The sequence below is a fragment of the Eschscholzia californica genome, unplaced genomic scaffold, assembly GCF_041429995.1.
Source record: "Eschscholzia californica isolate CP2 unplaced genomic scaffold, dmEscCali1.0.p SCAF_4, whole genome shotgun sequence".
Lineage (NCBI taxonomy): Eukaryota > Viridiplantae > Streptophyta > Magnoliopsida > Ranunculales > Papaveraceae > Eschscholzia > Eschscholzia californica.
Genome location: NW_028238461.1, coordinates 40,571,100 through 40,715,278, shown reverse-complemented (window position 1 = coordinate 40,715,278; position 144,179 = coordinate 40,571,100). Strand labels below are relative to the sequence as shown.

At 36.0% G+C, this 144,179-nt stretch overlaps 4 protein-coding genes, 2 long non-coding RNA genes and 2 pseudogenes across 10 annotated transcripts; 5 read left to right on the top strand and 3 right to left on the bottom strand.

The window, feature by feature from the left end:
- The first annotated feature begins 6,988 nt into the window (after nucleotides 1-6,988).
- On the top strand, nucleotides 6,989-8,858 carry LOC147544691 (heavy metal-associated isoprenylated plant protein 39-like). The gene is made up of 3 exons (XM_086634805.1): nucleotides 6,989-7,161; nucleotides 7,356-7,431; nucleotides 8,080-8,858. Exons 1-3 carry the CDS (start codon nucleotides 7,156-7,158, stop codon nucleotides 8,448-8,450), a joined length of 453 nt encoding a protein of 150 aa, XP_086490931.1. The 5' UTR covers nucleotides 6,989-7,155; the 3' UTR covers nucleotides 8,451-8,858.
- A 34,179-nt stretch (nucleotides 8,859-43,037) lies between these two features.
- On the top strand, nucleotides 43,038-44,491 carry LOC147544690 (serine hydroxymethyltransferase 4 pseudogene; annotated as a pseudogene). Its single transcript, XR_015239886.1, has 2 exons — nucleotides 43,038-43,192; nucleotides 43,297-44,491. The product of XR_015239886.1 is annotated as a serine hydroxymethyltransferase 4 pseudogene (transcript).
- Nucleotides 44,492-46,092: 1,601 nt separating this feature from the next.
- Nucleotides 46,093-85,153, top strand: LOC147544688 (uncharacterized). 3 transcript variants are annotated; one of them, XR_015239890.1, is made up of 9 exons: nucleotides 46,093-46,393; nucleotides 48,530-48,663; nucleotides 48,962-49,050; nucleotides 49,390-53,302; nucleotides 55,000-55,074; nucleotides 62,298-62,372; nucleotides 67,208-67,282; nucleotides 68,828-78,292; nucleotides 84,564-85,153. It is a non-coding gene; the product is annotated as an uncharacterized LOC147544688 (long non-coding RNA). The 3 variants fall into 3 exon arrangements; XR_015239889.1 differs by lacking the exons at nucleotides 67,208-67,282; nucleotides 68,828-78,292; nucleotides 84,564-85,153 and having other exon boundaries at nucleotides 48,975-49,050; nucleotides 62,298-63,857; XR_015239887.1 differs by lacking the exons at nucleotides 67,208-67,282; nucleotides 68,828-78,292; nucleotides 84,564-85,153 and having other exon boundaries at nucleotides 62,298-63,857.
- LOC147544689 (uncharacterized) lies at nucleotides 82,827-83,846 on the bottom strand. The gene has a single exon (XM_086674099.1). It carries the CDS (start codon nucleotides 83,844-83,846, stop codon nucleotides 82,827-82,829), a length of 1,020 nt encoding a protein of 339 aa, XP_086530225.1.
- Nucleotides 85,154-86,708: 1,555 nt separating the features above from the next.
- Nucleotides 86,709-91,921, bottom strand: LOC147544687 (putative polygalacturonase). The gene is made up of 6 exons (XM_086674070.1): nucleotides 91,551-91,921; nucleotides 90,920-91,273; nucleotides 89,135-89,255; nucleotides 88,597-88,771; nucleotides 87,742-87,818; nucleotides 86,709-87,506 (listed from the first exon to the last, which is right to left on the bottom strand). The coding sequence occupies exons 1-6, from the start codon at nucleotides 91,575-91,577 to the stop codon at nucleotides 86,803-86,805; spliced, it is 1,458 nt and encodes a 485-aa protein (XP_086530196.1). The 5' UTR covers nucleotides 91,578-91,921; the 3' UTR covers nucleotides 86,709-86,802.
- An 18,812-nt stretch (nucleotides 91,922-110,733) lies between these two features.
- On the bottom strand, nucleotides 110,734-111,418 carry LOC147544686 (protein SPIRAL1-like 5 pseudogene; annotated as a pseudogene). The gene is made up of 2 exons (XR_015223553.1): nucleotides 111,071-111,418; nucleotides 110,734-110,908 (listed from the first exon to the last, which is right to left on the bottom strand). The product of XR_015223553.1 is annotated as a protein SPIRAL1-like 5 pseudogene (transcript).
- Nucleotides 111,419-116,614: 5,196 nt separating this feature from the next.
- Nucleotides 116,615-120,674, top strand: LOC147544685 (beta-carotene hydroxylase 1, chloroplastic-like). Its single transcript, XM_086637827.1, has 7 exons — nucleotides 116,615-117,130; nucleotides 117,219-117,278; nucleotides 117,379-117,450; nucleotides 119,295-119,426; nucleotides 119,616-119,741; nucleotides 119,996-120,052; nucleotides 120,495-120,674. The coding sequence occupies exons 1-7, from the start codon at nucleotides 116,735-116,737 to the stop codon at nucleotides 120,576-120,578; spliced, it is 927 nt and encodes a 308-aa protein (XP_086493953.1). The 5' UTR covers nucleotides 116,615-116,734; the 3' UTR covers nucleotides 120,579-120,674.
- Nucleotides 120,675-123,847: 3,173 nt separating this feature from the next.
- On the top strand, nucleotides 123,848-131,244 carry LOC147544684 (uncharacterized). Its single transcript, XR_015224149.1, has 3 exons — nucleotides 123,848-123,999; nucleotides 124,228-124,278; nucleotides 130,482-131,244. It is a non-coding gene; the product is annotated as an uncharacterized LOC147544684 (long non-coding RNA).
- Nucleotides 131,245-144,179: the final 12,935 nt, after the last annotated feature.

Sequence of the window (144,179 nt, the reverse complement as noted above, 5' to 3'; positions counted from 1 at the left end):
GATGACAGTTGAATCTGATCTTGAAACTACTATAGAACAAAATCGATACAAAATGTTGTATCGTAAACTTATTGATCTTGCTGAGTTGGCGTCGGAGAATTAAGATCATTGTCGAAGAGTTTCTCAATGGATTGATAATGAGATGGAGATGTATAGTATGATAGGGTCAACTGATGCTAGTGCTTATAAGAAAACCAATGCCGACAACATTGAAGAAAATGTGAGTTTGAAAGACCAATTAGTAACTACCCGTAAAAGACGCCCACGACAAGAGCGATTGAAACCAACCGTAAGGACAAAAAAGAGAAAATTAAACCCTAAGACTACCCCAACCGCATGAGGTATGTTTGTAAACTAAATATTTGTAAATGACTACTATGTTGTCTTTGTTGTTTTACTTGGCTTTCGATGAATTCGGTATGAAACTTGATGAATTTGATATAATGTTATAAAATGATTATTGTTACCTTTCTTTTTAAATAAATTAGATATAATCTCTTATTTAATTCTCACTATTCTTTTTCTTTTCAAATTTTTGCAGGTCCGGATTGTATTGAAACACTGCCGCAAGTAGGAGTTACGAAATAAGTGAAAATCACAAAAGTTATTTTAGCAATCTACAATTATTCCTTTTTTATTTATTTATCTGATTTATTTGAATGTTTTACGTCAATTTTAGACAAACATTACATTGAAGATGCGATCAATTTACCATGTGGATTTTATTTGTCCACCTAGTGGAACCGTTGTTATCCAATTATTAATCTGTCAAACACTTTTTTTCGTTGTATGACTGCCTAGAGAACCTGTATTTACTGGTGTCATCACCACATGTGAAGTTTGAGTTCCAACAGATTTAAAGTGACCATGGTATTTTGAACTGTAACAGTATCAACAACTCCAGTCCTTGTTGAAAATTATAAATAAAAATAGTTATAACTATAAGCACAACTATTACTCTCATGAACTCCGTATTCTCGAAAAAAATTATTAGTTCTTATATACTTGAAGTTAAATCCTCTTTTCTTGTTTTGGGTTTCATTTCTTCCAAGATTAAGAGGTTGATAAGTTTTGAAGTGGTGAGTATAACAGGAGCTTAATGTTATAGTTTAGAATATAATTATTGACTAAATCAAGAAATAATTAGGACTTATTAAAATGGGACTAAGACAACTAAATTAGAAATCATCTTAAAATTAAGTCTATTAAATTAGAAAACATCTTAAGTCTATTAAATTAGAAAACATCTTCAAATTTGTTGTATCTATCTTCCCTTTACCCTCTCTCCAAATGGAACGAAAGCAAACTGGAATAAAGGAAAGTGGGATTGTGGTAATGACGTGGTATATCTCTCTCTCTGAAGTGGGGACGGAAAGAAATGTCGGAATGAAGGAACGTGGCAATGACGTGGATGCAGACCTATTTTAATCTGGGTTTTTCATTCTCAACGACCCAGATGTAGTCAAAATTTCAACCCTTTCGCAGTTTCGCCACATAAGCTGGGTATTCTTTTTTGTCAATTTTTTTTTTTGTGATTATAGCATTTCCGCTGTAATATTACTTTTCCAAAATTTAATATCATAGTTTGTCTAACCCATAAATGACGGGAAAAAATGCATGAAAACCCCACAACATGGGCACATAAGAAAGCTAAGATGGTCATATGTGTTATTTTTTATGACATCAAATGGAATTGTTAATGTTGAAGATCAACATAACCATTTTACGATGAAACATTATGGAGTGATATAAAGTTTTTCTATAAAGTTTTTCTTTGATACTAATATGATGTCTGTGGTATGTCCCATTAAAACTTTTAAATTTTGGTTTTGCCGATTTCATAGACATGAAAATAAGTGTTCCTTCATTGCACGTTGTTCTTCCTTTCTCGCCGGACAGGTAAGGTTCTCGCTTGTGTAAATGCTATACCAAGTTAAAAAAACAAATAACTTAGTTAATGTTAAGAACACGCCTAAATACCATGCCATATGTGTGATAGTCCTACATCGATCGCAAGAGTGTTAGGAGACTGGGTTATAGGTGTACGCTCAAGTTTAGTAAGTACCGAGGCCTTTTGCGTGGGCTTGTGGTGCCTTCGCCAAGAACAAAACTCCGTACCTGTGGACTTGGGTCTGGATGGTCAAAGCGAGGACTACATCGATAACTGTTCTTCGCTGAGGACGACTCTTCGCTGAGGGTGGGGGATTGTGATAGTCCCACATCGCTAGCAAGAGTGTCCGGAGACTGGACTATAGGTGTACGCTCTAGTAAGTACCAAGGCCTTCTGGTTGTGCTCGTGGTGCATTCGCCAAAAAACAAAACTCCGTACATGTTTGAGGTGGTCAAAGCGGGGACAATATCGATAACTGCTAAAGCTTGGGGCGTTACAATATGACTCTTACACATGGTAGTTGGTTAACTCTTATGTATCAATGAGTTGTTCACCATTCATTTTGTATTTGTTTGAATCTCTTGTGATTTTGAAATTATCCAATGGAAACTTGGTGTTTGATGATAAGCGTGAAATATTTTATGTATGATTTATTTTTGTATGTTTTCTATAATAAAATTCAAGTTCTTTTTCACCGTGCCGAAAGCACGGGCTATATATATATACTAGGTATGACCCGTGCCTTCGGCACGAACAAATTCGTATGGGTCATAAGATCGTAAAAGTATTGAATAAGTTACTACATTTTACCATGTCAGTTACTATTATTTGTATGTGGTTACTATATTTATACCACTTTATGTGACAAACAATTTGCCCTGTTTTCAAACCATTGAGAGAACAAAAAATACAAAATAATAGTATTACGAGATTGAGAAACGCCATGACCCATAGTTTTGATCATTCAGCTGCAGGAGGAAGTTATCTATAAGAATTATTTTGCCTGTGTAAAACATTGTAAAAACACCAGATTATGATGAATAAAATAAGAGGTTGAAATAAAATAAAAAGGAAAAAATGACCTCAAAGAACAATAATAATTGTCGAACAAATGTCATACTTGCAAATTTTCTAAGCTGCATGTTGTGATTTTCATAAATTTATCTGAGAACATTTATTAAACGATTTAGCATGACTAAATATAGAAAAAAGGTAAGGATTTTTGTTTACTACAATTTTAGTTTGGTTTACAATGTATAGAGGTAGCCGGTGTGGGAGGAAGCCCATAAAGACTTGCAACCTGCAGATTTGGATTGTAGAGTATAAATATCACTGACATAGTGATATTGAAAAACACCCTTAGTTGTGATAGCTCCGAAACATAGTGCGTGAAACTACAAGATTATTTGGCAACTTCGATGTTACCATACAATGTATTGTTTATCGATCAAACAAGTCGACCGAAAGAACTAACAGTAATTACACTTACATTATATTTCTTAATACATTTTAAGTATTATATTCACCTTTGTTTTACCAAAAATTGAAGAAAATGTTAGTTCAAGACCTATGAATGAAAGACAAAGTAGAACAGAAGGATAGGAAAATTTTCTTCATTTAATTGATGTTTCATTCTTTCTTTATGGTTTACACATGTTAGCATAGTGGAAAACTTTACAAATGAATGTCAAAGAATACAAAGTAGTGACATAAATGTTTGAAGTGAAGTTACCGAAGGTGCAATTACTTCTCCAGGAAAAATGATTATTTAACCCATATTTTTGAACATGTAATTCTTTTTAGTTTTCCTTATTATCTTATTCATATACTCCAATTATTTTTTATGCAATGTAGCTTAATTCTTATATAGAATTGCCATTCACTTGTATACTCACCATTTAATTTTAGTTGATCAAAGTGAAGAAAACAAATAAAGAAAAATAAATTATTTACTTTGTCATTCTTAACCGGTTGATCCCTATACAATATGAAGTACCTTTGTATATTTATTTCGTTAAACTGCAAATTAAATTATTTTCTTTGGATGGAACTTGCTCAAAACTCCAAAACTTGTACTAATACTACATTAGTTGTTTATATAATTAGCTTAATTTGTTTTGGTAATGCAAAGGGTAAAATAAAACAAAAGACAAAAAAAGGATATATTTTTTTCACCAACTTACTTCAATAAATTAGAGAATATCTACCTTTGTACCATAAAAAAAACATCACCCTCATGCTTCTACCATCTCTCTCACTGGGTTTTTGACCAAGAAAACTCTAAAAAACTAAAAAGCAAGTTAAAGGCTGAGAAAGAGTGAAACTAACATCATCCAAAATTGTTGCTACTCTAATAGTTAATAAAATTAGATAAGCTGCCTAAAATCGAATTGAATATTGTGATGAATAGGGTAAGCATCATCATCTTCTTCATCAAAAGCTGGATTCGGGTAAAATAAATATTGATACTGAGATCTTTGAATCTCTTTCTGCCACCGAAGTTTAATCCCTCATTTACATAGAAAACAACATGACAAAATTATTTTTTGTTAACAAGATCATAAGATGTAAAGAATAAAGGGGGGAAATAGTAAAATGATGGTAACAAAGAGAAAGATGATATTTATACATGAAGATAGATAACAATTAGATTCTAGTAAGTAGAATACATTTATAAAGGTTAATGGAAGGAAACGAAAAGAGTCTAAATTCATATAATTGGTAACCGAGTAATAATTTGGAGTAAATGAGGAGAGAAATAGTTTCCTAAGCATGCCCATACATGAAAATTGAAGGAGAAATTAATAAAATTCAATGATGAGATGGGGAAAACACCATAAGTAATAGACCACTATATAATGATTTAATGAGAGATTTCAATAGCAATACAAAGTTTCTCGTACTCAACCATTTGCATGCATAACAAAATTAAAATTGAGGGAGAATATGAAAGGACGTAGGAAGTGGAAGAGTTGGGAAGTAAAACAACTGTGATTTAATGCAAGGTTTAACTCATTGAGGAGGGGTCTAAGGGTCTAGATTCAAAGGTTAACACTCAACGGTTGGGATTTAAATATGATGCATTAATTTTGTCTAGTCAGCTTGCATTTATTTTGTCCTAGTCAGCACAAAACCACTCTGTTTTGTTATATAGATATAGATGAATAATGCAAGTTGAACAGGGTCAAGTCATGGTTAATAAATGTTAACAAGAGAAAAACACAAGTATTAGGATCTTAAAATGCACGACGTTAAGATATTTACATAGCTTAAGGACATTTAATGGTTATAACTTTTTTTAAATACAAGACTTTTTGCTACGCACTATTTCATCATAAATAAACAACTAATGGCCAACTTTTTTTTTGAACATTCACTTAAGCCAAAATCCATATCAAAAGATTTAACTAGTAATCATAGAAAAAATCGTAGCAGAAAATTCGTAGCTAAAACCTTTTGTGACGAAAATATCGGTTACGAGGACAATGTTCGTAACTAGGTAACAAATAAAGAAGCAATCCATAATTAAAGGCTGTCTAGTTTCTAGTTAATTGTGACCGATACTAACATGATCCCCACCAACTTAGACATTAACTTTACTAAAGAAGATAACTTACCACTAAATTAACCTACTAATTATTTAATTAATCCACTTTTGAAATTTGAATTTACTTAATAATGACGCCTCTTTTCGAGTTTGAAGATTATGGGGTTAATTTCGTTTTGGCCCCAATTTGTGATTAACTCACCGTTTTGGCTCCATAAGTGTCCGATAGTTCTATTTAGCCCCCTCTGAACTTCCTATTTGGTCCCCAAAGTTTTTTCAAACTTCCCGATTCTATCCTCATGGCATTTCTATAATTTGATTTCTTTTTTATTTTTGTCCACCTCACGTCAACAATATCCATGCACCTCACCTTTTTCCACATAAGAAGGTCGCCGGAGAAGGTTGCCGGTCGGTGATTTTCAGGCGACCTTTAATTTTTATTTCATCTTCTTCTTTCCCAACTTCCTTTCTCTCTCTATTTCCTCTTTCTCTCTTCTCTAATATCCCTCCCTCCTCTTCTCTCCCCCTCCCCTTTCCTCACTTTTTCTTCTGAGTTCCGACGAAGGGAACCCTTTCACCGGAAACTCGTTTGGGATTTCCAGACGAAGAGGGTTCTCTTCACCTGAAAATCCCAGACGAAGAGGGTTCTCTTCACCAGGAAATCCCAGACGAAGAGCTCTTCGCCTAAAATTTCCTAGAGGAAGAGAAACCCTCTTCGTATTGGATTTCCCAGACGAAGAGGAACCCTCTTCGTATTGGATTTCCCAGACGAAAATTAACCCTCTTCGTCTTGGATTCCCCAGGCGAAGAAGAACCCTCTTCGTATGAGATTTCCAGGCAAAGAGAACCCTCTTCTTCTAAAAATCTCAAACGAAGAGGGGTCTGGAAACTTAGATCCAGACGAGTTTCTGGCGAAGAGAAACCTCTTCGCCGGAACTCTTAAGAAAGAGGGAGGAAAGGAGAGTGGGAGAGAGAATAGCAGAGAGGGGGGGAAAGAGAATAGGAGGGAGGGGAGAGAGAATAGGAGGGAGGGGGAATAGGAGGGAGGGGGAATAGGAGGGAGGGGGAATAGGAGGGAGGGGGAATAGAAGGGAGGGAGAGATGTTAGATAAGAGAGATGTAAGAGAAGAGAAAGAAAGAGAAGATAGAGAGAGAAAGGAGGTTGGGGAAGAAGAAGATGAAAAAAATTAAAGGTCGCCGAAAAAGCCGTTGACCTTCTCCGGCGGTCTTTTCCGGCAACCTTCTTATGTGGATATTGTTGAGGTGAGGTGGACAAAAATAAAAAAGAAATCAAATTACAGAAATGCCATGAGGGTAGAATTGAGAAGTTAGAAAAATTTGGGGGTCAAAACAGTGAGTTGGTTACAAATTCGGAGTCAAAAAAGAATTAACCCAACATTGTAACCAATCCAAAAGCTACTCCGATTTCACCAAAACTTACACATCATGCCTAATCCAAGAAAAACGGCTGGTTTAGTTCTTTGAATAATAGATAATGACTTAAATTCATCATTTTTATTTTTAATTCATAACCAGCAATTTTGTTTCACTTTTTGTTTTTCTTTTTGTCTTGACTTAGTGTTGCATTATTAAATCAATCTTCTCTGTTAGAGAAGGTCTTTTACAACTTTTCTTCTTCTCTGTCTTTCTATAATTGTTTCTCTTCCTCTTAATTTTCCTTCAAATTCTGATTGAGATCACCAACTCTTGGTATAAAATGAAGGTCAGTTTCCTTCTTTTGATTTCAAATCAATTAGGACATACCCTCTTTTTAGTTAATTTTGGTTATATGAGGGTTTGAAAAACTTCTTTTAACTACAGAAGATTTGGATTAAAAGATGCATTTCTTATACTTTTTGTTTTCGTATTCTATTTCTCTGATATACATGAAACTTTGTGTGTTTTGGTTATAATCAGAAGTTAGTTTTGACATTGGATTTACATGACAACAAAGACAAGCAGAGGGCTTTGAAGAAGGTGTCTAGTTTCTCAGGTATTGTCAATTACTCAACTATCGCTCGAATTCGTGACGACCCAAACCCAAGCAGTCATTAATATGGTTCCCACTTTCGAGCTGAATTGAAAGGGTATAGGGTATTGTTTCTGGCTAAGGCGCCACGAGCCGACCCAAAAAGCCTCGAGGCATACTAAGCTTGACCTTGTCGTACCTATAGTAGGTTCAAGACCCTTTTCCAATCAATGTAGGGTTATTACTGCCTCTAAGCGACTCTTATACCACTTATGCTGGCCCAAGCCCCAACTTATTGAGATTGTCCCTTGACACACACACACTAAAGTCCGCCCAAAAGGCGGTACGGGATTATTCCTGTGGGAGACTCCACAAGCCCAACAAAAAAGCCTTGACATTTACTAAGCTTTTGCTCCCCTCGTCATGCATCTTGTAATTTTTTCTTGAATTTCTATTTTTTAAATGAAACTAATTTGATATGCAAATAATTCATTTTAAGTTGATCAATGTCCCTCATCATCATATATCTTTTCTCGAATTTCATTCGATATTGCTGTCCTCTTTTGTGTTTCAAGGACATCATTTTGCCTCAGTTGGTAAGATGATGAAACTGGTCTTTGTCGAAGAACCTTGTTAACAAATTTTTGTTTTTCATTTTTCTCGACATTGTAGGAATTGATTCAATCTCTATGGACATGAATACAAAGAAACTAACTGTGATTGGAAGTGTCGATCCTGTCGAAATTGTAAGTAAATTAAGAAAACTTTGGCACACCGAAATCTTATCTATAGGGCCTGCTAAAGAACCTGAAAAGAAAGAGGAGGCAAAGAAAGAGGAAGCAAAGAAGGACGAAGGAAAGAAAGATGAACCCAAGAAAGAAGAAGCGAAAAAGGACGAAGAACCCAAGATAGAAGAGAAGAAGCCGGACCCAAACCAGCAGCTTGCTGAGCTTGTCAATGCTTACAGAGCTTATAATCCTATGGTAACCCATTATTACGTGCATAGTTTAGAAGAAAACCCAAATGCGTGTGTTATCTTATAGTCATTATATTGAAAAAGCGTGACGTAATTCATTATTGAAGCTGCCTATTTATGGCATTGCCGAAAAACAGATAAATTACTTGTACAGTTTTTGATGCGGAAGATTGGGTTCTCATGAATCTATCTATTCATGGTAATGTGTAAACTTTTATACAGTAGATAAGTATGAACATATGAGTTTTTTTGTTAAGGAGCATTTGATTAATGAATCAATGTTTCTGTTTTTGATTGTTGTTGTTGTTCTGTTCAGCTATCTCACCAGAAAAAGGAAGGAATCGAACTTGAGTATTAGGGAGTCTGATTAAGTTTTGTTCTTTGAATTTGTATGTACTTATTCAAATTTGTACGAGTTTTAAGTGAAGTTGAAGAGTTGAAGTGATTTTTTGGAATATATTGTGAATTTAGGTTCTGAATGATTTTAAATGGTTTATTTGCTTAAACTGTCAAGTGTTTTATAGGTACCTGGCTTTAATCAAGTTTGTCACTCTCACTGTTCTATCCTATCAAAATCTAGTATTTGTTTGTATTAGAATGAATCTTTTTTGTTAAGACACCTCTGTTATAGTACCAACTAGGGGTGGGAATCGGGCGGGTTCGGTCGGGCTCGGGCTTGATAGAGTCGGGCTCGGGCGGATCGGGCACTAAAATAACTAGCCCGCTACTAGTATCCGGGCGGATCGGGCCGGACATATTCAACATATTCACTGCCCGTAGCCCGTCCGAGCCCGCCTGCCCGAGCGGGCTCCATCGGTGACGGGCCGGACGGGCTCGGGTTATTTTAGTATTTTTTTTTAATAATTAGAACTCTTTCTGTAACTTAGTATTTTTTTTAATAATTAGCCAACTCTTTCTGTAACCCTAGGTTAGTATTTTTTTGATTGTGCTTCTTCTTTATTATGCATTAGGTTCAACCTCTCCGCCCCTCTCTTATCTTTGGTGTTATTATGCATTCAGTAGACTTGTTTTAAAGAGTTACATAAACATAAATTAAAACCATCAATAACTAAGTTACAACAAAATAAAACAATCTATCTCAAGTTCTCAACCCATTGTTAAAAAAAATACATCAACAACTAAGATGACCCATGTAGTCTTTGTGCTTCTTCAAAACGACGCTTTTTTCGTCTTTGAGCTTCTCGTCTTTGAGCTTCTTGTCTTTGAGCATTTAGTCTTTGAGCTTCTTGCATTTAGTCTTTCATGTCCCTTCAAATAAGAAAGAAAAATAAACATTCGGATAGTCAGATCTGTTTAATCAGACAGATCGATAGTCAGATCTGTCTGATTAAACATATCAAACTTAAATGAGGTGTTCTGTTTCAGAACTAAAAAAATAAATAAACATATCCACTATTCTTTTTGTATCTGTACATGTACATCATCCATCAAGTCATCCACCACAAAAAAAAATACAGATCCGAGTACATCTTTGATCATCCAACGACCTCTATCCGATCTATTTGATTAGACAGATCAAAGGTTTGTCTTTGATCTGTCTGATCAAACAGATCTGACTCGTTAGAGTCTGAGATCTTCACATATAAATGATATAAAACAAATAATATTATAGACATTATTCATCAGATTACAACCTTAAACAAAAAAAAAACATTAAAAATAAAACAAATAACATCATAGATGTGTTCGAAGGCTTAACCGCATCCTTTGATCCGAAGATCATCAGCGTATACCCATCATGAACACATCATCATAGAGATCAGAGGCTTCAACCCACTTTAGTCTACTCGAAAATCACAGAGAGTCTACACAGAGAGGCTTCACATATAAATGATATAATCGTTAGAGTCTACTCGAAAAAGATGTACTAACCATTCTTGAAGTTGAAACACCGAGGCAAGGACGATCAAAGGGACTTCGAGTTTAACCCTAATGGAGTAATGGTGGTCTTTAATGGAGTAAGGGTTAAGGGTTAACAGAAAGAGAGAGAGAGGGGCGGAAAGAGAGAGAGAGAGAGAGAGCGGCGGACAGAGAGAGAGAGAGGCGGTTTCGAGTGAGAGCTAGGGTTTTTACCCTGAGAAATGAGGGGTATATATAGGCTGGTCCGATTTAATCCAACGGCTGAGATATTATGTAATCTCAGCTGTTGGATTCAACAAAAACACGCGGATCCTTCGGGCTGATCGACGGGCTACTCTTCGGGCTCTACTAACGGGTAAAATATCGGGCTACACATACGGGCATCCTATCGGGCCGGGCTTCGGACGGGCTTTACGGGCCGGGACTCGGAATTGAGAACCTGTCCGAGTCCCGGCCCTATTAGCCCGATCTATCGGGCCGGGCTAACCCGGCTCGGGGTGCTTTCGGTCAGCAGTCACTCACGGTTCGGGCCGAACGGGCCGGACCGCGGGATTTCGGACTGTTTTCCCAGCCCTAGTACCAACTATAGGATGTACTCTGCCAGGATTTAATGACTACCTTTCAGGGTTGTGATGGTACTTCACAAAGCTAAAAGTGTTTTAACCTTCGGACGTACTATGAATTTCTCATTGGAATTGATTGCTTCTTACTTGACTTCTTGGATAAATATTATGCTCTTGATGGGTAAGTTTTTCGGGTTGCATTTGGTAGAGGCCCCCTTGGGAGGAACTTTTTGGAGTGTTCCTCATGTATCATTCGCCCAAAAAGCGTATTCCAAGCAACTTAAATGCCCAATTGCTCATGCCACACACGAGTGGTTGCGAGGTTATCATTCCCTTAGTAACTACCCTAGCAATTGGTGAATGGTTTAATATATGGAAAAAAAAAATTTTGGTAGATGTGATACTAAACAAAAATTCACAACTTTAGTTTGAGCTACTACTATTTTCTCAAAAAAAGATGAACACAAACAGGACGCGATTTTTGAGGAGAGAGAAGTAGCCACCTAACGTCAACAAAGGCGATTCTTCACTCTCTTATCGCGAACCCTAGACTCCCTTTTCCCTTAAACCAGTGTTGATTTAGCCTCCATCGATCGACTACCTCTCATATTCCAACGAACTGAAGTGATAAAATCACCCACAAATCAATAAGCAGCCATCATATGTAAAGATCGAGGTTATTTTTTCTGAAGGTACCAAAAACATCATCTAGGGTTTTCATCTCTCTTCTTTTTTTCCAGTAACCCTAGGAGCAAATCAGTAAAGACCAACCTCAACAACTAGAGAAGATGCTAAGCATGGAAAGATCTAAAGTCGCAGTGAAGAATCCTTAAATCACCTTGCGATCCTCTTCGGATCTACTTATTTCAGCCAAAGGGGGAGTCTATCTAATCTTAATTCTTTTAGTCTTTTATTGTCTCTATAATCTCTATCTTATTCCGTGTAGTCTATACGATCCATAGAAATACTGTTATCAGATCTGGTTAATTGAACATCTTTAGCCAACAGAGACCAAACACAACATCTCGTTACCAATTTTAAGTCTTTTTCTTACAATCTTTTAAGACCTCTATCTCGACTCATAAATACCCATTAAATCAGTCTTGCATGTCTATTTTATTTTATCTCTTGGTTATTAGCATTTCATCGTTAGAGGATGAGCTTAGAGCTCATCAAATGGTGGTTTTTTCATCCCTCTCATGTTAACCGATGACCTAACCCTAGGTTCACACATCTCGTCAATCTCAACTGAACACAACTTCAACCTTGGATCTCATTCTACCATCTTCCATTACTACACCGAAAAAACTTTTAACTCCTGGAATCAAATTATGTTTATTTGGATCCATCGATTAACCTTGTGGCTCATGAGTTCATATCGATTATCCTACAAGAGATTTAATATAAGTATTAACTTACCTTTCGACCCCGGAAGACACTACAATTCGAATAACAATGTCCACCTTTGTCGCCCACCTTTTGTTGGGCATTCCTCAACTCAATCTTTGGCGATTACTTCTTTTCGAATTGATTTAACTCTTTATCCAAGTTCCTTAACATTTTCACTTCCACCCCTTTTCGCAATTCATTGCGAGAGCATTTGTCGGATTAGCAGGGTATTTATACTCGGGCTATGATGGCGATCCCATTTACCAGGTGTCTAATCAGATTCTACTTTGTGGAACTCGAGCAGATATGGTCTCTGTACATGGAGAATACTGGCGGGATAACTCGAAATCTTCATTTGGTTCCACCTCACAGACATCCTCGTTTCGTTCTGGAACTGTGGGTATCTGTTTAATCCACCTTCAATGTTAGGGAAGTTAGGTACTAGTTTCATCTTTAAATCAACCAGAAGGACTCTCAAGACCAAATTTCAGATCATCCTCTTGAAGAGCTGTCAGGCTTATAAGCTACATAATGAAGGAAGCTACACTAATCGAAGTTATATTGTGCAATTCCTCAATTCTGTAATTTTGTTGTTTTACTTTGTTTACTATTATGTTTGTTTTTCTAATTTGGATATTGTAATCGACTCTTAAGTTTAATGTATTTGCTTTTAACAATAAAAAAATACTACTATTTTCTCACAATTTTACCTTATTTTAAACATATGTAGTTCATTAAATTTGATATTAATCGGAATTAGACGAATTTCAGGCTTAAATTCAAGAATCTGACAAGTTGAATCTAACGAAGCGGTGAGCTCCTGATCTTGACGTCTTTAAGCGTCTCCAAATAGAGAAAAATGAATCTAGCTATTGGTTCAATTGTAGTTTTTGACATTCTTTTATTTTTTTTTGGTGCGTCTTTCAATATTAAATGAAGAACTATTGCAACCATAAAGGTATTGATGTCATGAAAAAGGCCGCATTGTTGACTTGGAAAGGGGTCACTAAATTTCTAGTCCTACCAACCAGTTGTTGACTCCCAAAATCATCATTCATCATGGCACCTCCTCTGAAGTAAGAGGGACAAATACCTTTTCTATCTCTTAATGTTTTATCATAACTTCATCTTCATACAACTCTTTTAATATAACTTGATTTTGAATAAGTTTTTTTTATTTCAAAGGAATTTAAAATGGTGTCTGATTTTGTATAACTTTATAATAACTGTACCTTCAAGGCTTCAATGCTATTTAAATATCGATTAGATATTTGTTTGAAATGGTTAGATTTTTTTTATTGTACTACAAATAATTACTACTAATATGATAAATAGATTGAAAATATCAACACCATACGATAAGGGTATGGGGAATTTGATGAATGTAAAATTTGATCTACAATCTTTGACACCAGGGGCGACCTTGGGCCAAAGCAGTCAAAGCGACAGCTTTGGGCCCAAAAATTCCAAGGGCCCCAAAAATTAAATGCTTACAGGCATCTCATGAGAAAAAAATGAAGAAGCACAAATCCCGTGCTAAAGTAGGCCCAATTGGGTCTCAAGGATGACGCATATTTCTCAGCTCTGGCCCATTCCTCTCTTTCTTCTTCTGAATCCCTAATGTCTCTCTCCTTGTCGCAATCCCTATCTTGACTCTTAATTCTAATTTCCTTTAAACTACTTCTCTGTTTTTTCTTCTTGGTTCTCGTGTCATGCTATTTCTTCCTCTCCTCTATTTATACTTTCCTTATATTTTCTCTCATTTTTTGTTTTTTTATTTGGCTTTTGTGTGCCTCTGTTCTTATTTTATTTCACTCTTACTTTCGATCTTTCTCTTTCGTTAAGTTTTAATTTAATATAAATGTCAAATCAAACTTATAACTTAATCATATGATTTGTATCCTCATAATATATAGTAATTCTCAGGGGCGGACCTATGTGGAGACCAGGCTGGGCAGTTGCCCGGCCTGATCTCCACATATTTGATTCAAACTCCTAGTATTCATTACATTTACTTTAGCTCCAGTGGTGAAGTCTGTATGGTTCCATGGTAAAGAAAGGGGTTCGACTCTCATTGCCTCCCTATTTTCTTTTTTATTTTTCATTTTGGTTTCAAACTACTAATGGACCTAAATTAAGTGACTAATTGAGTGTCACTGAGTTATTATAAGGGTAATTCCATTTTGGCCCCCTAAAGATGACCAACTCACCAAAATGGCCTCCTCAAGATGACCAACTCACCAAAATGGCCTCCTAAAGATGACCAACTTCCAAAATAGCCCCCTAAATCACTTTTCCGTCTATTTACCGTTAGAGATTAATCTTTTTTCTTTTTCATTACCAGTTTTACCCTCCTATCGTTACTCCCTATGTTTATGGTCCCAAGATCATTATTCGTAATTCACAAATCATGTCATTCATTATTTTACCATTTTCTTTCAACAATTTGTTTCTTTTCATTTCCTCCATTATCTTCTCATTTCCACCTTCATCACCTTAGGCATTTATTTTTATCTTCATCATCATCTTCAACATTTTCATTATCATCACCTTTAACATTTCATTATTATCATCTTCAACATTTTTTTTTATCTTCATCATCTTCAACATTTTTTTTTTATATTCATCATCATCTCTAGAGATGAACCCATCATCATCTTAAACATCTCTTTTTTTATCTTCATCACCAACATCGTAAACATATCTTTTTTTATCTTCAACATCATCTTCTTCAACATTTGTTTTATCTCTTCAACATTTGTTTTATCTCTTCAACATTTGTTTTATCTCTTCAACATTCTAATTGTAATAACCCTAAAAAAATTTGTGGATTATAGATTAGTTGGTTTTTTTTCCTAGATTAGTTGCTTTTTTTCCTTCTTCATACATTCTCTCTTTAGATTAGGCCTTTTCAACAAATTTTTACCTTTTCTTCACCTAAATATAATCAACCTTCAACTTGCTAGAGTGGTGATTTATGAGAAAAAATAAACTTAGAAAAAGTGATTAGAAGAAAAATCTAAAAGAAAATATTGAAGATTGTGATGACAAAGATGGTGTAAATATTGAAGATGAAGATGTGGGTAATTTTGAAGATATGAATAGAGAAGAAACATTATTTAAACATAAAAAGAATTATTTGTTTAGAGAAAAAAGAAAGTTAGTAATGAATTGACAAGACTTGTTAGTTAATTTTTTGAGACCATAAATAGTAGATAATTAATTTCATAAGGGTAAAATTGGTAACGCAAAAAAGAGATATTAATATTTCACGGAGAAATGGACGGAAAAATGATTTAGGAGGTTATTCCGGAAGCTAGTCATCTTTAGGGGGCTATTTTGGTCAGTTGGCCATCTTTAGGGGGCCAAAATAGAATTAACCCTTATTATAATATAAAGATCTTACATTATTGATTAATAATATGCGAATTTTTTTCCTTTAAAATGTATAATAGTTGACAAAGAATCTATCGATATTTTGGTACTCCACTGAATCATCTAATGTTACATCAATTTGTAAATTTAAGTTAAAAATCACTTCTATTGCTTTAGTTAGATTATTAACTTATAAGATGAATGCAAAAAATCATGATACGAAAGGATGTCCTTAAAAATTGTGTTGTGTTGTATCTTGTAAGACCATACACATTACAAGTAGGAGTTTACATTATGGAGACTTTAGGCTTGCCCTGTCTATCATGAAAACCTGGTTCCGCCCCTGGTAATTCTTTTTGTCTTATTTAAGCTCATTACTACAACTATTATTTTTAAGCAGCAAATTTTTTTTATCATTCTTACCCTATTTGTTTTATTACCCTCCATTTTGTAGCATTGGTATAGTGTTCAACAGTTCAACTTATATAATCGCATTATCATATACCATATGTTTTTTTGTTCATCAAAAAAAAATATACTATATGTTTTTTAATTATTATTTTTATTCTTGGGTGTAAGTTTTTTTTATATTTTATTTGAATTTGGTGATGCAATGAAACACATGAGTCGTTACATTTAAACGAGAAAGAAAATAACAGAAGTTGAAAACATTAACAAATTTCGACGTCGAGTTATTTATCCGTAGGACCTCTCTTACAGTATTTTCACTGCAGTAGAGTTTAACCACCAAGTTCGGAATGGATTGGTGTGGTTCCTCTACGCCCTATACACTAGAATATAGAACCATGAGGGAAGAAAGTCATGAGAGAAAAACATATTGGTTGGTGACGGTGAGGCTCGTCTTTTGAAAAATGATTAGTTATTTGTCAATACATAAAGGGCCCCATCTTTTCACTCGCTTTAGGCCTACGAATGACTTGGGCCGACCCTATTTGGCATGTATGAAATTTTACAATTAAATTTCTTGCTTCCTTTTTATTAGTGATACAACGATGGTTGGAAGTTACCAATCTCTTTTTCGGGAGTGTTACATGTACAAGATCCTTGACAAAATTTATGACTTAATGACTCTTTTTCACTAAAAGACAAAAGTTGATCTAAGTTTTTCAAAGTTTGACTTTGATCGGGACCGTTCACTTAGCATTTTGTCAAGAATCTTGTCAAAGATTCTTTGTACACTTAGCATTTCCCTCTCTTTTTTCCTTTCTAGTAGAACAGTTGGGATGTTAAAATTGGCTAAGAATCAAGTCTAGGTAAATCCTTCATCACAAGAGTTGAAAATTATCTTTCAAAAATTCTTAACCGGTTAGGTACCAAATTGAAGTATTGAGAAAATAATTTGGTCCAAAGGTCTTTATTCGCCACCTACAACTGCAAAATCATGTACATATTTTAAAAGCTACACATCTACAGGACTTTCCCTTTGTAAAAGCAATAGAACTCTTAGGCCATGTTTGGCGCGCGGGAATGACGTGGGAATGGAATGTGATTCCCGGGAATCGCATTCTAGATCATTGTTTGGCTTGCGGGAATGGTGTGGGTCCGGGAATGTGATTCTCTCAAAAAGGGGTAATAGCAAACCTAGGGGGTAGATTTGTGATTCCTATTCCCCCGGAATCACATATATTAATATTTATTGACAAATATATCCCTAACAAAATATTAAATTACCAATTTTATTTTTTTGTAGGATTTGGTATAAATAAGTATTGTTTATGTTTATGAACAAAATTTAATTTTGGATAAATTTTTGTTTAGGTTTATGAACAAAATTTTACTTTAGATAAATTTTTATTAAGATATTTATTTATTATCTTTAAATTCTAACCCTTGGATGTATCGTGTTATTATTTCATATCTACGAATTTGAAAAAATAATACTGGTTTTAATATATTACAAAGTTGATGTGTATATTCTATGCTAAAAAAAGTTGATTTGTATTTTATGTATGTAAATGTGAACTTTTACCAAATATTTACATTCATATTCCTATACGAACCAAACACCTAATTAGGAATATGTCAGGAATCAAATTCTCATTCCTGGTCAAACCAAACATCAAACTACAGTAATCTGATTCCCGAGAATCACGTTACGAGAATGTGATTCCCAGGAATCACATTCCATTCCCGCGCGCCAAACATGGCCTTAGTCTCTTACATGACTAGACGTCGAGGTTAGAGGAAGCTAAGCGAACTAAAAATATAAAAAATGCTTGTGGCGGGAGTGTTGCCCAATTATATATAAGACAATGCAAGTACTTATAGTGTGCCAGCTGATGCATACCTATATTTTCGTGGGTAACTCAATAGGTTCCCGTCTTTTTGGTCTTGTTTTATATCTCTCTTGGCACTCTCTGTGTGCCTCAGATAAAACAACCTAAGGTCACTCTGACTGGCATGAGCTTATGTTGTTTTTTCTGTTGAGAGGTGCCTATGTTGTTTAAGTCCAATACAGATTAAACTAGTCTAAGTTGTTGGAAAAATTGGCGTTTAATTTAAAATGAAAGGTGGAAAAATAATCGATGAATAAAATCACGTTGATCAGTAGACTTCAAAGCTCGAGAATCTCGATTCTTTTGGACAGTAATCCGCCCCCTTCTGGTATGAAACTACGAGTACACAATAGGTCAGTAATTATGCCTCCAGGATACGATGAAGCCCTTCAACAACTGCTTGGTTCAAACTATGTACGCTTTGACCAAGACTAAGAACACTCTGATGTAGAACGCAACAGAATTCAAGAATAAACTAAACTAATACGAAGAACGATCAAAATAACTGTAAACAACTGTAAATAACTGAATAAACTGTAAACTTTGATTAACTTCAATGGGGTTTTTCTCTTCAATATGAATCATAAAGACAGACTGGACATCCTTTTATAGAATATTGGACTTTCCTAGATAGACTCAAACTAGACTTTCCTAAATAATAGAAATACTGAAATAATGCAACTTCCTAAACCTAGATTCATTATGAATCTTACTAAACTAGGACTCTTTCTAAACTAATCAATATGGCCGGTTAGCCTACGTGGCCGTTTAGGTCCACGGTAAAAGTGTCCACGCCGGGTGCCCCTGCATCAGCTTCCCCTTCTCCCACGAGGTTCGTCCCGAACCGTTTCGACAAAGAAATTAATTTGAAGCACACGCATACGATGAATACCACCAAGGCGATTTGTAACTTCCACTTCGAACGAATTTTGTAGTGAATGTCATTGATACTGATTTGTACAAAATCACCAACTTTATTATGTATCTCATGGTGCAATGACTCCCGCAAAGTTAATTGTAGAGAATGAACAAAGTCCAATAGATTTCTACATCTCCCGTCATCCTGTAGTTTGATGAAAAATATCATAAACGCCACAGTCTTCTCCGTGGAAAAAGTGACCTTAAATTTCTCCTGAACTATGACCTTGTATGCTTCTTTCCTTGTGTTTATAACTTTGACTAACTTCCCATGCTCGTCTTTTTGAAGTCTATAAACTACAACTCTAACAATATTTGGCAACATAGTTACTGCTCCAACCAATATAACAAAATAACTGATCTTGGCGGTTGTGTTAATCCGGTTTGCAAAGTATGATGTAGAAAGAATCATTGTCATACTACTTTCTTTTATAATCGGAGAAAAACCTCGAAGGAACGTTGTATCGAAGAGGTTGTGAGCGTCTTCCAATTGGTTCCATGAAATAAAGCAAGAGCTTGGGAATGGTTCATGTTTGTACCCAATACCACACTTAGACATTCTAGTGTCATGAATAAAACTACTAGCTGTTACATCTTTGTATAGTGAAATCAAATTCTTCATAATGCTTTCATATTCACCATCCTTGAACTCCTCGTTAGCTTGATTCTTACTATATTGTAAAGGAGTGGGCCATAAATCATCTCTGAGTATGTCAGCAAAGTCATCATGAAGCAATTCTACAAGTTCGTCATCTTGAGAGTCACCGAACCAGATAAAGAAACTCTCTTCGACGACGGGTCGCATGTTTCCCGATTTCCCATAATGAACTTCATCGGCAATGTTCATGCCTTTCCACTTAATTTTGGTACCACTTATCTTAGTATTTCCTTCATCAGAGAATGACAATGTGGTTGTGATGCTTTTGTCTTCAAAGTGAGGATTCTGATGGAAGTTGGAAGTAATAAAGTACCCAGATTTCACATCTTTAAATTCTTCACCATCTAACGAACTTAGGTGCTGGAAAGAATTTTGATCTTCTTTGTTCAAGAGATCACCAACGGCAGAATGGCTCAGAGAAGCCGTTAACCAAAAGTCAGGAATGGATTTGATGATCTCTGTCCTTGCATGCTTCCGAATGAAGTTATACTTCTGTTCCACTTCAAACAATTTTTTTCTTTCCTCTTCTTCACTTTCATCACCATGGTTTCTCATGCGATTAGATGATCTCAAAACACACCTTATTGCCGTGCTTCCGACAGAAAACACTGTCTTAACATCAACTAACTTACCTTCCTTCAAAAATTGACGAAGTATAGTTCGAAAAGTAGCAGTATCTGATTTATACTTATCTTTCTCCATGTCAGATAAAAGTGAATAACCAGAACTAGGAGTACCAGATTTATAAAGACCCACAACAACGGAATCATAAGTATCAATATTTGGCTTACGATTATAAATTTTGGGGGATTCATGAAAAACCCTATTTACCTCATCATATTTGTTAGCAAGAACACCAGCTAAAATAAGAGAATTTAGGGTTTTAGTTGATAGAGAAATACCTATATGTTCCACTTGCTGAAAAGTCGTGATAGAGTTGTCGCCAATTCCAGTGCGACCATATAAATTAATAACTCGAGTCAAACATCGTTCAATGTGGAGATCAGGAAGAGATTTGAATTCTTCTAGAAAAGAAGGAATTTCATGAAGAGGTTTGTAATGTTTGAGTTTTGACATTGTAGTCGAACAAGTGGTTCCATTGAGATGACCATTGGGATGGAGAATTGCGGTTCGGAAAATATCGAGATTTCTTTTATCATCTTCATCATAGATTAGTGGCTCAAAATATTGGAGTTTTTGAATAGTAAGTTCATTATTTGTCATTGCTAGGTTTTTGGTTGACGGTTCGAAGGAAGACGGAGGTGATTGTTTAGTAGGGCTTGAATCAGAACCAACCTTATCTTTGCTTATGTTATCTTCGACCTTCTCTTCTTCTACTTCCAAGGAAGAGTCATCTTCTTCTTCTCCAACTTCATCTTCTTCGCAACCTTCTTTTTCTATTTCTTTTTCCCGATCGCACGGTAAAATAAGCGAAGAAGATGGTTCACGTATTATTGTTTTGAGGTCATCACAGATATGTTGAATCTTAGCTGAATCGGACAGTAGTGATTGAACCGTTTCGGCAAAAGTTGGTTGTGGTGGATAAGGAAGAGAAGATGATTGTATTGGTGGTGGCAGTGAATACGGTTGTATGAGAGGCGGTGAATACGGTGGTGAATAATAAGAGTATGGAGGTGGTGGTGGTGAAATTTCTCTTACGGGTTCTCTTTCAATGTTCTCCCATTCGGCTTCGAAAGTTGTAGTAACTGTCGTAGGTGTAAAATAATAAGATGATTGAGGTGATGGTGAATAATAAAAGTACGAAGGTGGTGGTGGTGGTGAGGATGGTGTCGGATAATAAGATGGAGGTGGTGGTGTAGGAAACACTGGTAGTGGTGACGGTTGGTATTGACGAAGAGACGATTGTGGAGGGTTTTCTCGTACGGTTTCTCCCGGATTCCAATGATAATTGTACGAGTCGTTATTCGCATATAAACATGATGAGCATGAGCATCGATTCGTTATCTCTTGATGAGTATAATCTGGTTGATTATAATCTTCTTGCGGGATAGAATACGATCGATACTGATTTAACTGGTTTGGAAAAAAAAATTCAGAATCATTCACCCAAAACTTTGGTGGCTCTGAATACCACATGATGTAGAATGCAGCGGAATTCAAGAATAAACTAAACTAATACGAAGAACGATCAAAATAACTGTAAACAACTGTAAATAACTGAATAAACTGTAAACTTTGATTAACTTCAATGGGGTTTTTCTCTTCAATATGAATCATAAAGACAGACTGGACATCCTTTTATAGAATATTGGACTTTCCTAGATGGACTCAAACTAGACTTTCCTAAATAATAGAAATACTGAAATAATGCAACTTCCTAAACCTAGATTCATTATGAATCTTACTAAACTAGGACTCTTTCTAAACTAATCAATATGGCCGGTTATCCTACGTGGCCGTTTAGGTCCACGGTAAAAGTGTCCACGCCGGGTGCCCCTGCATCACACTCTGTATTTATAAACTGATAATGGCAAAGGAAACCGACTTGGAATTCGACAAACTGTATGTATAACAAAATTCCCGAAAAATCAATTCTTCACACTTAAATATAAACTAGAGAAAGACAGTGAGAGATTCGTTGGATGTCTGAAAGGGAAAGATATTTCATAGTTTTAAAATTAGGAGTTTCTATATTTTGAAAGATATTCTATAGTTATTTAATATTAGGAGTTTCTAAGTAATTTAGGAGTTATATCAACAAAAAAAAAGTAATTTAAGAGTTTCTATGTTTCTAAATATTGAATCCTAGTTGAAGTCTAATTAGGAGTCCTAGTTAGAGTTTAATTTGTCTGGTTGTAGCCTATATATATGGTTGAGTGCATAGTAGTTAGGATATGAATATTGAAGTTATTAATAAAGTTTTATATTAGTATTACGTTTATCTTTGGCTGGCCTAGAGAAGAACTTAGGTTCTTATCAATTTGTATCCAGCGCAGACACTCCTATCATTCGTTTTTGCATTACTTTTATCTTCGTTATAGAATGATGGGCCTAAAAAGTTTCCTAAATAGGTCTACACCCGCAAGTGCACGGGTGTCAAGTTGTAATAAATTCCGGTAAGACCGGTTCGTTCCTCAGAGACTAAGTGAAACCTATTCTAAGACTCGGAAGTAACTTGGTTTTTGGTTTTGATGAGGTTTTGGTAATAAAATATAAAATATTAAAGTAAAATTACGGAAAGAAAATAATTACAAATGATACAAGGAACTCAAATGGGGAGAGGATCTAGGGTTTAGGAATTCACCACATAAAATTACCTTTAGAGCAAATAATTATCTAATTAATTCTCTTTTTTTTTTTATAACTCAGAATTTCGGATAATGAACTATCCTAATTCCGGGAGATGTTTTCGTTAAAACCGAATAAAACATAACAATGTAATCATTTTATTTTAAATAAATAAATTTCTAAACTACTATTTATCAATTAATAAGTATGAATCGTCAAATGATTTAACATAAGCACGATGCATCAAATCGAAAAGTATAAATAGTGAAAAGAAAATCTATTTATCAAACTAAAACGAATTAAACTATGAAGCATTAATCAAGAGTTAATCAATAAAAATTATATCTCTAAAAGGTCAAAAATGGGTTTCATCGTAAAACCCTAGATGGAGAGTCTTAGCTAATCATGATCGAGATTTAAATAAATATGAATAATAAAAGAGAATGGAAGAAAACTTATCTTTTTCGCTATTTCCAAACCAAACAGGGCCTTAGGGAAATAATTTCCTTCTGTTTTTCCCAAAATTCCGCCAAACAGACCCTTAGGGAAAACTATTTTCTCGTCTTCCCGGAAACGATTTCCAGGTGAGAAAATAATTTTCCTTCCCTGGTTTTTCTTCTCCTTCTCTGTTTTCTCTTTCTTTCTCTTTCAATCTTCTCTCTTTATCTCTCTAATGAACACAGAAACTCTCTCTTAATCTTTACAACCGAATATGATGAAGAAAGAAGAAAAAAATAATAATGGAGTTTTATAACTTAAATTAAATCTCTTTCTCTCTCTACAATTCAAGAGCTTCTCTCTTACTAACTCTTTCAATCTCTCCTTCTCTCTCTCACAAAGAGAAGAATCAAAAGAAAAAGAAACCTAACAGTAAACTCTCAAAAACTGTTTCTCACTCTAGCTCTCGGTTCCATTAATGGCCGAATGGAGAGATGATCTCGGTTTTCCTCTGTCTCTCTGTCTTTCTCTGGTTCTAGCTTCTCTCTCTCTCCCTCTAGTCTTTCTGTTCGTTGAGCTTAAAGAGAGGGCTCCCAATCCGAGTTCCCCCCTTCCTCTGTCTCTGTTTTCCTTTATCATTTCATGGCCGAATCGAATCTCTCTCTTCTTTCCTTTCTCTTCTTTTCTTTCCTTTCTTCTCTCTTCTTTCCTTTCTTCTCTCTTCTTTCCTTTTCTCTCTCGGTTATAAGAGAAACTTTCTCTGTTTTGAAAAATCTCGATTTGAAGAAGAACAACTCTCGGTTCTAATAAAAGGAAGAAGATGACGATGACATCAGCTGACGTCATCGAGTCGGGTTGGGCTGTCCGGGTTACGAGTATAGCTTGGTGTACCTCTGGACGTGACAGAAAGTAGCCCACTTTGTTTCTTGTCCCTCTGGTTACTTTGCTCGATGCGCACCACGTGTCCTTCTTGACTCTTGGTCCACCAAATTTGACCCGAACTTTGACTAGCTCTATCTTACTCATCCGGACTCCGATTTGACTTCCGTTTTCGCCTACGGGTTCGTCTTGGACTCTACTTTCCATCCGAGCACTAATACTGATCATGAAATCAGAATCACAAAATGACCAAAATACCCCTAATCTGCATTTCTCCGACTTTTATCCGTTTTGCACACATAACTCTGAAAAAGGTACCTGAGTAAGGAAACACAAGCAAAACATCAGAGTAACAGCTCGAATTAGACTAACTAGTCTAAATTAAGATATTCAGATGAGGCATTTTCATGACTCATCAAACATCCCCAAACTTAGATTTTGCTAGTCCTCGAGCAAAAATAGAAAAATAAAACTAAACCCACCTTCACCACTTTCGTAGGGAATCACGATTGCACTTAGCACGTGCAACAAGCCGTTAAACCTCTAGGTTACCCAAGAGGACGAGTTTTGTCTCGTGAGGGTTTGCAGTGAATATACCCACAAAATTCAAATATCTCAAAATTCCAAAAGGGTTAAGTATGACATGAACTAAAAATGTTTATCCGGTAGATTTTCGAAAGTTAATAGAAATGAAATCCAAATCGACCAAACCATACAAATGCAAAAAAAATCTCTTCACTAGTAATCAAGACTCGAAGTGCACGTGACCAGCCAATATGAGTATCATTTCGGTTCTGAAAAGACAAGACCTTGATTACTGTCTCGATACATTTCGCCTCGACTACTGCCTCACGGTCATACACTCAAAAATTAAAGTCACTCAGAAATGGCTCACTCAATGTGCGAGTATGAGAAAAAACTCAACACATTACAAAAGATGGACTAAATTTCTTTATGAACGACTGATATCATAAAAAGGAAACAACCACTAATATGGAATGGGGAAGCTAACCTACTCTTCTCACCTGATCTACTATCTAACAGTGTTTCCTAAAGGTCAATAGAAACTAGTGATAATGTGAACCAGAACTCCTGAGAACTTGACGTCTTCAAATCTTCAAGAATTTCTTCGAAGGATAAACACTTAAACTAAACAAACATTTTTTTCTTTGATTTTTCTATTTCTTTTCTCTCTTTTTTTTTTTTTTTTTTTTTTTTTTTTTTTTTTTTTTTATACGACTCATAATACAAATACTACTTTCTTCACATTATTCTTTCCTTGGTAATATTCTCTTCATTTTGCTTCATGCCTTATTCTCAGGGTTCTAAATGATGGGTGAGGTTCCTATCTTCCTCTAGTTAACACTATTTTCAAGTTTCTCAGACTACAAGAGAAAGGTTTGCTTCCTGATGACATCCCTAGTGGTTGTAAAATTTGAACTCAAGAGATCAAATGAGTTCTTCTTTCAATATTGCGAGGTTGAGTAGCTCTTCACTCTACTCGGAATTAGCTCAGAAGAGATCACTCAAAACAACAAGAAAGGCTCAGAATCTCACATAGGTTAAGTCTCCACTAATGATCGATTAAGTTCTCTCAGAAAAGTCTACTCTTCACCTATCTAACACTCACATGGCTAGTGCACAAACAACCTCAAGACTCGATATTCGTGGAAAAACCTTTAGCAAAAGTGTAGTACAACCAACTAGACTCTATCACCATTAACAAGCAAAAACAACTAGACTCACATTTTTAATCCAAAAATTTAAAATTTTGAAAAATTTTGAACCCTTTTGAATTTTTGAAATAAGGACTTAGCAAAAAATTCATTCCCCTATCCCCAAACTTAAACCGAACATTGTCCTCAATGTTCTGAAGACTATGCAAAAAAAATAACAGGATGAGGGAAAGATATTACCTGATTCCAAGGTCCTATGCGTGGGTTGCCTCCCAGAAAGCGCTAAGTTTAACGTCTTCAGCCAGACGAAACAGATGATTCGACAAAATAAAAAGGATTAACCTACTGGATTACAGATATGTGATTAACTGTAAACCAATATTCGATACATCTGTGGGTCCACCCAAAACACAAATTTTTCAGTAAACGATAGTCTCACATTTTTGTGAATTGCAGAGAGTGCATGTGAGACTATCAAAGAAGAGGGGCAATCCCCAAACTTAGTGGATGCACAGTCCACTAAGTAACTATAAATACTCGGACCAATGACTAGAAAGTCATCAAAAGGATCGACATAACAATGAAGGGCCAATATATCCGTCGAAGGCAGAAAGTCATCTGCAAGTTTAGTGGATAGAATATCCACTATTTCCATAGACGTTCTCGAGGAGACATCTGAAGTGTCCCAAAAGGGATCAACAACCGAGTCTGAGACCATGTGAAAGGTCAAACTAGACTCTAAGGGTAAGGCAATATGCTCGGGGACCACGTCAAGGTCCATGGTTTCCTTAGGTAAACAGTCTGACAAACTATCTAACATGTCTCTACTGTCATCAATGTCCTCAAATACATCTGGAGTCTCGCAGTCATTCATAATATCATGCCTTCCTAGAATTTCATCTAAGGCTGACTCCTTACAAATCTCAAATGTCGGAAAGTTCAGAATAGTGTCATTCCCAAACTTGCTCATAGCGCCGTCATTCTGGATATCAACGTCTAATACAGTCCTATCATGGTGAGATGACATAGGTGGAGGAAGCAAGACAACAAGGTCATCAGACCTTTCAGGCTCTAGGGTATTATCAGTAAATTCATCGACATTTAACTTAGTACTAGGGTTAGACGTATTAACCTCGTCATAATACCTAGTACCTTCCTGAGTTTGGGGTGGTGAACCCCCTTCCTCGTCGGCGAATAACTGTGACTTAAACATTTTCATCTGTTGAGCCAAGGACTCAGTATCCTGCTGCATTTGAGTCGTAAATTGTGACATAATCTCAATAAGACGACTCTCGGACTCTGATCGAGATCTATCTTCAAGAGTCTCCTCGTAATAAGGTTCGCTAGTGTAATTAAACGTAGACTCTTGATAATAACTTCCTCCGTACATATTAGGATCATACCTATCTCTAAAGTCATTGGTCTCAGAATAGTGTGGACAATAAGGTCTCTCATATATATTTGGCGTCGGACCATATCCATCGCTAATCGGACCATCTCTACACATTTGTTGATAATCTCCTAATGTCATATGAGATTGATCAGGCTCATATGGTCTACTCCACTCACTAATCGGACTGTTTCTAGACATTCGTTTATAATCCTGAAATGTCATACCCGGTCGGTTAGGCTCGTCTCTACACATCTGTTGGTACTCTCCTAGGGTCATACCAGTTCGGTTAGGCTCAACTAGCCTATTCCCCTCGTTAAGTCGTTGACAATCTCTTAGAGTCGTACCACGTTGGTTAAGCCAGTCTTTACGCAACTGTTGGTATTCTCTTAAGGTTATATCAGTTCGGTTGATGACGGGTCCCTTTAGATCAAGGTCATCATCATCAACAGGGTACGTCCAACCATTAGAAAAATGCGCCATGATGGTCAAGCACGATCACAAGATGAGAATTGACACTTATGTAACTAAACTTGACTCCTTTCTTTTGGTCCAAATTTTTTTTTTTTTTTTTTTTTTTTTTTAACACGAAAACCGAGGAAGCACTACTAAGATCTTATAAAAAGTACCCACTAACAGGGGATTCGTGGGTGATTAGAGAAAGTTACCTCCCGTTCGAGACGGGCGACGACCTTTGCAGATGACTCGGGCCACTCTCCCCGCGAGTGTTCGAACCCGAGGCTTCGTTTTGGTTTTTCGGTTACAATTTATGCCCTTTAAATTAGGGTCAAAACTTAAATCCAAAAATAAAGTCTAGAAAGTCTAAAGTCTCTCTCTCACCAAAAATAAAATAAAATAAAACTGTAAATTTCTTCTTTTCGACTCCTCCTCCTTGTTTGCGCCTTCTCTTTCGCTCCTTAATGCCCTGCACACCAAAAATAGAGAAGCAAGTCAAAGTGGCCAAAAATAAAAACTTACCAAAAATAAAAACTTTCCAAGTTTAGAAAAAATTTTGAACTTAGTCCCCGGCAGCGGCGCCAAAAACTTGATGGGCCTAAAAAGTTACCTAAATAGGTCTACACCCGCAAGTGCACGGGTGTCAAGTTATAGTTTCCGGTAAGACCGGTTCGTTCCTCAGAGACTAAGTTAAACTAAATTCTAACCTTAAAACTATAGAGATTTAAAAATTTGATTTTTGATTTTTTAACGATTAAATAACAAAGTTTTTAAAATAACGTAAATAAGTAATAACGGAGAACGGATGAATGGAGGAAAAGTCTAGGGTTTTGAATCTATTTTAATCATGCATAAACATCGATTTAAATCTATTACCTTTTGGTGACTAAACTAATAATCAATTCTTAAGGATTCTAACTATTATTTATCAACTATCAAGTATCCAATATTAAAGAACCTAATCTAAATATAATGGATCAAGACTAACGAAGTATAAATAATGAAAGACTTAAAAAGAAATTGAAATAAATCTAAGCACCTAAGTTGTCGAAATAATCATAATAATCATGCATAATACAAAAATGTCATCAAAACCCTAAACTAAGTGTTTAGCTACTGATCATAATCATGATGGGAGAGATAAAAATTTAATAAAATAAAGGAAAGATAAGGAATCGGCAAAGAAACAACCTTTTTCTAGCGATTTTCCCTCTGCGCAGCCAAACAGACCCTTAAGGAAGGGATTTTTCTTCTGTTTTTCCTGTTTTCTGCCAAACAGACCTTTAAGGAAAATAATTTTCTCGTCTTCCTGGAAACGATTTCCAGGTGAGAAAATAATTTTCCTTCCCTGGTTCTTCCTCTTCCTTCTCTGTTTTCTCTTATTTTTCTTTCCAAACTTCTCTCTTTCTCTCTCTAATGAAGTTATGAACACTCTCTAACAGTTATAACCGAGTATGATGAAGAAAGAAGAAGAAGAAGATGATAATGGGGATTTATAATTTTTATTCAATCTCTCTCTCTCTCTCAACTCTCTTAATCCAATTCTCTCTATTTCTCACTAAGATAGGAATCAGAAGAATTAAAATGCGAAAAAGAAACAAAGACAGAAGAAAATTCAAACTCTCCTTCTCTCTCTCTAGCTCTCGGCTCTAACAATGGAGGTTGGTCTTCTTCTCTTTCTAAAACTCTCCTTTTTTTTCAGCTGTGTGGAGATGATCCTCAAAGTATCCCCTTTCCTGTTTTCTTATAGCCGAGAGGATGCAAGTTTCCTTCTCGGTTAAACCACAAAATCCCTTAAGATGGCAACTTCGATTCCTCTCTATCTCACTTTCCTTCTTCAGCCTCTTATCCACTTTCCTTCTTTCCTTCTCTCTGTTTTAATTCCTTCTTAAAAAATAAAGTGAGAAGATGAGATAAGGAAGAAAGAGGAAGGTACAGCTTTACCGGTTCTGGACGTGATTGCTGGCTGGCGAACGATCGGGTGCTTCTCGGCCTGAGTTGGAAAGCGGGACGAGACTTCTTTAGATTTTGCCACGTGTGCAGAGATTAAGTTGAGCGTTGGATCTCTCCTTGTGTACGGGAGTATTTCTGGCACGTCACATAGTATCACAATTTCAATCAATAGACTAATGTGCACTGCGGCCATGCAAATATGGAACAACTCTCAACTAAAATCACGCCACGTAATCCTTCCTGTCCCGAAATTGTCCCGATATTTAATAATACTTGACTAAAATTTTGACTTGCTCTAATTTGCTCTCCCGGACTCCGGTTCGACTTCCGTTTTCGCCATTGGGATCGTCTTGGACTCTACTTTCACATGAGCACTAATATTGACCAGAATACCCTTGTCATTAAAATGACCAAAATGCCCCTCAAATATGTCTTTATCACGATGTTTCCGCATCGAACTCCGTAAATGAGACCTGAGAAAGAAAATCAAACTAATCATCAGAGTAACCGCTCGAACTGGACTAACTAACCCTAGTTAAGAGATTCAGATGGGACATTTTCATGTCTCATCAAAACAGATTTCTTCAAAATCCCTAACATGGTGGTAGGGATTCTCGTTCTCAACTCCACGAAAGAGTGGGAGCATTTGGATAATGCTCGGCTTTAACTCAAAGTGAGCCGTGGAGTGGGGTAACTGTATGCATGATGGTTGAGATGTTCTAGTAGGGTTCATGTAATCCCTGAGTGTCATAGGTGGATTTCCATCCCTGGCTTGGTTTAGATTTTCACCCATAGTGTCACTCAAAGAGAGGTTGGCTAGAAGATTACTTAGATGGGTTTCTCTACTGATGAAACGACCTCTCTTATCACGATATCTATCGGGCATAAACTAGAGCCCAATGACCAAGGATATTCTCAACAAAAACTTTTTCTTTTTTTTTTTTTTTTTTTTTTTTTTTTTATTTATTTTAAAAACGAAAACCGAGGAATCACTACGAAGACCCTAAAGGAAAGCAAACACAATCAGTCTGACTCCACCAAGCAACCTAAACAGAATCTAGACGAAAGACAAGTTGGTCAGATTCACCCTAAAATTCTAGACAGCTCCTACTTCGTTACAAAGCTTGAACTATAATTGTTATGAGGGTTACTCCGTCAAAGTAATATGGTCAAACAATTCTTGGTGACGACCAACGATGAACGTTGTGATAGCCGTCCAACCTTCGGTAGCGTTGCCTCTTCTCGAGGTGACCTTTTAAAGAATTGATTAACACTTTCCTTTGAGGAATGCCCAAATAAAAATTAAGTCCCTGAATTGTTTCAAAGATCCTATGAGCTCGAAACCTTAAGGGCTGATGTCTAATTCAGATTTTAGATTTTAGGTGAAGTTTGGGATCGTGAATGTTGTTACCTATTTGGGCAAGAGAACGGTGATGAAATCCGTCTCCTATCTTACAATTGGGTTATTGCCCTTACTATAATGCTTACACTAAGCAATTCGATCAAGCAATTAGGCACACAAAACACACAATTACCCACTGACAGGGGCTTCGTGGGTGATTAGAGAAATTACCTCCCGTTCCAGACGGGCGATGACCCTTGCAGACGACCCGGGCCACTCTCCCGTTGAGTTGGAGCATAGAGCATATTGGGCTATCAAGCAATTAAATTTTTCACTTGACAAAGCGGGTAGAGAGAGAAAGTTACAACTCAGTGAGTTAGAGGAGTTAAGAAACGATGCATATGAGAGTGCTAGGTTGTATAAGCATAAGATGAAAATGTTACATGATAGGAATATTTTAAGAAAAACGTTTGCACCGGGTCAGAAAGTTCTCTTATATAACACTCGTTTGCATTTATTTCCTGGTAAACTCCGTTCTAGATGGACAGGACCTTTCACGGTCAAGCTCGTTTATCCTTATGGTGCAGTCGATATCGAGGACAAAGATGGTAGTGTGTTCAAAGTGAATGGACAACGGCTAAAACCATTTTTAGAGATGTTGAACGATACAGAGGATGTTTCTATCGAAGATCCTGTCTATCCAGACTGATCCGCTATGATCAGTTTCGTCTGGCTGAAGACGTTAAACTTAGCGCTTTCTGGGAGGCAACCCATGCATAGGACTTCCGAATCTGGTAACATCTTTCCTTACATCCTATTATTTTTGCATAGTCTTCTGAACATTGAGGACAATGTTCGGTTTAAGTTTGGGGATAGGGGATTGAATTTTTAGTCCTTATTTCAAAAATTCGAAAGGGTTCAAAATTTTTAATTTTTGGATTGAAAATGTGAGTCTAGTTGTTTTTGCTTGTTAATAGTTATAGAGTCTAGTTCGTCAGACTATCCGTTTGCTAAAGGTTTTTCCATGAATTTCGAGTCTTGAAGTTGTCTGTGCACGAGCCATGTGAGTGTTAGATAGGTGAAGAGTGGATTTTTCTGAGAGAACTTGATTAATCATTAGTGGAGACTTAACCTATGTGAGATTCTGAGCCTTTCTTGTTGCTTTGAGTGATCTCTTCTGAGCTAATTCCGAGTAGAATGAAGAGCTACTCAACCTCGCAATATTCATTAGAGCTCAGTTGATCTCTTGAGTTCAAACTTTACAACCACTAGGGATGTCATCAAGAAGTAAACCCTTCTCTTGTAGTCTGAGAAACTTGAAAGCAATGTCAACTAGAGGAAAATAGATCCAATCCATTTGTTAGAACCCTGAGAATAAAACATGAAGCAAAGTGGAGAAAATTATACCCAAGGAAATTGTTGAGAAAGTAAGATGTGTATTTTGAGTTGTATTACCAGAGGTAACAAAAAAAAAAAAAAAAAAAAAAAAAAAAAAAAAAAAAAAAGAGAGAGAAAAGAAATAGAAAAAGAAAAAATGTGTTTATGTGGTTTTGTTTAAGTGTTTATCCCTTGAAGTAGTTTTTGAAGATTTGAAGACGTCGAGTTCTCAAGAGTTCCAGTGACATCATCATTATAGTCTATTAACCTCTAGGAAGCATTGTTAGATAGTTGATCAGGTGAGAAGAGTTGGTTAGCTTCCCCATTCCGTATTAGTGGTTGTTTCCTTTCTATGAGATCAGTCGTTTACCAAAAATTCAGTCCGTCTTTTGTAATGTGTTGAGTTTTTCCTTCATACTCATACTCGCACATTGAGCGAACCATTTCTGAGTGACTTAAATTTTTGAGTGTATGACCGTGAGGCAGTAGTCGAGGCGAAATGTATTGAGAAGGTAATCGAGGTCTTGTCTGTTCGGAACCGAAATGATACTCATATTGGCTGGTCATGTGCACTTTAGGTCTTGATTACTAGTGAAGGGATTTTTAGCATTTGTATGGTTTGGTCAACTTTGATTCCATTTCTATTAACTTTCGAAAACTTACCGGATAAACATTTTTAGTCCATACCATATTTAGACCCTTCTGCATTTTTGAAATTTATGAATTTTGTGGGTATATTCACTGCAAACCCTCACGAGACAAAACTCGTCCTTTAGGGTAACCTAGAGGTTTAACGGCTTGTTGCACGAGCTAAGTGCAATCGTGATTCCCTACGAAAGTGGTGAACTGGGCTTAGTTTTATTTTTCTGTTTTGCTCGAGGACTAGCAAAATCTAAGTTTGGGGATGTTTGATGAGACATGAAAATGTCCCATCTGAATCTCTTAACTAGGGTTAGTTAGTCCAGTTCGAGCGGTTACTCTGATGATTTGTTTGATTTTCTTTCTCAGGTCTCATTTACGGAGTTCGATGCGGAAACATCGTGATAAAGACATATTTGAGGGGCATTTTGGTCATTTTAATGACAAGGGTATTCTGGTCAATATTAGTGCTCATGTGAAAGTAGAGTCCAAGACGATCCCAATGGCGAAAACGGAAGTCGAACCGGAGTCCGGGAGAGCAAATTAGAGCAAGTCAAAATTTTAGTCAAGTATTATTAAATATCGGGACAATTTCGGGACAGGAAGGATTACGTGGCGTGATTTTAGTTGAGAGTTGTTCCATATTTGCATGGCCGCAGTGCACATTAGTCTATTGATTGAAATTGTGATACTATGTGACGTGCCAGAAATACTCCCGTACACAAGGAGAGATCCAACGCTCAACTTAATCTCTGCACACGTGGCAAAATCTAAAGAAGTCTCGTCCCGCTTTCCAACTCAGGCCGAGAAGCACCCGATCGTTCGCCAGCCAGCAATCACGTCCAGAACCGGTAAAGCTGTACCTTCCTCTTTCTTCCTTATCTCATCTTCTCACTTTATTTTTTAAGAAGGAATTAAAACAGAGAGAAGGAAAGAAGGAAAGTGGATAAGAGGCTGAAGAAGGAAAGTGAGATAGAGAGGAATCGAAGTTGCCATCTTAAGGGATTTTGTGGTTTAACCGAGAAGGAAACTTGCATCCTCTCGGCTATAAGAAAACAGGAAAGGGGATACTTTGAGGATCATCTCCACACAGCTGAAAAAAAAGGAGAGTTTTAGAAAGAGAAGAAGACCAACCTCCATTGTTAGAGCCGAGAGCTAGAGAGAGAGAAGGAGAGTTTGAATTTTCTTCTGTCTTTGTTTCTTTTTCGCATTTTAATTCTTCTGATTCCTATCTTAGTGAGAAATAGAGAGAATTGGATTAAGAGAGTTGAGAGAGAGAGAGAGATATTGTAGAGAGAGAAAGATTGAATAAAAATTATAAATCCCCATTATCATCTTCTTCTTCTTCTTTCTTCATCATACTCGGTTATAACTGTTAGAGAGTGTTCATAACTTCATTAGAGAGAGAAAGAGAGAAGTTTGGAAAGAAAAATAAGAGAAAACAGAGAAGGAAGAGGAAGAACCAGGGAAGGAAAATTATTTTCTCACCTGGAAATCGTTTCCAGGAAGACGAGAAAATTATTTTCCTTAAAGGTCTGTTTGGCAGAAAACAGGAAAAACAGAAGAAAAATCCCTTCCTTAAGGGTCTGTTTGGCTGCGCAGAGGGAAAATCGCGAGAAAAAGGTTGTTTCTTTGCCGATTCCTTATCTTTCCTTTATTTTATTAAATTTTTATCTCTCCCATCATGATTATGATCAGTAGCTAAACACTTAGTTTAGGGTTTTGATGACATTTTTGTATTATGCATGATTATTATGATTATTTCGACAACTTAGGTGCTTAGATTTATTTCAATTTCTTTTTAAGTCTTTCATTATTTATACTTCGTTAGTCTTGATCCATTATATTTAGATTAGGTTCTTTAATATTGGATACTTGATAGTTGATAAATAATAGTTAGAATCCTTAAGAATTGATTATTAGTTTAGTCACCAAAAGGTAATAGATTTAAATCGATGTTTATGCATGATTAAAATAGATTCAAAACCCTAGACTTTTCCTCCATTCATCCGTTCTCCGTTATTACTTATTTACGTTATTTTAAAAACTTTGTTATTTAATCGTTAAAAAATCAAAAATCAAATTTTTAAATCTCTATAGTTTTAAGGTTAGAATTTAGTTTAACTTAGTCTCTGAGGAACGAACCGGTCTTACCGGAAACTATAACTTGACACCCGTGCACTTGCGGGTGTAGACCTATTTAGGTAACTTTTTAGGCCCATCATAGAACCTCGTTTACGGTACAAAATCGAAAAAAAAAGAGTGGAGAAGCAATTAGGTGAATTGGCGGAGAAGATGACTGAGATGACGGTAAATCAATCATTATTGATTGAGAAGATTGGTCGAAAATAGAGAGATTGTGTCTCAAAAAAGTGATCGTTTTAAAGGTGAAAGGTTATATTTTGCACGGTTTAACGGATCAGATGTGGAAGGATGAATTTTTCAAGCTAAACAATATTTTGAGTTTTTATGACACTACACAAGACTAAAAGATTCAATTTGCAATTATTTACTTGGATGGAAGAGCATTACAATGGTATCCATGGGCTAAAAGAGGTAACTATTTTCGTTCATGGGAAGAGTTTGTCGAAGCGGTTGTAGGTCGCTTCGGGAGAACGATGTATGAAGATGCTGGGGCTGCACTAGCAAAATTACGACAAACAGGGTCCTACTTTGAATATCAAGAAGAGTTTGAGCGTCTTTAAACATGATTAATGATTTATCAGACAGTTTTCTAATGAGTTGTTTCATGAGTGGATTAAAAGATGAGGTTAGACTAGAAACTAAATCCTTTAGTCCAGTAAACTTACAAGATGCAATGTCTATAACTAGATTACAAGATGAAAAGTCTCTTTGAGACGCCAAAGTTATAGAAATATTACAAGACCAAACCCCCTTATCAATGCAAAACCACTGAACTCAAGACCACCAACAATACCAAACCGGGTTAATAATGAAGCACCTGTAATTCGCCGACTCACATCAGCTGAGGCTGAAGAAAGAAGGAAGCAACAGTTATGTTACAATTGCGATGAGAAGTAGTATCGTGGCCATCGATGTAAGACACAAATTTTATTCCTCATTGAGAAAGAAGAAGATAATGATGACGCAAACAAGACTGAAACCGAGGAAGTTGATGAAGAGGTGAACACACAAGAAGAACATGTGGAGATTTCTATGCATGCATTGGACGGCTCCCCTGCACCACAAACCATGAAGGTCTAAGGTGAAATTAAAAGGGCTCAAGTTATCGTTTTAATTGATTCGGGTAGTACACATAATTTTATTGATGCTTTCATCCCTAAGAAGCTAAGTATTAAAACTATACTTGACAACTCCTTTGAAGTTATGGTAGCAGACGGTTCAAGAATTGCTTGTGAAGGGCAATGTGTTAGCCTAGAGTATAATATTAATCAGTATGCTTTCACGGAAAATTTTATATACTGAAACTTGGGAGTTGTGATATGGTATTAGGAGTAAGTTGGCTACAAACACTTGGGCCAATAACTTGGGATTTCAAGTACTTAACAATGAAATTCACTATACAAGGTAAGCAATTTAATTTGGAAGGTGTTAAAGGAAGGAAAATGAAGATTGCTAGCAGCTATGCCATGCAACGACTCCTCAAGCAAGGGTCATTGGGAGTTTTTTGTCAAACTTCAAGTGAAAACAACGATGAAGAAGCTAATCCCGATATACATACATAAATTCAATCCTTGATCAGACAATTTTTTGTGGTATTTTCGGCACCAACAAGTTTTGCCACCCATGAGAAGTTATGATCATCACATTATACTTTACATCCCAACAGTTCACCAATTAATGTTCGACCTTATAGGTATACTTTTGGTCAAAAGAATGAGATTGAGAAAATAGTAAAAGAACTACTACAATCTGGGTTAATTCGCCCGAGTACAAGCCCCTTTTCCTTGCCTGTATTATTAATAAAGAAAAAGGATGGTACATGGCGTGTGCATTGATTACAGAGCACTAAACCAAATTACAGTAAAAGATAATTTTCCTATACCGGTCATAGACGAACTATTAGACGAACTGCATGGGCTTTGTATTTCTCGAAACTAGACTTAAGGTCTGAATACCATGAGATCAGGATGCAGCAAGAAGATGTACATAAAACTACGTTTTAGACGCATGATGGTCACTATGAGTTTCTTGTCATGCCCTTCGGGTTGACCAATGCACCATCTACCTTTCAGCACCTCATGAATGATCTCTTCAGATGTCAGCTACGACAATTTGTGTTGGTTTTCTTTGATGATATACTAGTTTATAACTCAGATTGGGATTTACATCTTGAACATCTTAGAGAGGTATATCAGATACTAGAAAAACACCAACTCAAGGTCAAGTTAAGTAAATGTTCTTTTGGTACCAAGAGAGTTGAATATTTAGGGCATGGCATCACATCTGAGGGTGTAGAAGTGGATCCAAGCAAGACCCAGAGCATCATAGACAGACCATTGTCTAAATCACTAAAAGCATTACGAGGTTTTTTAGGTCTAACTCGCTATTATAGAAAATTTGTGTCTTATAAATTAGCTTTTCCTTTTACTATACTCCTCGGGAAGGATAGTTTCAAATGGACCATGGAAGCAACTGACGCCTTCAACAACTTAAAAACAGCTATGACGACTACGCCGGTATTAGCATTACCAAAATTTTGCAAGGAGTTTATAATTGAAAGTGATGCAAGTGGGGTTGGAAACAGAGCGGTTCTGATGCAAGAGGTAGACCCATAGCATTTACCAGTAAGGTGATTGGGCCACAACACCTTGGATTATCTACGTATGAAAATGAACTACTAGCGATGATTCATGCCATCACTAAATGACGACATTATCTCATAGGAAGAAGGTTTGTGGTGAAGGTGGATCAACAAAGTTTGAAGTACTTTTTGGAGGCTAAAGCAGTCACCCCTATGGAACAAAAATGGACTGCTAAATTATTAGGCTACGATCATACAATGGATTATTTCCCAAATGACCCCCAACTTTGTGACCAACTTCCTGCCTGACCCCCTACTTTAGCAATAATTCCCGTATGACCCCCTTTTTCCGTTATCTTTAACATTCCGTTACTCTATCTCTCTCCTCCATCTCATTTTCTCTCTCTGCCACATCATTTCAGCAAGCCACATCATTGTCTTCACCGGCAGGGGTTGCCGGTCGGCAAAATTTCCGGCCGGCGACCTTCAAATTTTTTTCTCTCTCTCTAAAAAAAACTTTTGTTTTTTAAAAATTCTCTTCTCTCTCTCTCTAAACTCCGGCGAAGGGGGTTTCCCACATGTTGAAATACTCCGAGAACTGTCGGAACAAAACTATAACAAAGAAAAAACTCAATATAATATATAACAACCGACTATTTACAAATCACTGCAAAGCAATGCAAACAATTTGCAATATCTTGTAAACCTCTTCCTAACTCTTGCAAACAAAATTAATCTTATAGAACACTAATTAAAGATAAATTAGAATCAATTGTATATTATTTTCGAATAAACTATCATGAATAACTCATAATTATCATCCATAACTCATAATCTATTGTTCAATGAAAATAAACCTTTTTAAACTCTAGCATATATTAATCTTATAGAACAAAAATTAAAGCAAAATTACCCAGGAAATCATGAATAACTCATAATTAGCAAGTCATGAAGTCAGATTATACCTCGAAATAGTTTCAGATTCTCCTTCCGTTGAAAGTACATAAACCTTTTGAAACCCTAGAAAATTATGAAAGGGATTACAACTTTCTCTTTCTAGATTCTTCACAAAAAACTAACTCAAAACCATCAACAACTAAAGAGATTCAACCTCAAAACCTAAAATAGATTGATAATCAAGAAAGACAAATCTACCCCTACCGACACTTGAGAGAGAGTTGAGTCTTTTACGACGACCCCACAACAGACATGCAAGAGTAACACGAAAATCGTCCAGGTACGACAAACAAACTTTACAACTATTTCGCTTCAATTTCCTTTTATAATAAGGCCGCTAGGCTTTGATGTAGCGCTAGAGCTGCAATATCTATCAGTAAATAATGCTTTTCCAACACAAAGTATTATGCAAGGAGAAGTCCTATTCTAAACTAGTCGTGCTCAAGCCGACGAAATATCCCTGGTAGCCCAAGCCACGACCAGGGGCCTAAGGATATGTCATTTTCTAAACTAGTCGTGCTCAAGCCGATGAAACAATCATGGTAGTCCAAGCCACGACTAGTAGTCAAGGAGAAGTCCTAGTCTAAACTAGTCGTGCCCAAGCCAACTAAACCAACCCTGATAGCGAAAGCTGCGACCAGGGGCTAACGAGAAGTCCTAGTCGAAACTAACTTTGCTCAGGCAAGTAAATCAGCCATGGTACCGAAAGCCACGATCAGGGGTAATAACCAAATCGATTATTGTTTATACTGTATCTTTTTTGTTTTTCTTCTGTTGCAAGTACTATATCTTTGCTACGTGTATCAATTATTCGAGTAATTTATCTTCTTTTTTTTAGCAGTACTTTATCTTTGTTATGTGTATGAATTATTAAAAATTGAGGATCAAGTTAAAGTAACCAAATCGGTTAATAACTGTTTTAAAGGCACCTTCTGTTAGCATTAAAGACACTCTCTATTAGTATCGAAGTCTAGGGCTGGGAAAAAAGTCTGTGAACCCGAAACCCGTCATGGGTACCCGAGTCCCTTAGAGCCCGTGGTTACTCGAAACCCGAAGACGGGTTTAGCCCTACCGACCCGAAGAAATCAACGGGTCGGGTACGGGTTTTGAAGTGCTACCCGACATCCCGCCCGCCCCGCCCGATAATCTTAACTCCACATAACCCGCTTAATAATGTCATCCATTTATACGAAATACATATGTATATTATATGTATGCTTGCTTGTATGTATTTATGTATGCATGTATAACATATATATATATATATATATATAGATATATTTTTAAAGTGTTTGTAGTGTATAATATAGATATATATATATAGATATATTGTTGTCCAAGTGCGGAGTGCCCTTAACACAACACTTTTAAGAGAAACTTAATTAAATTTTAGTTTCGATAGAAATTTTGGTACCATCGAAATAGAAATATTTTGGTCGTTTCGACCGACTATTTTGAAACTTTGGTGAAAACCCGGTACTCGACCGTCCGATACTCGAGAAACCCGAAAAATTTGACGGATTTGGACGGGTTTTGGACACTAGGATTTTTTAAATAACCCGCCCGATTAAACATGAAAGCCCGAATGGACAGAGAGTTTCAAAGCCCGACCGCCCCGACTCGATGAATGTCATGAACCCGATCGGCCCGACCCGGACCGGTTCCCACCCTTAGGGTTTGTTTGATTACGAGTTTCCCAGAGAAAATAGAAGCATTTTTCCTAAAATTTCAGATTTTCACGTGTTTGTTAGGATTTTTAGGGAATCATAAATATTCACTCACGTGACCAAATTTTTCTTAGGTTGTGTTTGATTCCAAGTTAGGGAAAGGAAAAAAAAGGAGAAAGTAATTCTCGGAGTAACAATTTCTCCTAGAAAATGATTCCTTTGAAACATTTTCTAAGTTTCTACTGTTTGCTTTAGCAAAGGAAAATTAAGTTGTGTTTTCTTCTTTTGTGGGGTTTTTACTTCTATGATCAGTGTTTTTAATCTTATCAATCCAAACTATTATTATAATCCAAACTCCTATTATTTGATTCTTTTAATTAATGGAGAAGATAGTAGCTCTATTGAGACGATTATTTTTTATGGGACTTCAACTGCTTATCCAAAATGGTTATAATTCCATGCATGGGTTTACTTCATCACCATCATCAGTGAAGATGATGATGATGATGGAAGATGAAAATACCCCAACTCCTACAACCACCATTGTTACTTCGTCAACTATAAATCAATATTTGATACAACACCATACTATCCAAATTAATCAAAATGCTTCTAATTTCATGCATGGGTTTACTTCACCATCATAAGTGGAGATGATGATGGAAGATGGAAATATATGAAAATTGATTTACGAAATTTGATGATAAATTAATCAAAGTGCTAGATCTTATCTTGGTCTTGCTTTTGTTTTCTTCAATATGTTGCTCTTACTTAGCTCCTATTTAGAGAGAGATTGTGAAACCAAATATAATATTGTTGAGATCTTTATGTTAGTCGGTTGAAGAAGATAGTGTAGTGGGTGAAAAGAGTCGATATAGGGAGAGAAGATTGGAAATACGGTTGAAGGGGGAAAAATGGAGATATTTTTGGAGGATTTTGTGTTGGGAAAGAGATTCTTAAGGAAGAGGAGGGTAACAACTTTCCCTTATTTTGTGGAAAATTGGGAAAGTTCAATCACATGTGATTGAAAATTTATGTTTCCTTAAAATAACTAACAAACAAGTGAAAATTTTTATTTTAGAGTAACTGTTTCCATTTTCCCTGTGAATTTTCCCAATCAAACAGACGCTTATTTTCCATGAAATAAGGGAAAGTTTTGACCCACCTCCCCCCTAAGAATCTCTTTCCCACCGACCCTCTCTCCCACCTTACCATACTTCTCTCAACAACTTTGACCCACCAAATCTTCATCTACTACTAAACACCTTCTGTTAGTCGAAATTTTCAAGACATCTTCAGATTGCTTAGATGCTCTTGCAATAATTCTATTCAGGATATCTTTAGGAAGTTGTATCTAGGTCTAGATTAATTTTCACTTTGTGATCGAATAAAAGATGAACATCTATCTCACAATTTCTTGTAACCATCCTTGTTAAATAAAATCGTAATTCAGTGGTATGATTCCAATGACTGTATTTATTTATGGGAGAAATATTCAAAGTCATAAAACTTTATTTCATTGATTTGGTTTATTCACATTTTTGTATTTCATTGACTTGGTAGTTTTTCTGGAGTCATAAAATATAATTTACTATGAAATCTTTAGCTAGATATAAATGATGTAACAGTTTGAATCATTGTTGACAAACTGTTCGATGAAATGTCCACAAGAGAACTACTCTATATCCCTATTTTCTAACTTATTCCGTATTCTCATTATTCATCTTGATCACCATTAGTTTCTCTCATATTAAGTATCCTCATTGTTCATCTTGATCACCATTAGTGGCTCATTTTATTTCATGGATTTTGTTTTTCCTATCACTTTATTTATGGGTTATCTCTTAATTCTTGTCTTTTGTTCATAGCTAGATCCAATTAACACTTTCTTAAAAGCAAATTCTGTATATGGGTTATTCTTAGTTATCATTTTGTTTTCTTAATATCATTCTTAGTTTTCTCATTTTTGGTTTCATCAATTTCATGTTTATTATTCATGAAATCTAAGTTTTCAGCTTTGAGATATTGAATACAACAATACGATAGGCATTTGGTTACTTTTACGTGCTTGTTATTTTGTTGTGGTTGGATGTTTTGAGATATGATAAGATGAAGATTTAGTGATTGAATATGTTTTTGATCCAAATTGAAGTCCGTAATTAACTCGAAACGAATCATCTTATGCCTCCCAATGGGGTTAGTTCAAGGTGTAGGTTATTAGAGTTTGGTGTTAGGGCTGCATTGAAAGAAGATAATAACTTAATTATGAGAGGAATGAGAATGATGGTGAACAACTTTATTTTTCGATGGTGAACCAAACAATAGAAAACTTGAATAATGTTTCAAAAGAATTATTTTCTAAATGACTTTCTCTTTTTATTTTCCTTTCCCCAACTTTTAATCAAACACAACCTAAGAAGTCCTCCTTTTCCATTACAAATTTCCCTCAACATATATAAGAGGGCTTCTAAAACTTTCTTTTCAGGAAACGCAGAAGAAATAGAAAAGCACGACATTTCCTCTTTGTTCCGATTTCTACGTCCAACTTTCCAAGAAGATTTGCTTACAAAATCAAGGGGGAATTACTGAAACCCCCGCCTTTTCAATATGCACATTACTGAAACCCCAGCCTTTCATTTATAATTACAAAAACCCCCACCTTTTTGAAAATTTCCGTCAGATTTAACAGCATGGGGCTGTTAGTGATGTGCATTGACCGAAAAACCCATTTGTTAAACAAGCCCACTCTTTATGAATGCAAAAAACTGGGCACCTTCGAGAAAACACGTGGGGGCAAATAACCTGATCTATCTTCTCCCACCAAGCACGGGAGAACCACCATACCGAGCAGCTCCCTGACCGAAGGTTCTCTCTCTATCTCTGTCTTGTAATCCATTGAAGGTTCTCTCTCTCTCCCGGTACCGAGCACCTCCCACCCAGCAAACGAAAAAGCGAGCAGCTCCATTACTGAAACCGAAGGTACTCTCTCTCTCTAGGGTTTAGTTTTATGGTTTAATTTTTAGTTTGGGTTATGTTAATTGCTAGGGTTTCTGATTGTTAGGGTTTCTTATTATTAGTTTTAGGGATTGTTAGGGTTTCTGATTGTTAGGGATTGTTGGGTTATGGTGGTTATCAATTCATTTACAATGGACAAAAGCTGCATTGTATAACGAGGGTGGTTGTAGAGGAGTTGCTCGCACTCGTTTGAGCTCTTCTACTTCCATGTTTATTCAGTGTAAAAATGGATCCAGTTAATGTTTGGGGTAATTCAAATCTTCAAACAGTAGATGAAGAGATCTTTGATTTGATTGAGAAAGAAAAGAGAAGACAATGTAGAGGAATTGAATTGATTGCATCTGAAAATTTCACATCATTTGCTGTTATTGAAGCACTTGGAAGTGCTTTAACAAACAAATACTCTGAAGGAATTCCAGGTAACAGATACTATGGAGGTAATGAATTCATTGATGAAATTGAAAATTTATGTCGTTCAAGAGCTCTTGAAGTATTTCATCTTGATTCTGATAAATGGGGTGTTAATGTTCAACCTTATTCTGGTAGTCCTGCTAATTTTGCTGCATATACAACACTATTAAACCCTCATGATCGTATTATGGGACTTGATCTTCCTTCTGGTGGACATTTAACTCATGGGTATTACACATCTGGTGGTAAAAAGATTTCTGCTACTTCAATTTACTTTGAGAGTTTGCCTTATAAGGTTAATTCAACTACTGAGTATATTGATTATGATAATTGATAAGTTGGAAGAGAACGCTTTGGCTTTCAGACCTATATTGATTATTTGTGGTGGTAGTGCTTACCCAAGAGATTGGGATTATTCTAGATTTAGGGTTGTTGCTGATAAATGTGGATTTGGATGGAGGAGTATGTTTATTTAGTGTAAGAAATAAGTTTTTATGTTAGAGGAATCATTAAGATTAATCAATGGAACCCAACTTGGTCCAAGCAGCATTACTTTCTTAAAGAAGAAATCATTAAGATTAACCAAGTTGGAGTCCCACTCGGACATGGATTAATCAATGGAACCCTAAATAAATTCCATATGCATGAACTAAATAACTTTCATGCACATTTATATGTGTGGACGGGAGTTCTTCTATCTTGGTGACAGTTTAATTTTTATGTTAGAGAAATCATTAAGATTGTGATCTCTTCTTGTTGTACTCTCTGAGTTATTTTGGAAGTTATTTCCATAATGTAATCCTTGTTTAGTGAGCAATTATGAGAATTAATATTTGTGGTGTTTGAAGTAAAGAATGAGAAATTAATGCTACACTTATGCTAACTTTACATAGTTTTTGCACTCTTAACAATCTCACTAGTAAGAATTGGTCTAGCTTAAACAACCATATTATCAGAAGTTAAGAATTTGAACTTTTCCAGATGATTAGCCACAAAAAGGTGTCCTCACTAAAGAGAGACAAATAAGTTTTTTTTTTTTGAAGAGACAAAGAGGGGGTTTGTTTCTCTAAAGTTTTCCCCAATAAATACTGATTTTTTCTTTCATATGTTGATTAAATGTAAGGGGTGAATTTTATATGGTGGTCTCAAACTTGGGTTTAAATAGAAAAAAAATTGCATAAAAAAGAGCAAAAAGCAAAAGGTGGGGGTTTTAGTAGGTGTATTTAAAAAAGGTGGGGGTTTCAATAAGAGGCCAAGTCTGTTTAGAAAAGGTGGGGGTTTCAGTAAGTGTATTAGAAAATGTGGGGTTTTAGTAAGTTTATTATCAAAAGGTGGGGGTTTTAGTAAGAGGGATAACAAAGTAATATTTAAAAGTATAAAGTTAAATCTAAGAACATCTCCAAACGTCCAACCTCTATATTGGCATAATCTCTATATTTTCACTCCTTAAATAGAGATTCACTCCAAACGCAAAACACTATTCAAGTCTCTATATTGGCATCTTTGTTATTTTATTAGTTTTAAATTTATAACTTATTATTTTTATTACTTATAACTTCTAAAATTTGATAAATTAAATATAATTAATATAGATTGTATATAAAAATATTATATTAAAAAATACATATAATATTAGAGATATTACAATGCGTACGTTACTACAAATCTTAGAGATATTACAATGTGTACATTACTACAAATTACGAAAATATAAACTAATATTGTTACGTAATAACTACTCCATGATATAATAACTGCGTGCATTATAATGAATAACATGATCGTAGAGGATGAACGTGAAAATGATTTTGACCATATTTATGAAACACTTGGTCCAGATGATGATATACAAGAAGACGACACTGAAAGTTTAACACACTTCCTATCTCGACATAAAAAAATTAAAGATAAAGAGGGTCATTACGCGTTAAGAAATGCGGTTGAGCATTTATGGGCAAGACGGGGTGATACTCCGTCTTAGAAAAATGATTAAATTCTACGAAACGATATGATCTTATTTATTATATAATTTTGTATTTTGTTGCGCATTTTATGTTTATTAATAAAATTTTAATTATGGCCATTTACAATTATATAATTAATTAAATAGTATTATTAGTTTACTAGAATACAAAAGTAATAGGACACAAGTGTCAATTCATAAAAGATATTAAGGACTCAAGTATAAATTTTATGACAACCAAGGGCCAAAAATCTATTATGTCAAATCAGCTCTATAATATAAAGAAGTGAATAGTGAGCCTTCACATGTGAAGGCTCACTATTCACCATTCTCTACATTATAGAGAAGTAGAGGAGCCTTTGGAGCTCCAAAATCTCTATTTATGAAGAAATAGAGCACGTTTGGAGATGCTTTAACAGAATTTTCAAAAAGGTGGGGGTTTTTGTAATTATAAATGAAAGGTGGGGGTTTCGGTAATCTGCATTATGAAAAGGTGGGGGTTTCAGTAATTGTCCCCAAAATCAACTAATCAAGCTTCAATTCCTTACAACGGTCCGATAATTTGAAAGAAAGTCAGATAGACTACAAACAGGAGTAATAAATCAGAAGGTTTGTTTGTTTCGTTGCTTTCTTGGATAGGGTTTCTTTTCCGGTAGAAGTGGCGGAACTAGCAAGAGACCAATCCATCTGTTCACGAACTATAGAAGTAGAGAGAGAAAGAGCCGTGAATGCAAACTACATCGACTATTCGAGAGGGGGAAATCGAACCTAGGGCTTGAGCTAATCCAAAGGTAAAAAAGATCTTTACTCTTCATCATTTTAATTTTTAGGGTTACTTGAACTCTTTGAAAATCCATTTCTAGGTCAGAAATAAATTTGATTTTGGGGAATAATTTGATCAGTAAAGTTAGGAATAATTTAGTTACTTGTTATTGAATTATGGATTTTTGAGGGAGAGGCCCAAAAAATGGAGGGTAAATAAGCATTACCCCCAGCCCAAAAAAAAAAATTAGAACCCAGTCCAAATTGTCAGGACAGCTCACAGTTTCCTGGTTTTTATTTTATTTATCCCTCTTTTACCCCTCCACGGGAAATTTCTGTGTTTTCTGACAATCTGACGGACGACAGCGAATCAATTAATTCCCCGTACATGACGTCATGTCAGAGAAACATTCAGATTTTCTGAAAATTCAAAAATGGCGCCATTTTTTGACGAAATTTCAGCCAATTTTTTTGGATCCCTCCCATTATATTTTGTTTCAACTCCTTCTTTCTTCTTATTTATACATCCAAAAATCTTCTTTTCATCATTCTTATTTTGTTTTTCACATTTTATCTTCTTCATCTCTTTCAATCTCTAAAAACATAAATTTTCTTTTCTTTCTCTCTCTAAAAGTTTTATTTTTTTATTTTTGGATGTCCATCATTCTTTTTTGTTTCACATTTTATTTTCTTCATCTCTTTCAATCTCTAAAAACATCAATTTTCTGTTCTTACTCTCTCTAAAAGTTTTATGTTCTCATTTTTGGGTGTTCATCATTCTTATTTTGTTTCACATTTTATCTTCTTCATCTCTTTCAATCTCTATAAACATCAAAGTTTTCTGTCTCTCTCTCTAAAAGTTTTATGTTCTTATTTTTCTTCTTCATCACTCTTATTTGTTTCACATTTTATCTTCTTCATCTCTAAAAACATCAAAGTACATAACCAAATGTCCAGTGCACAGAACCATTTCCGGTACAGGAGAAAATTTCCAGTTCAAAAGTGTCCAGTACTAAACCAAATGACCAGTACATAGAACAATTCCCGGTGCACAAGAAAATTCCCCAGTACAAAAATGTCTAGTGCATAACCAAATGATGAGTACACAGAACAATTCCCGGTACACAAGAAAATTCCCACTACAAAAATTTCTAGTACATAACCAAATGGCTTGTACACAGAACAATTCCCGGTACACAAGAAAATTCCCAGTACAAAAATGTGTAGTACATATCTAAAAAATGACCAGTACACTAAATAGTTCCCGGTACACAAGAAAATTTTTTTATACAAATCAATGAAATACTACCAAAAATGAAGAAATTTGTTGAGATTGGAAAGAGATCAGAAATAAATCTGGAAAAAAAGAACAAAATTTGTTGAGATTGGAGAGAGAAATATGTGTGGGAGAAAATAAAAAAGAAATAATAAATAAATCTGGAAAAAGAACGAAAATGGCAAGTTGGTAAATTTTGTAATGGCAATTCTGTAAATTCATGGAAAGTACAAGGTTTAATGTCAGGTGCGTCAGACTATTTTCCAAAAAAATTCGAATTTCCCGGGAATTTTTCGATGGCAATTTTGTGAATTTATGGAAAGTACACAGTCTGATGGGAGGCGTGTCAGATTACTTGTCAGAAATTTTCGAGTTTCCCGGGAATTTTTCGATGGTCGTTTCGTAAATTTCAAAAAGAAGAAGGGTGTTTCGGAAATTCCACCCCTAGCCTGACTTTTTTGGACCTGCCCCTCATTCTTTATCTGCAGTGGGCCTGATACATATTGTTGGGCTGATTTTGGGCCTTTTGCCCAACCCCTCTTGAATTATTGATGTTACTTATTAGAGCCTAGAGGTAATTAGGTGATTTTGTTCTTCAATCTTTAAATTTTGTGATTTCTGAATAGTTATTTAGAGAAAAATTAATACTGATTATTTTAGGCTCTTCTTCATCTTCTTGAAAACTTTGTTTTGGTTTTCACTTTTCAGGAGCATTAATTATATATATATATATATATATATATATATATATATATTTAAGGGAGATTTGGGATTTCACTTTGTTATGTAATGAGTTCAATAAGAAAGTTCTTGTACATGTTCTTACTTATTTGTTGGATACTGATATATCTCTTACGGGTCTCAATCGGATATTTTCTCTTGGACTTAGGAATGATCCTCTGGCTTTTTCCAGCTTAAGGTGGTCTCGAGTATGCAAGTATCTAAGAGCCGGAGCCGATAAACTTGAACTGATATTCATTCAAATTTCTGAATTTCACTTTCCGACAGAATCAAATTAATTTGGTAAGCATGTTCATAGTAAATCACTTACTTCATTGATCGTATGCGCAGTAATAGTTTGTAATTTTCGATTAATCTCGCAATATCTCTATTAGATTTTGCATCATGGACTCTCTATGTTTGCGCTTTCCCTTTCACTGATAAGTGGCCAAGGACAAATTCACATATTAATGGTTCTATTTTCCGAAAACACAACTCTTTTCGTAAATTTCAGATGGTAAGCTTTCGCTGACCGAGATTCTGTTCCTTCTCAACATGATTTTCTTAACACCAGTTTGCTTTTTTGCTTATCATCAATCAGAACACATTTTCAGGTACCTGGATTTGGCTGAAGAAAAGGGTTTTAAGCTTTACATCTTCAACGGCGTTGCCTTGTTCATCGGTTGGCTGGTAAATAACCAACCTTAGACAACATTCACCAGATCCAATATATACTCAGTAGATTTCACATTCTATCTTCATTTTATCAATTCATGCCCATATGTATTCTATGAGATATTTGTACTAGCAGTGTTTTCTATCCAATAAATGGAATTCGAATATCTCCACTAAGCATTTGAAGAATTACCAATTGTTGACCTTTTCTTGAAATGATTTTTATGTTTGCAATTTTGTGACTCAGGTTGCAAGGGTTCTTTGGTTTATCTTCATCTTCACTCACATGTTTTTCCAGTATTGTATAGATAAATTCTTGGTATATGATATATTGCGAAATGTTTGTTTTGATAGGTAGTCTTTTGGACAAAGTAACATATATAATTGCAACGGACAAACTTCGCATTCTTAATAGGTATGCTCTTACTTTTCATATATGGTTTGTGACAATAATGTTGCAACGTTGTACTTTGACACAAAAAAGTGCCTTTACATCTTACTTTCGGTGATTATATATTTACTGTAAGAAGAATTTAGTTATAAAAAATTTAGGCTAGTCCTGTATAGTTTCAAATCCTGGCTCCGCCCATCAACTGCTCCCCTAGGGTTTGATCTAGTAACAAGATAGGCTTGATTATATCAAAAGTAGATCGAGATCAGTATAACATATGTTTCGATCCGAGATTCTTGAAAGAGGACTTTTATCACTGGAAGTAATAAGAAACTGAAGAAGAACGATATGGAAAGTTTAGCGAGAGTTTGTTTCTCTTCAATCACCATAATCGTCAAGTAAATTCCGATAGTGTTTTGATCAAACAATGGTATGTTCTGATATTTAACTTCTTCCTGACATGGTTGGTTTATTAAATTAGGGCAAAGTAAGATGTCAGATACATTTCTTTCGTCAATAAATATTCTTGAATATATGAGAACTGCAAAGTGCTTTTTTTTTAATCGATCACTTTGTTTCTCTTCCTTTGTTTCACAAATCATAATCGACTCATTTCTTGACAAACCTGTTCAATTCTTGAATCTCAGGTTTTTTCTTTGATTCGATTTACTAAATTGCATAAAAACCTAAACACTGGCCGTCATACTTTCTTTTACTTGGAAGAACAAGATTTTCGAATTGATTTTCTTGATAGTCCCGATTATCACTTTTGTACACAAAGCTGTTGATGCCTCCTTTCTTTGTGACTAATTAAGCGTGGCTATCATCACTTGAAGACATGTTGCGTTATTGGCCTATCACCTACTTGTTATATCATTTTATTATATAAGTTTTCGATATCACCTTATGCAAGTACTTATATTTTATTTGTCCACCAATAACTGAGGGAACGATTCTACAATCCTAGGTACTGATCTAGGAGAGTACAATTATTGAATCCAGTAATTGATATTTTTCTTATTTACGCTATTGCACCTGCTTCATAATAGTGAAAAGGATTGTACATTTATTGTTACTGATGCTTCAGAAAGAAACTTTAATGTGGTATATAGTATAATGTTTCATCAATGTTCGAGGAAGAATTATACATTTGTTGTTTATGATGCATAAGATTTCAAATTTTAAAGTGATGTACCACATTGTTCCATCAACATTTCAGGAAGGATTATACTTTTATCGGTTGTGATGCCTCAGAAATGGAACTGTAATGTGGTATACCACATTGTTCCATTAATATTTTCGGGAACGATTACATATTTATTGGTTGTGATGCCTATAATGGAACTTTAATGTGGTATATCACATTGTTCCATTAATATTTGAATAAGGATTATACATTTGTCGGCTGTGTTGCCTGAGAAATAGAACTTTAATGTGTATACCACATTGTTCCATCAATATTTACGGAAAGGATTTTATGTTTGTCGGTTGTGATGCCTAAGAATCGGAACTTCGATGTGGTATACCACATTGTTCCATCAATATTTTTGGGAAGGATTTTACATTTGTCGGTTGTGATGCCTAAGAAATGGAACTTCAATGTGGTATACCACATTATTCCATCAATATTTCCGGGAAGGATTTTACATTTGTCGGTTGTGATGCCTAAGAAATGGAACTTTAATGTGGTATACCACATTGTTCCATCAATATTCAAGGGAAGTACTATATATTTGTTAGCTGTGATGCCTAAGAAATGGAATTTTAATGTTGTATACCACATTGTTCCATTAATATTTTTGAGAAGGATTGCACATTTGTCGGTTGTGATGTCTAAGAAATGGAACTTTAATGTGATTTACCACATTGTGCCATCAGAATTTCGGGAAGGATTATACATTTTATCAGTTGTGATGCCTACAAAATAGAACTTTAATGTGGTATACCACATTGTTGTATCAATATTTCGGGAAAGATTATACATTTGTCGACTGTGATGCCTAAGAAATAAAACTTTAATATGGTATACCACGTTGTTCCCTCAATATTCGAGGGAAGGAATATACATCCATTTCTCGTTTGTGATGCCTAAGCAATAGAAAATTAATGTGGTATACCACATTGTTCCATCAATATTCGAGGGAAGGACTATACATTTATCGGTTGTGATGCTTAAGAAATGGAACTTTAATGTGGTATACCACAGGGAAGAACTATACATTTATCGGTTGTGATGCTTAAGAAATGGAACTTTAATGTGGTATACCACATTGTTCCATCAATATTTGGGGGAAGGATAATACGTTTGTCGGTTAAGATGCTCGAAAAAATGGAACGTTAATGTGGTATACCATATGTTTCCATCAATATTCGAGGGAAGGATGTCTGTTGATGCTTGAGAAATGGAACTTTAATGCGTTATACCATATATTTCCATCAATAATCAAGGGAAGGTCTATACGTTTGTCGGTTGTCATGCCTAAGAAATGGAACTTTAACGTGGTATTCCACATTGTTCCATCAATTTCGAGGGAAGAATTATATTAGTGTCGGCTATAATAAGAAATAGAACTTTAATCTGTTATACCGTATATTTCCATCAATAATCGAGGGAAGTACTATATATTAGTCGACAGTGATGCTCAAGAAATGAAACTTTAATGTGGTATACCATATTGTTTCATCAAAAATAGGGGAAGGATTACAAATCTGCCTGTAGTGATGCTTAAGAAATGAAATTTTAATTTGGTTTAACATATTGTTCTATCAATAATCGAGGGAAGGATTGTACATTTGTGGGTAGTGATGCTTAAGAAATGCAACTCTAATGTGGTATACTGTATTGTTCCACCAATAATCAAGGGGAAAATTATGCGTCTGTTGATAGTTATGCTTAAGAAACAAAACTTTAATAACATGAGAAGGATTATACATTTGTGGGTGATGTGAGAAGGATTATACATTTGTGGGTGATGTGAGAAGGATTATACATTTGTGGGCAGTGATGCTTAAGAAATGAAGTATCAATAACCGATATACAATATTGTTCCATCAATTACCGAGGGAAGGATTAGAAATTTTTCAATAGTGATGATTAGGAAATAGACCTTTAATAACTGAGGGAAGGATCATACATCTTTGGCTTGTGATGCTTAAGAAATAGAACTTTAACGTGCTATACATGTTACTTATTTAATCATTGATACGGTAACAAATATAATGGTGGTTTAAGTGTTGTACGATTTTGCCCACGGAATTGAACTATATTATAATACTGTAGTTTTCAGTTCTTGTTGCTTGATTTCTACCTTTTTGGTTTGCTGATGCATACGAATACGAACATGAACAATATTTTAGGACATGATAAGGAGATTAAGAGATATGTTACTGAATAACTATCAGGATTACACGGTTTGTACATTAGCATCTGGGTTTGTCCCTTATGTTACCAAATGCCAAAACAAGCGATAAAATCCTAATATTTTCTTGCCTATTGACCAATCGGGTTGTGATGCAGAATCTTCCATTATATTGCTTTAATTGAGTCAGGTAGTCTTTCCAGTATAATTTAATTCTTGAATTGTATGTTATCAGTAGCATATTAGTATGCATATGTCATCTCACAAATGACTAAACAGTAACGCCTGAGAGGATGAGGAAAGATCTTATTCAAACTACATTGACATATTCATTAGAAAAAGAAGTTCTCAGAGGATGGTAAAAATTGCTCCAAAACCTTTGGTAAGAGCTTTGAAGTTTGAAGTACTGCTTGTGTTCTTGGGTTCTTTTTTGTTTGTTTGTTTTAGGGAAGAGCTTGGATCACCAAAGCTGCTAGATGTCGATCTTCAGTGTGGAAAGTCAGCGAAAAACGCCCCGGTGAGCTCTCTCTCTCTCTCTCTCTCTCCTCCACTCTCTTGGCTTTTGATTGTCATTTAGATCATGTTTGGGGCGCAAGAATGAAATCTACTCTAGTGATCTGGAGTTCTGGACTTAACGGCAGCAATTCAAAGTTTGAAACATAACTCATATATTAACATATATATATGTATATATATATATATATATATATATATATATATATATATGTATATATATAATAGTTCCTTTTATTCGTAGGCTATAAAGTCTACTCTAATGAGCTAGATTAAACTCCTACAATTCAACGTTCGAAACAGAACAACGAATTCGAAAATTTAGCTTGGGATTGTTTGAGACTGCTCCCAAGTCTGGACCGACCTTGAGTTACTCGCTTGTAGCAGTTGATCCCAAGTACCAACTACTGAACTACCAACTCTTAGATTATTTTTAATCTAAATGACATATTTGTGGATCATCATTACGGCTCATAGATGTATGTTGTGTCAAGGAGACCATGCCGTGGAGGTTGGTCAATGGTTCTTAGTCCATCAAATATTCTAGAAATGTAAAAAACTGGAGAGGTGGGTCTTTCATCATCCTAATGGATTTTTTTGTCGCTAAGTCAGTTTGATTGGGAAAAAGAATAAACTGAATTTATAATTGTTCAATAAATTCAGTTAGTACCTGATTCTTTATATAGGAGCTTCGCTAGCTGATGTTTTAAACTTATTACTGTATGTCTTCTGGGAGGCGCTGAATCAACATTCTTAAAGGCTGGGAATTCAACTTATTAGTTTAAAGAATTAGCTCTCTCATTTAGTATGGAACGTATTAAACTATAAAAAATTTAATGGATAACCAAATAATTATCTGTTTTTAGAGTAAGACCATGGCCTCGAAATCAATTTCGGATCTGTTTTTAGAGACAGGTAATGATCTATTGAGATTAACAATATGTTACATTACGATAGCTGGCTCCTTATACTGGGACTACCCTAACCAAATATTTTTACTGTAAACGACATGCTTCAAGCATTTGTGGTAATTCTTCCAAACAAGCACAAGCTTATTGCCAGTGGTCTCTCTGGTTACAGGTCGCGAAGCTTATCCAGGTATATGCATTTACAATAGTTGGTGAAGTTGGCTCCTTCTTTCTAAGTTATACTTTTAATACTAATTATCGCAAAATCCATTTTTATCATTTGATCTTTTGTGCTATTAAAAAATTGTTAACTCTACTTCAATGATTTCAAATGAACGTATGGTTAGGGGGTTGGGGTTCAGCTAGCCAGATCATTTGTCCGAATCCTTCACAGTCGCGGTTACCTGAAGCTTTATATACATTATACCTGTGCAAATCGGTAAATAAAATCAGTGGAATCAGAGCTAAAAGTTCACCCAAGTTGTAGTCAACACTAATAACTAGAAACATTGTCTAGTCACCTAATATCCTACTTGTCGATATTCGTCGATTAACCGCTTGAACGAGAAAATCCAATCTCAGTTTGCTCTTGAAAGATTTAATAGAATTGAGAAAACATCTTTGTTGATTTTTCTTCTTGAGTTTTGCTGCAAAGATGCAACTATTCGTATTTAGTAGTCTTTTAATATTACAGCTGGAATTTCTAATTACGTATTAGTTACTGTAGAAAAAGAAAGTGAAGAGTTCATAAAATATTTGACAATGTGATGCTTTTCTGATCTTTGCATCACAGGATAAGATGATTATTGAGGTGAAGAGTGATTAAATTAGGATGGTGAGAAAGGCGGGGTTCATTAAAAATGTGCAGGTAATATCTCTTGAACTATCTCTGTAGTTAAACAATATCAGTCGTATAATAGTATTTGCAGTTGCTCTCTCATCACTCGTCACTATTAGTTACATAATGTTAATAGTCGTCGATCACGCATAAAGTACTCTGGCTGCGTATTTTGAGACCATCAGAAACATATTAATGTCCTAAGACATTAGTTTGAAAGATACAAACGACCCATCAAAGCTAAAACGCCCTCTCTTAAGGCAATTGAGAAGCTGTGGAAGACTGTCAGTACAAAATTGATCTAGCATTATATTAATGGCACATGCAATTCAGTATAGGTGTCTGAATAAGATTTAGTATCAGTGGAAGTATTTTTAGCTACATTATATTAGGGAAATTGAGGAACTGTGGCAAAGTGTAGGTGGAAAATTGAACTGACAGTAAGGCGCATGCAATCTAGACAAAGGAATAAAATTTTTGTTTCTTTAGAAATTTCATTAACTTCAAAAATAGAAATATTTCGTAAAAATACACCTAACAAAAGGGTGTTTGTTTGTTAGGTGCATTTGAAATATTTCGGTTAGTATGGAAATTTGACAAATCTATATATGATAGAAATATGATGTGATTGTATATAATAAGAGTATTAAACCATAATGAAGCATAAAAATGATGTATATAACGGATTAACAGAATCTATTAGTCTGAAGGGCATTAACAATCACACAGTTAAGTCGGGGCGTAAATTGAATAATTTATTGACAATAACACCCAAAAGATAACATTCTAAACGATCATCAAGTTCGATCATGTGACAATACCACATTGTTCCATCAATATTTCGGGAAGGATTTAGTTTGTGATGCTTGAGAAATAGAACTGTAATGTGGTATACCACATTGCTCCATCAATATTTTCGGGAAGGATTTTACTTTTGTCGGTTGTGATGCCTAAGAAATGGAACTTTAATGTGGTATACCACATTGTCCATCAATATTTTCGGGAAGGATTTAACATTTGCTGTTATGATGCCTAAGAAATGAAACTTAATGTGGTATACCACATTGTTTTATTTATACTTTGCGGAGGGATTATACATTTGTCGGTTGTGATGCCTAAGAAATGAAACTTTAATGTGGTACACCACTCTGTTCCATCATTATACATTTGTCGCCTTGTTAGTTGTGATGCCTGAGAAATGGAATTTTAATGTGATATACCACATTGTTCCATCAATATTTTCGGGAAGGATTTTATATTTGTCGGTTGTGATGCCTAAGAAATGAAACTTTAATGTGGTATGCTACATCGTTTCATGAAGCCTTTCGGGAAGGATTATACGTTTCAGCGGTTGTAATGCCTCAGAAATGGAACTTTAATGTGGTACACCACTGTTTTCCATCAATATTTTTGGAAAGGATGATACATTTATCGGTTGTAATGCCTAAATATGGAACTTGAATGTGGTATGCCACATTGTTCCACAATATCTTTGGGAAGGATTATACATTTGTCGGTTGTGATGCCCAAAAAATGATGTTTTAATTTGTTCCATCTATATTTTCGAGAAAGATTATACATTTGTCGGTTGTGATGCTATTTTAATGTGGTGTTCCATCAAAATTTTCAGGAAGGATTATACATTTGTCGGTTGTGATGTTTGAGAACTGAAATTTTAATGTAGTATACCATATATTTCCATCAATTATTGAGGGAAGGATTATACATACGTAGGTTATGATGCCTAAGAAATGGAACTTTAATGTGGTATACCACATTGTTCCATCAATATTTGAGGAAGGATAATACATTTTTCGGTTGTAATGCTCGAGAAATAGAACGTTAATGTGGTATACCATATATTTCCATCAATGTTCGAGGGAAGGATGTTGGTTGTAATGCTTGAGAAATGAAATTTTAATGTGTTATACCATATATTTCCATCAATAATCAAGGGAAGGATTATACATTTGTCGGTTGTGATGCTTAAGAAATGGAACTTTGATGTGGTATGCCACATTGTTGAATCAATTTTGACGGAACGATTATACAGTTGTTGGCTATAATAAGAATTGGAACTTTAATATGGTATACCATATATTTCTATTAATAATCGAGGGAATTATTATACATTTGTTAGCAGTGATGTTTAAGAAATATAACTCTAATGTGGTAACCATATTGTTCCATCAATAATCAAGGGAAAATTATGCATCTGTTGGTAGTGATGGTTAAGAAACAATACTTTAATACAAGGAATGAAACTTCGGTTTCGGTGGAAATTTCGGTCGGCCCAAAAGTAGAAACGTTTCGTGGAAACGTTTCGGTCAGTGTGGAAATTTAACAAATCTACGGAAATGATATAAATGTGATGTAGTTGTGTATAACAAGACTTTCAACCATAACTAAGCATGAAAAATATGAAGTCTTAACTCTAACATGAAATACGGGATAAACTTCAAAAAAAATTGACGGGTTTGTGACAAAATTCATTAAATTCAGGGTTAATCTATAATAAAACAGTAATACCAGGGGGCTGACTTACAAAAAGATAACTTAAAGCCGTTATAGTAGGGGGTAAATTTTAGAAATTTGGAAATGATGTGAGATATCCCAAAGGAGTGTTAAGGGCGCACTCTATAAGTACTAAAAGCGCACCCCTTGTGAGTGAAGCAGGCGCCGTTTACTGTAAAGAGGGGCGCCTTTATAAATTCTTATTTAAACCTAAGAAACCCTAAAACCCTAATTGTCTTCTTCTTAGGGATGTCAACGGGGCGGGTTTGGGACGGGTTACCTCTTTCCCAAGTCCGCCCCGTTAGTAAACGGGTTTTACCATTCCCGTCCCAATAGTTAATCGGGGCGGGTATTTAATTTCCATACCCGTTCCGGTTAGAAATTACTTAACCATTACCGACCCGCCCCACCCCGTTTAACATGAAACGGTGCGGGGCGGGTCGGATTTAAACATAAATTTCATATTTTTATTTCAAATAAGTTAGATTAATCAAAATAATATAAATAATAAAAATAATATAAATATTATAAACAAAATTTTATAACATTTTGGTTTTATAAACTATAAGCACTACAACTTATTACATAATATAAAATATAAAATAGTTAAATTGATGATATAAGATAAAAAGTTTTAGAAACCTATTGTATATATAATAATACATAACATATATAATCGGGGCGGGGCGGGTTTTACTACCTAATCCCAAACCCGCCCTGAACCCGGTAAATGGTTTTATCTTCATACCATTACCGTCCCATTTAATAAACGGGACGGTAAAACCCGTTCCATTAGGGGCGGATTTGGGAAAAAACCCACCGGTTCGGACTAAATTGCCACCCCTACTTCTTCTCCAGACTCCAGCCGACATGCTCTCTCTCTCTCTCTAGATTTCTATCGAAATCAACCCTAAAATCCCAAATTTCTTGATGAATCTTCACTTGTAATATGAGATAAATTACTTGTTAAGAAGAAATGAAAGAATTTCTTGAAGATCTGAGATGAAACAGTGAAAGAGAAATGAAGATTAAACCAGAAAAATGAAGAACAAATGAAAGTAAGTATCCTAAATTGATTTCGAGCGAAATTTCGATTGATTTCGAGCGAAATCTTACACGAAACTTATGTATGTGTGTTTTTGTATACCTATTTTGAAAAACCGAAAAGTTTCGGTCATTTCGACCGAAACTTTTCGACATTTCATTCCTTGCTTTAATAACGTGAGAAGGGTTATCCATTTGTGGGTAGTGATGCTTAAGAAATGAAGTATTCATAACCGAGGGAAATATTTTACATCTGTGTTAATATGCTTAAGAGTGAAACTTTGATGTGGCATACAATATTGTTCTATCAATAACCGAGGGAAGGATTAGAAATTTTGTTGATAGTGATGCTTAAGAAATAGACCTTTAATAACTGTTTGTGATGCTTAAGAAATAGAGCTTTAACATGCTATACATGTTTACTTGTTTAATTTAATAATTGATACGCTAACAAATATAGTGGTGGTTTAAACGGTGCACGGTTTTGCATATTGAATTCAACTATATTATAATACAATAGTTTTTAGTTCTTGTTGCTTGATTTCTACCTTTTTGGTTTGCTGACACATACGGATACGAGCATGAACAATATTTTACGATAGGATAAGGAGACTAAGAGATATGTTACTGAACAACCACTGGCATTACACAGTTTGTACATTAGCATTCATGGTTATCCCTTGTGTTACCAAATGCCAAAACAAGCGAGAATATCCCATCATTTTTTCGGCTATTGACCCATCGAATTGTGATGCTGCATCTTTCATTATGTTGCCTTACTTGAGCTTGGTGGCAGCTAATCAGGGGTTGAAAGGTAGTTTTCCAGTATAACTTGGTTCTTGTAATGTATGTTATCAGTAGCATATTCGTTTTGCATATGTTATAGTAACGCCTGGGAGGATGAGGAAAGATCATATTCAGACTATATTGCCATATTCATTAGAAAAAGAAGTTACCAGAAGATGGTAACAGTTGCTACAAAGCCTTCGGTAAGATCATATTCAGACTATATGTTGTGTCAACGGAACCATGACATGGAGGTTGGTCAATGGTCTTAGTCCATTAGTCCAGATATTCTAGAAACGTATAATCATGGGAATGTTGGTCATTCATCATCCTAATCGATTTTCTTTTTTGTCGCTAAGTCCGTTTCATTCAGAAAAATAATAAACTGAATTTGTAATTGTTCAATAATAGCAGCTCCTCCTTTTGAAGAAAATATGTTGCCTTGTAGTACCTGATTCTTTATACAAGAGCACCGCTGGATGATATTTTATTTGTGAAGAACAAACTTATTGCATTATATCTTCTGGGAGGCGCTGAATCAACATTATGTCTTCTCTCCTTCAGTAAAGAACATATAAAACTATAAAAAGTTTAATGAATAACCAAATTATTGTCTGTTGTTAGAGTAAAATCATGGCCTCGAATTAGTTTTGGATCTAGGAATGTAAATTGATACCTCTAATAGGTAACCAAATAAATTTTTGTTTTGATGACGAGAAAATCATGCATTCTGACCTTGTGTTTCTCTCTTGATGTTGATTGACAAAAGATAGCTCAGCAGAAAAAAGGTTAGTTAATTTGGCCAGATTGCTTGTTCTACGTTACAACTTGAGCATACTTCTATGGTTTTTGATTGACTTATCCTTAATACTCTTAATATAGACAATGAAACAAAATGTGATGGTGTATTTTTAGTTATTAATCGGTTAATGGCTTAATCAGGAGCAAACAACTTAGTCTGCATATAAAAGTTCAAGAGAATTGATAAGGCTGCAAATATGCCAGTACTAGAATCAGTTTGTTTTTAGCTTTCGTAGATCAAAATTCTAATAAAATCTAAGAATTCATCTTGCATTTGACAACGAGAGTTGTAGAGCTTTTGCATGGCCAGTAAGGTGAGGCTTCATGTGCAGGTAATTTTGGGTATGTTTGTCATAGCTTGAGTGCATTTCATGTTAAAAATAAAGGACATGTTATATCTTCAGATATCTACTCTCGACCCTCCATTAGGACGTTTGCATCATAAATTCAGAAATTAGGATTGAAATTATTTTGTCACTCTGTTTCGTAAGAGAAGAACAAACTGGTCGAGATGGGTAGTAATCTACTAAAATCGTGAATAGATCAATTACAGTAGCCTTAACTTTAGACAATGTCCAATATGTTGCATTATAATACTTAGATCCTTTTACAAGGATGACTCAAACTAATATATTTTTACTGTTGATGTTAACTTCAATCATTGTGGATGATCTCCTCAAACAAGCACAAGTTGCTCGCATAATGTGTCTTTTGTTACAGAGACCCTTAAGTCACGAAGGTTATCAGGTATCTTTATTCGTTTTCACGAGCTGCGAAATTATGTTAATCCAAACCTGGGAGTTCACTTATTGCTTTTTAAAGAGCAATTCTCTCCTATAGTAGAAAATGTACATGACTACAAAAGGTTCCGTAGGCAACCACTTTACGGTTAATTTTATTTTTACACATAAAATTGTTTCGATGGCAAGAAATAACCATGCACTTTGGTCTTGTGATTGTCTTGTTTGTTGATGTGAAGAAAAAACAGTGATAAAGAAATAAGGTCCGTTAGTTTTGTCTGAATTGCTTAATTTTTGTTACAATTTTACTTTGTATAACCCTGTACCTCTTTATACATATGTAAACTAGATTCTTTTCATTAGGATTTGAAATTTAAGGGGTCACAATCCATTTGTCCGGGTCTAGTGGTGGGTCTCGGACGTCGAAAGCTTTATCTCGGCTTAGGTGTAAAAGTTCACCTAAGTTGTAGTCTACTTGCAGTTATTCATTAGTTAACTACTTCAACCGGAATTGGAAATTTAATTATTAATTTGCACTTGAAAGATTTGGGAGAATTCTTATGACATCATTATACTAGCTCCAAACCTCTAGCTGCTTAACAATATCTTACATTACGATAGCTGGCTCCTTATACTGGGACTACCCTAATCAAATATTTTTACTGTAAACGACATGCTTCAAGCATTTGTGGTAATTCTTCCAAACAAGCACAAGCTTATTGCCAGTGGTCTCTCTAGTTACAGGTCGCGAAGCTTATCCAGGTATATGCATTTACAATAGTTGATGAAGTTGGCTCCTTCTTCTTTCTAAGTTATACTTTTAATACTAATTATCGTAAAATCCATTTTTATCATTTGATCTTTTGTGATTTTAAAAAATTGTTAACTTTACTTCAATGGTTTCAAACGTACGTATAGTTAGGGGGTTGGGGTTCAGCCAGCCAGATCGTTTGTCCGAATCCTTCGCAGTCGCGGTTACCTGAAGCTTTATCTACATTATACCTGTGCAAATCGGTAAATAAAATCAGCGAGATCAGAGCTAAAAGTTCACCCAAGTTGTAGTCAACACTAATAACTAGAAACATTGTCTAGTCACCTAATATCCTACTTGCCGATATTCGTCGATTAACCGCTTGAACGAGAAAATCGAATCTCAGTTTGCTCTTGAAAGATTTAATATAATTGAGAAAACATCTTTGTTGATTTTTCTTCTTGAGTTTTGCTGCAAAGATGCAACTATTCGTATTTAGTAGTCTTTTAATATTACAGCTGGAATTTCTAATTGCGTATTAGTTACTGTAGAAAAAGAAAGTGAAGAGTTCATAAAATATTTGACAATGTGATGCATTTCTGATCTTTGCATCACAGGATAAGATCATTATTGAGGTGACGAGTGATTAAATTAGGATGGTGAGAAAGGCGAGCTTCATTAAAAATGTGCAGGTAATATCTCTTGAACTATCTCTGTAGTTAAACAATATCAGTCGTATTATAGTATTTGCAGTTGCTCTCTCATCACTCATCACTATTAGTTACATAATGTTAATAGTTGTCGATCACGCATAAAATACTCTGGCTGAGTATTTTGAGACCATCAGAAACATATTAATGTCCCAAGACATTAGTTTGAAAGATACAAACGACCCATCAAAGCTAAAACGCCCTCTCTTAAGGCAATTGAGAAACTGTGGAAGACTGTCAGTACAAAATTGAACTAGCATTATATTAATGGCACATGCAATTCAGTATAGGTGTCTCAATAAGATTTAGTATCAGTGGAAGTATTTTTAGCTATATTATATTAGGGAAATTGAGGAACTGTGGCAAAGGGTAGGTGGAAAATTAAACTGACAGTAAGGTGCATGCAATCTAGACAATGGAATAAAATTTTTGTTTCGTTGGAAATTTCATTAATTTCAAAAATAGAAATATTTCGTAAAAATACACCTAACAAAAGGGTGTTTGTTTGTTAGGTGAATTTGAAATATTTCGGTTAGTATGGAAATTTGACAAATCTATATATGATAGAAATATGATGTGGTTGTATATAATAGGAGTATTAAACCATAACGAAGCATAAAAATGATGTATATAACGGATTAACAAAATCTATTAGTTTGAAGGGCATTAACAATCACACAGTTAAGTCGGGGCGTAAATTGAATAATTTATTGACAATAACACCCAAAAGATAACATTCTAAACGATCATCAAGTTAGATCATGTGACAATACCACATTGTTCCATCTATACTTCGGGAAGGATTTAGTTTGTGATGCTTGAGAAATAGAACTGTAATGTGGTATGCCACATTGCTCCATCAATATTTTCGGGAAGGATTTTACTTTTGTCGGTTGTGATGCCTAAGAAATGGAACTTTAATGTGGTATACCACATTGTCCATCAATATTTTCGGGAAGGATTTAACATTTGTCGGTTGTGATGCCTAAGAAATGGAACTTAATGTGGTAAACCACATTGTTTTATTTATACTTTGCGGAGGGATTATACATTTGTCGGTTGTGATGCCTAAGAAATGGAACTTTAATGTGGTACACCACATTGTTCCATCAATATTCGAGGGAATGACTATACATTTGTGGGTTGTGATGCCTACGAAATAGAATTGTAATGTGGTATACCTTATTTTTCAATCAATATCGGGGAGGATTACACATTTGTCGGTTGTGATGCCTAAGTAATGGAACTTTAATGTGGTACACCACTTTGTTCCATCATTATACATTTGTCACCTTGTTAGTTATGATGCCTGGGAAATGGAACTTTAATGTGATATACCACATTGTTCCATCAATATTTCGGGAATGATTTTACATTTGTCGGTTGTGATTCCTAAGAAATGAAACTTTAATGGGGGGTTGGGCCATTGGTCCAAAAAGGGGGCTAAAATGAAAATTTCACCCAAAGTTGCCTAAAAATGAAAGGGAGGACCAATGTGTCAGTTTGGGGGTCAAAATTACGTAAAGGGCCCTTAGAAAATAAAGTATTTACCGTTCATGCCATCGAAAATTCTCGGGAAACGATTTTTTTTCTGAAAAATAATCTGACAACCCGTCCATCAGAATGTGTACTGTTCAGAAAATTACGGAACAGCCACCGAAAAATTCTCGGGAAACGCAATTTTTTTCGGGAAATTATTTTATTTACTGGAAATTTTTTTCTGTACTAGACATTTTTGCTGGGCGGGAATTTGAAAGTTCCTAAAAAAATTTGGGCGGGAATTTGAAATTTCAAAACTTCGAAAAAAAAATTTGTGACCGGGAAATTATTTTATTTACTGGAAATTTTTTTCTGTACTAGACACTTTTGCTGGGCGGAAATTTAAAATTTTTAAAATTTGCCCGGGAATTTAAAATTTTCAAAAAAATTTGAAAATTTGGCCGGGAATTTGAAATTTCGTTTGAAAATTTCGAAAAAAAGATTTCGTTTGAAAATTTCAAAAAAATTTGAAAATTGGAATTTTTTGTGTACGGGAAATTATTTTATTTACCGGGAAGAGATGGTTTGCTGGGCGGGAATTTGAAATTTCGTTTGAAAATTTCAAATTTTCAAAAAATTTTGAAACTTTGAATTTTTCGTGTACTGGTAAATTATTTTATTTACCAGACATTTTTTTTCAGGAAAATGTCAACATGTCCCGTCCAAGGGCAAGAGGGGAATAAAAAAAAAAACTGACATTTGGACCTGCAACTAATTTTTGGGCAAGAGTGGATTTTTTTGGGTTTACCCCCCAGATTTTGGACTGTTGACTCAAAAATCCAACTTTAATGTGGCATGCTACATCGTTCCATCAAGCCTTTCGGGAAGGATTATACGTTTTAGCAGTTGTGATGCCTCAAAATGGAACTTTAATGTGGTACACCACTTTGTTCCATCAATATTTTCGGAAAGGATTATACATTTGTCGGTTGTAATGCCTAAGATATGGAACTTGAATGTGGTATACCACATTGTTCCACAATATCTTTGGGAAGGATTTTACATTTGTCGGTTGTGATGCCCAAAAAATGAAGTTTTAATTTGGTATACCACATTGTTCCATCTATATTTTCGAGAAAGATTATACATTTGTCGACTGTGATGCCTAAGAAATGGAATTTTAATGTGGTGTTCCATCAATATTTTCAGGAAGGATTATACATTTGTCGGTTGTGATGTTTGAGAACTGAAATTTTAATGTAGTATGCCATATATTTCCATCAATAATTGAGGGAAGGATTATACATATGTAGGTTGTGATGCCTAAGAAATGGAACTTTAATGTGGTATACCATATATTTCCATCAATGCTCGAGGAAGGATGTTGGTTGTGATGCTTGAGAAATGAAATTTTAATGTGTTATACCATATATTTCCATCAATAATCAAGGGAAGGATTATATATTTGTCGGTTGTGATGCTTAAGAAATGGAACTTCGATGTGGTATACTACATTATGCACTCAATTTTGACGGAACGATTATACAGTTGTTGGCTATAATAAGGATTGGAACTTTAATATGGTATACCATATATATCTATCAACAATTGAGGGAAGTATTATACATTAGTTAACAGTGATGTTTAAGAAATATAACTCTAATGTGGTAACTATATTGTTCCATAGTTCAATAAAAAAAATGAACTATATTGTTCCATAAATAATCAAGGGAAAATTATGCATCTGTTGGTAGTGATGCTTAAGAAACAAAACTTTAATAACGTGAGAAGGATTATCCATCTGGATAGTGATGCTTAAGAAATGAAGTAATAATAACTGAGGGAAAGATTTTACATCTGTGGTAGTATGCTTAAGAATGAAACTTAGATGTGGTATACAATATTGTTTTATCAATAACTGAGGGAAGGAGTGGAAATTTGTTGATAGTGATGCTTAAGAAATAGACCTTTAATAAGAGATGAAAGGATCATACATCTTTGGTACGTGATGCTTAAGAAATATAACTTTAACATGCTATACATGTTTACTTGTTTAATTTAATCATTGATACGTTAACAAATATAGTGGTTGTTTAAATGGTGCACGATTTTGCATATTGAATTCAACTATACAATAGTTTTTAGTTCTTGGTTCTTGATTTCTACCTTTTTGGTTTGCTGACGTTTGGACACGAGCATGAACAATATTTTATAATAGGATAAGGAGATTAAGAGATATGTTACTGAACAACCATTGGGATTACGCAGTTTATACATTAGCATCTGTGTTTGTACCTTGTGTTACCAAATGCCAAAACAAGCGAGAATATCCTATCATTTTTTCGGCTATTGACCCATTGGATTGTGATGATGCATCTTTCATTATATTGCCTTAATCGAGCTTGGTGGCAGCTAATCAAGGGTTGAAAGGTAGTTTTTCCAGTGTAACTTGGTTCTTGTTATGTATGTTATCAGTAGCATATTCGTTTTGCATATGTTATCAGTAGCATATTCTTTTTGCATATGTTATCAGTAGCATATTCGTTTGGCATATGTTATTGTAACGCCTGGGAGGATGAGGAAAGATCATATTCAGACTATATTGGCATATTCATTAGTTAAAAAAGTTACCAGAAGATGGTAACAATTGCTAAAACTTTCGGTAAGATCATATTCAGACTATATGTTGTGGCAACGGAACCATGCCATGGAGGTTGGTCAATGATCTTAGTCCATCAGATATTCTAGAAATGTATAATCATGGGAATGTTGGTCATTCATCATCCTCATGGATTTTCTTTTCTGTCGCTAAGTCTGTTTCATTCAGAAAAAGAATAAACTGAATTTGTAATTGTTCAATAATAGCAGCTCCTCCTTTTGAAGAAAATATGTTGCCTTGTAGTACCTGATTCTTTATACAAGAGCTCCGCTCGATGATATTTTATTTGCGACGAACAAACTTATTGCATTATGTCTTCTGGGAGGCGCTGAACCAAATTTTTGTCTGTTTTTAGAGTAAAATCATGGCCTCGAATTAGTTTTGGATCTAGGAATGTAAATTGATACCTCTAATAGGTAACCAAATAAATTTTTGTTTTGATGACGAGAAAATCATGCATTCTGACCTTATGTTTATCTTCTCTCTTGATGTTGATTGACAAAAGATAGCCCAGCAGAAAAAAGGTTAGTTAATTTGGCCAGATTGCTTGTTTTACGTTACAACTTGAGCATACTTCTATGTTTTTTCATTGACTTATCCTTAAATACTCTTAAGGATACTCGTTGTAGTCAGATGTACCCGTGTAGTCTTGGCTAAAAGTTTGATATTTGCATCACAGGATAAGATGATTATTGAGGTGAAGATAGAACAAATTAGAATGGTCAGAAAGGCGAGCTTCGTTAATAATGTGCAGGTAATATCTCTTGAATTTCTTTGTAATTAAACAACATCAGTCTTATAGTATTTGCGGTTAAAAAAAGTGAAGAGTTACATAATGTTAATAGTCGTCTATCACGCATAAAGTACTCTGGCTGAGTATTTTGAGACCGTCAGAAACATATTACTGTCCCAGGACATCAGTATAAAAGATACAAACGACCTATCAAAGCTAAAATGCCCTCTTAGGGCAATTGAGGAACCGTGGCAGATTGTCGGGACAGAATTGAGCTGATAGGATGGCACATGTAATTCAGTTTGGGGTGTCTCAATAAGATTTAGTATCAGTGGAAGTACTTATAGCTAACATTATATTTATGAAACCTAGGAGTAGTTAATTTAAGCTAACATTATATTAAGGCAATTGAGGAACCGTGGCAAACTGATGTTACAAACTTGAACTGACCGTAAGGCACATGCATCTAGACTAAGGAATAAAATTTTAGTTTCCGTGGATATTTCCGTAATTTCAAAAATAGAAATATTTCGTACAAATACACGTGACAAAGGGTGCTAATTTATAGGTGTATTTGAAATATTTCGGTTAGTATGATAATTTTACAAATCTATATAGACATATATGATGTGATTGTATATATAACAAGATTACTAAACCATAATGAAGCATAAGAATGATGTATATAACGGATTAACATAATCTATTAGTTTGAAGGGCATTAAAATTCAACAATGAAGTCGGTAACACCTAAAAGATAACATTGTTACTGATAATAGTTAACAAACTTTGGTAGTTTGAGAGCGCATCTTTAATTACATATTATATCTGAAGGATATATCCGTTCGGTCTGAAGGCAATGTCCTTCCGAAGGAGTGTCCTTCGACCAAGATGGCAATGCAATCAATTTGTCAGCTAGGATAACGATGAACTCATCTTGAAGATCATCCAGTCCGGTCCAATTAGGGGTCGTAATGCTTTGCTAGAAACCGCTTACGATCGTCGGATCTCTTCGGTGATTCACGTCTAACATAGACCGGATTCTACAACGGCTTAAACAAGAGAGTGATAACTTGATCGGAGAGATTTGACTAGATAGCTAAAGATGGATTAAAATCAACTTAAAAGGCAAAAAGGGTTAAAATGGCGATTCAGAACAAGATAGAAAGAACTGGGCTTAAAAGGGTTGCCCAGAGCAAGGCTCTAAGAGCCGACCATATGATGGCCGACCAAGGTAAGTGGGCCGGCTAGATAAAGCCCATAGTGGGCTGCCCTGGTCGACCACACTAAAGAAAAAAGCTAAAATACCCCAAAAAGGGTATTTTGGTAATTATCTTTTATTTTACCTGGAAAATAGAAAGACCTAATTTGAATATGATACTAATTAGGATTTCTCTATATAAGGGTCATTAGAGAATAGAAAAGGTGTGGATTTTTCTCAGAGAGAAAAATATACCTCTCTCCCAATATACTACTAGTGGAGAGAAAAGATTGTAGAGAAAAAGCTTCCATTCTATCAATCTAGTCAAGAAGGGTTCTTCTTAACCTTCTATTAAGTCCTAGCAGACATTAAAGAAGGGAGATCAAGTTAACCTAATCGGTGTCTCAAGTAGAGGAGCTACACTTGAAGCTCTGGATATTTACATGCGATTGGAAATGTTCGAAGGAAAAACGCGATAAAGGTATTTATTTCTCTTGTAGTTCATTGATTAGTTTATGCTATATGATCCTAGATATTTAGTGTTAATATATGATGTTTGAAATTTCGCTTAAAACACTAGATAATTGTATTAGATACACACAAAATCTTACAGTGACATCACGAGTTGGTTGCATGAAACTAACTCTGACTAGACGAATTAGATTCGAACTTAATTGATTAGATAATTTTATGTTTGAATTTAAGACTTAGACATGAAATTTACTAGTTTAAATTAGATTTAGACGTAATCGGATAGAAATTGAAAGGGTTTCAATGCATAAAACTTTAAAATTTCGAGTTTTTGAAAAGTGTTTTCGAAATGAAGTTTTGAAAGTTGATGGTTTTTGAAAAGGGTTTTCAAAACCTGCTGTTTTTGATGATTGTTCATAAAAAACAGCAGCTTAGGGTCGAATGGAGAAAGGAACAGCAGCTCGGATGGCAGTTTCTATTTTGGAAAATACAAACTGCCTGGTCCGGACCAGCCAGGACGCGTCTGGCCAGTCCGGACATCTCGGGAGATATTCCCGAGATGCAGAAAGACCGGACTGGGACATTTCCAGTCCAAGGCCTACTGGGAGTCCGAGACCAGGAAGTCTCAGACGTCCCAGACGCGTCTGGGAAACCCAGTATATCTCGGCCTACGACCGAGACATATTTCGAGAAGGACAGGGAGTCCGAGACTAGGTCTCAGACATCCCAGACGCGTCTAGGCGCGTCTGGAATCCCAGTCTGGATGCAACTAGGAGTTCGAGATGTCTCAGACGTTCCAGAAGGTCTCGGCCTTAGGCTAAGACATAGTCTGACCGTCCAGACGCATCTGACACGTCCCAGCTTCTCAGACTTAATGTCCGAGAGAGCTATTCTTGGTTAGACGCGTCTAGAATGCGTCTGTGGGCAAGGGACGCGTCTGGCCTAGGGCCAGGATGCATCCACCCGAGGGACTCGACACGTTTTGGAACGTGCCGAGTCCGACCAATGCTCGGACCTTAATTGCGACCTGTCTTAGTCTCCCCGAGACTAGTCAAAGGGTCCCTTGACCAAGTTTGACTTAAGTCTTTAGAGTTTGACTCGGGCCTTTTGGGCATTGACTGGAGTGGGAGATTTTGACTTTTCTTCTTCCGACTTTAACCATAGTTTTCCAAAAGTGACCCGAGCCATCCAAAGGCCCAAAACAGAGTTTTTCCAAAACGATTTCAAAATCTTCTAGAATAAAACCAAAACGAGCCATTAGTCCAAATTTTACGAAAAGAAGACTTTAGGCACGTTTGACATAGAAATGTCGGTAGTATATCTAGAATAGCTGTTTAGAACAAAACAATTCTAGATTCGACCTTAGGAAGCGAATCTCATACATACTTAGGTGTTTAATGAATGTCATATTATTATGTATGTGTGAATGCGGGTTCTAGTATGGCCATAAAATTATTCTATTCTTGTTTTTAAGCACGGATGGGTGCCCGATGTATTAATTAATTTAATTTTAAGTTTTATACGATCTGCGAATCGTTGAGTCTTGTAATTAGAGTTAAGGGTCAAATAGAGTCCATTGAAGAACCGAAGGATGAGATCGTGGTTCGAGTGGGAGAATTCAATGGAGGTTCGAGGATGGAGATCCAGACGAACAAAGGCCAAACAAGCAAGGACCTAAGAAGATTAGATCTTTTAGGTTAGGGGCCATACTAGGATCATGTCTGCTTGATTTATTTTCTTGCGCGCATTTATTTATTTATTTACGTTTTTTGTTGTGTATGATTATGTTAGAGTTCACAGTAAAGCATGCATGAAAAAAACGTAAAAGTCCCTAAAAAGAATTTTGAGTAAAGTCTACCCAGATTAAGATACCTGCTGCACCCTTGTTCATAATGGTGGGTCATGCCAAAGTAGGGTGTCATCTTTTTCCTCGAGACATTACGACTAGATCTATGAAGAGGTCTACGCGTCTAAATAGTTATTCTCAACGAGTCAGCAAAAGGGTTTTGGATTTCGAGGCAAAAGGATGAATTTAACACATAAGTGTTATCCATCAACCAAGAGTCATAGGAGATGATCAGTAAAGAGTTTCTCACCCAGGAGGGCGGAGTTATTGGCAGTGCCAAAGTACGCTTAACTCCGTAGGAATGGGGTCTTGGAATCGCATTATTCAGCCGGACACGATTTTGAATAATGTGGGAAAAACTGTTTTTGCAATGATAATAAGTTTTAGGATTTTACTTTTACTGTACTGTATGTATGATTATTAGAAAATAGTTTTTCAACCTTCGTTCATTCCTTCAGAAGGAATTAAACGAAAATTATTTTCATAATTGGATAAGAGTCCGAGAATATCCCATTCCCGATGTCCACTACCACTTCAAACGACTTAGGGTACGATTATCCACAGATTCTTTTGTGAACATCCATAAAAAAAATTTCTCTCGTAAAGATTAATGATATGGATGCATGCAGAATCATTCGACAACTTAAGAGTTCCGCTAGATGTCGTGAATGGAGAGGGCGGTGTCTATAAGAAAGTCGTCTTGAAAAGAACATTGAGGAATCTTGAATCTAAGAAGCCAGTTCTTAAGATTCAGAAGCCAAAAGAATATAAGAAGAGTTCTTATGATTCAAAAGGTTAAAGGGTCGACGTAAAGGTAAAGGTTTCTAAAGCAATGGCTAGGCCATTTAAGGAAACTACCCTAAGTACCTAAAAGACAAAAGAAACGGATTTCTTGTAGCTTTGTTAACTTAGTTAATACAGCAAGTATTGTAGATTCCCTTAATCAAGTGTTTAAGACCGGATGTGCGGCTCAGTAAGAGCTCAAGGGAATTACTTATTTGACTAAAAGAAGAAAGGATCTAAGAGGGAGCAGAAGCAAAGTGTTGCTAAAGATGCTGAAAAGGATCAAATTCTTCTTTTAGACACTGATTTTGGAAGAACTTGATAAGCGTTATTATGTTCGTCTAGAAGCATCAAATGGTTTAAAACAGTGCTAAATTAACAAAAGGTTCTTAGAGAACCAAGAACATTAACAATGATACTATAGGTTATAATCAAATGATTCAAAGAGGTCAACTCATGTTTTGTCATTGGTCAAGTTGACATAAGACACAAGAAAGAAGATCCAATAGTATGGACTTCTGAAGCTGAATGATTTTGGAATCATAAAACACGTGAATTTTGTTCAATTGGGTCATTTGACAAAGTCACCTTTTAGAAAGGGAGATATGGCTAGTAAACTAATAGTCTTTGTACATATAGATGTACGTAAAACTATTAATACACTAACTAGAGATAACCTGAATCCACTTGACGAAATATAAGTCATTCGATTGGATCGAGATGACAAGTATTCAAGGATTTGATGATCATCAAAGAAGTTGAGAAATAGTTCCTCCACTTTCTCTACAAACACATCATACGGGTGATGAGTCCAGTGGGAGTAATCGAACATGTCAGACATGAGTCGATCAATGATGGGTTTAGGTCAATCTTCCGAACACTTTCCGGGATATATTCTCAAACACGGTCGTTCATCCTAACTAACTAAATTCCGTCAAAAGATGAAAAGACACCATAAGAGTATGAGTTTGGAACGGTTCCAAAATAGTCTCTTCTTAAAGTCTAATAATATGAAATTAACGTAACTGGTTTCCGAGAACCAAGTTTACATATCAGACAGAATATTTCTTTACGGGATGAAGAAATATTGGAGATTCTTCTACAAGCAATCAGAGAACAAGGTGGTTGTTGCTCGTGGCGGTGTCTTCCTCGAAATAAGATTTATTTCAAGAAGACAAGTGGGAGAAATATTAGATATCGAAGAAATTCGATCTGAAAAACAAACTGACAGTGATATACGAATGTTAGTAGTTGCGGTTCCTATCTATTTAGAGCCAATAGGCATGGAAAGAGAGGTAGAGATGGAAGATCTGGAAGATCCTCCCGCATAAAAACAGATTAGATTCGTAGGAGAACTCTCAAAAGTTGAGAGCGTCTCAAAATTGTTCAAACCCTTATAGACCTTGAAAGCTCATAAATATGTCTCAGAGGATGGAGGTTCTGCTGGAGAAGAAAATAGCTAGCTACAGAAAAGTTGTGACAGAATCATTCTGAAACATGGCTTGGAGCCATATGATCAGAATGAAATTCATGTCTGAAATCAAGTTTGAAATTTGGTATATTTTGCTTAAAAGAAAGGTTTTTGTCAAGTCCAAATAGGTTTTTAAAAGAGAAAAATATACAAGGATGGAAAATTGGTGTTTCCCAAAGCATGACTAAGAAAGAAGGTCGCAAAAAATTCGTGGTATGGACCAGGAAAGACTAACCCTTGTGTCACAATGCTAAAGACCATAACGATCTATCACTAGCAAAAGAAAGTGCACATGACACGTTCTGAAGGAAGTTCAAGAAGGTTAGTGGGATTGATCTAGTTTTCTTTGGTCCGGTATGTAGACGACATATTAGAAATTGAGTACAACATTATGATGCTGAAGACAGTTTAAAACTAACTCAATAAAAGGACCACATAAAGGTGAAATGTTTTGGGCACCAAAAATCTATAGAGATAGATTAAGTAGGTGATAAGACTTGTTCAAGAAAAGTCTTGAAAAGTCCAAAGTGAAAGACTCAAAAGGGAGTATTTCTACCCAAGTCTCATCGCACATAGCTTAGCAAGATTCAGCAACTGAAGGATTTTGATGAGCAAACACGTATGAGAAAAGATGGTTATGCTCAAGGCATAAGATCGGTCATGTGGGACATAATTAGCATTCGCCTCGACGTCGCAAAATACTTGGAGTATCTATGGTCGTCACCAATCAAATCCAGATGAGTTGATCTGGATCGCACAATGTACTTGAGAAGAACTTGTGAGATCTCAGTATGAAAACTAAACGGTTGAAAAGTCATATGTTACAAACTTCTAGAATAAGATGACGATCTTGAGGGTGTAAAAGTTACACGGGAAGACTCAATATTACAAACTCTTATTATTAGCAATAAGTTAATTATTTCGTCATTAAATCGTAGTTTAGTATTTAATCAATAGTCCAAAAATAAAGAGCCATTCCAAGTAGGTTTATCAGATGCGTGATCTGGTAAATGAAACCCTACTAAGTGAACTTGGAATAGATTCATTAATAAGTCCCTAGTCCAGGTCATTGCATGGACAACAATGACTCATGAAGACTAGAATGTGAGATTGACTGATAGCGTTGTTTCATGGGCTATAGGAATATAGTATTCAAGTCAATTACATGAGAGTATGATTGGGAATATACACCGGATAACCCAAACATAAGAGTTCTTCAAATGTTGAAAAATGTCATAAACAATCATAGGCAAGATTGGAGAGATTCCTTAAACATGAGTATTCCACTCATCGTTTGTAAGGAATGTCGAACTTTGGTACCGTCAAACGTCGTGCCGTGAAAGGAGGTGATAAAAGCGGATTTTTGGGGGAGACATGATAGACATGAAGTTAAGTGGGAGTACAAGACTAGATGATGTCCTCCTATTAAGTTAGGATTAGTATCTCCGAGCCACTTGAGGAGAAGCAACTAAAAAATGTGTGGCCGCACTTAAATGGGTTAATGATTAATCATTTGCTTTGACAGTTGTTCTCTAGATTAAGAAAGTCTGAAAGGTATGACGTATCAGATGAGATACGAAGAGACATGGGAATCGAGCATTGCACTTGTTGTAAGTACAAGTGAGAGACTGAATGATATATCCGTCCGGTCTGAAGGAGATGTCCTTCCGAAAGAGTGTCCTTCGACCAAGATGGCAATGCGATCAATTTGTCAGCTGGTATAACGATGAACTCATCCTGAAGATCATCCAGTCTGGCCCAATTAGGGGTCGTAATGTTTTGCTAGAAGTCGCTTACGATCGTCGGATCACTTCGGTGATTCGCGATTAATATAGACCGGATCCTATAACGGGTTACACATAAGAGTGGTAACTTGATCAGAGAGATTTGACTAGACGGGAATAAGCTAAAGATGGATTAAAACCAGCTTAAAAGGCAAAAAGGGTTCGAATAGCGATTCAGAACAAGATAGAAAGAACCGGGCTTAAAAGGGGTGCCTGGAGCAAGGCTCTAAGGGCCGGCCATATGATGGCCAACCAAGGTAAGTTGGCCTGCCATATAAATCCTATAGTGGGCTACCCTGGCCGGCCACACTAAAGAGAAAGGCCAAAATACCCCCAAAAGGGTATTTTGGTAATTATCTTTTCTGTGACCCGGAAAATAGAAAGACCTAATTTGAATATGTTCTAATTAGGATTTCTCTATATAAGGGTCATTAGAGAACATAAAAGGTGTGGATTTTACATTTCTATCTCTCTCTCAATATAGAGCTAGTGGAGAGAGAGGATTGTAGAGAAAAAACTCTCATTCTATCAATTTAGTAAAGAAGAAGGGTTCTTCTCAATCTTCTATTAAGTCCTAGCAGACATTAAAGAAGGGAGATCAAGTTAACCTACTCGGTGTCTCAAGTAGAAGAGCTACACTTGAAGCTCTGGATCTTCACATGCGATTGGAAAGGTTCGAGAGAAAAACGCGATAAATGTATTTATTCCTCTTCTAGTTCATTGATCAGTTCATGCTAGTGTTAACATATGATGTTTGAGATTCCGCACCAGATAGTTGTATTAGATACACACAAAATCCTACAATATCATACGAGAGAAGTGACGAACGCGACCATCTTGTCTTTGTTGATCCGACGTAGAGGAAGAGACCCGTTAGGAGCGTAAAAATGGCGAGCACACTCCCAAGCAGCCTTGAAGCCCAACGCTACATCCTCAAGATATTTGAAAATTCATCTCCACATTTGAAGCTCGCAACCACCTTCTCTCGGTTCAAGTTGGTCAGCTCGAAAATGTTGCGACGAGAGGTTTGGAGCGAGAGTTTGTCCTTCTCCCTTTGGACAAGGAGACCAACCTCTTTCTCCCTTTAAGCCTCGAGTTGTTTATCAAGAAGGATTATAATTCAGCTGCTCAAATTGCAGTTTCGAATTAGACTTTAACTCCTCAGCCTGTAGCTTCCAAGAATCTCTGTCAGTAACAACAATCTTTAGGTCAGAGCCTAAGACTTCAACTTCGGCCTTGAAAGACTGCGCATCCAATTCGAATAACGGCTTCTCCTTCTCCAGATCCTCGACTTGGTTCAAGTAGGCAACAAGGTCTTGTCTAACCCGAGAGCCCTACAGAAAGAGAGGATCAAAAGAAGAAAGCTAAATACGAATAAAGAAGATAGAAGGTACAATCACCAAAATACCTTGCATTGAAGATGTTGGTCAAGACAGTCAACTAGGATGGCCACTAAACGACGAAAGTCCTTAGTCCAGTGTGTCATCCGAGATGGCAGTTCAGGGGCATAAAGACCTTTCCCTTTATCGGGCCTGGAATTACCACCGACGCCAGCCCTGGAAGCAGCAACTCCGCCTTTGTCTTGAGGGGTCCCCCCTAAAGCAGACCTCTGAGGGGCCGAAGGGGTAATAGGCCTGCATGGTTTGCGGATGATGCCGGCGGAGCTCCGATCAGCCATCGACTTAGTACGAGGCTTCTTCATAGCAGAAGAAGACAGTTGGAAACCAGTCCTGATCCGTTTCTTTTAAGAAACTAGAAAGCAAAAAACAAAAGCAATGAATAAGAGGAAGATAAAGAATGGGAAAAATCAAACCAAGCAGTATACCTGGGTAAGCAAGGAGTACACCGGCCTCGAGATTAACATTATAATCAACAACCTCGTCAAGAACCAATCCCTGATCCCCCTTGCTCAAAGCATTCAGAGTCTTCAAGTACTTGGTATCTTGAGAGTCGAACGGAATCTTGGGAAGCTCAGTCGGAAAATCGGGAGAACGAGCGACGAAACCAAAATCCTCGGTAGGATCCAGAGGAAGAAAGAAGAAAAATATCCCTATGTAATCTTCGGGAGTAGAGGGAGCTGAGAAGAAAGACCTCGACCGAGAGGCGAAATAATTTCAGAAATGATCGGAAGACTTACCAAAAAAAATCTTGTCAAAAGCATAAAGACTAACCTTCTGCTTCAGATGATGGCAGAGCAGAAAGAACGCCATGACAGTCATCACGACATTAGGACTCAATTGAAAAAGCTGAAGGCCATAGTAGTTCAGTAGATCCTGAAGAAAAGAAGGAAAGGGGAAATGCAGAAAGAACGCCATGGCCGTCATACACGGCATTAGGGTATTTAAATGACTTTTTCAAATCCACAGAATCTATTCGTATTGTGCAGGTCGAACAATGGTGTCCACCTCCTCCAGGAACTATCAAGATTAATTTTGATGGTTAGTTCAAGGAAAAGGAGGCTTCGTGTGCTGCTTTAGCTAAAACTCAGAAGGATCCATCTTGGGACTGAAATCTAAAAGGATTCAACCCATCTCGGCGATTTACAGTGAAACCCTAGGTTTTAAGCTTGGAATGGAGCTTGCGACTGAGTTGGGTCTGATGAATATATTATAGAGGGAGATGTTAAGGTTGTTTTAGAGTTGATCTAAGTCGTCGATCAGTAGGTACCATGGAGAATCTCGACTGAAATCAACGGACTTCCTAAAAGGACACATGGCACCTCCATATCTATAACATACTGCCCACAGAATTGCAATACGGAGGCACATATTCTTGCTGCTTTGGTCCTATCCCACTATTAGTTTGGTTCAGAATTTAATTCAAGTCAGTCCTACGCTTTGTTTAGACATATCCTCTTGGGATGAACTTTGTAACTCTTTTTATGTATGAAACGTTTTATTAAAAAAAAATATCACAAGTGGGGATTGTTTGGCTTGACAAGTCTTCAAAGTGATTCACAAAATTGATTTTGAATTTGAAGATAGATCTCTATCACAACTAATTATAAATTATGGATTTTTAGATTTTAGTTTTATCTCTATAATTTATTTTCTTAAAAGAAAGTTTGTCTCTATATATTTTGATTATTTTTGGTGAAAGGATACAACTTTCTTAAAAATTATTAATTTTATTCGAGTTGCTTTGAAAAAGCATAACATGAATAGGTTAAGTTGTGTCAACACTTGGTTTCCCAAGTGGTTGATAGTGTTGGCAAAAACTCCAAGATTCGATTCCCAGAAGAGATGGAATTCATTGTTATTGAATTTGGATTATTAAAGGTACAAAGAATAATAATAAGTTTGTCGGATTTTAGGCTTTATGTCGTTGGGCTTTAGGCTCTATGTTGTTGGGTTTTAAATTCTATGTTGTTGGGCTTCGACTTTAGGCCCCTTTTATTATTGGTTTAATTTAGGCAGTTATCGTGCTTATTACATCTTGATTATATATCAATGTCTTGTAATGACTAATATAAATCGTAGTTGTTGTAAATTGTCGGTCTATTTGCTTCAATGTGTATCGATATTTGCATGCAACTTAAAGGAAATAAAGGGAGAGAAAAGGTAGAAATATAAAGATATACTAAAACAAAGAGATGATCTTGAACCAAACTATATTTAGAAGAATTATTTCCAAATCTTTTCCATACACTTTCTTATCTCTTACAAACTTATATCAACAATACACAAAGTACATCTATTTATAGGGTGGGAGAAGTAATAGGATGTTGACACATACCCTATGTGTTGTCACTTGCATGGTGTGTTGTCACCACCAAGATGACACTTTGCATATGGAGTTGAGGAATGGTGACACATAACCTCATGTGTTGTCACTTGCATGATGTGTTGTCACTACCAAGATGACACATTGCATATGGAGCTCCCATGCAATGACACTTCTCATATGAACTACCACAAGATGACACCACATCAAGGTGGCAATATAGGAATGGTGGGCTACAATAGATGTGAGTTTGGCAAGAGGAAGATAATCTTAAAGGCACCCAAAACATATGCTAAACCAATAATTCTATGGGCAGCCACATCCCTTATAACACTCCCCCTTGGATGACCATCACTTGAAATAATTGCCTCATTAAAACCTTGTCAGAAAAACCCAGTGGGACAAAATCTGATGAAGGAAAAAGAGTACAAATAATAGATTCCGAGTGACGTTGGATACGCTAAATACTGCCTCGTTAAAACCTTGTCAGAAAAACCCATTGGGACAAAAACTGGACGAAGGAAAAAGAGTACAGAGCGTAGATAGCGATACATGAACCTGCACATGATAATAGACTCCCCCTGATGAATATCATATCTTGGAACGATGTAGTCTTACATCATCAGGCTATTCAAGCGTCGCATTCCGATGCCATCTACTAGTTTTCTGAACGTCGTAGTAGGCAGAGACTTGGTGAACAAGTCAGCATAATTCTCACACGATTGTATCTTCTGGATATCAATCTCATTATTCTTCTGGAGATGATGTGAGTAAAACAATTTAGGGGATATGTGCTTAGTCCTATCGCCTTTGATGTATCCTTCTCTGATCTGAGCGATGCAAGCCGAATTATCTTCGTGAATGACTGTGGGAGATTTTGTGATTGAATCAAGACCACTTGAGCTTCTAATGTGTTCAATAATGGATCTAAGCCATACACATTCTCTTGTTGCTTCATGGAGAGCAATAATTTCTGCATGGTTAGATGAGGTAGCGGGCATACTTTGTTTACTAGATCGCCATGAGAAAGCTGTACCTCCGCTTGTGAATACATAACCTGTCTGAGAAATCCCTTTGTGCGGATCAGAAATATAACCGGCATCTGTGTATCCTTTTACTTGAGAATCACCGGATAAGTTCTTTGAATAAAACAATCCCATGTCAGTTGTTCCTCTCAGATATCTTAGAATTTGCTTTACTCCAACCCAATGCCTCTTAGTTGATGCAGAGCTATATCTGGCCAATAGATTTACTGCAAAAGCAATGTCCGGTCTAGTGCATTGAGCTAAGTATGATAATGCACCAATAGCACTCATATATGGTACTTCTGGACCAAGGAGTGTTTCGTCTTCTTCTTTAGGTCGAAATGGATCTTTCAGAGCATCGAGAGACCTAACAACCATGGGAGTACTAAGCGGATAAGAATTCTCCATGTTAAAGCGCTTCAGGACTTTTTCTGTGTATAATGTTTGATGAACAAGTATGCCACTTGTGCTTCTTTCAATTTGTAAGCCAAGACAGAATTTTGTTTTCCCAAGATCTTTCATCTCGGATTCTTTCTTCAAATATTCTGCTGCTTTAGAGAGCTCTTCTGGAGTTCCTATAAGGTTGATATCATCAACATATACTGCAAGAATAGCGAATCCAACATCTCCTTTCTTGATAAATAAACATGGGCAAACGAGATCATTAACATAACCTTCTTTGATCAGATATTCACTAAGACGATTGTACCACATTCGTCCAGCTTGTTTCAATCCGTACAAAGCTCGATTAAGCTTTAGTGAATACATGGTATGTGGGTTGCCTGCAGGCAATTTAAATCCTTCAGAGACTTTCATATAAATGTCGGTATCTAATTTTCCATATAGATACGCAGTGACCACGTCCATTAAATTCATCTCGAGTTCTTCTAGAACTGCTAAACTGATCAAATATCGAAAGGTTATTCCATCCATAACTGGAGAATATGTTTCTTCATAATCGATCCCTGGTTTCTGCAGGAAACCTTGTGCCACGAGTCTCGCCTTATAGCGGACAACCTCATTGTTCTCATTTCGTTTTCTAACGAATACCCATTTGAAACCTACAGGGTTTACATCTTTGGGTGTCAGGACTACAGGTCCAAAAACGTTACGTTTTGACAGTGAATTCAGCTCTGTCTGGATTGCTTCTTTCCATTTTACCCAATCAGTCCTTTTCCGACATTCCTCAATAGAATGTGGTTCATAATCATCATTTTCAGTGATAATATCAGTGGCTACTGAAAGCGCAAATATATCATCGATGATTATGTTATCTCGATTTAACACTTTACCATTACAAGCATAATTTATAGATATCTCTTCATTTGGAGATAACTCATGCTCTTCAAGAGCTTCTGCCTCTTCTGGGGCTTTACCCACTTCTAGGGGTGTATTTGTCGTTTCTTCTGGAACATTACTTGCTTGTGGTTGGTTTTTCCTCTTCCGGGGAACTATATCTTTAGAACCGATTGGTCGTCCACGTTTCAGACGTGCTTTGGACGATTCATTTGCTGCAATGTTTTTATCGTGTCCTTCAGGAACATCTATCCTTGCTGGAACATTTGCAGCAGGTATATGTGACTTTGTCACTCTTGCCGCGTCATTAAATGCGTCAGGCATTTTATTAGCAATCTCTTGTAGATGTATTATCCTTTGTACTTCAACTTCAGATTGATTAGTACGAGGATCAAAATGAGACAAATTTGAGGTAACCCAAGAAAGTTCCTTTTTGGTAACATTTGCTTCAGGCAAATTTACTCCCCCTAATGGCGGGAAAACTGTCTCATCAAAATGACAATCGACGAAGCGTGCAGTGAAAGTCTCACCCGTCAGGGGTTCGAGATATCGAATAATAGATGGTGTATTAAAACCAATATATATTCCCAGTCGGCGCTGAGGCCCAAACTTTGTGCGTTGTGGGGCTGTAATAGGAACATATACAGCACATCCAAAAATACGCAAATGAGATATGTTTGGCTGCTGGCCTTGAACATATTGCAAAGGTGAGAATTGATTATTCGAAGTAGGACGTAACCTTATCAAGGTTGCAGCATGAAGGACTGCAGGTCCCCATGCAGTAACCGGTAATTTAGTCCTCATCAACATTGGTCTCGCAATCAGTTGGATATGCTTAATGAATGATTCAGCTAGACCATTCTGAGTATGAACATGAGCTACAGGATGTTCAACATTAATTCCAACTGAGAGACAATAGGAATCAAAAGTACTCGATGTAAATTCTCCTGCTCCATCTAAACGAATTGACTTAATCGGATAATCAGGAAAGTGAGCTCGTAAACGAATTATCTGAGCTAATAACTTTGCAAACGCCTGATTCCGCGTCGAGAGCAGATTTACATGAGACCATCTAGTTGATGCATCTATTAATACCATAAAATATTTAAATGGTCCACACTGCGGGTGTATAGGGCCACATATATCACCTTGAATCCTTTCCAAAAATTTGGGAGATTCGATATGTACTTTCGTCAGGGATGGGCGAGTAATAAACTTCCCCAGTGAGCAACCAGTGCAAGTAAAATCCCTATCTATCAGAAACTTCTGGTTCTGAAAAGGGTGTCCCTGAGAGTTTTGTATTATTCTACTCATCATGGTAGATCCTGGGTGTCCTAGTCGATCATGCCAAATTTTATACGTATTTGGATCGTGCAACTTCGGGTTGACAACGACATATGATTCAACTGTTTTAATCTCTGTAAGATATAACCCAGAAGAAAGAGCTTCAAGTCTTTCCAAAACACGCTTCTAGCATGATATACTCGAGGTGATATACAAATATTCTTTATCATTCTCAGACCCAGTCTCGACGTGATACCCATTCAGACGAATGTCTTTGAAACTCAATAGATTCTTCAGGGATCTAGTCGAGTACAAAGCATCCTCAATAATTATTTTCGTACCACGGGGCAATATTATAGTAGCTCTTCCGGAGCCTTCTATAATGTTTGATGAGCCAGCGATAGTAATCGCATTTGCCTCACATAATTTTAAGGTCGAGAAATATTTTGTATTTCGAAGTATCGAATTTGTGGTCCCACTGTCTGCTAGACAGCTATCTTCATCACCTTTAGATATGTTTCTTCTGGAATCCATACCTTTCATAATATAATATAAGATTCAAACCACAACTATTTATAACATAAACAAAACTATTACAGATACATATAATATACTATCTAATATCTAACAGACAAAAGTTATTATAATATAGCATTATAATAGATAGAAAAGTTAAATACACTAAATATTAAACATATCATCAGTTTGATTTTCTCCTTCAGGGAGATAATCTCCAACACACAATGGTGGATCAAGTTCCATGTGGTTCATCTCTGGTGCAGCTTTAGATTTCAGAGATGCTTGGTATAGGTCCACCAAATGTCTCGCCGTACGACATGTACGGGACCAATGACCTTCCATACCACAACGGTAACAAGCTTCTTCACGAGCTTTGGGAGGGGTATTATATTTACCCTTTACTTTATCAGGCTTTCTCGCTGCATAATTCTTTGAATTTTCTCCCTTTTCCCACTTCCGGTGGTAAGGGGTTTGCCTGTTTCTCTCCCATTTGTTCGTGCGGGATCCACGTTGGTGGTTTCTTCCGGAACCACGCTTCCCTTTGTAATTTTGTTTCCCTCCATGATCTTTTGACAATATTGCATGTGCTTCAGGCACAGGTACGGACCCAGTGGGTCGAGATTCATGGTTATGCAACAACAACTGGTTGTTCTGTTCATTGACCAAAAGACAGGTCAGTAACTGGGAGAATTTGGAGAAACGTCGCTCTCGGTATTGTGACTGCAGGACAATATCCGAGGCATGGAACGTACTCAATGTTTTATCTATCATCTGTTCATCAGTGATAATATCTCCTCCCACTTTTAGTCTGGAAACAATTTTACAAAGGCTGGAATTATAAGCAGAAATGGAAGAAAAATCTTGTAGTCGAAGATTTATAAAATCATTTCGAGCTTTTGGAAGGATGACCATCTTCAGGTGATCATATCTATCTTTTAAGATATTCCATAAAGCCAAGGGATCTTCCACATACAAATACTCTGACTTCAGGTCATCATGTATGTGACGTCTCAAAAAGCTTAAAGCTTGAGCCCGTAACATTTCCTCTGCATTATTCCCTTCAACAATAGTGTTCAGGAGATTTTTGTATTTTAGAGTCAGTCTAGCTTCGACTGCCCATTCCATGTAATTCTTACCTGTTATATCTAGAGCTGCAAATTCAAGTCTAGCAAGGTTAGACATTATGAAAATGAATTAAAATATTATACCTTTCACTAGACGGAGTAGCGGCTTAGTTTGTTCGATATTTCACCGATGTTGACTTCGGCAAATGAGCAGAGTAACGGCTTCTTTCAGCTGGCTAGAGACTCGTGCTGATAACGTGTTGTAAATTGTCGGTCTATTTGCTTCAATGTGTATCGATATTTGCATGCAACTTAAAGGAAATAAAGGGAGAGAAAAGGTAGAAATATAAAGATATACTAAAACAAAGAGATGATCTTGAACCAAACTATATTTAGAAGAATTATTTCCAAATCTTTTCCATACACTTTCTTATCTCTTACAAACTTATATCAACAATACACAAAGTACATCTATTTATAGGGTGGGAGAAGTAATAGGATGTTGACACATACCCTATGTGTTGTCACTTGCATGGTGTGTTGTCACCACCAAGATGACACTTTGCATATGGAGTTGTAGAATGGTGACACATAACCTCATGTGTTGTCACTTGCATGATGTGTTGTCACTACCAAGATGACACATTGCATATGGAGCTCCCATGCAATGACACTTCTCATATGAACTACCACAAGATGACACCACATCAAGGTGGCAATATAGGAATGGTGGGCTACAATAGATGTGAGTTTGGCAAGAGGAAGATAATCTTAAAGGCACCCAAAACATATGCTAAACCAATAATTCTATGGGCAGCCACATCCCTTATAACAGTAGTCGATTTCTCAAAAAAAAAAGGTTAAGTTGTAGCCAAATCATAATGTATAAAACAAAATTCCTTTTGTTTTGCAATAAAATATACTCAACCAAATCCTAATTGTTTTTGCGCTCTTTAAGTAAATTTTCACATATTATATTCTGTGTACATCTATACTAGGCTTATCATATTTTGGTTGGTAATTAGCTCGAAACCTACAAGTGATTGCAATTGGAGAGCAAATGTTGCTTTAAGGAGAACATATTAAGGAGAACATATCTCATGCATGTTTTAAGTTTATGATCTGCATCCCTCCTTTATACATTGTATTTACATGGACAATTTTCTATCATAACATTCCAACGTCAAGAACCTTCACAAGTTGTTCGTGCCACGGGGCTACCTACTGAGGTCGTGCCACGTTGTTTGAGTTTCATTTTGAGTCGCCGCAACGTGCTATGAACCAATACTCTTAAACCAATACTCTTATTAGAAGGTTTTGGTTCAGCTATAGTGACCAAGGAAGAAACATAAAGGGGAATCTAATATTTAATGAAGACAAACTTTAAATGCTCGAGTCTAATCCATGACATCCAAGACAGAAGAAAGTAAACATGATCAAATTCTTTGGAGCAAACCCAATGTGATGGGACTAGGCTACTAGTTTGGGAACCAGATAAATTTTGGAAGTCCCTGAACTTTTCAGTCCACGACAAACTTTAAAGAGTTATTTCTATTTTTTGCCCCCTACTTTGTGACCAACTTTCTTTTTGACCTCCTATTTTTCGTAAATTCAATATTGACTCTCTTTTGTTAATTCCCCCAGTTAATTTTTATAGTTTATTTTTTTTGTTACCATAACCACCCTTCTTATAAAATAATCTTATAAATTCAAAATTGACCTCCTTTTAAATATAGGTTGATTCTCAAATAATTTCAACTTTGTTAAAATTAACTTAGGGGCCATAATGAAATTATATCTCAAACATTTTAAGAGCACCACCTCGACTCTCCTTCTCTATCATCCATTTCGTCACCTCCGCTTCATCTCCCTTGCCACTTCATCAAACTCCATCTCATCATCTTCTCCGGCGAAGGTCGTTGGTCAACCAAATTTTTCGGCGACCTTCAAACTTACAATTTTTTTTCTTTCTAATCTCTTCTTCCTCCTCCTCCTCCTTTTTCTTCTTCTCTCTTTCTCCACTCTCTCTTTAAATATATCTGACGAAGGGGCTTCCCTTTGCCGGGACAACCAGACCTTGAAGGTTTGGTTTTAAAATAAAATCAGACCCTTAAGGTCTGGTCGTTCCGGCAAAGGGGAGCCCTTCCGCTGGAGATGTTTAGAGTAGAGAAAGGGAGAAAGAGAGAAGTACAAAAAGGAAGATAGAGAAAAAGAAAAGGGAAGATAGAGAAGAAGGAGGAAGAAGATATTAGAAAAAAAAAATTGTAAGTTTGAAGGTTGCCGGAAAATTTGGTCGGCCGGCGACCTTTGCCGGAGAAGATAATGCGGTAGCGAGTGTGATGAGGTGGCGAGTCGACAGAGATGAAGTGAAGATGATGAAATGGAGGAGAGGGAGGAGGTTGTGCTTTAAAATGTTTGAGATATAATATCATTTTGGCCCCCAAGTTAATTTTAACAAATTTAAAATTATTTGAGAATTAACCCATATTTAAAATGGGACCAATTCTGAATTTATAAGTAGGGTAATTATAGTAACAAAATAATTAACTATGAAAACTAACTGACGGAGTTAACAAAAGGAGACCAATTCTGAATTTATGAAAAACAGGAAACGAAAAAAGAAGTCAGATCACAAAGTAAGGGGTCAAACAGAAAATAACTCAACTTTAAATGCTTGAGTTCAAGCCATGACATCCAAGACAGAAGCAAGTAAACCTGATCAGATTCTTTAGAGCAAACTCAATGTAATGGACTAGGGCACCAGTTTGGGAGTCGGACAAATTTTGGGAGTTCCTGAATTTTTCAGTTCGAATGTGGGTACTCATAGGAGAACCCAACCCTGGGCTCCCTGGTTGGAAGGGGGGGATGAGGGCCTGGGCTCCCATCACTCTAACGTTGGGCTTCCTCTTAGTTTTTGCCCAAATTCCAACAAGTTTTTGTATGAGCTCCAAACAAAGAAAAGTTGGAAGGTAATAAAATGTAATTCAACATATGACTTTATTCTTAGTTAGGGTTTCTGAATCTCAGATTAACAAGATGAGAAACTGTAAGAAAGCATGAATACAAATTGTATCTCAGAGCCGATACTTAGCTTTAAATGAACACATCTTAAGTTCAACTGTGTCTATAGGCAAGACATCAGTAGGAAATTCACAAGCTGTACCTTCTTTTTCAGGTAAAAGATCACAGGGTTTAGGAGTCACACCATTTGTTGAACCCTCAATATCAGTACAATTCCAAGGAAGTTTCTTTGATTTCACTGCCATACCAATAGTGACATTCGACATGCATATTCCTTTAAATGGGTGTTGGTCTATCCCTTCCAATTTCGCGGCTATTGTTACGTTATCAGCAATCATATCACTGTAATTGATTCCTTCAACCACAGGAATAGCATTTCTGTCATAGTTATCGTCGGCGTGGGATCCGTAACTCCCTGTCATCCAAAAAGCATATTTCATAGTTTCCATTGTCATTCTCCTAACATAAATGTCCTTAACAAATGCACCTCTCCCAACAGCTGTTTTGATCCTAATTCCTGATTCAGTATTAATAGCTAAAATGTCTTCTGCCCGAACGTCTTGAATTCCTCCAGACATTTCACTTCCAAGTGCAATTACAGCGCTATCGGGGGATATGCAAGTGAGTCTTCTTATTATTAAGTGTTTGGTTGGCATTCCAACTGCAATTCCGTATTGATCCCAACCACTTTTCACCGCAATACAATCATCTCCAGAGACAATGTAACAATCTTCGATGCGTACATTTGTACAAGAGTCTTCAAGAAGAAAAATACATAAAAAGAAAGTACGAAATTTAGGCCAATAAATATTATATAAATCAGTTTAATATACTAAGGATAATTGAAGAATAATTTTAAAAGTTAGCCTAAGCTCTGAAGTAGTCATATAGATAAATTATTGTGTACTTTTCCGAAATTGCTTAACTATTTCAGTTTGACTATATATATGCATACATGAAAATTTAAGTAGAGCTAGAGGTTAGAGTTCGACCTGGGTTAATTCCGTCGGTGTTTGGAGAGATTGGAACGACTGGGGCGAGAATTGTTACCCCTTGTATCAGAACATTGCTGCAAGAGTTTTCATTTACGATGAATCAGATTAGAATAAATTCCAAGTATTGTTCTGCATATGGACCAGTTTTTATGGATTATAGAGATATGCTACTACATCGGTGGTCTTTTTAGTTGTCCAAATCTAGCTCACTCAAGTCTGACTAGCCCGAGTCAGATTTATCTTAGTCCAAACACGAACATGTTATGGCCATGGATTAACTAGTCATTCCATGTTATTTCGGACAATGGGATCCAAAGTCAAACTTATTTTACGTCGGACTCAAATGGACATAAAAGCAGCCCGAGTCTGTTATTCAAACGATTTAGATAAAATAAACATTCTGACATCTGTCCGAGTCAATATATTCGAGTCAGATATCGATATCAATATAAAAAGAATAAAAACACTATCGTCTAAGACAATTATTATCATCGAAATACGTGTGCAAAATAACACGAAGGCATCTCAACCATCACTTGTAAGACAGCGTTAACTATTAAACGTCGGGAAAGCTTTCATGTGGAATCATTCGACAGAGTTGTTGGAATAAACAAGCCTTGTACAAGGTGGAGGCCAACGTAGAGATGATTTAAGGGTGAAAGTGATCTCTAAATAGTGAAACTATCCCCTCTAAAACCACATCTTTCGAAAGCTTGTCCTCAATCCATGTTTGAGATTCTCTATAAAGGAACAAAGCTAAATAATATGCTATAAGATCCAATACGAACTGCAGATTTACTAACCTACAACCAAGCAAAAATCGATAAGAAATTTTAGTGATATAAGCCAAACCTGCTATATATAGGATGAATGTTCCATGACGGAGAATCTATCAAAGTAAGGTTAGATATCTGAATTTGGTCTGAGTACATTATCTCGATCAAGTAAGGCCTCGTGAATTGAAGCTCGTTACTTTTGAATTTTTTCCACCAAGAAGCACCTTGGCCATTGATTGTTCCATTTGCTCCTACATCACCAAGTTGAACAAAAAAACAATCATAATAAAATCTAATGGTAGAATGAACACCTCATTTGCATTAGTGTGCAAGATACATATATATATATACATGTATACAAGCACTTTTTTTACAAGTTTGAACTATAAAAGAAAGTGGTTGTTTCAACGGTATCGGAGACGAAGCTCCGAGGAGGTTCAATTGCTAGCTTAAACTTGAAAACAAACAAAAGCCCCATTCAAGCAATGAACAAGACTATTGGATGGTGGCCTACCCTCAGGCCTCAACTATGAACGAATATAAAATAACAAATTCGCTTAGTAATTGGGCATTTATTGTTTGCTTGACTATGTCTATATAAAATTACATTTTACCTGTAATAATTACGTCAGTGAGGTTTGTTCCAAAGATCAGGGAGATATATCGACCTCCTTCCGTGTCTCTTCCTCTACCATATGATGGCAATGGTTCAATCACAGTCCATTCACTTACTTCCTACATCAACCAACAAGAATAAAATTGGGTATGCGATATAACAAATAAAGAATTTGTGAATGTATTTTTTTCATGAGTTTCTCATACAACCTAAATATCACTAATATAATTTACTTAATTATTGTAATCAAACATGACCTAAAGAAAACTTCATCTTTGAAGATGTCCCGAATTTCAACTAAGCATAAAGGAGCCCTACAAGACTACAATGGTCTTATTAAGACTAGTTTGGACTATCCTTGCAAGCAAGGATTTCTCAAATATGCAACTAAAAGCGTCTCTAATGAAACTCATTTGTCTTGACTATGAAAACCTAATAGAAATATTCTATGTAGTTTATTCGTATGTAAGTGCAATAGAGGTCCTTCATTCATATGCTTCACCAGTGAAAATGTTGTCAACTATTATTGTTTCAATTCATTTTCGGCGTAAAAGAGCTATTCAAGTTGAACACTGTACCAATAAAGAATAAACCCACCAAACAAGCACTATTTCGTGTCCACATGATGTATGTCAACATTTTTTTTCGGGTGACACAAATTAATAGCAAGTCCCTTATTAAACCTTATATTCTTTAGAGTCTATTACCCAACTATAAATAACATCAATGAAAAGAAAAAGAAAAGTTACTTCAATTGTGTACAAGTTATTTATTTAAACAAACTATCTTAAAAGAGACATCTATTTTACTTCGGTTAGAAAAGAGAAACATACGCCATCCTTTTTTATTTTTCTACCAAACAACTACACCAGCATGTAGTGATATCATAGCTTAACCTATGAAGGCGAAAGAAGTTTGAGCGGATAAGAATTCTACTCTGGTACTTGAAAGAAAGGAAATTTGTTTTCCTACCCTAAAAATTAAAAAACGAAATCTTAGTAAGACATTACATTATTGGTATTCCTTTATGTTTAGTTGAATAAAGCGAACCGGGCACAGATCTCACATGCTTATTTTTCATAGATTTGGACGAGCCCTAAATATTTTTGGTTATTAAGGTTTTCCAGACGATGGCCGTGAGCAGTGCACTTAGCATATTCTAAGTGCCCTAGTCGCCGAGCGCTGGCAGCTTTTGGGTTTCTAGTGTCTGTGGCCTATAATAGACGTAAGTGAATGCGTCCAGATACGAGACTTCTCACCTTTTTTTCTCCTATTACTTTCTGAAGAGATACGTGGTAGGCCCCACAAAGAGTAGCGAAATATTAAAGGAGCATCTATGGGCACCTCACCTTTTTTACTCAGACCTACTCTCTTGGCGCTCTCACGGGCCAAGCAAGTCCGACGGCACTACCAGTCTACCACAAAGACTAGCGTGATATTAAAGGAGCGTCTATAGGCACCCCCACCTTTTTTACTCAGACTTACTTGCACTCTAGGCGCTCTCACGAACCAAGCAAGTCCGACGACTCAGACTGGGCCTGATCTGTGCTGGGCTTAAACAACACAGCCTCAGGCAATCCGAGTGCCCTCAGACTACCTAGTCCGTGGCCTCAGACTACTCAGTCCGACGCCCACTGGGAGTGCTAAAAGTGAAAGCGGGCCTGAGCAAAACCGCGACCCGGCTCTAGAGGCACTCAAATTTCAAGGAAAAGTAGGCTGTTTCAGAGTAAAATTGTAACAGCAAAGAGATTAATGTATTGAAAGGACAGAGAAGAAATAAAACCTCAGAAGCAAGAAGAACAGCATCTTTATCAAGATAAAGAGTGAAATGACTTGTAAGATTGAAACTTGCAGTTAACCATCTTCCTGGAGGAACATAAAGAAGAGATCCACCGTCTGATTCAAACTGACTTAAATGATCAATGGCTGATTGAAAGGCTTTTGTATTTGAAGTCTTTCCATCACCAACTCCACCAAAATCAGTTATAGATGCTTTGTGTTCTCTACAATTGATGCCTGGGTATTCAAACTTAATACTTCTTGATCTTCTGATTCTTTTGCATTCACCTACTCTTAATAAAATACTCAATAACCCAAGTATAAGAAATATTCTTTTGATTTTTGTCTCAGTAACCACCTGTTCAAAAAAAAAAAATTCAAATGTTAGCTAGATTCATCATGCATTGAAATCTAGAGAGAAAAAGAACCACAAAAATAGATAGGGGAAAAGAAATTTTGGGTATTTGAAAAGAACCCAGATTTTAAAATGAATCTAAAAACAGAAAAGAAAGATGGGTTTTCCCCTAAATTTGTGGTGAAAAAAACATTCTGAAATTGAAGAGAATGGATTAAACAGTAAAAATTGTATTTAACCAAGAGAATAAATGGAAGAGAGAGAGAGAGAGGGGGGATACTTGATTTGTGGTATTTTTGAAGAACATGATGGTAAAGGAGTTTGGTCTTTTTTTTTGTGGGTTTTGTTGTATAAAAGGGTCAAATTTTATAGGTTTTTCATTTTCAAAGTTAAGACTAAACTTGGGTTTTTGGATTTAGGTGTATTAAATATTTGATTATTCTTTCCCTTATTTAACATCGTTACGTTTTTAAGTCTTCTTCCTTCCCCTTTCATAGGGATATTTGATGTCTATCTTTTAAAGTTTAGTTAACAAAATCTTTCAACAATATGATATGGGTTCTCCATCTACTATGGTTCTTCTATCGTTTTAGAAATTTAAACAACAATCTTTCTTCCTCAAAGAAATTGGAGTGGTAAATGGGTAGTAGTAGCGTTTGCATACTTTCGATAAAAATTGTAGCTAAGCAGCTCTTTTCGATAAAAAGTAAAACTGTAGTTGAGAAGGTTAGCCCGAAAGTTTCAGTACTTGTTCTTTAATTAAGTAAACATTGCAAAAAAGATTATATGTGAATCGCTGAGATCCTTTAGGATTACAAGATGGAATAAATCTATGAATAATTTCTATTTGCACAAGATATAGTAATACCCAAGTTATTATAAAGTTTCCCATACCATAAATCGGCAAGAATCGAACAGGGGATTTTTAGTCATCTATTGCAAATAAAACAGTATATCTCGTGAAGGTGAAGAAGGTACGTTTCGGTTTGTCCTCATCTCTCACGGCTTCACGACTCACGAGTGCCACTACTTCTTAAAAGTGGGGCCTCCTAAAAGGTACCTACCCATCACAAGATGTAAGAAGGGAGAATAGTGGAGACTGTGCATGACACCAATGCTCCAAGTCTCCAAACCCTCAACTGATCATCTTATTACAAAAGTATTTTATATTGACAATGGAGGCAATGCTATTCAAAACAAGGAAAAAGATAGCTTGGTTATAAATATGATTATGACTTTTTCCAAAATTAGTAAAATTCAAAATAATCGGGCTCCTACTAGGTTGGAAAAATGACAACCTCCTTTATATTCGTACTTGAAAATTAATGTTGATGCATCTTTTACTTCTGTTGAGACTAATACTGGTACTAGTCTAATAGTTCACGACGCTGAATCAAGATTTTCGTAAGCCAAAGTAGCATTGACAAGAGCACGAAACAGTAGAGAAAGTGAGGCAATTGTTATTCTCCAGGGACACACTTGGGCAGAGGGAAACAATCATAAAACAATAATAGTAGAAAACGACAATATCAACATCATTCAATATAGAGCAACAAAAAAAAAACCTCATTCAGCATCTAAAAATCCCGAGGCACAAAATCCAATGGCAATCAATGATCCACATCCGAAGAATCAAAGAAATCAGGAATAGACTCGACAGCGTGAAATTCAGTCATACTAAGAGAAATCTCAATATCCAAGCGGACTTTGCCAAATGGACTCGTAAGAAGAATAAATCTAAGGCTTGGGAGAATGTTCCTTACTTTTTAGTTAATATGTATTGTAATAGTACTCTGGTTGCCTAAAAACATTTCATAGTTCAAAAAATAATAAAAATAAAAAATAAAATAGATAGCCAGCAATTTCTTAACAAATTGGTTGGAAGGGTGCGGGTTGTGTGTCCGCCTGTTGAACCCCTACCACGATAGACCCATTTTCTAAGAATTTAAATTTGGTCTAATAACATTTACTAGTTATAGAAGCCTGATAGTGAGAAAATATAGGTGTAGTTTATTGGTAAGTCGTGTGGAAGTAACACAAATGATTTTGGGTTTGGATCTTATCGGTAGTGCTTTATCTTTTTTGTTCTTCAATAAGAGCCAATTCTTCATGTATTTTGCGTATTTTTCTTTGTTGAATATCCATCCATGTTACTTTAACCTACATGTGCTTATTTGTTTTATTTAAGTATAATTTTGATTGTCAAATATTTTCTTTTGAATTGTTCAGCGTGTGTCTCGAACCCTTGACCTCTAAGGTGGAAGATTATACCTCTTACCACTCCAACCAAGAGTTGTTGGCATTTTGATTGTCAAATAACTTAGTGCAGTACTTATGTACCTCATAATACATTAGGTTTTTTTTTTCTCTCTCTCTCTCTCTTTCACTCTATTTCTCTTTCTTTCTCATTTCTCCCTCTATTTCTCACAGATCCTTCTCTCACAAATCCTTCTCTCCGCCTTTTTTGCAGATCTTTCCCTTCCCACGTAAATCTCTACCTAATCTCTTTCTCTTTCATTATCAAATCAATCTCTCTAAACTCTAATATTTAATTGTGGAAAAGATAGTCAAAACTCTAAATTTGAATAAAAATCTATACAAATCAAAGAAGATTTATTTTAATGTTAAACTCATCAGTGAGCAACACCACTAATTGAGTTTGGATTCTTCTTTAAAGATAAAATAAAAATTCAGCACGTAAATTATTTCAAATTTGTGTATTATTTCGCGTTTAAAATATTCTTTTACCTCACATTTGGACAAAAGAACCCCGATCAAAGTTTGTCATCGGTCCCTTAAGTTTTATAAGTTTTGGCCATGCCTTGTTGGTGATGCATCATCCAGAAATTCAGAGGTCACAGGTTCGATACTTGTGGAGGTAAAAATCTATCAATTATTGACTTTGTTAAAGGATAAAGTAAGAATAGGATAACCTAAGGGTCTTTACATGGACTTTAAGGTCCAAGATGTCTTCGTTGATGGAACTTATAAAGCTTTATCATTCATATGGTGTCATCATATTATGCGTTCATGATGTCTCTATGTCATGTAATAAATATAATGACTCTTTGAGTCTATGTAAGCAATAAATAAGAAAGTAAAAAAAATACTTTATAATATTATCCGTCAAATTTACGTACCCTTTCGTCCATCTATATCTTTTATTTTCTCTTCTAACTTGAAATACATACAAGTGTATCATCAGACGTCTGATTTCGATAAAACTTATATAGTTAAGAATAAATGTTTCGTTATCTTTCTAGAAGATCCACTTATAATACGTCTTTTAAACCCCAATAATAATCATTCTTTTAGCAAAGTGAATTTGCAATCTTGCAAACTCGGTTTGCAAATCTCACAGAATCAAATTTGAAGAATTCTGATAAATAATACATAAATAGAGACAGAGAAAGATAGATTTACTTTGAATTTACTAATCAGAAGTGAAAATGTGGTTTCCCTTTAAACCAAGCTGGTAAACTCCTTGATGAAGTGAACAAATTTTTCGAAACGACTGAACCCTGAGAAGAACCATGATTATTATGTCTTGAATCGGGAAGAGCAGATAGAGATAAACGCAAGATCATAATAGTTCAAAACAACAAGTTGTTGAATTGCATCTAAGAGAAAAAAGGGAAATAAAAGAATCCGAAGAGATAAAAAGTCCCACTTTAGATAGAAACAATATCGCATATTAAAAATCCTTTTACTTTGAAAAAAAAAAAACTAAAAACTCTTTTAACGCAATCCAATTCTGTGCTATTATTTCCCCATCTTCTTGGGCAAGATTGTTCCATGAATGCCTGGTAAGACACCTCCATTAACGGGTCATAATTTGTCAAAAGTTTCCTCAACTCTTCATCATTTCTAGCTGCTATATTTTTTTGTTTTTGTTTTTCTTCTTGTTATCTGGTGTTGCATCTACAACATGCTCAAGAATCTAACCACAAAAAAACATCAAAATTTTAGAGATCACTAATTACCCTCTCTCTATCACCAACAACATTAAAATGAAAGGCGATAAACAAGAGAAAACAAAAACATAGAATCACTAATTATTCTTGAAAGAAAAAAAAATGAGTTTTATTGGTTGGAGTATCTTTAGAAAGAAAAATAAATAATAATGGTCTGAAATATAATTCGAGATAACATTTCAAACTTAAGATACCATTACACATAATGGTATGACACTTTTTAGGTATTTAAAAAAATCATTGGCTTTTTTCGTTTTCTATGTGTAATATATGGGCTGAAATAGCTGTTTTTCACAAAAACGAAGTAATAAATTAACGAAATCGGATAGAAAAATGGTTGTTTATGTGGAAATAAATGAAATTTTTACTAGATGATCAAATGTATAGGCTTGGTGATGTAGTGGGAAAATTAAATTTCAGGTTCTTCATGTGTAATATCCAAATTTAAGGTATTTTACTTTTGTATTCAGACACAATCCAAAATTAAGGTTTAAAGCTAGAGAGAGAAAGAGAGATTGCTGAGAGTGAGCAAGCGAAAGTGATTTGTGAAACACAATCTGAGCATAATATTTTATTATTACGGAATATGTACGTACTACACCCAATGCAATGCTCAATTTGGATCTCTAATATGATGTGGACTAGTCAAGTAGAGATATCTTACGAAGATTCTCTATTTCTTGAATGTTCTTTTGAGATATCTCTAATTGTCCAACTCATCAAAATTTGAGTTTGGATTAATAGAAATCAAGGCTTCGTATATTTTCGAAATAACTAAGTATTTTTCTACAAAAATAACTATGCTACATAAATAAATAAAACAACTTTCGTATTTTGCATTACAGACACAAAAAATTGAGAATTTTTATTTTCGTTAACTACAAATGAGAAACTCGATTGAAACTTTATAGAGATTTGTTTTTAACTATGTAAGAAAAGCCCAAGATTTGGGCCCAAATACGAAAAAAACCACTCAGGAATAATAATGTAAAAAAACCCAATTTTTAAACTGTTGCCAACACTTTTGAAACTGTTACAACACTTTTGAAACTGTGACAACATATATAATTATGTTCTTAATTATGTGTGAACAAAAACAAATTTGTTCATACATTTACAAAATTGTTGAGAGTAAATACAAAATTGTTGAGAGCAAACTGTGATTTGTTCAGAAATTCATAAATGTTTTGTAATTTCAGATTTTGGATTTTTTTTTTTTTTTGCATTATTATTCCGGATTGGGCTTCATTTGATATTTTGACCCGAATTTTGGGCCTTATAATTTTCCTCTCTTGTTTAAACTTTGCATTTATAGATGCTCTAATAACAACTTAATACTCCTCACAATCAATAGGGGGTTTGGGGCAACTTAATTGTATGTTTTTATATTATCAATTTTTGTCAAACGTCATATTACCATGTGATATTAGCAGTGGCGTGGCTGAGAAATTGAGGTTCGGTGCCAAAATATTAATGGGGACCTTTTACATGTCTAATTTTTTTTTACACAAAATAATTAAAAATAAAATTTAAACGATCTAACCATAAAAATAATATTTCATTGGCGAATTGAATCTCATGTATTCTGAACTAAATAATTACAAATTAATATCTTTGTTCGAATTTTTTTTCTTCTCGCATTATCTAAGTAAAATCGTCAATTAAACTTTAATAGTCAATTTTGTCTAAGAATACGCTTTCAAAAGTAAGCAAAGCTAATCCAAATCGATATTTGAGATTTAACTAATCCTTGCTAGTCTTCTTCTTTTTCTTTATAACAAGAAGTGAAGAAACAAACCTAATAAGTACATTAATAAATAGTAAACAGATGATTTCAATTGAAAAAAAAGTAGGAAACTATAATAGATTGGTGGTTATTAAGGGTTCCTGTATAGATAGAAGTCTGAGAACGGGTGGGATGTGGGCCTCTAAGCTATACCCCTACTCTTTATATACTATAGTAGTCCGTAAAAGTAGTAAAATAAAATTTCCTGGGACCCATGCATGTGGTGGGGGCCTGTGCGGGAGCACACCCTGCACCCCCACCACACGCTACTGGATATTAGTAGAGGTGACCAGAAAATCTTCTCATTCTTTTATTTATTTGAGAAGCAAGATTAGTTCAACAAAAAAAGAAAAGAAAAGAGAAGCAAGATCACCCTTTCAACAAAAAAAAAAAAAAGAGAAGCAAGATCAGTGAACATGGAGTGATTGTGTGTCCACCAACAAAATCTTGGATCCATATGAAGTGCTCTATATCACAAGTAAACTAAACGTAAAATTAATTTTTAGTGGGACAAATTGGGCGGGTTTTGAAGGAAAAATTCCTTCTAGTGCACTACACGTGCACCCCACTAACAAGTTTCAAGCTCTTATGTGTGGATGGTATTTTCCACCTCATCTTCCCCAATCTTTTGTTTAGGCACCTTATCTTTTTGAGTGATGAGAAAATAGTCCTTTTTTATGTTCCAAAAAGGATATAGAAGACAAAATTAACCATTATTTTGATAACCCACTAATGTTAGTATTGTAAAAAATGACTATTTAGGTAAAAAATCTTTTCGTAATAATTATAAAAGCCTCTACCTTTTAGTATTAGTTATTAGTTACATTAATATGAAGGTTAATACCTGATTAGGGTTAAAATAATATGGAAAATTGTTAATCAGGTAAAAAATTAAAACGAATTTTAAATATATACTAATATTACGCTTGTTCTGATTTATAATCTCTCTCTACATTATGGCAGTCGACGGAACCCTAAGGTTGTGTTTGATATCAGGGAAATAATTCCATGGAAATAAAAGAGTTCCATGGAAAGTCTTCCACGGAATTTATTTCATGGAAATAAAAGTTCTTTCGTTTGATAGTCATTTATTATTCAGTGGAATTACGAACTCTATTATTTGGTTGACAACTAACTTCTCTGAATATAATATTCAATGAAGAGTTTTTATTTACTCCTTATGTAGTCGAAATGATTTTTTTTTTCTTTTATGTTACCAAAATTACATTTTCGTCCTTATGTTGTCTAAATTACATTTTTACCCCTTATGTCACTTTGATTTATACGAAGGTAAAAATGTCATTTTGACAACATAAGGGTAAGATGTCAATTTGATATTATAAAAAGGTAAAAATGTAATTTTAGCTATATAAGGTGAAAATGTCATTAACAACTTTGTAAACATGTCATTTGCTCAATGTATAAGTAAAAGTTTATTTTGCTAAATTTTATGGGTAAAATGTCATTTAGAACATATATGGAGATAAATATTAGGTTTCAAGTATTCGAATGTATTAAAATATTTTTATTTTGATTTTTGACTTTTCACGGAAACTAATTCCTACGGTGGAGCAAGGAATTAAAAGTGGGCTATTTCACAGAAATAGATTCCCTAGGGAATTAAAGCCATGGAATTATACTTCGTATTAAACGGTGGAAATGCCTAATTTCATGGAAATTCTTTTTTTTTCCATGGAAATAGGAGATATCAAACACACCCTAAGGAATTTTGCATGGAAGACGATTGGGAGCTGAGAAGAGGATAATTCCGTTGTGGTTCGTGCTTCTGAGGTAAATATGTCGTTCTAGGGTTTCTTCTTCTCTTAGTGTTAGTTTTATACAAAAAATTTGGGTTTTTCTTGAGTGTCGAGTTCTGGAAATTCTTTTCCGAACTGAATTCCAATGGTTCATCAACTATTCACATTTGTGTCTTAAGTTCATCTTCTTTACTGTAATTTAGTTTTCATAATCTTTAACCTAGTTTTATTTATGTTATCGATTTTATTTATATTGATTTGTTTGTTCAGTTGATTATTTCTATATGTAATTGATGAATATTCAAATCTAAATTGTTTATTATAGCTTCTAAACACTTCTGTGTTGCAAATTGTAGCTTGCTTTATGTTTGTCTTTTGATGATTTTATTATAGCTTGCTTTCATTTTTTTGTTTTGATGATACATGGTTATTTGCCTCTGAACACTGTTGTGTTGCAAACAACTGTTTGCAAAGTCGGGGGTAGAAAATTGTTATTGTATTTGTACCATTCTAAACAGATTTTTTTTTAAATATTTTAGGTAATGGATTTAGTTGAGTCATCTAGTGCTTCATCATGTTTTACTCAAGTTGGTGCTTCATCTTGTTTTACTCAAATTGCTTCTTCATCTAAGTTTTTCCAACATCCTCTGCTGTCTGGCTTTGAGGACTTATTTTTACTGGTGTTGGTCAGAAGTTTGAAGGAGGTGCTGATCAATTCAGGTTTGCATTGAAAAGGTATTCCATCAAATCTGGGTTTGGTTATCGAATGAAGAGAAACCATGCTCATCCGCTAGTAGAAGTATGCCCGGTTGACAGTTGTGGGTGGAAGGTTCATGGTTGTTCAAAATTTGGTATTTCATCGTTATTTTATTTGAAGAAATATGTTCCTGGGCACACTTGTGGTGGGGGGTTTTACTGATATAAAGTGAAGTAAAGGTTGATCCGAAAAAGAAAAAAAGATCTATTATTACTTCTTTTCAATCAAATTATGGTATTAAACTCCCGTACCATATTGTTTACAAGGCATAGCAAAGAGCGCTTCATTCTGCATTTGGTGATGAAGAATCTGGTTTTGCTAAACTTGATTGGTACAAAGTCCATATGGAAGTGGAATCCTGTTAGTTATGTTCAGCTACAACTTGATATAGACACTTATTAGTTTGAAACGAATTTTATAGCATATGAAGTTTGTATTTATGGCTTTAAAAATTGCAGGCCTGTTATTTGAATTGACGGGACGCATCTTAAATCCAAATATAAGGGTACTTTGCTAACAGCTTATGCAAAGAATGATAATGAAGGTATGACTTTTGAAGTTATTTATTTTATATAGTACAAGAATTAAGATCCTATAGTAAAGTAATCTAGGCAGAACTTGACATTGATGAAATTAAACAACTTGAACTTCAAATTATCAGAACAAACAATATAGCTTACCTGATAATTAACCCCCTAAGATTGATGTTGAAGATGACGGAAATTTGGGGAGTGATTTATCCAGATTTTTAGAGAGCCAGACGAAAAATTTTAACCAGATTTTCTGTGATTTTGAAGTTCGAGAAACTTGATTCTTTGCTGAAATCTGCATTAAGCTTGATTTCTTCTGCCAGGAGAATTATAGAGAGCCAGACGAAAAAAAATTTGTGATTGAGAAGCTTGATTATTCTTCCATGAAGATTTGGGGAGGGATGAAGTTTTATTTTTCCATGAAGCTGGATTTCTTCTTCCATGAAGATTTGGGAGGGATGTCTTGACTAAAAGAAAGTAAAGAAAATTTCTGAAATAAAGCTTGATTTGGGGAGGGCTTTGGAGGGGTGTAACTTCTGTAACGCCTGAAGAGATGAAGAAGAGACTGGTAACTGGCGCGAAGAGAGTGGGAGAGGAATGAACATAACGCGCGAAGAGATAAGGAGGAGACTGGTATCTTGTGGTCCATATTAAGGGTGGGAGAGGAAGGGAAATAACGCGCGAAGATACAAGGAAGAGATTGGTATCTGAAGATCCACATTAAGGGTTTTCATTACTTTGTTTTCATGGGTCAATAAATTTGTTATTTTTAGGGCAGATAATAGATCTAATGATCAAAATTTAACAGCAAATACAACAGACGGTTGGATTTGTCTTTCGACTTGTTCCAGTCAGCACAAAACGTAGGGCACATGCATGTTCGTTTATCACAACATAAGAGGAGAAACTGAAAAACAATACCATTTAAGTTTTTATTTCTCCAATTATATAGTTTCCCTTCTACATTTTAAGCATATTTATAATATTCATAAAAACTATCTATTTCACTTATTGAATATGTTAGGCATCAAAAAATTTCAAGAAATAGTATAGGGATCTAAATTATTCAACAACATAGTCCACGTGATAGTTGACACTAACTTAATATGTACATACCTCATCTCCTATAGTATTTAACATAACAACTTCTCTTCTGTTGTTTTTCGTCAAAAACATCTTTCACCGAACACTTTGCGGCCTGGCAAGGATCTTTAGAACTTTCCACCAAGCACTTTTGTGCTTCACTTTATTTTTTGGTTCCGGTAGACACTTCTTTAGTTCTTTGGTTATGTGATCCATGTATTATTACTTGAGCAACAACTAAAACGAACCTTATCAATCATCTGATATTTTAAAAGACAAATACAAGTTTAGATAACATTACTTTTTAAAGTACATAGATAACCTAGATACATAGGTGATCTCTCATCCAGTTTATCATCCAAAGTTTGTAAAGATTGAAGACAGCTTCACAAAAAGGTCAACTGCATACTAAGCCAAAATCTTCAATTATGTTTTAATCAAGTCAAACACATTTTATATAACTTAAACGCCACAATTATTGAACTGGAGAAAAAGAAACGATAACCACGGTTCTAATGAATGATTGACCTGAACCTGAACTTGGTTTTTGGCTGGTTCACGAGCTAACTTTCGAAGCTTGATGGACTTGTTAATGCTCTCCACCAGCTATTTGTCTTTATGTTTGCCTCTCCATTTATTGTTGGGTGCGGGGATGGGACTATTATCCCAACGTCTCGTAGTGTGATTATGAAATACAAGGTCCTTCAATGTTCACCTGTTGCAACATAAGTATAACATCCATTTTGAATGTCGAATATGCTTTCTTCAACAATGATCTTGTCAGAAACATTCAACTTGTCAGAGCATTTATGTGCAATGGTGATTATTCTTTGACACAAAGAATCTGACAACTAAATAGTGTACACTAAGAATGTTAATAGGTTCAAAATTCTTATTCAAATAAGTCATTATGTAAAAATACATAAACCCTTAGTGGAAATTTACACTAATTAACCAGACCTGCAAAAAAGATGAGCAAAACTGCCTAATGTCAAGGATTGTATCCTAAGAAGGTGGTGGTGGTGGTGGTGGTGGTGGAGTAGTGTAAACATGCTAGTATGGCTACGTTCATGAAGAAAACGTATCACAAGGAGAAGGTGGTACATGGGTGGGGGAGTAGTATAAGCAGGCTCGTATGGCTACAATGATGAAATGAAAGCATCCTAAGGGAGGAGGCTAGTGGTGTTGGAGTATAACCAATCTGTAATAACTACGTTGAAAAAGGAAGAGGTAACAATAAGGTTCACTTTACTAAAATGATAAACAATAAACGAAGTTCTTTCCGTTCACTTATAAGTTATAAATCTTAAACATATGTTATGGTATGTTCCGGCAAACGACGATAGAATTATCTCAGTTGACATTACATAACATGAAAGCATCAGATACAAATATGATAAAACGAATATTCTCGAGTGAAAACCTAATACACATTTTCATTGAATGTTTATGTATGAGTAAGACTCCTAGGTCTGAACATATGGTACGTAACTCTACCTAGTCAGTTGGTCGTTTATCGAGCCAACTGGGAAACTTGGTCTATATGATTTTAGTATTAACTCGTCGATTGAAACAACATGTCACTTCAGTTCACTAAATGAGGATTTGGCTATTGATGCAGAAGGTTATTTCATTAATCTAGGTTGTGTATAAACTACTATTTTTCACGAAGAAGAAAAACAAAAGAAAGAAGTAGTTTGTCCAGATATAATCGTCAATATAAACTAAATGTAACCCTATTTAATCCTCGACAATTGAATTTTGATGCCTAATTCCACTTGGTGTTTTTCCCCTAGAGTTGCTAGAAACTTTGCTTAAAAAACTACTTGTTTGATATCAATGACATTACTCCTATTTAATTTGTCGTTCAAATCACGTATGTTATCTATAGACTATCATTTGGGATTTCTAAAGAAGGTTTACGGGTAAAAAGAATCGGGTTAGTGTTTGTTTTTCCAAGCCACAGTTGCAATCTAACCCGAGATCTATATTTACTCTGAGCAGGATATGGTAATGTTTGTTTTCCCCTGATGGCTTTCGCAAGTTGATTATGGAACATCATTCATGAAATTAGTCACTTAAGAGGACATTTCTTCAAATAATTCGAAATGACTAAAGAAAACACTGAAACAACTTAATCTGAACAACAAATGTGATATTGAAACCTTTATTTACAACAATTCCTAGGATCATCCTCAAAGCATAAGAAACTAAAATAGCCTATTGCAACCAATAAAGAAGGAAAAAAAACTTATAACAGTCATTTTAGATAACACAAATAACAAGAACATTTTATGTCAATAATATTGAGCAAATGGTTTCTTTGAATTAATCTGTAGCTGCTTCAGGACATTCAATACATAGAGAAAAGTATAACAACAAAAATTAGTCTGCCCATGCAATATATGCATTCTGAAAAAGTCTAAAATGGAAATGGTTCACTTCTTTAACTACTAAATCTGGTATCTATTATATATCTCTTGGTGCATATTACCCGCACGAAATTCAACGATTATCTAGGAAGAGACATCAAAAAGCAGAGTTCTTTGAAAGATGATTACCAATATGAAATGTAATTAGATTCGGCTACAGTCCACGCAAAGTCTGGTACGTTTCGGAGGACCTTGAAGAAAGGGAGAGCCTTGTCTCCCATTTTACTTAGGAATCTGAAGAGGGAAGCCAGTCTTCCTATTAGTCGTTGGACATCCTTTCTACTCTTTGGGTTGGGCATGCTTTTAACATTGTGAACTTGGCTGGGTTGGCTTCTATTCCTCTGTGACTCACCATGACATCGAGGAACTTTCTTGACATCACCCCAAACACGCACTTTTCGGGGTTTAACTTTATGTTGTAGGCTTGAAGTCTGTCAAAAGAGATTTTGAGGTTTGGTATCAGGTCTTTGCGGATCCTGCTCTTCACGATCATGTCGTCTATGTAACACTCGACTGTTTTCCCGAGCTGATCTCCAAACATCCCATTGACCATGCGCTAATACGTAACTCCGACATTCTTGAGGCCGAAGGGCATCTGTTGGAAGCAATATAACCCTCGATCCGTCAGGAAGGCGGTATGCTTCTGGTCAGCCCAATGCATGGCTATCTGATGGTATCCTGCAAAAGCATCCATAAAGCTGAGTAATTCATGGCCAGCTGTGGAATCCACCAGCTGATTGATACACGACAGTGGAAAGCTATCTTCCGGGCAGGCTTTATTCAGATTGGTGAAGTCTATGCACATCCTCCACGTGTTGTTCTTCTTTTTCACCAGTACTATGTTAGCCAACCATTCTGGGTATCGTGCCTCCCGTATTACTCCTGCGACCAAGAGCTTCTCCAACTGTCTTGCGATTTCGGCCTGCTTGTCTGGCGTGAAATTCCTCTTTTTCTACTTCACGGGTTTGCTACCTTCCCTAATGTTGAGCTTGTGGGTGATGATGTCTGGGTTTATTCCCGGGACTTCGTCTGTTCCGAAGGCGAAGATGTGACGGTGCGCTTTCAGGAAGGAGCTCAGTTCCTCTTTCTCGATTTTGTTTAAGGTATTTCCGACATAGGATACTTCACTGATGTTGTCCCCGATCTGCACCTATATGGTGAGGTCTGCCGTCTTCTCCACTTCTTCTTCCTCCTGGACCTTCTCTTCCTCGGGTCTCTCGACCTCGGACCCTGGTTCCTCTGGGAGGGCTGCTCCGCTACTGGTTCTTTGGTGATGTCGCTTTCTAGGGACATTGTCGTCTAAAAGAAAACGATTAGTTTTGAATGGGTTGTGAAGAGGACCCGGGTTACCGAATTCATGATTTTGCTGGAGAGATGCCCTCCTTCTATTGCCAAATGCTGATGTCAAAAATGGCCTTCCGTTATATCAACATGAAACAAGTTAGAAAAACAATTTTCATTACCGAATAATGGTACTGAATATAAACAATGGGACCTCTTTGACTTTCCCTAAACGAAAAAAGCTCGTGATCGAGATTGAATATAACGTTCGTTAATTCTTATAGATTTCCTCTTAGAATAGTGTTATGCATGACACTCTAATGGAAAAAGGCGAATAACTCTGACGAAAGGCAAGACTGAATTCCTCAGTCATCGCAAAACTCTTCAGACAAAGGTCTCATGTCAGTAGTGATGTAGCAAGGACTGAAAAGCAAGAACAACATAGGTTACCATCGCTTCTGATCTTTTAGTTATTTTGTGAATAAAGTCGTTAGGCGGGAGAAGTAGCGCTACAAGCTACATATTTTATTAATAAACAAAATATTTTAGCAAAAATGCGACGCTATAAAAGGAGGAGTCCTGGCTAAACTCACTTTGCTTCGGCAAAACTGGCAGCTCTAGAAGCCATAGCGACGACCAGAGGCCCCAAGGAGGAGTCCTAGTTAAAATCACTTAGCTTTGGCAAAACAGGTAGCTCTGGTAGCTAAGGCGATGACCAGAAGCCTCAAGGATCAGTCCTAGTTAAACTGAAACTTTACTCGAGTAAAACTGACCCTTCACCAAGGTCCCAAGGAGACGTCCTAGTTAAACTGACCGTGCTCAAGCCGGCAAATTAGGCAGCTCTGGTAGCTAAGGCAACGACCAGAAACCTTATAAGGAAAAGTCCTAGTTAAACTCACTTTACTCGAGTGAAACGCGGTCCCCACAGAGGATCCTAAGAAGAAGTCCTAGTTAACCTACAACTCTGGCAAAGGTGACCGGGGATATGAGGAGAAGTCCTTGCGAAACTAGTCATGCTTAGGCAGACAAAACATCCCTGGCAACGAAAGCAACGACCGAGGATACGGGAGGAGTCCCAGTGAAATTGTTTGCGCTCAAGCTAATGAAACCAGCCCTGGTAGCGAAAGCGACGACCAGGGGAGTAAGGAGAAGTCCTAGCTAAACTAGTTGTGCTCAAGCCAACGAAATCAGCCCTGATAGCGAAAGCAGCGACCAGGTGTTTAAGGAGAAGTCCTAGCTAAACTAGTTGTGCTCAAGCCAACGAAACCAGCCCCTGATAGCGAAAGCAACGACCAGGGGTCCAAGGAGAAGTTCTAGCTAAACTGGTTGAGTTCAAGCCAACGAAAAACAACCCTGGGAGCAGCAGCCATGATCAGGGGCAAAGTCCAGACCCGAAAATCATTCTAAGCTATGCAATTACGCTAATTTAGGTTCTATTTTGCAGAGGGAATCAGTAAGCCTAGGTCATGCTAGAGTAAGTCTAAATTATTATTTTTGCAGGAGCGATCATTCGGAGCATGCATAGTAAGTTTAGGGGAAATGCATTAGTAAGTATAGGATTAATTACGCTAATTTAGGTTCTATTTTGCAGACGGAGGAGAAGGAGAAGTAGGAGAACCACCAACGTCCATCGAAACTCTGATAATGACGACAAGAAGACGACCACCCCGTGACGGCGAAACAAGAATCCCACAGACGAAAAAAGAGTCGGTACAGAGGTGCTCGTGGTACCAGTCAAGGAGTGGACTAGAGGGTAGAGGGGACTAGCCACAAGCAAGGTAGAAAGATGATCCTCATTTAGCAAGTCTCGAAGACGAAGAACATCAACGAAGTCCTCACCGGCCACCTCTATACAAAAATGTTAGATAGACGAGTCGTTGTCACTCAGAACCATGTAGAAAGCGACCCCTCACGTCACCACCAGGAAGAGTTCCACTAACCATTAAAAGAGCCATAACAGGTATAAAAGAATCAGCAGTACCCTCAAGCTTACTTATAGGATAGGAGGATCATCGTGAACGGGCGTGACCACTGAAGAGTCACAATAAATGGTCGCCAATAAGAGTGGAGGATCGACATACCTAAACGCGGGAAAATAGAAAAGAAGCACAAAAGCATAAAAGCCAAACGGTAACTTTTTATTCATTCTTAAAAGGGACTTATTACAGAAGTAATTGCATAAAAGGACACCGAAGCTACAATAGACATTCAGGTCTATTACAGAAAAAAAATGGATTAAAACCCTCAAAAGGAAGTCGAGGGCAAGGAAAAAACAAAAGAACGTGAACGGCTAGAAGAGCAGTCACCCAATTCGATTGGAGAAAAGCTGAGAAGTTACCAGGTACCCCTTTCTAGAAGAGCTGCGAAGAAAAGAAGACAACCGAGGAAAAAATAACCCTCTTGTCATCATCACCTTGCCCTGAGCACCCCAGTTGGAGGCAGCACTGGTAACCCTACTTCCTTGTGGAATCTACAATGGGTCATGAGGTTACCACGACCATTATGGAGAAGTCACCCTTTACCATGGTCATTATGGAAAAACATCCTTCAAGCAGGTAACTGGTATGAAATCAAACAGAGGCCTCATCTCGGATCCTCGATGGAAACAGCAGATAAGGAAAAAGAGTTGGAAAATAACGTGAAAGGAAGGATACTTTTGATCAACTTTTGGTAATGAGGAGTTAAAGAATCAAAGTAGACTATTTATACTGAAAAGAAATAACCAAGAGACTTCTTTAAAACAAATGAAGGGTCATTAAGGCGAAGACCAAACACATCTCAGGAACGCTCATAGGAATAATGACCAAGGGATACACATAGCTCAAGATCGATCAAGTTTGAAGGGATATCAGCGGGTCTCGAGGAGACTCGTCAACTCTCCCGCTAACCAGACTCCACGTGTCCACGCATGGCGAAAAAACTATCGTGTGCAGTAGCCCAAAAAGATCAGCGTCGAAAACGCGTGATTAGAAGATCAAATACGTGACGTCACAGAGTCATGCATGGAAAGGAAATTAATTGCTTGAGAAGAAGTAGAAACATGTCTCAGGAGAACAAACCACGCGTCCATCAGTCCAAGGCAAACACAACTTGAATCAGTTCTGGCGAATACAACCTTAGAGAAAAGAGGTTTTACCAGCTCGGTATTAATCAGCTCAACAATATGCAGCTCTGGAAAATCAAAAGAAATACCAAGCTTCACAAAACAGCTCTGGTCCAGGTAAAATCCTTAACTTCAGGGTCTTCAATGTTTAAATCACACGAGTTACTTCTACTCATCAGTCTCATTACTTTCGACCAAGGAGTGGCAGGACTCATGATGATGCACAAAATGTCCAGACATTGACTAACGTTTGAAGAGTCAAGATCAGACCTGAAGTCTACTAGGTCAACCCTGCTTAAGGTAGCAGGACACTTGAGCCCCTGATGGTTCACCAAATATTCCCCTAACTGGGAGGTCGGCCAGAAAAACCAACCCTACAAAACGCCCTTGGCATGGACAGATTAGCCCTGGGGTCTTTAAAGGAGTAAGGGGGGTCCGCACAGCTTCGGCCAGTGTCTTACTCCCAGAACTGGGGAGGCACCAGCGCCAAGCGACCTACCGACTTAATCCCGAAACTTTCAGAAAGATCTCAGTGGGTGACACATCTTGAAGTGTTTAAGCCAGTTTGCACTCCACGTATTTAAAGGAGGGAACTTCTCCTTTAGAGTCTAGCTATCACATCGGCAAGATATCTACGAAGAATACTTGAACTTAGGAACTTCCACTTATCAAAGATCCGAGATAGACTCTAAGAGAAACCCTAGATACTCAAGAGAGGAAACTTCTCTTTCGGTTTGACGGCAACCGCCTCACCACCGCCACTAATCACAGTCGGCCTAATATCGCATATAAAAGGCCCCCACATCGTTCTTCATAGGACACGATCTCTTTACCCCAAAAAGATCAGAAGAAACTCAGAGTTCTCATAACTCGCCCCCAAAAGTACCAATCAATATTCATTCTTTTACTGCAAATAGCACCCTGACTGGCAAGAACAAGGAGTTGGAGCAAGGAGCAGGAGCGGGGAGGTGGAATAAAGAGAATCAGAGCTGGAACCAGGAACACTAGGCTGAATAACACACAACAAAACGGGATAATCATACATAACGGAGGTTGTCATGCATCAACTCCCTTTTCCATGTTGACCTAACGGAAGGCCAATTTTTTATATCAACAATTAGGATGATAACTTTCCATGATTGCGTATCTTTTGACACTGACAGATCCTCTGGAGGTTTGAGGGCCTTGTATAGAAAGTGGGCTTTTGGCACGCTTTAGCCTGAGACCTAAGTTCAGGTTAGAGCTTAGGTTGGGAAATCTAGGTGCGTTTCCACCTTCCCGGGCCGTTGGCCAAGACATGACTTTAAGGTGTCGCCCCGACCCTGCAGACCTCCCTTATTGTTCTAAGACCCAGAGCAGAGCTTTTACTAAAACTGAATTGGCTAAGTTTAGAGTCAAGGCATGACACTTAAGAAACTGGTACCGACTTCCCTGTTTTGGGCTTAGATGGCAGAGCGCTTTGAGATTTGCCTTCCTGATGACTTGGATTCGATTCGACCCATTTGATTCTTCGCCGTTCTATTGACTTCTTAACTTGGTCAAAGCTGGCCACTATTTGGGTCGGAATGTACCTCTCGAATTTGTCTGGCATTTTGGTGGCCACTAAGAGACCTTAATTCACTCTATAAGCAACATCGATACAACCACATCGATACAACCACCAAAAAAAAGTAATGTAGGAAACTAGATAATCTCTATTTTAACTATTTGAGATAGTCACAAGATGTCCTAAATATATGTTACTATATCTGTTAGATCTTCAAATATCTTGGACTTTTCTTGATTGTCAGATCTCGTCAGTTGGATATATCATGTTATTAGTCTTTCAATTGACTTTGTTCTTCTTAGTCACTGATCTTGTGGTTTTCTCCACGGAAATACACTTTGTGAGAATAGTACTACATTTAGAATTGACACTCTAACCACCAAAAATATAATGTCTAGGTCCTCTTCACTCGTCGCCAATTCGTATTGAGTTGGATGACCACAAACTTTACAGACTTTCTTCCTCAACCTTGGCTTCTCCTCCTCAATCATCACCAAGATTATCTTCACAATTTTCATCCTACAGTGGATGTTACTTAGTAAGGCCTGTGCCTACCTATTAATAAGGTATATTTTACTGTTTAAAGGTCAAAGGGATGGTTCTCCTCCACCCTTTGTCCTTCCACAACAAAATCTTATCAAGCCTCATCCTCCACTTTCTAGGTGTTATAATACTGCTAATCATCATCATTGGTAGATAGATAAAAAAATGTCACTGAATCAAAACCTCCCTTGTGTAGTAATTTAGATAATATGAACAAGTAAACAATTCAGTAATGGTGGTTAATTCAGTAATTAGGTAGTTTATGGTCATCTGGAGATTATCTTCTTTGGGGACTTTGTTGTTTCAGAATGGTGGTTAATTCATTGTCTAATCTTGACAAATGAAGAATGTAGCTAAACAAGTGAACAATTTGAAGAGAAGAAAACCAATAAGAAACCCTCAAGTATGGGTTTTGTTTAGACATTAATAACCTAGTTAATTAAAAAAAAAAAGTATAGTTTACAACCCACAGAAACAACATCAATTATAAGTAACTAATCACACATAAAACTCACACATATTCATGGACTACACAGCCCTTATTCTATATTATCTTTGTATTAAATTAACCACACAAGATCTTCGGTGTATGTCTGTACGAAGTGATTCATATATATATATGAAAAGAGAGAGAGAGAGAGAGAGAGAGAGAGAGAGAGAGAGAGAGAGAGAGAGAGAGAGAGAGAGAGAGAGAGAGAGAGAGAGAGAGAGAGAGAGAGAGAGAGAGAGAGAGAGAGAGAGGGGAATGTGTAGTGGATGAAATGATCAGATTGAGTTGTCTCCAAACAAGTACCCAAGAGTTGAATCGCCTCCGGGGACAGATCGAACCTTTGTAGACGGGCGATCCTGGATGAGGGAAACCAAACAAACAATTTAAACCGAAAAAGTAAAAAAAATCATGAGATAAAAGTAAGTCTAATATATAATCTACTTGATCAATGAACTCCTTTGATAAGAATAGCTAGTATTACTTCTACTGCTACTACTACTACTACTACTACTACTTACAGTAATGATTTTGTTGCCTGAAGTCGGATCACCCTCGTGAGTTTTGTGATGTTTGTTTGACAAGTTTGAGTTCTTTGAAGGAAAGGGGATTCTTGGTGATTCACCAATGCTATTATCATCTCCCCATGGTGGTTTCTGTACTACTTTGTTGGATGAAGGAGGTAAAATAGGAGTAGTAGTAGAAGAAGGATCTGAACCAAACAGATACCCTAATGAGCTCTTCCCACCACCATAGCTCTCACCTCTACTCATGGCTGCCTTTTCAAAACATAAAAGTCATTATTTTATGTTGTTAGGGCACATACATATATAGTGAAGTGAAGTTTAACCATATTATGATGATATCCTGTAACTATGTATGTATATATAAAAGTGATGTTTCTTTAAATTTTGGATTCTTTTCTCTTTTCTATGAGGGGCTTCTTGAATGTTAGGTTGAAATATATATAGTGTATATCACAAGCATATTACATAGATGACTTATATGTATATTAATTGTGTTGTCACGAAATCCGGTAATCAAAGAAAAACAATAGGAAAGTAAACAATCACACAGGATACAAGAGATTTACGTGGTTCGGTTGGTGAGACCTACTTTACGGCGAACAACAGCGCAAAGATTTTCATTATAATAAGAAAACAAGTTACACAATTCGTAAGAATTTGAAATTTAGGTATCCCTAGAGTTTTAGTTTATATAGACACTATAATTCTGATTCCACCGACCCACCGTCTCACCGACTCTCTCTTTCTAATTCCCGACATCTACATGAATACCGCTAACATTAGTAATGGCCTTGATTGCCCTGCTTTGCATACCAACCCTGCTAAATAGTCCAAAATTTTGTATAAGTGGGTTGGCAGATCGCGAACCGGATTAAATCTCGACTCATATTCAACACACTTTCAACAAATTAGATTCCATGTTACATAGAGAAATTACTATACCCTTTTCATCTTTTAGGTAAGTGGGGTCAAAGGAATGATAGTTTGTACAAAGGTTACGGATGCTCACGGCAGTTAGTGCGAAAATGTTCTTAAATGTGTTTGGTTTATTTTCTACGATGGCAGTCTTGTCGATCATATGTTGTGATTTTACTTTTATTAATGGTAGATCAATTGAACTGAAATATTCAAATCCAAAATACTACAACGAAATATTCCACTAAAAATCTAAAACAAAAAGAATAACCGTTTAAATCTTCAAATACCTAGACTCTTCCTACTCCACCATTATTTTATGTTAAAATATGTTTACCTCTTGATTAAGTAGTTAGAGTTTTTTTTTTCTTTTCTCTTCTCTTGTGGATCTGATTAATCATCAACCCTTCTCACTTACATGATTGTGGTGATCGTGAAGAAAGAAGAAAATATTTTCAAGAATTTTCTCACAGAATTATGGTCACTAGAATGTGTACACATTTGACTTACAATAATATGGAGAAAGAGGAAAATATTGTCATGCATGCATGAGTTTGTACCCTGAAGGAATAATCAGCGGGTCAAAAACTTTTAGCCAAAGTTCACAGAGACAAGTTGGTTAGCAGTCGCCAGTCAACTTTTAGGATTTTAAATAAAAGTTTAAGCAACTCTAATCACACACCCAATATCTCTCAACCACTTCACAAGTGCTTTACTAATACTAGTCAAATGGAAAATGTTAAAGGCACCCCTCATAAGTGTTAAAGTCGCCTCCTTCACTCACAAACTACCCCTCAAATTTGCCACGATGGAGGCGCTTTTAACAATTAAGGTGTGATTTTGTGAAGTATATACCTACTAATGGCGGTTTAGGTTTAAGTCATAGAATCAACCAAGACCGAGTTAAGATGTGATTTTTGGAATGTTACATTTATGTTATTTGACATCTATGTTTCGTTAATCGTAAGTAATTGACTGACCTTCTTATATTATCGGTAATCAATATAATAGCGAAAACCGGTTCAAGAATAAAAGTGAGACAACATGAGTATGTTTTGCTAAAAAGTGATGGGAAGTTATGGAAATTGAATTGATTGACAATAGCAATGGCCCCTCTACCAGGTGTACTGGGTACTGGCTAGTTACAAGAAGATCAGTACACTTTAATATTGGGTTAGTTAATTATTAAGTAGGGTAGATTTGGGTGGAAAAGGAAATTGTAGGACAAAGGAATCCCCAATTTAGCTATGTAAGTTTAATTACTTAGATAATAAGTTGTATTTGCTTAAGATAAGACTTGGACGATTATAAACCTCAAAAATGTGTTTTATAGGTAGCTTGTACCATTTGAAGTGTAAGGGCCAGATGTGATTGGTACATTTGACATTTATATTCTTTAATTTATTTTTATTTTGATAAATGGGAAAAAGTAAAAGAGGTGGTGAGTTCGATCTACGTCACTGTGGCATCCACATCACTAGATCGGTAGCTCGTGATATTCCATCGTGGCCACCACTTAAAGAAAAAAAAACGATCAAATGGTGCATTGGATATAAGGTTTATTGGCCAAATGCATCTAAAAATGCCATAACCCTATACAAGAAATTTATTAGAAGTAAATATAAAAAAGAAAAAACGCAGTTGATCATCATTTGACAAGATATAATTAAGCCATGCACTAATGTTTGGTCTTCCAGAGGACTATATGACTATAGCCAACGATCATCATATATTCATGTCTATAAAATTCAACAGTCAACTTCTAAAAATGAGGACAGTCTAGTCGGTCAACCTATTCGGTCACTCGTACCGGTCGGTTAGCGGTCGGTCCTTCGACATAGAATTTTGACCGTGACCGTCCGCCAATTCTTTCGGGTCGGTCGGACACTGGCCGTTATGACCATCGGGTGTCCATGGATACTTTTTATCTCGGTCGAACGGGTCGGATAACGGTCTTCCAGATCTTTTTCCCACCCCTAATTGTAATAGACTCTAAAGTTTAATGCATTTACCTTTCAAAAAAAAAAAGGCAAAGTGATGAAGAGGTTGCGCGGATGAGATTTTGAGGGGTCTGGTAGAAAATTTTGACAGCCCCTAACAAAATAACATGAAAAAATTGAAACAATATATAAAAGTAAAGGACAATATCTCCATAATATTTTTAACGACATTATACAAAAATGTATTATGCAAGAATTTATGCATCAATGTACTATTTGTATAATTAATTTACTTACAAAAATTTGAATTCTTATACTGCAATTATGTAACAAAAGTACAATACCCTACTAGACTGCTCCAATTGACAATCACAATAATTTAATTGAATATGCAGTCATTATTTTGAGAAGTGTTCATGTAACAAAATAAATATGCGAGTTAAAGAGATCGGGAGTGCTACATGTACAAGATCCTAGACAAAATTTGTGACTTAGTGACTCTTTTTCACTAAAAGACAAAAATTGATCAAAGCTTTTCAAAGTTTGACTTTGATCGGGATCGTTCAAATGACATTTTGTCAAGAATCTTGTCAAAGATTCTTCTCCGACTAGGTCGCCGCCCGGAAAATTCACTCACTCTCTCTCTCACTCTCGAAACTCCGGCAAAGGGACCCTTCGCCGGAGTTTCTAGAGAGAGAGAGAGAGTGAATTTTTTTTTTTCATGGTCGCCGGCGGAAAATTTTTCGGCCGACGACCTAGTCGGAGAAGAGAGAGAGTGAGATGAGGTGGAGGTCTTTTATTTCCCTATAACAACTTACAAAATAAAATTGATTAATTTTTTACTAAGTCTTCACACTCCGGAAACTATTTTGCTTTCCTCAAAGCGCTTTCTGACATGCTGATTCACTCAGGTAAAAGAAAGGTTTGAATTGTGGTTAAATTCTGGCTTTCTGACATGCTGATTCACTGAGTGAAAAATTGGTTAGTTGGTTAGATTGGAAGAACCCATTCTCCTCCATTAATGAAGTATTAATTTATATCAAGAAGAGATAACGCGCTTTACTGCGAGAAATCTAACAACAAAAACATATTTAGTGGTTATGGTTGTAATTGGTGGTGGTTGTCAGCGTCATGGCAAACAATTTAGGCGTCCAGTGTTGAACTTAAATCAGGACCCTTTTAGAAAATAATTGTTTACAAAGAATCCAAATATCAGCTCTTGGTACGGTTATTGTAAGACTTAACTTTCATATTCTCCATGGGCAACTATATGATGCTGATGCCAAAAGTGGTTTTCGATTATCATTGGGTAAATCTTAACTCGATTCCACATTCCCATGTCTCGAGGCAAGACGAACTCAAGGTGTCGGACTGATTTCTGCAGACATCTCTTACTGCTCTAAGACTCAACGCATAGCTCTTTGTCAGGGTTGGACCCAATTCTCTTCTTGGTTTATCTTTAAGCCAAAGTAGAGCTCGAGGCATTCAGGAACTCGTGCTGAGCTCCCATGTTAGGGCTGAGGGGGAAAGACTTCGTCTGATCTAGCCCCCTGATGACTTTAGCGATGACTAACATGTGTACACTTGGGTCTATCTGTCTAGTTCTTAACTTGGTCAAAGATGACCAGTATTTGGCTCAACACTACCAATTATTAGTGTTTTTACTTGTGTCTTTTGACGCATTTCTTTTTTAAAATGCCAAGGTTTAAACCATCGTATTTTTAATAGAGAGACATGCCACTCTTGCAATCTTATATTAAGTTTAGAGAGAGAGAGCAGACATGAGCCAAGCTATTTAAAATTCTCTAGAAGAAACTCGAGGTATTGGCATAGCTCGTAGAAAGAAAAAAGCAAAAATTCTCCTAATAGGAGGTGAACCTGAAACCATAAACACTTGACCGAAGAGGATTACAAACTCCACTCTCATTGCATCTATGATAAGTTGTATATCGTAATTTATTTAATACGACTACTCTATAAGAGAGACCAATGAAAAAGTGGTCCACTACAGGTGTTGACACATGACCCGCCTCCCTACCACACGGGCCTGATGGTTGTAAAGAAATTGTTTGGACCGTTCTTTTACATGAGTACAAAATATTTTGACTTGCTGACTCACCTTCACTAAAAGACAAAAGAATTCAAAATTTAACCACAATTCAAACCTTTCTTTTACCTGAGTGAATCAGCATGTCAGAAAGCCAGCGCTTTGAGGAAAGCAAAATAGTTTCCGGAGTGTGAAGACTTAGTAAAAAATTAATCAATTTTATTTTGTAAGTTGTTATAGGGAAATAAAAGACCTCCACCTCACCTCACTCTCTCTCTTCTTCGACTAGGTCGCCGGCCGAAAAATTTTCCACCGGCGACCATGAAAAAAAAAAAATTCACTCTCTCTCTCTCTCTCTAGAAACTCCGGCGAAGGGTCCCTTTGCCGGAGTTTCGAGAGAGAGAGAGAGAGTGAGTGAATTTTCCGGGCGGCGACCTAGTCGGAGAAGAGAGAGGTGAGGTGGAGAGAGAGGGGTGAGGTGGAGAGAGAGTGAGGTGAGGTGGAGGGTTTTTTATTTTTATTTTGAAACATATTCTCCATAAAATATGTTTCTCCGGAAACTTTTCAAAATTTTGCATATTCCTTTAAAAATTTAACTCCCCGGAAACTATTTAGCTTTCCCCAAAGCGCTGGCCATTTTTTTCTTAGCTTTGAGTTGGATACCTACTCTTACTGCTCTGTCTATCACTCTATCCTTTGGGACTTCGGGAGTTTGGAGCAACTCATAGTTCAGTAAAACCCAAGATAGCTTGGTCGATGGCAACAAGATTTTCAATTTCACAGTCTACCATCCCTAAAACCTCCATCCTTCCTCAGAATCCATTTTTAGGACCCCAATCGTTTCGACCAATAAGCTCCTCTTATCTATTCTCTCAGGCAACTATCCAACCTCAACAGATGATTTTCCCGGCAACTAAAACAATAAACTCCACCATTTGTTTAACCATGGAAGAGAAACAACAAGGGATTTTAATAACAGAGGAAGCTATTAATAACCCAAGATTGAGTTCAGCTGAATATATGATTCAGATCCAATCAAGGGCAGCAAAGAAATTTGAAAGGAAAAGATCAAGGGGATATATTTACTTAGTTGCTGCAGTTCTTTCCATGGCGGTTGCTGCTGTATTTTACAGATTTTCATGGCAAATGCAGGTTTTTTCTACTCTCTCCCACTCTCTGTTTTTAATGATTCACTCTCTAGAACTTGGGTTATTGATTTCTTATGAACTCTTATTAATAGGGTAGAGAAGTCCCAGTTTCAGAAATGTTGGGTGCGTCTGCTCTATGTGTTGGAGCTGCTGTAAATATTCTTTCCCCCAAAACCTGGATAGAAATTTGAAAATTCGACCAAGAAAGATGGGCATTTCAGTAATTGGGTTTTTGAAATTTTGAATTATCAGATGGGGACAGAGTTTTGGGCAGGATGGGCTCACAAATCACTCTGGCATGGTCCATCGTGGTATGTACACAAGGTTGGTAGTTTTTTACTTGTGTTTTCTCTTTTGAGTTGTATTTGTTTGGAGCACAGGTTGAAAATATTTTAATGGTGTGTTTGGATGGCGGAATCTTGATTCTTTGGGATTCATGATTCCACGGATTCATGAATCCATGTAATATCTTTTGGTTTGTTTGGCAACTAAGAATCCTATGATTTATTATCATTTGAGTATTTTTAAACGTCTTTAGAAAAAATATGATTTTTGAAAAGAATGATGATTTTGTAGAAGGAAATATTTTTTTGTTGATTTTAAGTTCGAAATTTAGGTTCATTAATCCAAAATCCTAGCAAATCCTAGGGGTAGGGTGGGATTTTGGTCCAATACAAATTTTTGAATTAGGAATAGTTAGGATTCAAGAGTCCTAAAATTCTTGGTAGCCAAACAGACCAAAGATTCATGATTCCTACCAAATTCCACTTTTAATAGGAATCTTACTTAGGAATCCTGCAACCAAACACACCATAAATATTTCTAAATGTCCAGTAATGTCTTTGGTATTAAGGACACTTGAAATATCCAACAATATCTGCAACATGGGTTTGGGAGATTTTCCTCTAATACCGAAGATATTTGCTTTGGATACAATGTCTGCAACAATGTAGAGTAGGATTACAGGTCAATCCTACTCTACTAGTACCAATAGGCAGCATAGGGATCGGGAAAGTAACTTAAACTTTCACTATGACCAAAGCCCGCCAATCCCCATCAGAGGACTCAGGTAAATCGGTTCGGGATAATCAGGCTTGAGGTGCAATTTTAACTTACTGAAAAGTTTAATTCCAATTTCATGATAACCCAACTTGACATAGTTTACCCTGTTCACTTGCTAAATACTCCCAACCTCTTAGCATCTTATAACAGTTTACAACATCTTTCTCACTTGTAAAGGACCAATATGGGACTATGTGAAATTTAAGTTAGGTTTTGGTTTGACTAAATAGTCCCACATGGAAAACAAAAAAAAAATTTCGCGTGGTTGTGATTATAAAGCGAACAACTAAACTTCTTGGGTCCTATGTGCGGTGTTACTTCATTGGCTGCGCTTCCAACTCAGACTCATTCCATAATGGGTTGTAGAACTTAGTCCTTCACACAAGATAATGGGCTACTTAAGGTCCAATTTTTATTGACAAAACTTGTAGACGCCCTAAACCTAACAGGCTCGGGCATTGGAGAGGATCCCGTGTGAGTATTTTCTCCCGATCCCGCCCACCCTTTTTCTTCGAGTCGGGTAAGATATGCTCATTTTCGGCATGGCCCCAGCGGGCCATTTCAGATCCAGGGGCATGTAACCGGTAGTAGGAGTCAGGTGAAAATTTCACCCCTAAGTAAATAAAAATAAAAATATTGCATAAAAGAAACTATGTGCTTATTCATGTCCACACATATACTCAATCTATGACTAACTCACTATTTTGGGTCAGCGTTCCCCGTTCAATTTGGCCTTCAAGGGCCAAAAGAATTTCAATTTGTTCTCGGAAATACTTTTTAGGTCAAAATGGAACTAATGCTAAAAGATCTTAAAACATTTATTTCCACATCATCCATCATTCTCTTCTCCATTTCGTCACTTCCCACCCCCATTTCGTCTCTCCCTCTAGCCACCTCACCCTTCTTCTGCAAAAAGTCGTCCGACAACCTTCACGTAAATTGGCTCTTGTTTACTAGATTAAATTGCAAAAACCTAAGAGAAATTGATACTCTATTTACGAGAGTAAATTCCATAAAGTATATTTTTTTATTTGGACATATAATTTATTGAATAAGAAAGATTTTTGATTGATGAGGTGATATGAATATAAAATGTTTTTTTTCAGTCCCATCATCGACCAAGAAAGGGTTCCTTCGAGTTGAATGACGTATTTGGCATTCTCAATGCTCTTCCAGCAATCTTACTTCTGTCTTTTGGCTTAAATTGTGGAATCTTTCCTAGCCTCTGCTTTGGTGCGGTAAGTTTGCATCATAAATGATTATATTTCCTATTGTAGGTTCAATTTCATACCAGCCATGGAATGTAACCAATTATACTGTTGAGAGGAACTCAATTTGTTTTCTCCCTACGATCATAATGCTGAACTGTCAGTAACAAATTGAACCGAAGACCAAGAGACTATCATAATTGTTATGTCAATTGGCAGGGTTTAGGGATAACGGTATCTGGGATGGTATACATTTTTCTTCACGATGGCATGGTACACAATAGATTTCTGGTTGGTCCCATCTCGCAGGTTCCATATTTTCAGAAAATTGCTGCTGCCCACCAGGTAAATGTACACCTTTTATCATATCTAATTACAACTAAAACAATAAGGTCTAATAACAGTGCCGATGGGAGAACGGATATGGAATCACGTTCCACGTCTGGTACCCATAATTCTCCCTTAACCACTTGGCTAAAATGTTTGTCTAAGAATTACAAGTACGACTAATGTGCTACTTAGAAAATTAGCATCTGATCCAAGTATTTTTAATCATAGTATTCCTCAAAATGCCTGATTCTTCTTTTTACGTTTTTCAGATACATCACTCTGGTAAATTCAAAGGAGTACCTTTTGGTTTCATTCTTGGAGCTAAGGTTGGTGAGGCCTACTATTTTACTTCTATGCAACAATTTATTTACTTCTTACAAGAGTTATCAAGATACAAACATGTGATCTCTACTGTCTAATGAAAGGAATATTAGTGGTGGTAGTACCACAAGACAATCCACTACTTCGATACATATAGCACTGTGAAAATAGTCCCACATAGGAGAAGGACGATCTAGCAACCAATAATATAATGTTTAGGTCCTCTCTAATTATCATCAATTGATTTTGATTTAGATGAACACAAACTTAACATATTTTGCAATACGACACAAAAGTCCTATTGTAGTCGATTCCAACAACTGCGGCTTCCATATGTCTAAGGAAGGAGATAAACCTTAAATACATTACTAGGTAATTTGCTACGTTAGCTTTTTAAACACGAGCGTTCTTACTATTTGTTTAAATTGTTCTCATTTTCTTTGTTAGGAATTAGAAGAGGAGGAAGGAGGGTTGGAAGAGCTCGAGATAGAAATATATAGGAGATTTCATGTCTCTAAAACTCGTGACTAACAATTATTGAGGTTCTGATTAAGTTTCTGGTTATTAAAGTTGAACCAACAGTTTTGACATTCGTTCCTGAGTTTTTCGTGGAAGCATGTAAAGAAAGATATGTAAAAAATAACTTTGTGAACAACAGCATGACACCTTTAGCGGAAGATCTCTAACAAAAATCACAAAAAATTGAAAAGAAATTAACAAATGGAGACTAGGGTTTTTTTTGTTGTTTAAAAACTATATATATACATACACACACACACACACGGTAGGGTATAACCCATGTTCATAGGGCACACTCAATTTGATTCAATGCAATACATGGGTGAGTTAAATTTGAAGTCGAAATATTCAAGTGAACTAATAATTTCTTAGTGATTTCATTTACGTGATGTTCTTCCAATATTTTTCTTTCCCTCAAATGATTTCAAGATATTTTTCTCATGCATGGGTGAGGAGACTTTTGTGGTTTACAGGAAAAAAAAAATGAAGAACAATCCAATCCCAATTGGGGTTTGCCGTTGTAAAACTATATGTTGTTTTCTTAGAGAAGATCTTAGATGTTAAATAAATTGGTTATGGAACATCCGCTGATTTGTTGAAAGTATTGAGACCTTTTTATCGTCGTTCAATGAAAGGTAAGAGCTACATCGTCTGTCATACTAAAAGATTCGACCAATGGATAGTTAGAGCAGGTCCAACCCCAGTTGGCTAAGGCCGAAATTTCAAAATTTCAACCTCAGTTGGGGGGGTCCAACCCAGTCGGTTGGGACTGAACTCCAACCGACCTCTTCAGCCGACTTAGGGTTTAGGGTCGGGTGAAGTCCCCACCATGACCGTTTGGGACATCCCAACGGTCTTGTTGGGGATGAACTCTAGGCGTTGGATTTGTTCCAACGCCTAGATCTCGATCTAGCCGTTGGAGGGTTGAACCCATTCATTCTTCTCATCCCACTTTCAATCTTTCTCTCTTATCTCGTCCAATTTCTTTTTATATTTCCCATTCAATCTTTTATTTCGATCTTCCGATAATTAATCTCCTAGATGTTAACGAAATGTTCGACCAAAGTTTTATGGGAATGTTGTCTCCTACTTTTCTGTCGGTTGAATCAGGGGATGCCGACGACGAAGATGAAACTTTGGATGATTCTTGTGGGAAAGAAGACACGACTTCAACCAAGACAATTAGACGGGAACCGTATAACCAGATGAAGATATTTTACTTATTAACTCTTTTTTGAAAATCACATTTGATGCGGTTGTCGAAAATTGTCAGAATTATAGAAGTATTTTAGAAAAAAACAGCGGTAGACTATAATGAGCATGCAAAGCATCAACGTACACAGGAGTTATAACTCTCGTTTCAGTGAGATAAATTCTGAATGTCAAAACTTTATCTCTACTTTGAGGCTAGTAAATAAAGTTCCAAAAAACGGGGAAAACGATTATGACCGGATAATTATTCAAACTTTTAATTTCTTTATTTCTATCTTTTGACTTCATAATATAAACTTAAAATAAATTTTGTTTATTTCAGTTACAAAGAGCACTTGAAATGAGGAAAAATATCACAAAAGAAAAGGTTTTAGATTCCAAACATGTTTACAAAATTTTGATGACAGACACAAATGGATGTAAGACATGTCATGAGAGTCAACATTCGGCAAAAGAGATTTTAATACCAATCCATCAGAGGAAAAACTAATTAGCCATGAACACGCCAAAGCAAATGCAAGAGTTGGAGAAAATTTCATACATTTGAATGCTAAAAACAAAGAAGCCAGTAGTTCTTCAAAGGCTCTGATGGAGGGATATTGGGAAAAGAGAGGCCCAACGGAGAACAACAACGAAGAAGCTCTACGGATTCAACAAGAGGATCTACGGATTCAACAAGAAGCCTTACGGGATCAAGAAGAAAACATACGAGCAGAGAGAGAATACAAGAACCGAAAATGCGGAGTGAACTTAATGATGATTGATGCTAGGTCTCTTGACGAAGATGGTGCACGAATGCTTAAGGCAATGCGAGACGCTTATTTATCTAGTCTTCCACGTGACTCAAGAAACCCCTTCTAGCTATCTTTAATAATTCTATTGTTGTTTAGTCGTATTTAAGTAGATTTAAAATTTAAATCAATTATTAGTTGTAATCAATGTTATTTAATAAAACTTATTAAGTAAATCGGAAAGTTTCAAATTCAAATTTTCGGCCTCAACAGAGGTTGGGGTTGAAACTGAATTTTTGAGGTTGAACTAAGGTTGTAAATTTTGAGTGAAAAAATGATTTTTTCGGCATAAGACGGGTTGGGGTTGAAGTTGATGTTAAAACGATTGTTGAACTATAATAAATTAGGAAGTAATCAGTAGTGATGAAAGGGGAGAAGTTGAATTCACAAGATAGATTTTAGTTGTAGTTGTGGTGGTTACGACGAGGATATAGACAAGAGTATAAATGTACATCGAAACTAGACCCTCGTAGGAAAAATTAATTACTAGTATAGGTTTTGTTTTTATCTAAATTATTGACTCCAACAACTTAAATTTAAATGAACCCTTTAGAATTCTAACAAGAGTTGTTGAAACTAGTTTCCAAGTTATAATGAAAAGTGATGGAGTCTAGAACATTAAAATTCTATAACTTCTAAAATCTTTCCAAAGTTTGAAGAACTTCCAAATTCTACAAAAGTACTGACCCAATATCCTCCTTAGTTCTTACCCCAAATTTGCTTCCAAGAGTGGATTACATTAAAAAAAAACAATCCCAAATGAATAGGGGACTGATAGGGTGTTCAAGTTTTTAGCACTTACGGAGTGATAATGCTATACTCAGTGTTGTTGGTGTAACATGAAAATGTTACACTTAGATCGTTTAATTTTGAAGTATTAGTCAGTTTCGGATTTTACTTCTAATAATTTAAGTGTATATTTTTGGACTTATGAAATTTGAAAGTTGTACTGAGTAGAAAATCTTTCTAAATCGACATTTGATAGCCAAACACCAAAAGATATTCGATTTTTAGGGATTTAGTGAGATATTGAAGAGTTAAATGAGTGCTTAACATCTCACTGCCCAGTTGTTGTGAATGCGAAGTCGAATTCACACCCAATTAACTTGTCTATTTAAGTTGAATAAATCTCGTATTTTAAATAATTGTTGTTTTCTTCTAAACTAAGTAAATTATTTTGTAATCACGTGCATTAGGAATAGTCCCACATAGACGGTAGAGGGTCAAGAAGAGCAAACTCCATATTCTAAAGAAGACCCTCATGATGAAGAGGAACATATCTAAGCCTAAAAAATGTGGGTGCATACGAAATCTGTACACAAGAGTGTTTGTGTACAATATTTTCCTTATGTAGAGAATTTGCTTTCTATAGCTCAACTCAAAGAGGATGCGAGTCTTTCTTTGATTCTTCGTAAATCTTGTGGGTCATTGTAAGTAGTATTTATTTGTTTGTTAATTTGGTCTAAGTTGTTTAACTTCTATTTTGTGCTTCATTTTTTTTTGAGTTTCATTTTTTTTTTTTTAGATTTTGAGTCCCTTCATGTTTGATTTTCAAAGATATATATAGATGTGTCTAATTAGTTGCTGGCAAAGATGTGAGCACTAGGTGGTAGATTGGCAAACCCTTGACCTTACTTTTGTTGTGTTTGTGGTTTTAGGAGTCAATTTGGTGTATTTGGAGCCGATGAGTGGAAGGTGGTGTTAGGCATGTAAGTTTTCCTAACGTGCACTCGTTAAATTACAAATTTTTCTTCTTATTTTTAATAGATCAATGTCTTAACATCCATTCAAGAAAGAATTTCCCTAGCACATACTCTTCAAACACATTGAAAGAAATAAATAATTTAGTTAGAACGTTATTATTTGTACAATCAATAATGCAGTAATAATAGCATTTCGAGTGGATTGGAAGCCTCTTATTTTCACAGGACAAATTGGGATGCAAAACCAAAACTCCATAAAAACTGAGACAAGAATGCAATGTGCTATTATTACCCACACCCGATACCTAAATTTAAGATATTAATATATAATTAGATCACATATATGCAACGAACATATAAATGATCAGTAGATGGTTATGCAATTAATTAGATTATTTAGATAGGTATTACTCATACTTAATAGTTATTATAACCCTTAACAACATGGCAGTAGTAGTACATGACTTAACTAATTATACATTTTTATACTATTTTTTAAATACATTAATATTACTTGAGTTGGTAAACGTCACCGACCTTAAAAATGTAAAATCCAATAACAATAATCATGGAGAAGAAAGAAGAGGAGAAACATTGTGGAGACTATGAATCTCATTCATTATTAAACTAGGGTTACAACTTAACAAATATATACTAATGATAAAAGACTAAAAGGCCCTTAAAGGGCAAATTACTAAACAACCCCTAACTATTACATATATTATTCTAACACCCTCCCTCAAACTCACGGTGCGATTTTGAAAAGCATCGAGAGTTTGCTAGCTAAGCAACGAAAGCGTGGAACCGAGTGTGAATTGGTGAACAAGTCACTGCTAAACCAAATACTGCAAAACTGCTAAACCAAAATCCAATATCCAATACTGCAAACCAAAATCCAATACTGCTAAACCAAAATCCGATACAGGCAACCAAATCGACAATCCAATATTGCCCACCAAAATCCAATATCCGATACTGCAAACCAAAATTCAATACTGCAAATTACTGCAAAACTGCAAACGGAGAAGAAGATGCGATCGTTGGAGAAAAGAAGATGCAAATGCAATATTGCCCAAAGGAGGAAGAAGATGCAAATGCAATATTGCCCAAAAGAGAAGGAAGAAGATGCAAATGCAATATTGCCCAAAGGAGGAAGAAGATGCAAATGCAATATTGCCCAAAAGAGGAGGAAAAGGATTCAAATGCAATACTGCCCAAAGAGGAGGAAGAAGATTCAAATGCAATATTGCCCAAAGAAGAAGAAGATTCAAATGCAATATTGTCAACATTCAAATGCAATACTGCCAACAAGTTCAATAACAAATCCAAAACCACTTTCAAATTTTCAGTAACACCACCTCCTCCAAATTCTAAAACCATCTTATCTAAAACCACTCAAATCAAATCCCAACCAAAACTATCATTCAATACCTCCTAAACTATTCAATACTACCATTCAATGCCCACTCAAAGTTTCTTCCATATCCACACATCTACCTAGCAAAACCCGCCTATAAATCAAAACCACAAAGAACTTTAGCGACCAAATTTTCAAAACTCGTCCAAACTGTCATCCTTTTAATACCGCCAATGATTCCCCTTAAAACCATCAATACAAAACAAACTAAAACCACTCCATAAACCACTTTTTAATTTTGAAAACCAAAACCAAACAAGGCCCTTCTTTTCCAACAACCAACTCCAAACCAGTGCTTCCAAAACCGCACGCAAAAGTTCTCAAACCGCCTCTTTCAAAACCGCCTAGGAAATCCCCACTTTCCCCAAAATCCTTCCTGGTTTTCTCCTCGAACCCAACATTTCCTCTTTGATGAACCAAAATCAAAACCATCTTATCTTAAATCTAAACCCACATATAGCAAACAACCTCGTTTTAAATCCAAAACCACATCTACCAAACCAAAATATGCCACTGTCCAAATACCTTTTCATTCCCATACCAAGACTGCCAATAAATTTTGATTCCCATACCAAACTTTGCAAACTACCCTTTCCTAAAAAAAACGCCCAAATCCAACTTTAAAACCGCCTAAACCAAAATCTAAATCTAGAACTACCTACTCGTCCAAACCATCAAAACCGCCTTCTTCAAAACCTCCAACAAAACTCCTTTTAACAAAACCCTCAAAACTGCCTTCTTCAAATTTAAAACCCACAAAACCGCCTTCTAGAACCCTCATAAACAACCTTCTTTAAAGCATCCAACTAAAACCACCTTCCAAATCAAAACAATCTAGCAAACCCACCTAAATCAAAACAGCTAAATCATTCCAAAACAATGAAACTACGCTTCTCCACAAACCACTTTCTAAAACAGCCAACAAATTCCAACCATTCTAACACCCAATCAAATATTCAAACTACCAACAAATTCCAACCATTCTAACACCAAATCAAATTTTCAAACTACCAACAAATCCAACTCCTCTAACTCAAACCATATAAACACTTCAAGAACCATGCTCTGATGCCATGTAAAATCCAATAACAATAATCATGGAGAAGAAGGAAGAGGAGAAACATTGTGGAGACTATGAATCTCATTCATTATTAAACTAGGGTTACAACTTAACAAATATATACTAATGATAAAAGACTAAAAGGCCCTTAAAGGGCAAATTACTAAACAACCCCTAACTATTACATATATTATTCTAACAAAAAAAACCCATTAATAAAGGAGACCTGTTTAAAAATTAATATTCTCTGTCGAAATGTTCCATGCTTGTCCCTAACAGTGTGTTAATGGTTCTCAACAAAAGAAAAAACAAACAGTGTGTTAATGGAAGAAGAGAGAGTGATATGTTGTTCGAAACACTATTTCTCTTCTTCCTCTTTTTCATTTGTTTCCCCCTCCCCACATTTCGTCTCTCATCCCTCCCCCTTTTGAGGGCTGGCCCAAGTAGTTGGGAGGCATAAAGCGAAGAAAAATTTGGGTCTCTTTGTTACACTAGCAAAGCGCTTTGGGGAAAGCTAAATAGTTTTCGGGGTGTGAAGACTTGGTCAAAAATTGGTCAATTTTGTTTGACAATTTTATTTAGGGGAAAGCAAAATAGCTTCTCTACCTCAGCTCTCTCTCTCTCCACCTCACTTCTCTCCCTCCACCTCATCTTCTCTCTCCACCTCATCTTCTCTCTCCACCTCATCTTCTCTCTCTCTTCTCCGATAGGTCGCCGGCCGGAAATTTTCCGGCCGGCGACCATGAAAAAAAAAAAAAAATTTCATTCACTCTCTCTCTCTAGAAACTCCGGCGAAGGGGTTTCCCTTCGCCGGAGTTCCGGTCTGTTGAAGAACAAGTAACTAAGAGCATCTCCAATGCAACACTCAACAAAAACTCAATTAATCCAATGTGTCATGTGTGAATTGAGTTTCTCTTTCCTAGGTGCCACAATTGAGATACTCAATTCAAAATTCTTCTTCAATGCAACACTAAAAAAACTCAACATTTACTTTAGATTTACTCTTGTTTCTTAATATATAAAACTATGATGTGGACCAATTGAAATACAACAATAAATGTCGAGATACTCAAAAGAAAACTCAACAATTGAATTTTCTTTAGAGTATCTCGATATTTATTGTTGCCACATCATATTGAGTTTCTAGTTGAGTGTTGCATTGGAGAGTGTTTCTTGTTAAAAATTCAAATAATCCTATGTGTCAAATTGAGTTTTTTAAAAAACAATAACTATATTTTTTTAATTTAAAAAACAATAACTATATTTTTTTGTTGAAAACCTTATCAAGAAATTTTAATTTTTTTTGAGTGTGAGATATAGATCAACCATTCACATTGATTGGACAATAGAAGCAATTAGCAGAAGTTTCTCGAAAACTTTTATTTAGAAGACGTTCTTCAGTCATGAAAGTACAATGAGGTTAAACAAAACCATAATTTTAACTCCCTCCCGAGTTTCTTTCTAGAACCAGTTCGTTCTGATTTATTGTAGCAGTTACTTTCTCATAAAAAAAAAAATCGGTGGTACGACTCTTATTTCAAAAAATGTATATAAAGGTCGTCTCTTAGTAACAAGTGAGTTCGTATTACATTGACCCCCTTTTGTCTTTAGTCCTGATTCCGTCCATGGATGAGAGAAAAACAATTAACAGAGATGATAGAGAAGAAGAAATTAGAAGCAATAGAAGTTTGCAGTGGTGAAAATGATGATGAAATCTCATATGAATGTAAAGTTGCTTGGAATGAAGTTGAAGAAATTAGTCAAGCAAAAGCGGACTATAGGAAAAAGATTGAGAAAGAAGATCCACTTGAGTATTTTTTGTAATGAGAATCCTGAAACTGGTGAATGTCGGATATATGAAGATTGTGTTACAATTGTTTGTAGTTTGCCATTAAGACGAGGGAGAGAGAGAGAGAAAGAGAAGATGAGGGAGAAAAAGAGAAGAGAGAAAGAGACATGGAAGAGAAGAGAGAGAAAGAAAGAGAGAAGTAGTGATGCTTAAAAGGTCGGGCCGGCCCGGGCCTGTCCAGGCCGGCCCGGGCCTGTCCAGGCCGGGCCAGTTACCGAGTCGGGCCTAGCCAACCCGGGTTGAAGTGTCCCGGCCCGGGCCTCCACCCGGGTTGGCAATACAAGGGCCCAACCCGGGACTGGGTATAGACCCAGGCCTGGCCGGGCCGGGCCGACCCAGCCCAGATTTTATATAATTTTTTTTCTTTATTTAAATTTGAAAAACTAAAATTTAAATTAAAAATAAAATAAATCTATAGTTTATTTTGAATATATAAATTTAAAGTTTAGAGACGATTTTCTATAAATAATGACATGATTTAGAAATGACTTTTGGAAAGATTTTAGGAATAGTTATTAGTTAATAGGATATTATTTTCATAAATAACTATAGAAAAGATTTTCAGAAAGAGTTTTTTGAATTGATTTTAGAAATTACTTTGTGGAAATAATTAATAGAGGGTGACTTACATAAATAAATTAATAAGTTTAGGAAAGATTCTATGAAAAGATTTTTGAGAAATGATTTTAGAAAATATATTTTGAAACTAATTAGTAGAGGATGATTTACATAAATTGAAGATGATTTACATAAATAGTTAACAAGTTTAAGAAAGATTTTTGAAAAGATTTCGTGAAAGTGATTTTAGCAATTACGTTTTGGAAATAATATAGAGGATGATTTAAACAGATAAATCAACAAGTTAGGAAAGATTTTTCGAAAATATTTTATGGAAATGAATCTTTTAGGAATGATTTGTTGGATAGATCTTTTCGGAAAGGAATATTTTCAATTTCTCTATGAAATTTTTAAAAATAAGACATGGGAAAAAAACAGATTTTGACGAGCCTGGCCCGTCGGGCCAAAACCATAGACCCAGCCCGGACCCGAAATAGAACCCGAGTTGGCCAGGCCCGTTTTCCGTACGGGCCAGGCCGGGGCGGACCTGTACGGAACGGGCCGGTCTCGGGCCCAAACCGAGCCGGCCTGGCCTTTATAACATCACTAGAGAGAAAATTATTACCGTACCTCTTTACAGAATTGAGTGAGACAATTGTTAGAGTTTAGATGGGCACAAACCCAAGACAAAAAGAGAGCGAGAGAGCAACAATAATTTATAAAGAAAAACAAATCTTTAGAGAGATGGGAGTATAAGAAAAAGAAATAGTGGATAACTGGGTTTTAAATAGTTTTAAGCCTGTAGAATTAGAAAGTCAGACTAGCTTTTTACTTTTCGTGGGCCCCAAAACTTAGTTGTTGTAGATTGAAACACCCTTCCTGGTAAACAAGTACGATAGGAACAAATTCTTGGCCCACGGTTTAACCGTTTGACTGTATTTTTATTTATTTATTTACTTTATTTTTTTTTCTGGGATGTGTCTTTAGTTAACTCTAAGATTGGGGGCTCTTCCACAAGTGAGTCCCAAACCAGCTGCTTTGGGCCTGGGGCACCCTTACCCCTTCTCTCTCTTCCGTGACCCATACCCTTTCTTTCCTAGGGAAAATAGAGGGAAGAAGCCAACAACCTTTCAATTAAAGTGGCTAGGGAAGTTTAGTCTTTCACCTTAAAGGTCAAGGGTGTTATGACTGTGATTATGGGGCTCACTGGCGTCCCCTAGTTTTGACATTAACACAACCAAGCATATGCGGATTCGGGAGTTACTCTTGTCTTCAATTACCGGAACCTTTTAAACTTATTCGTCGTGATAATTCTTCTCTTGCAGACTACATAAGATGCCTTGTGCAAGTCATGGAGACCACATAATGATATGAGTTTCCTCTCGTTCTGCTCACTGGGTAATTATGTATGAGCCGAATAATTTTACATGGTGCATGTTGCCCGAGATTTCTTGGGAGGTGAAAAGCCATTGGTATCGGCTTATCCGTTCGTTCCAATGATTGAACCTAAGTAATTCTGCGTGGGAGTTCATGGTCTATGTTGTCCGAGTGTTTTGATTCCATTGGAGATGAGAAGACATTTGTATTTGCTTATCCATTTGTTCCGCTGATTGAACCTAAGTAATTTTGCATGGGAGTCCTTTTTCTGAGTTGTCTTCAGTCTGGCAGGATTTCAGTTTGTGTGATCAAAACTTCAAGTATTGATTAAGTATCTATAAGAAGATATTTGTATCGGCTTATCCGTTCGTTCCAGTGACAGAACCTAAGTAATTTTGCATGGGAGTTCTTTTTCTGAGTTGTGTTTTCGGTTCAGTAGGGTTTCAGTTTTGTGATTATGACTTCAAGTACTGATTAGTATCGATGAGAAGACATTTTTATCGGCTTATCCGTTCGTTCCGGTGATTGGACCTAAGTAATTTTACGTGGGAGTTATTTTTTGCAGTAGTTTTTTTTTTGTTTTGGCAGGGTTTCAGCTTGTGCGATCAAGACTTCAATTACTGATGAGTATCTTCAGTTTCCCATTTTTATCTTCGTTAGCTAAGCCATTAATGTACAATTTATCATTCATTAATATACTATTAATTGATTTAATCAAAGTTTCTTACATAAATCATTGACTTCAGGTTGAGATTTAAAGATGAAAAATTAGACGGTCGGATTTATCTCCATGGTTGTCTAAGTCATTACTTTTTAACCTTTTTTAGATAATAAAGCAACGCCCCTTGCGAAATGCGAATAGTGGGCCAAAGACATTGAAGTTGACAGAATTGTCTATAGCTTTTACTTGTCTAACAAATCGTATATATATATAGACGCGACGCATTCTCTCACATATGGGTTGGGAACAGTAAGTGTTGTGTATGGATAAAATATCACGTTTTATGATAAAGGTTGTCCAAAAGAAAACTGTTTATGCGATGAATGGGATAAAACAAATACAACTTGGACACAAATGCAAGAATATCTAGCGTTTGAAAAGAAATTCAAATCTCAAACGTGAACTCCAATCTTCACGTGGTTGAGAAATCTCATAAATTTGTTCGTCTTATTAGTCTAAATTACAAAAGTGACAAAGTAAATGATAAGAATAAAATACAAGTTTTAGCTTCAAGTACTGATTAGTATATTCTATTTCCCTTTTTGAGCTACGTTGGCAGAGCCATTAATATAGAATTTATCATTCATGAGTATACTATTAATTGATTTAATCAAACTTTCTAACATAAATATTTGATTAAAGATTGAGATTTAAAGATGAAAAATTCTACGGTTTGATTTAGGTTAGTATTTTAGGAAAAAAGAAAAACTTCTTGTGCAATAAGTTTTGGGTGGAAACAAAAATATTTCCAAACTCTTTGCTTCCTCCAAACATGACCTTTATGTTTTTTTAGTTTTTTGTTCTTTCATCTTCCCTTCCCACCTGCACTATAACTATAACGACTTATACCATTAATGCCAACAATTTTCAGCACTAAATCCGATGGTCACTTATTTTTTTTTCTCTTTCTTTCTCTCTTTCTCTCTCTCTCTTTCCCTCCCTATATCTCTCTCCATAACTCCTGACGAAGGGGAGAACCCCTTCGCCGAAATCTTGTCTGGTTTTCCGGACAAGGTGGCTTCGTCTGGTTTCCAAACGAATGAACCCTACCTTAGTCTGGAAACCAGACGAAGGGTTCCAGCGAAGGGGGTCTCCCCTTCGTCGGAACTTAGAGAGGGAAGCAAGGAGAGGGAAAGAGTAGGGAGACAGAGAAGAGAGGGAGAGAAGTAGCCGGTCAACTCCAATCGACGACTTTCGGCCGGCGACTTGAAGGGTGTGTTTGAGGGATGGTTTTGGGATTTCCACCTTTTTCTTGAGAAACTTTTCTTGTTCCAAAACCCCCACCCGAATTTATCTCAATATTTGTGTCAGTCATCACTTTTTAACCTATTTTAAGACTAATTTGAACTCATCTCTTCTTCCCTTCTTATCTTTGGGTTTCCCTCTTTCTCTAACTCTCACCTACTTTGCTTTTCCTCTAGTATTCGGGTTCAATAATTTCACATGGTATTTGAGCAGGTTAATCGATCCTGATTCGAGCTTTGATAATTTCTGTTTTTTTGATTAACCCTCGGGATTTAATCATCAAGTTATTTACATTGGCTGAAGCCAATTTCATCTGAGAAGAAACTTCATTTGTGAATTTTTTTCATCGATAGAGCCACTTTTTCGCCGAGCTAAATGTCCTCGAGCAAAGTAATGAAATGCACAATCATCCCACTGCAATCTCCATGACTTCAATCAGCCTGTTTATTGGTGAGCTCATCCAACAGTCAATGCGTTTCAACATCGATTATCTTATTTCATCTCATTGTGAAGAGGCATTTTTTGAAGTTGTTTTAATATTCTCTGATTTATCGCTTCGATCATTAGAATCTAGTGTTCGTATTCTCTGGTTTATGTAACATTAAAATATTTTCTCTACCAATTTTTTCTTATCCTTTTTTGCCTTTCTCATCTTTACGGGCGATCTCAAAGTTTTTTCTCTCTCCCCATTTATCTCTGTTGGTTTCGGTGTACCGATTCAACGAGTTGACTCAGCGAGTCTATAACCGAATCACTGGTGAAACTAGTTACTACTTTGATTTTATTTGTAACTCAATCAAAAACACTTTATTTCCAAATTAATGAAGAAAAACTAAGGAATAGAATAATATCTTTCGTATTTCTGACCGATAATGTATGTTATCCAGAACAGATGATTCGTAGTCGAATCTCACTATCGATTTAAGATTGGAAAGAGGAATTGTATTCCTTCTGTGTTTATAGATTTTATTACTTAAAAATCAACACACTTCATGATTTTAAAAAATCAGAATGTCTTTGATTAAGAAATCAGATAGACTAAAAAGAAAAAGAAAAATCAGAGGATTAGAAGAAGAAGATTTTTTTAATCGAGGCGAGGTATTCCTCTTTCCTTAAGACAATTGACGCCCTGTATAGTACCAAACAGCTACCGGCATTTGTCTCCCAGGATACAACGATTACCTTTCGATTCAATGGTACTTCGAATCAGAAAGCAGTCGAACTTGAAAGTATACTAACCTCTAACTTAATGCGAATGGACCAGACTTCCTTCTTATGAAACTCCTTGAATACTCTATCAAATGATCTTCTTAAACTCTCTAAAATGAACTTCTAATAATGCTTGATGCTCTGGAAAAAACGGAATCAAATTTGGAGTTCATTTGGGTCCTATAAATAGGTTTCGTATAAACACATTCATCAGAGACACTTCTGTTGGGTTTAGGGACGCATTTGTTGAGTAAGTAAAGTGATGGGTCACTTATTTAGCAACAGACATGTCGGCTGGGATTAGAGTCGTCAGATCGCGCTCAAAATCTCGGGAGGAACGCCCTCCGCTAGATCTAGGGACTTATATCGAAACTAGCCCACAATCTAAAGGAGATGAGCTGTTGGATTGAGGTTCGGGAGATGTCCCACTCCGTGCCCGACAAGGGTTTAACCAGATTCGTTGAATCTTGCGCATTTGTGCAGAGCGAACGCCTGCCATCAGATCTGGTCGTGTTCGCTTTGCGTAAATGGTCCCCAAACCAACTTTTCCTTATTGCGACTTAGTCCCTAAATCAACCAAACATCGATCAAACTTCAAACTTGAATATCTCATTCATCCGGAATCGGATTTGAGTGATTCTTGGATCTAAACTTTAGAGCTCGACGATACGAACGCAATGGTTTTCTTTGTTTCTGAGTTTGACGACTTGAATTGATCCAAGATCGGCTCCGATTCCAACAATCTCTATTTGGAAGTTCCATATTTTTTTCCTTTACCAGTATTGTATGGCAACTTACTAACTTCTATTTGGCTTGAAGTCAAATATAAATGTTTTATCACAATATCTTCGTTGTATGACGAGATTGGACAACCGAAAAGGATTTCAGTTAGCTATATCATCTATTAAACATCATATTATCACGCATATGTGACCATGAATTATCCATACGACCAAGAGGAATGATCGTTTATTTCTCAATTTCATTCAATTTTGCATTTTTGAGTTACAAGATTTCGAATGGGTTACTAGGTCGCCAAAGCTAAATACATAAGCCTCTTCTGCATACGTACATCAACTTGCCAAGCATAAGATTGTCCAGTAATGATCTCTTTTCCATCCCATAATTAAGATTCTTTAACCAACATCTAGTGCATAAGCCTCTCTAATTTTATTGTAGTGTTATTCAGTGAGTTCAACACAAATCAAATTAATTAACGATATCGAACGGTTAAGATTTCGCAGTTGAAGTGTCGGTCATTCAGACAGCTCATAACTTGGCAGCTTCATGTTTAATCCACGAAACTTAAGTTTTTGTGTTCCACAGTGGTTAACAGTACGTACTATTTGGTTCCCACTTTTATTGTTTTGACTCTTACGGTCTAACTTTGTAACTGTTATCAGTAATGATTTATTTTCTCAATACAAAAAACACTGATGCAGGGGCACCCGGCGTGGACACTTTTACCGTGGACCTAAACGGCCACGTAGGCTAACCGGCCATATTGATTAGTTTAGAAAGAGTCCTAGTTTAGTAAGATTCATAATGAATCTAGGTTTAGGAAGTTGCATTATTTCAGTATTTCTATTATTTAGGAAAGTCTAGTTTGAGTCTATCTAGGAAAGTCCAATATTCTATAAAAGGATGTCCAATCTGTCTTTATGATTCACATTGAAGAGAAAAACCCCATTGAAGTTAATCAAAGTTTACAGTTTATTCAGTTATTTACAGTTGTTTACAGTTATTTTGATCGTTCTTCGTATTAGTTTAGTTTATTCTTAAATTCCGCTGCGTTCTACATCATGTTGTATTCAGAGCCACCAAAGTTTTGGGTGAATGATTCTGAATTTTTTTTTCCAAACCAGTTAAATCAGTATCGATCGTATTCTATCCCGCAAGAAGATTATAATCAACTAGATTATACTCATCAAGAGATAACGAATCGATGCTCATGCTCATCATGTTTATATGCGAATAACGACTCGTACAATTATCATTGGAATCCGGGAGAAACCGTACGAGAAAACCCTCCACAATCGTCTCTTCGTCAATACCAACCGTCACCACCACCAGTGTTTCCTACACCACCACCTCCATCTTATTATCCGACACCATCCTCACCACCACCACCACCTTCGTACTCTTATTATTCACCATCACCTCAATCATCTTATTATTTTACACCTACGACAGTTACTACAACTTTCGAAGCCGAATGGGAGAACATTGAAAGAGAACCCGTAAGAGAAATTTCACCACCACCACCTCCATACTCTTATTATTCACCACCGTATTCACCACCTCTCATACAACCGTATTCACTGCCACCACCAATACAATCATCTTCTCTTCCTTATCCACCACAACCAACTTTTGCCGAAACGGTTCAATCACTACTGTCCGATTCAGCTAAGATTCGACATATCTGTGATGACCTCAAAACAATAATACGTGAACCATCTTCTTCGCCTATTTTACCGTGCGATCGGGAAAAAGAAATAGAAAAAGAAGATGAAGTTGTAGAAGAAGAAGATGACTCTTCCTTGGAAGTAGAAGAAGAGAAGGTCGAAGATAACATAAGCAAAGATAAGGTTGGTTCTGATTCAAGCCCTACTAAAGAACAATCACCTCTGTCTTCCTTCGAACCGTCAACCAAAAACCTAGCAATGACAAATAATGAACTTACTAATAAAAAACTCCAATATTTTGAGCCACTAATCTATGATGAAGATGATAAAAGCAATCTCGATATTTTCCGAACCGTAATTCTCCATCCCAATGGTCATCTCAATGGAACCACTTGTTCGACTACAATGTCAAAACTCAAACATTACAAACCTCTTCATGGAATTCCTTCTTTTCTAGAAGAATTCAAATCTCTTCCTGATCTCCACATTGAATGATGTTTGACTCGAGTTATTAATTTATATGGTCGCACTGGAATTGGCGACAACTCTATCACGACTTTTCAGCAAGTGGAACATATAGGTATTTCTCTATCAACTAAAACCCTAAATTCTCTTATTTTAGCTGGTGTTCTTGCAAACAAATATGATGAGGTAAATAGGGTTTTTCATGAATCCCCCAAAATTTATAATCGTAAGCCAAATATTGATACTTATGATTCCGTTGTTGTCGGTCTTTATAAATCTGGTACTCCTAGTTCTGGTTATTCACTTTTATCTGACATGGAGAAAGATAAGTATAAACCAGATACTGCTACTTTTCGAACTATACTTCGTCAATTTTTGAAGGAAGGTAAGTTAGTTGATGTTGAGACAGTGTTTTCTGTCGGGAGCACGGCAATAAGGTGTGTTTTGAGATCATCTAATCGCATGAGAAACCATGGTGATGAAAGTGAAGAAGAGGAAAGAAAAAAATTGTTTGAAGTGGAACAGAAGTATAACTTCATTCGGAAGCATGCAAGGACAGAGATCATCAAATCCATTCCTGACTTTTGGTTAACGGCTTCTCTGAGCCATTCTGCCGTTGGTGATCTCTTGAACAAAGAAGATCAAAATTCTTTCCAGCACCTAAGTTCTTTAGATGGTGAAGAATTTAAAGATGTGAAATCTGGGTACTTTATTACTTCCAACTTCCATCAGAATCCTCACTTTGAAGGCAAAAGCATCACAACGACATTGTCATTATCTGATACAACGACATTGTCATTATCTGATGAAGGAAATACTAAGATAAGTTGTACCAAAATTAAGTGGAAAGGCATGGACATTGCTGATGGAGTTCATTATGGGAAATCGGGAAACATGCGACCCGTCGTCGAAGAGAGTTTCTTTATCTGGTTCGGTGACTCTCAAGATGTCGAACTTGTAGAATTGCTTCATGATGACTTTGCTGACATACTCAGAGATGATTTATGGCCCACTCCTTTACAATATAGTAAGAATCAAGCTAATGAGGAGTTCAAGGATGGTGAATATGAAAGCATTATGAAGAATTTGATTTCACTATACAAAGATGCAACAGCTAGTAGTTTTATTCATGACACTAGAATGTCTAAGTGTGGTATTGGGTACAAACATGAACCATTCCCAAGCTCTTGCTTTATTTCATGGAACCAATTGGAAGACGCTCACAACCTGCTCGATACAACGTTCCTTCGAGGTTTTTCTCCGATTATAAAAGAAAGTAGTATGACAATGATTCTTGCTACATCATACTTTGCAAACCGGATTAACACAACCACCAAGATCAGTTATTTTGTTATATTGGTTGGAGCAGTAACTATGTTGCCAAATATTGTTAGAGTTGTAGTTTATAGACTTCAAAAAGACGAGCATGGGAAGTTAGTCAAAGTTATAAACACAAGGAAAGAAGCATACAAGGTCATAGTTCAGGAGAAATTTAAGGTCACTTTTTCCACGGAGAAGACTGTGGCGTTTATGGTCTTTTTCGTCAAACTACAAGACGACGGGAGATGTAGAAATCTATTGGACTTTGTTCATTCTCTACAATTAACTTTGCGGGAGTCATTGCACCATGAGATACATATTAAAGTTGGTGATTTTGTACAAATCAGTATCAATGACATTCACTACAAAATTCGTTCGAAGTGGAAGTTACAAATTATCGCCTTGGTGGTATTCATCGTATGCGTGTGCTTCAAATTAATTTCTTCGTCGAAACGGTTCGGGACGAACCTCGTGGGAGAAGGGGAAGCTGATGCAGGGGCACCCGGCGTGGACACTTTTACCGTGGACCTAAACGGCCACGTAGGCTAACCGGCCATATTGATTAGTTTAGAAAGAGTCCTAGTTTAGTAAGATTCATAATGAATCTAGGTTTAGGAAGTTGCATTATTTCAGTATTTCTATTATTTAGGAAAGTCTAGTTTGAGTCTATCTAGGAAAGTCCAATATTCTATAAAAGGATGTCCAATCTGTCTTTATGATTCACATTGAAGAGAAAAACCCCATTGAAGTTAATCAAAGTTTACAGTTTATTCAGTTATTTACAGTTGTTTACAGTTATTTTGATCGTTCTTCGTATTAGTTTAGTTTATTCTTAAATTCCGCTGCGTTCTACATCAAACACAAATCAAATTAATTCGTGATAAACACATCAATATATCGTCTCTTTCTCTCAATCTATTAGTTTAGGGAATTAGGGATATGATAGAGTTATTTAGAATTTCTTACTTAGAGGATGACATGTTTTCTCATTTGGATAAAAAAGCAAACCCCATCGTAATCAAACTTTGAAAAAGCAGTCGTTTAGAAATATCCACGTCATTATGGCATCTTCTAAGTAATCCTCTAATAAGTAATTGTAGCATCTCCTGTTAGTTAATGGTCATTCACTAATATTTTATTTAATAGTAACTTAATATTTGTTTGCACCTTCTATTACCAACTCTTTCTCCAGCCGTGGTTCTTGGTTGTCGACCATTTTCTTATGACACTCTCTGCACTAATATCTAATTTTATTTCTACAGCCCTTTAACATGTTTCTTCCAGATAATATTTTCCTCATTTATTTATGGGACGCCACATAAATTAATCCAGTTGGGACAGCGACATTAATACCTATTTGAGAAAATGAACATTTGGGTCAAAATATTGTTCATAATAGCAAAAAAGACATGTATTATTTTCAATTAGCTAAAAGTTGCCAAGATATTATGACTAATGGTACATAAGGTTCACAATATTACGAGTAATTAGTAATCACGTCAATTTTATATTTTTTTATCTCCAAAATACCCTTGTTAAAATTTAATTTCTCCCCCTAAAAACAAGAAATTAGGGTTTTCTTTACTGGAGATGGGATAAGGAAGAATGACTCAACGTCCCCATCGCAAGTGAGAGAGCTAAGACGCTAGAGAGAGAAAGTTAAAGATGACGTTCATGGAAGGTGAGATCCATTGGTGGTGAAGTTAGAGAAACCCTAATACTCATCAAAACATGCTTAGTATTTAGTGTCTGAAATTCATTCGTTTTTTTATATTCAATCTATTTCATTACTTCAATTTTATTTGATTCGATCACCATCTGTTGGGCAATTGTTAAAAGGAGGAGGAAGATGATGAGGAACTATATTGGTCCGTGTTTCTGAAACAAATAATGGTGACTAATAACCTTAACCACCTCTGATTTCCTCCTACTCATCAATTTTTCATATGACTGTTTTTTTACTCAACAAAATTAAATCATCTGTTTGAAGATTTTTGTGAATATGGGTTAGATGGGGTGATTAATTAATTAATTAACTGTGAAGAAAAAATAGTAAGCAACCAAAGAGGGGTTGGGTTAGGTAGGGGAAAATGATATATGGGTTTAGGGTTTCTGAACAATCTTGACTGATAAGCTCATTGATGAAGTTTCTCTTTCTCTCTCTAGGAGTCAATTAAATTAGTTTATCTGAAGTGGGTTCTGTTCAATTTCTCCATTTCATTAAGAAATTATTTTCTTTCGTGAGGGGGTTTGCCTTAGGGTTTTTGTTTGTTCTTTTGTTTAATTACTTATTCAACCATAACTACTGTTCTATTTTTGTAGAACTGTGAACTTGTATTACTTTATGATGAAATATTTTCATAAATGACTTGGGGTTAACTGGGAACCTTTGTAAACTTGGTAGTGATTATGTTCTCATTAGTTTTCTAGGAAATGTCAGTTTCTCAATTCAAATTTTAATTATAGTATGAGTTCATTCGAAGATGCTTAGAGAAGTGATATTTTTGAAGTTGTATCTCTTTATTATGATCTATCTACTAATTTCCCAGGTTTCTTTCATCATCGTTGTTCCTTCAAAGCGATCTCATGGTTACTTGATTAACTCACAAGTTGTTACTGTGAGTAGAAATGAGGTTCAAGTGTTTGTATTGATGTCTGACTGAGTATGTGACTTGTATTTAAAGTTTTAGTTTCTCTCTATAGTCTCAAGTTATTGTTTTCTTGATGTTGAGCATTTGGGATTTCAATCAAACATAATTATTTCACATTGAGCACTCTCCAGCACTATCTCCTGTAAATTTTAAATTGATGCTTTCAGGCCAATAGGATGAAGAAAGTTCATACGATGGAAAGCTCCAAAGAAGCTCAATTTAACGAAAAATCGCTGTTAACTAGTATTATGACCCACATCAGTTCTAAGCTTCATATATTAATACCTATAAGACTTATGATCTTACTACTGTTTTTTATTATTATTTAGTATTATATGTTAATTAGTAGATACTAGAACTCGTCATATTGCCAATAGGTACGATATGATTTTGTGTGCTCAATTTCGTGTTCTGTTTGACTTCTTGGTTTCTAGCCATTTACTTGATTACAATTGAATCTTTTTCTATGTGTTTATCCTGGAACATATTTGATACATCTTCAGTTAATATATCTTTTATGCTCCTTGCCAACTAGATTTGAGATGAATGCTTACAAAGTTAATACTTCTTATTAACCTGAAATTGACTGCAGAAATAAGTATTTATGGATTAGAAAAATCGTTGGATTTGTTTTCGGAGACTTCAAGCTAGCTTGATCTTTGGTAGTACTTGAAGACTAATTCCATTTTACAATGCCACTGGCTTTGAGTTTGAAAATTGGACATGAAAAGAGAAGCCGCCAAAACACAACGATGTAATTTAGAAGCAAAGGTAGTGGCTAAGCAAGGTTTTTTGCTCTTGGACGGGTAATTAATTTTCTTTCGAGATGGAAGTTTCTCGGTTATGGCGAACGCTATATGGTTTTTTTTGTTAAGGTACCACGAAGATTATCATGTATTATCTCTACTGTTATGTAATCTTAAGCTATATCAAAGATCTATAGAACTTCTTATTTTCCTCATTTCATCTCTCAATTACTATATGACATCAAAAGTTCCTCTCTCTCCACTAAAACTTATTTTTCCCCATAATGTAAACACAGTTTGCAGTCTACATTATGCAAACACATGTTTGCAGTTTACATTATGCAAACACATGTTTGCAGCTTACATCATGCAAACACATGTTTGCAGATCAGATTGTTGCAAACACGTTTGTAGAACAGACTGTTGCAAACACGTTTGCATAACAGACTGTTGCAAACACGTTTGCATAACAGACTGTTGCAAACACGTTTGCATAACAGACTGTTGCAAACACGTTTGCAGAACAGACTGTTGCAAACACGTTTGCAGAAAAACGTAAAAAAAAAAAAAAAAAACACCGTTTTTTTCTGGATTTTTTTTTTTTTGAAAAAAAGTATTGAAAGTGGATCTTGTTAGAAAGCTAATGAAAATTCATTTCTAAATATATAATTTTTATAGAAATCCGACATCTCAAACAAAAGTTATATTGATTTAAAGTTTAAAGAAAAATAAAAGAATTTAGTTACACAAAATGACAAAAAAGGGTACTTAAGTATTTGCACACTTTTTGACCTAAATAATAATTCTCAAATGTTTTGTGCTTTTCTACTTATTTTCAATATTATTTTGACCTTTTTAGAAATTACCTCTACCTATTTTGATCTTCATTCCCTAGTAACCTAACAATTTTTTTTTCTCAATATTCCATGCTACAAATAAATAAAGGCCAGCGCTTTGGGGAAAGCTAAAACGTTTTCGGGGTTTGAAATTTTAAAGGGAATATGCAAAATTTTGAAAAGTTTCCGGGGCAACATATTTTATTGGGAATATGGTTCAAAATAAAAAACTCTTCACCTCACCTCACCTCACCTCACCTCCCTCCACCTCACCTCTCTCTCCCTACCATTCTCTCTCTCTCTTCTCCGATTAGGTCGCCGGCCGACAAATTTTTCGGCCGGCGACCATGAAAAAAAAAAATTTCACTCTTCTCTCTCTCTCGAGAAACTCCGGCGAAGGGGTTTCCCTTCGCCGGAGTTCCGGTCTGTTGAAGAACAGACCGGAACTGGTTTGTTCTTCAACAGTCCCGATCTGGTCTGTTGAAGAACAGACCAGTTCCGGTATGTTCTTCAACAGACCGGAACTCCGGCGAAGGGAAACCCCTTCGCCGGAGTTTCTAGAGAGAGAGAGACAGTGAGTGAAATGATATGAGTTTCCTCTCGTTGTGCTCACTGGGTAATTATGTATGAGCCGAATAATTTTACATGGTGCATGTTGCCCGAGATTTCTTGGGAGGTGAAAAGCCATTGGTATCGGCTTATCCGTTCGTTCCAATGATTGAACCTAAGTAATTCTGCGTGGGAGTTCATGGTCTATGTTGTCCGAGTGTTTTGATTCCAGTGGAGATGAGAAGACATTTCTATCAGTTTATCCGTTTGTTCCGATGATTGAACCTAAGTAATTTTGCATGGGAGTTCTTTCTCTGAGTTGTCTTCGGTTTGGCAGGGTTTCAGTTTGTGTGACCAAGAGTTCAAGTATTGATTAGTATCTATGAGAAGATATTTGTATTGACTTATCTGTTAGTTCCGGTGATTGAACCTAAGTAAGTTTGCGTGGGAGTTCTTCTTTTGAGTTGTGTTTTCGGTTCGGTAGGGTTTCAGTTTGTGTGATCAAGACTTCAAGTACTGATTAGTATCGATGAGAAGACATTTTTATCGGCTTATCTGATTGTTCCGATGATTGAACCTAAGTAAATCTGCGTGGGAGTTATTTTTTGGAGTTGTGTTTCGATTTGGCAGGGGTTCAGTTTGTGTGATCAAGACTTCAATTACTGATTAGTATCTTTTGTTCCCTATTTTAAGCTTTGTTGGTTGGGCCATTAGTTTACAATTTATCATTCATTAATATACTATTAATTGATTTAATCAAACTTTCTAACATAAATATTTGATTAAAGGCTGAGATTTAAAGATGAAAAATTAGACGGTCGGATTTATCTCCATGTTTAGTCGTCACTTTTTAACCTATGTTAGATAATAGAGCAATGTCCCTTGCGAAACGCGAATAGTGAGCCAATGAAATTGAAGTTTGGCAGAATTGTCTATAATTTTTACTTGTCTAACGGATTGTATGTATCTACAGACGTGGCGCGTTGTCTCACATATGAGTTGAAAACAACAAGTTGTTGTATATGGATAAAATATCATGTTTTATGATAAATCTTGTTTAAAGAAAACTATTTATATGATGAACGGGATAAAACAAATACAACTCGGACACAAATGCAAGGATATCTAGCGTTTGAAAAGAAATTCAAATCTCAAACGTGAACTCCAACCTTGACGTGGTTGAGAAATCTCATAAAAAATTTCGTCCTACGAGTCTAAATTACAAAAGTGACAAAGAAAATGATAAGAATAAAATACAAACTTTAGCTTTAAGTATTGATTAATATCTTCTATTTCCCTCTTTTTAGCTTCGTTGGCAAAGTAATTAATATAAAATTTATCATTCATTAGTATACTATTGATTGATTTAATCAAACTTTCTAACATAAATATTTGATTAAAGGCTGAGATTTAAAGATACAAAATTGGACAGTCGGATTTAGGTTAGTATTTTGGAGACAAAAAGAAAAATTTCTGGGGAAATAAGTTTTTGGTAT

Coding starts and splice junctions, on each gene's coding strand:
- LOC147544689 (XM_086674099.1), bottom strand. CDS start 83,846: ATGTCTAACCTTGCTAGACTTGAATTTGCAGCTCTAGATATAACAGGT.
- LOC147544685 (XM_086637827.1), top strand. CDS start 116,735: ATGGCAACAAGATTTTCAATTTCACAGTCTACCATCCCTAAAACCTCC. Junction 119,427..119,615: donor CTAGCCTCTGCTTTGGTGCG/GTAAGTTTGCAT, acceptor GTCAATTGGCAG/GGTTTAGGGATAACGGTATC. Junction 119,742..119,995: donor AAATTGCTGCTGCCCACCAG/GTAAATGTACAC, acceptor TACGTTTTTCAG/ATACATCACTCTGGTAAATT.
- LOC147544687 (XM_086674070.1), bottom strand. CDS start 91,577: ATGTTCTTCAAAAATACCACAAATCAA. Junction 88,772..89,134: donor CACTGACGTAATTATTACAG/GTAAAATGTAAT, acceptor TTGGTGATGTAG/GAGCAAATGGAACAATCAAT. Junction 87,819..88,596: donor ATTCATCCTATATATAGCAG/GTTTGGCTTATA, acceptor AAACTCTTGCAG/CAATGTTCTGATACAAGGGG.
- LOC147544691 (XM_086634805.1), top strand. Junction 7,432..8,079: donor GAAGGTGTCTAGTTTCTCAG/GTATTGTCAATT, acceptor TCGACATTGTAG/GAATTGATTCAATCTCTATG.